We start from the raw sequence: 125,335 nt of genomic DNA on the forward strand, positions 1-125,335 counted from the left end.
GCCTAAAATTAAAAAAAAAAATTTTTTTAAGGAAGATATTATTTGAAATGCAAAAAAGGCTGTAGTAATGCATAATTAAAAATTTTTGTTTTGAAAAATTGACCAAAAATATTTTTCAGTCTTAAAAAGTTATAAAGAAAAAAATTGAAATTGGAAAATATCCAAATGTAAAAGGTAAAGCAAATGCCGAAAAAACCAGAGTAATTTTATAATATGCTGAACTAATTTTGTATTAAATCCATAAAATCGAAATTTCGAGACTAGAGACTTAATAAAAAATTATTTCTTAGATAAATGTAAAGCTTATTTCAATTTTATATCTCAAGTAACAAATTCATTTATACTTATCTTCCAACTGCATGAATTAACGACTGATTTAAAAAAATTCATTTATTAAATGTTATCTCCTATTTTTTATTTGCATCAACTAAAAGATTATAAGCTTTTGTTTAATGAACTTTCTTTGTTTTATAATCCAAATTTACTTGCATTATTGAAATATCGAAGTGAACTTCCAATCTGACAATCATTCTTATAAGTAAATGGAAGAATACTATAAATTAAGTTTTACTATCTAAAGAGTTACAGTAATAGCTTTTTACTTATTTGTAATCATTAACTTTGTTATAAGCCAATACCTTAACATATGAAAATTATAATTATTATTTATCGTAAGTATGAGTTTTTAACAACTGCAATTATCAGTTTAGTTTAACTAAATATATACTGTATGCATCTGATCAATTTCTATTTAATATGATAATCTGCAACAAACCAAATTTTTTTAATTTTACATTTAATTACCTTTTGATTTTGTCACTTTATATTATCATCATATAATTTCACTTAACGATTTAGTTCAAACTACTCATTTGAGTTAACCAATCAACAAATAAGGACAATTCATTGTTGAAAATTAAGATTTTCTAAATGCTTACTGATATTAAAACAATATTATAAATAATTAATTATATTAAAACAGCGATTTAATAATTTCAGCAAATTATTTTTCATACTTTCTTCAAAAAAAAAAATTTTTTTTCATTTAAATTACTCGTATAATATGAATCAGTCAAACAATTTAAATTATTGATTAAAAATAACATCAAACTGTCACAATTATATTTTAATTTAATTTATGGAATTGATTTCTAGCAATGATTTCCTTTTATTATTAACGTTTTATATATTATCATAAAAAAAAGAAAAAAAAAACAATCACCGATATATTAAAACATGCATCACAACATAATAAAGTGGGGAATGAAGCTCTTCACTTAAAAAAAAAAAATGCTAATTTTAATCGACAAATAATAGAGCTAATAAGCTCTTTTATAGAAAAAAAAAATAAACTTAAAAGTACTAGAAAATTTGAGCAATGAATCAATTAACGCTAATAACTGATGATTCAACATATTAATGCATGTTTCACTCAAAACAATACATAAATGACAGTTACAATGGAATTTAAATAAATTTTTGCTGAAAATAAGAATGTACTAATAGCTTAGTTAATAATTAATTCAGAAAATCTTTTTTTACAAGTGAACTATAGCTAATTAAAAATCATATTCCGATACAGCAATAAAAACAATTGAATTATTAATTAATTTGCCCGCTCTATAAGGTAACTTAGAGATACTTCGTATTGCAAGCTTATATGTTCCTGCTTTAAGTGAACTTTCAACATTTTGCAACGTTGCTCGACCATTTTTCGTCTAAATTTAAAAAAAAAGAAGTTTTTTTTTAAAATATTATACCAAAGTATTATATCAGAAGTTCCAAAAGTTTCAGCTCAAATTATGCCGATTTATATCAAAACTTTTAAAAGTTATATCAAATATCATGCCTAAAGTTAAGCATCAAAACTTTTCTATTTAAAAAAATTGCAGTAAAATGTTATGGATTAGTGTTGATTAATGATACCCTAGGTTAATTGCTTAATTATATCGAGCTAAATTGGCATAAATATCTCAAAGAAAATTGCTTTCACAATGTGAAGATTGCAAAAAAAAAAAGTAAGTTGATCGCATTAACTTATATCATCAATAAAGTTAACAAATTTTTCTAGCTAATTAATACTAGTATCCTTTTTAGCTTGAATTTTATTTTCTTTCTTTTTTTTTTTCACAAATATGCCAAAATACTATCACTGGTAGAAAAATTCGATGATAAACGAACAATTAGGCAATTAAAAAAATGGACTAATTAAAATTCAAAGTAAAAAATCTAATAATAACACTAGAAATAAAATTTTTAGCTTACTTTAAAAATAAATGGAATATGTTTGGTGGATTTTGAAACTGATTTCATAATGAAACGCGTTCGGTGAAGCACCCTTGAACGATGATCATAAGCTGTTAGACGTAGTAATGATGTAGCTATTGGCATGATTTTTGGTAGTGATAACATGTAAATTATTATAGGTAAGTTAGAACAATTTTGACAATTCGGTATACATTTCCTGAAAATGTACATTCCAGTTAAAACATTTTTTCACTCTAAACAAAAAGACTTGACTTAAAAAAAAAGAAAGAAAGAAATGAGACATTATGTCGTTTCTTTTCTTTTTCTATTTTTTTATTCGAAGTAATTAAATTTTTATAAATTTATAAATTAAATATGAAATGAAAATTTTCTCACTGATCTTTCAGATGATAATCAACTGGACATGGCGTTGTAAGGCATTCATAACTTCCTAATTGATTAAAACATAATTCATCAGTTAAGCATGGATTAGATAAGCATTCATTTATGTCTGTAAAGCATAACAAATATAATTTTGAAAGTAAACTAATTTTAATTTAAAAATTTGTTTTTTCGAATAATTTTTCTGAAAGCAAACTCTTTTCATCTAATTCTTTAAAATTAATTTTATTAAAAATTGAATACATTCTTATAAACTCGTTTAGATATAACAAAATTTTTAATTGTAAAGAAAATAATTATAGAAGAGAAGAATTATGGAAGAGCGAAAGAGAAAAAAAAGCAAGTAAGGAAGGGATAAAATTAATTTTTTTCTTTTCGATTTTTTAAACAAATCTAAAAAAGATTTCAAACAATATTAACAATAAATAGCTATGATAATTAACTAAAAAGTTTATAGTTTTAATTTTCTACTTTCACTTTTTGTTAATAAACAATTCGAATGAGACAATTATTTAACATTTAAGTAACAATATCGCTGCAAAAAAAGGAAAATTTAAATATTTAAAATATAAATTTACCGGTACAATTATTTTGCTCAATTGTATAACCTTCTGGACATAAACATTTATAACTGCCTTCAATATTTTCACATTCATAATTGCATGGCAAATTGAATATACATTCATTAATATCTTAAAATTACCAAAATATGAAAATGTTATTCAAAGTAAGCAAAAATCTTTTTGAAAAAATTTCTTCATACAGAAGAAAGGTTTATTTGACTAATTATTTGCGAAACAATTGAAATTTCAGTCGTAAACGATTTGAAAAGTAATGCAAATATCAAAAAAGTGGTATACTTTTATGATCAAAAATATAATCATTTATTTTTAATCTAAAAATCTTGCACATTTAATCAAATAAACTAAAATTCGAATTTGCATTATTATCAATTCGAGCTAATATATGACTGCAGCTTTACTTTTAAAATTAAATTAAAGTTAGTACCTTGACATGTTTCACCAATACGATAGTAACCTGGTGCACATGTTCTCCAATTTTCATCAAATCTAATTGATTTTACATTTGCCAAATTCTCTTTCGTTTCTACCACACAACAACAAAATCAATAAATGAAATGAAAAAAAAAACTAGAAAAAAAAAAAAAATAAAAATAGAAGGTAAGATAAATGCTAAGCAAAATAATTTAGTTAGCATATTAAGCAAAATGATTTATTAGCATACCTTCACAAATACCATCAATATCATTTGGAAAACTTGTTGGACAAATACAATTATATGAACCTAAATGATTCAAACATTTCAAATTACCACATAATAATTTATCACATTCGTCTACATCTGAAAATTTACTTTTTATATTTATTATTGCTATATGAAGTATTGGCACAGTTACTTAACTTCAAATAAAATACCACTATTTTGAAGCATGCAAAAATTCTTTGAATAAGATTTTTTATATAGAGCAAAATTTTGATTAATTTTAAATTTCAATTAATTCCAAATGTCACTTTAAAAAAAAATTAGAAATAGAAGAGATCGCTTTAAAAAATAGAAATACCAGTTCAAAAATAGAAATAACACTTAAAATAGATAAAACTACATTGTTTTTTGATATCCAAAGAAATTATATAATTTAATAGCAGTTTAATATTTTGATAAAAAAATGCATCAATTTACTATTTCTTGACTTAATCATCCCAATGTTTAAAAACCTCAAAGAAAAAAACTATAATTTAAATCTTGAAAATGTCCTTATTTAACACAAATTACGAATTATGTGCATTAAACTAAATTTAAAAAAAAAAAAAAAAAAACAAAGTTGTATGTTCCATTTAATTCTATCATTTTTCTATATTTATAGCAAAGTCAAAAATTTGTTTATTGATTATAAATTAATTTACCTTTGCAATGACCACTAGAATCTCGAATATATCCTTCGGCACATAGCGATGCTTCACATAAGAATGCACCTGCAACTTTTTCATTTATATATTTGATAATAGCCAATTACTTATGCTACCAATGCTATTTCATATTCATACATTGCTGAACATTAAATAAATTAGATTTCGAACAAAAAAAGCACATACCTGGTATATTCTTACATAAGACACCGCTTGTACAGTTATGCATACCAAGTGCACACTCATCAATATCCTTGCAATCACCTCGTGAATCTACTTTAAAACCTGGTTGACAATTACGCTCGCATATGTAATCACCAATAGCATTAATGCAATGTGATTGCTTATGGCATATTTCTTGGCTAGATTCACATTCATTAATATCTAAATTAATATTACAGTTTGTTAGTATAAATAACATAATTTTTTTTTAATATTGATATTAAAAAATATATATTTATTAGTGTAAAAAATTTATGAGTTACAAATAATTAAAAATGTCATAAATTACACTAATATAAAATTTTGTTCATACATCTCTCATATTCTTAAATAAAAAAATAATAATAATTATTGAAAACCACAAAACTAACTGACCAACACAAGTGCCATCCTTAATTTGATAACCAATTGGACAAATGCCATAAACTGATTTAATCTTAACAATAGCATTCAATTTAGCACCACCATCTATTGATTTCCAGAATATAAATTTAAAAATCACCGACCTAGCAAGGCCAATATCCATTCCTTTTGATGCATCATAAACAATGCTCTCATTCCAGCTTAGTTAATAATAATAAAAAAAAGGTTAAATTTAAAAATTAAAGCAAAAAAAAAGCAACAAAATTTAAGAATTGCAAAGTTCATTTTTTCTAATTTTTTCCACTTTTTTATTGTCATTTTGTATCTTTCTTCCATTCTTTTTTCTTCTACTCTATTTGAAATGACAAATTTTCGAAAGTTTAAACTTTTATATTTAAATTTAATTTTATAATATTCTAAAATTTCATTCTTTAGCTGGATGAAGAAGTAAAAAAAATATAATAAAATGATATTTGATAGCTTTAATTTAATGATTTCTAACGTACTAGAATGGTATATTTGCATAATTCGAAATATGTAAAATTGCAAATCCATTGCCACGTATTATGCCTGGCTCTTGTTCAATCATTTCCTCTTTAGCTTGATCTATCCAAGAGTAATTCTAAATTTAAAGTGAAATAAATAAAGCTAAAACTAGAATTAGCACAAAATTTTAGCATAGCATTAGATGTGAGTTTTTTGTTTTTATAAATAAATAGTAATTAATATTCCGTAAATGCAAGCAGAATAATTGTTGTAATATTTTAATCTTGTTTTAACTTATTTTACGAATTTTAATTTATAGTTGCCCCAAAATAGTTCCTCAGTATTTATAAAATGAATTGAAATATGCAAGGATTGTTAAAAATTCAAATACATTCCCTCACTTTTTTTCCATTTCTGAAATGTTTTTTTATTTACCCCTTATTTAATAATACTCGTAGAATTTATTTACTAATAATTGTTAAAAAAGAAAATAAAATAAGAAAAGATTGTTAAAAAATTTTCTCCATTGTTATTATTAAACTTATTTACTAATATTTATAAAATAAATTGAAACAAAAAAAACGTCAAAAATTCAAATACATTTTCTCTTTCTTTTTCCATTTCCATTATTTAAACTTACTTACCAACCTCATTATTAAAATGTGGTAATCGTCCACTGAAAATCATTTCAAATTGCGCATATTCATTATTAATGCCAAATCCTTTCTGATAAACACGAATCATTTCACCACTTTCAAATCGATAATCAATTACACGATGAAATTCAACATTTACAAGTGAATTTTCTTGATTTGGATTAAATGCTAGTTGTGGTGAAGCTATTACTATATAACCAAGTATTATTTTTGCTACAGCACCTAAAAAAATTAGAATTAAAATTATGTAAAACCATAATATTTTTATAAATAAATACAAAACTGTTCTATTTTAAATTCCATTCTATTTTTTTATAATATAAATCTTATTGTACATCATATGTTAATTATACACATTTTATATATTATACATATTTTATGACATATATTATAGGATGATGGATATTTTTAAACTATTTATTTATTTTATTCAAAATGAATTCTTTTTTTTGTTTCTTTTCTCTCCAAATATTGATTTTTAAATGAGTTATAATTGCATGACATTTAGTTACTTAATTGATTTAAACACAGAAATGTTATGTGGAAGAAATTTGATTTTCATAATTCTCACATTTGTTTAGGAAAGATTTATAATTTTATTAATTAAGATTATAACAATTAATTAAATCATATATTTTTTTTTGACAATTATATCAGTTTGTATTAGGTTTATACCTTGTATCAGTTTATAAATTGATTTTTTTTCTTTTATAATTTTTTGCTAATTAAATCACATTCAACCTTGTTCGCTGAATATACTGTTTGCCTTCACTGAAACCATATTACCTTCCATTTTAGGCTTTATATTAATAAGTACTGTTTCACGTTTAATTCTTCGACCATTCACAATTCCTTTAACTTTGTTAACCACGCCAGTTAAACCTGCTAAAGAAGACACTTTTAAATCCCAAATACTATAATTTAAAAAAAAAAAAAAAAAAATTGATGAATATAGCGATGTAATTTGAGGAATTTTAATTTTTAGTAAATTAATTTAAAACGAATATTGTAGCAAATATGTTATACTTTCAAAATAAAAATACTTTATAGCATAAAAAAAAATAATCTTTGCATTTATCTAGACAATAATGTATCACTGAAATAGCATAGGTAAATGAAAGTTAATTAGTTGGTATTCCATCTTCTCCCTCTCCTACTCTCTCCCCTCCCCCCCAAAATATATATATATATATATGAATTTATAGGTATTAGTTAATAATAACTAACTTTTTACAATCACTTGGACATCATCGTATGACTTTCCATATCGATTTGATGCAATACATTTGAATATTGCACGATCAGAAAGTAATAATTTTGTAATATAAAGAGAATTATTGGCCTAAAAAAATTTCACGTCAGGTTGACACAAAAATTTAAACATCTTTCGTAAGTTTCACTGAAATTTCACCTCGCATTTAGTCACTTTCGGTCATATTAAAAATTCGTTAATTTCATTGAAACTTTGCATTCAGTTACCTTTGGTAACATTAAAGATGTGTGACATATTAAAATATAACGTTTTTTTCTTCATAAAAGAAATTGTCTTATTGATATACTACCATTGATTTAATTTAAATATTTCTAAAGAATATTCAATAAAAAAAAAAAACAGGAAGAAAAGATACAAGCACTTGTGTTCTGCTACTATCCTTCAATTTTAGATCATTTTTTGTCCATTGAACAATTGCTGTTAACGGATTAGACATCAGTTGACAACTTAGCATCAGTGAATCATTTAAGTTTACAAAGACTTGTTTTGGTGACACCTGGACGTGTGGTGCGTCATCATGCACTTCCAGAAAATTTATTTCAGTTGTTTGTTTTTGATTTGTTACATAGCATTGATAACCAAGTAAATCTGTCTAAAAGAAATATTTATTAATTTGTCTTTTTAAAACATATAAATAATAAATTCCTCTTATAACATGAAAATTAGATATTAAAATTATAAAGCTATCTTGTCTATATGGTTATTTGAAAAAATTGGTGTAGAAGACTGGCATCTAACAACTTATTTTACTAAAATTAAAAATTTAATAAGGTTTTAATCAGCAAATTTAACAATTTTTATTAAACACTATATATGAAAAGAAATAAAATTTCTTACAGATCACTGCTTTTGCTTAAACTCATTCAAATTTTATTAGTGAATTTTTTAAATCAAACAATAAAAATGAAATTTCAAATGAATTACCAAATTAGTTTCGGTGACATCATAAACAACAAGTGAACCATTATGCAAAAAGTTTACTGTTTCGGCGGAATTGCTTAATAGTGTATTGAAAAATTTCCAAACTATATTTTTTTTTGAAACGGTATTATCGAATATACAATTTAATATTGCAATTGAACGTTTCTGAATATTAAATTTCATTCTAAATTTAGAAATAATTGTTCCAAAGATGACGAATTAATGAAATTAATTGCATAAAAATTGTCACATTTGAAATAAAAAGAAATGCATCATTTCAGATACGTGAATAATTCTTTGCATTATTGAATAAAAATATTTAAGTATCTTTATTTATGCTAAAAATTACACTATAAATTAATTCAAATTATTTATTGGAAAACAAAAAAGAAAAGTCATATATTGGAATAGCAAATTTTCATGAATAATTAATTTATTAACTAATTATACCAATGGATTTTGCTTACTTTTTCCGTAATTTGATCTGTAAATAAGGTAGCAGTACTGGTAACAGAACCAACGATATTTTTTGCCAAGCAAATATAATCGCCCAAATCATCATTACTTTCAATTTTTACTGGTAATATTGAATAACCATCTGTTGGTTGTAACATACCTGCTAGGTAAGTTCCATTACGAATCCAAATAATATGTGGCTTAGGTTGACCAATAGCACTAAAAATATTTCACAATCATAATTCTTTCATAATTTTTCTTTTCTTTTTTTTTTAAAAAAGATTATTCAATTATCAAAGTATATTTTTTTGATTAAGAAAATATTACCAGATACTAAACTTTATTAAAAATATTATCAAAACATATTTGTGATTCTAATTAGATGTTATAAAATGACGGAAGTTAATATTAATTTATTCAATTAATAGACTTTCTTTTTAGTTTAAACTTTTAATTTTTGATTTTAGCAATTTTGTCTCAAATTATTTAAGTAGAAATAACCTGCAATGAAGATGTGCAACAGTTCCTGGTAAAACTTTTTGTGTACGTGGTGATCGTATGAAACGGGGTACAGCTAATGGAGCACGACGTAATTCACGAGATTCAGGTAGGCAACGTATCAATATTCTATTTGTACCATTTTGTGGAAGATCCTTTAAATTACAGAAAGTTTGAAAAGAAGAAAAAATAATTTTAATCTAAAATATTGGTATAATGCAAAAGTAAGAATTAAATGTAAAATTTACACAGTGTTTATTGCTTAAATTCATAATTATTTAAATTAATTCTAATAATGATCTATATAAATTAAAAAGATTAATAATTTATAGAAGCCATAATAATTTATGTAATTTAATAAAAATTAATAATAATCAAGTGACATATGTACCTGTAGATCTTGCTTCCATGGTAATAAATTATTATTATTATCGGGAACATCACCACGTGCTGGCACATATGTTGTTTTAATTGGTTGTCCAAATTCATCACATTCTACCCAAATCACTTTGAAATCTTTCCTTAATTCTGAAAAATGGAATGAAAAATTTTTTAATTTCTGTCAATTAAAAAATAGAAGTTTTTACTGGATAGTTTTTTTTAACATTTTGCAAAATTTATTTCATATTTGTTATAAAATTATGCTTCATTATCTATTTGAGTATTTTTTAACAGAACTAGAAAAACATAATCAAAAATTTATTAGAGAAATAAAATTAATAATTTACAAATAGGAATAAAATAAATTATTAAAATTAAATTTCGAAGAAAAAAATTTTAAACAAACCATTAACAATAAGTCGTCTTGATCCAATTGCTTGACCAGCATTACTTTTTGCAATGCAGTGATAAAAGCCATCATCTTCCGGCGCACCATTTCTGATGTGTAAAGCTGTTCCATAGATTTGATATTCTGAAATTTAAAAAAAAAAAAAACTATTTTTTGGATTCCATATTTTAAACTATAAATATACAAAAAATTTTGTAAATATGCTAAAAAATCGTTAAATAAATGATACTTTAATTTGTAAATTAAATCTCAAATATCTTTCTTTATCCTCAAATTTTTCTACAAATATGGTGAAAACTTATTGGAAATATGTTAAAAATTTATTAAATAAATGACGCTTCAATTTTTGTAAGTTGATTCTCAATCTTTTTATTTAAATTTTTCTTATAAATATACTATAAATTTGTTGTAAATATGTTAAAATTTTATTAAATAAGTGATATTTTAATTTTTGTGGATAAAAAAAAAGTGAATGAATAGTTGATTGATTGAGTTTTTTTCATTACACACATTAAATATGTTAGAAAAAAAATCTAACTTTTAATATTAACTGGAGATTTGGAATATTTTTTCAAATATGATTAAAAATTTTACTCTTTTCATTCCCAACAATATCAATATTTGGCATTTTCATCCAAGATACAACAGGTTCTGGTACACCAGTTGTATTACATGTTAAAATTATAGTTTCATCAATATTTCCAGTTACATTTAATCGTTCTGGATGAATTTCCGGTGGTACTGAAATGCTAGATAAATGAAAACACCCGATTATTATTTGAAACAATTAGTAAAAATTCAAAAAGAGTAAATTAAAAAAAAAAACAAAAAAACAAAATGTTACAAACCTAAAACGATTAAATCAACATCTTTATAACTGGTACCAGCCCAATTCTCTGCTTTGCATGTATAAACACCACCATTTCGACTTGATACATTCGGAAAGAAAGCGGTTGATTTTAGCACATCCGTGTAATCATCTAATGCTACTATAATATTAATTCCAATAAGATATTTTCATGCTGAATGTTGATAATGATGATAAAATTGATAATGACAGCAACAATTGATAATAATTAATAATAACAATAAAATAATAATATATATAATTAATAATAAGTATATATAATAATTAACAATAAAATAAAGATACAATGATAATAGCAATAATAAGGAAAGTGATAAAAATAATAATAATTAATAGCAATAGTAGTAATAAGTAAAGATAAAAATGCATTGATAATAATCATAATAACAAACTTTGTGATAATGCTTTATCATCTTTTAACCATGTAATATGTGGTTTTGGTATACCAACTGCTTCACACCATAATTCAGCTTGTTGACCACTTTTTACAATAATTCTTCGTGGTTTTTCAGTTATTCGTGGTGGAACTAAAATTATATCATTCTATTTTATGCTATTTTGCAAAAAAAAAAAAAAAAATAATCATTTATTAAGAATTTTTAGCTTTTCATTTCATTTTTTCGTTATGATTTTATTTATGAGTAATAAAACTAAATCTATTTTATTGATCAAAATTAATTATCAATTTCCCAACGAATCAAGGTATTTTGCAAAATATTAATACCCTTTTTTAAAGTGATTATAAAAATGAATAATAGAAAAATTTATGATATTTAAAATTTGAGAAAAATTAAGAAAAACTAACCACCAATATAAAGTTGTAGTTTTTGTGTAGCATTACCAGCTGGATTAACAGCAACACAACTGTACATACCTTCATCATTTAGCTTAGCATGATGTATTTTGAGTTGTGTTTGATCTGGACTTAATTCAATATTTGATTTTAATATCAATGGTTTATCATCCTGAAAATTTTGATATCTTATCAAAAAAAATGGAAGAGCAGGAAAGATTCTGTTTTATTGTTATGGTTAAATGGTAGTAAGTAAGTAACTAGGTAGGTTTAATATCAATTGCTTATCACCCCAAAAATTTTGGTATCTTTTCAGAAAAAAGAGAAAAAAAGAAATAAGTGAGTAAATACTTCAACCAATCATTATTAAAATTTATAATAAAACATAACATCATTTTATAGGACTATCATATTAATTTATGTACAAGTTAATTAATCTTAATTAATTTATCAAACTTAACATTCTGTCATTATGATATCAATATTGTCTCTTCTTTTTTTCTCTTCTTATTTCTTAATAATACATTCGTTTTAAGTATTAGATCTTTTTTTTGGGAAAATTTTCACAAAATATTTAATAGAAATTAAGACAGATCCATCAAAAATTTTAATATTCATTTTAATTAGTACAATTTTAATTTCAATTTAATTATTTTAAATACGAATATCAGTGAAATTTAGTAATAATTCAATATAAATACCTTATACCAGTAAATTTTTGGAATTTCTCCTTCAATTTCACAAATTAACAATGCTGGATCACCTTCTGTAGCATTGATTGTCTTAATACCTTCTCTTATCACAACTGGTGGACCTAAATTGTAAATGATTATAGCATTATATAAAAATTCAATTAATTAGTTTAAATAAAACAAAAAGAAGAAAATATTGAAACTTTATTTCAACAATATTCTAAATTAATTACAAACTATTATTAAGTTAATAAATATTGTTTATTATAAATAATTTTTATTCTTTTTTAAAAAACAAAACTAACTTATCACTTTGATGACATATTCTTTACTGTCTGAGCCAGCATTATTTTTTGCTATACATTTAAAGGTTAGCAGTGCTTGTTTCGGTGCTTTCTCAACAAACAAAGTACCATCCTCCGCTGAACACATATTGAGATTATTGTTTGATTCTGTTTCCACTGATAGATATATTGCGAATTATTAATCAGCAAAAGAAGAAGGGAATGTCACGAAAGTGCTAAATACGTATGTTCATTACCGCATTCGATCTAAGATACAGTTATAAGGTTTAGTAATACTTATAGCTGAAAGTAGTAATAGCAATACTTATAGCTTATGTTTGAAAGTAGTAATAGTTATAGCAATATAGCTCATAGTTGAAAGTAATAATACTTATAGTTGAAAGTAGTAGTAGAAATAGTTAGGATAATACATATAACTGAAAGTAATAGTAGTCGAAAGTAATAATAATTACAGCTTATAGTTTAAAGTAGTGATACTTATAGGTTATAAGAAAGTAATACCTGTAGCTTATAGTTGAAAGTAGCAATAATAATACTCATAGGAATACTTATAGTATATAGTTGAAAGTAACAGTATTTATAGAACTTTAGTTAAGCTGATGTTATAATTAACTTCAAATTGAAAATTGATCCATTTAATGACTAGTAATAGTAAATTAAAAAGAAAGGAAATTAATTATTAAAATGTTAAAATTATTAATAATTATTATTCAATCACACTTACCAATGGAATAACCTTTCTTATCTTTGTCCAGTATTTCTCCATTTAATGACCATGTAACATCTGGTGCTGGAAAACCACGTACACCACATTTCAGGCTAAATGGACTACCAACAGGCATGAACGATTCGTTTGGTGATGTTGTAATGATACGTGGAATAACTATAAAAAGCTTTTTTTAAATAAAATTAATCAAATTTAAAATTAAAATTAGTCACAAAAAATTGAAAAAAATAACGATAGGATATTTAGAATTTGAAAAAAGAATGTTGGATATTTACAAAATATGATTGTTTACCGAATACTTCAAGTGTAAATGCTTGTTGGGCAATTCCAGCTTCATTTGTTGCTATACAAACGTACAAACCGGAATCTGAACTTCGACTATCTATTATCTTTAGTATCTAAATAAAATAAAATTTAATCAATCATTTTTATTCATTAATCATTTTTACATTTTTTTAAATAATTTTCCAAAAATTCTAAATAAAAAATTTGGAAATTCGAAAAGATATTTAAAAAAAAATAATACACTTTGGTCATTTTTTTATACCAAAAACATAAATGATTTAATAAAAAAAAAAAAAAAAAAAAAACTTGCAATTAACCTTATCTTCAATAATATATCTCATTTCAGTTTCAATTCGAATTCCATTTCGTTGCCATGCAACTTTCGGTGATGGTTCACCACTAACATTGCATAAAATTTGAGCTTCTTGGCCCTCAATAATTTGGTAATTACCACCGTTCAATATTTTTGGAGCTTCTAAACACAAAATTATATCAAATATATAAATAAGACAAAATTTTGAATTTTAAAAAAGAAAAAAATATATATGTAGAATAAAAAATTTGAATAATAGAAGAGAACTGCAATCATACTTCTAAATTTAGAAAAAGAGGCAGATAATCAATTTGAATTTAAAATTTTAAAGTTTGAATGTTACTTTAAAAAAAAAAAAAAAAACTTACGAACAATAGTAACTGTGTATAAAAGTTCATCTTTACCAGCAATATTTGATGCAATGCATTTATATGTTCCATGATCGTTTAATGTAACATCGTTTACCTTTTAAATGTTAATAAAATAAGTCCAAAGTAGAGAAATTTTTCTTACCCACTCTCTCTCTGCCTGTTTTCAAGAGAAAAAAATTAGAAAGGAATTTTTTTTTTTCCCGAAAGAAAATAAATAACTAAGGAAATAAACAAAGAAAGAAATCTTTTTATTCTTTGTTAAAAAAAAAAAAAAACAAAAATAATTTTCTATGATTTACGATGTTTTTTTTTTTCTTTGTGATAATTACAGCGTAAAAAAATGATAACATATATGAAGAAAAAATGAATTTCACAGAAAAATTTTCCCACTTCTAATTAATAAGTTGAAAAAACCTGAAGATAGCGACCATTTTCACCGATAATTACATTTGACATTGTTTCATGTATTATAGTATCATTCACATACCTATAAATATCATTTGCTTATTATCATATATTATTTATACCTGTAAATATCATTATATACCTATCATAGTACCATTTACATACTCTATTTTACATTTAGTATCTCAGAACAATAAAAAAAAAAAAAAAAAAAAGAATGAAAAATATATTAAAATGATAAATGCAGTAGTAACAATAAAAATAGTAAAAAAAAGAAAAATTAAAAATATGAGGCAAAAAAAACGGACCAACTTATTTCAGGTAATGGTTCACCGGTTGCATCACAAATTAATGTTAGTGTTTGAGTAATTGGTAATCGTAAATTCATCCCAATGTTATCACGATTAATTGTCGGTGGCACTATAAATAATTGTTATAATTTATTGAGAATTTTAATCAATTTAGAATAAAAGTTTCACAGATAAATTTAAAGTGATTTTTTTACATACCCAAACCATCTACTAATACCTAAAATATACCTAAAACATCGATGTGTGCAGTAGCATAGGATGCACCAACATCATTTACTGCTGTACATCTATACTGGCCGATATGTGATTGTTTTAAACGAGGAATGTCCAATCTTGTTCCTTTCAATGAAATTCGTACTCCTAAAATAGAAGTAATGTTGAGTTGAAATTAAGTTTAAATTAAGGACATTTTTAGATTACTATGTAATGTACACAATTACATGTTTATTTATTATTATCACCACTGTTATCAGATTATTATTAATTTTCGTACTAATTAATTTTTTTTATTCCAAAAATTGATTAAAACATATGTTTATGTTTCAGTCTCACGCATATTTTATTGTTCAATACTTCATATTTTGAACAATTAGTTATTATCATCGTTATTACTTATTATTATTATTAACTATTATTATCATCTTTACTATTGTCATTATCACCATTATCACTATTTATTACTGTTATTATTGTTGATTTATTTTATATTTTTTTCACTTCAAAATATATTTTATCTATTATACGCTAAAAATTTTGGAAAAAAATTTTTAATGTCTAACTTTTATTAATCTAATTACACAAATATTAATTTGTTTTTTCTTTTTTTTTTCTTCTTTTTTTTGTAAATAAAACTAAAAGTTAACCATCTGCTGAAGTGATTAATGGTTGATCATCCTTGCTCCACGATAACGATGGTTTTGGATTACCGGTTGCTTGACAATGTATTGTGATAGCACTATCGATCGGTTGAATATTATCTTTCGGATGTATGAATACAATTGGAAATGCTGAAAAATTTAATTTAAAATATTTGGAGTTAAAAAAGAAAAACAAAAAACATTTAAATTGATTGATAAGAAGAATATAGCTAATCAATCTTATGTATCACTGATATATAGATGATAATTTTTTGAAAGATAAAATTAAATGATAAGAAAAAAAGGTAAAAACCTTACTCCAAACATCCAAAGTTAATTCATAATCTATTTTACCAGCAGCATTTGATGCCTCACATAACCAAATACCCGAATGCTCATGCTTAGCATTTAAAATTTCCAGTCCTATAAATTAATTAAAAAAAAAACATCGTTAAAAACGCAGCAAATGAATAATAATTTAAGAAAATTATTTATAAGAAACACATATTTTTAAAAAAAAATTTTTACAATTTGTGTAAGTTAAATTTTTTTTAGAATTTTTATAACATATTTTTGGAGTTTATAACATGTTTTGTAACGTAGAATTTATTACATAGATTTATAAAATTCGTTTTTGAAATTAATTAAGTTAGCAAACCTTGTCCATTATCGATTAATCTCACGTCACTTTTATTATTAAAAGATATTAGGTAACCATCTTTGATCCACTGAATTGTCGGCAATGGATATCCGGAAACTATACACCAAAGAGTTATTGATTGTCCAGTAATGGCATGCAATTGTTGTTTACTGCGACCATAATCCAAATGGGGTGCTGCTACAATAAAACAAAATTCTAAAATTATATATTTGTAATTGAATTAAAAATCTAATGTATAAATATTACAGTAAAAGTTTTTTTTTGTTATCTCTTCTTGTTTGTCTAAATGAAGCAAAGCTGTCAAATTATGATAATATAAAATTTAGTATATGTTAATTAGGAAATTATTATAATACTAATATAATACTAATACTATAATATATCTGCTCATGAAATGAAGTAGTCATATTATGCTAAAAAATTTATTTTGCTCATTTTTCAGGCTAAGCAAATTCCTATTTGTAAATTTTCTAGAATGTTATAAGATTGCAAAGTTGGTGTTAATCTATTGGTTCTTTTCATTTTTTATTTTTCTTTGTAAATTAATACAATAAAGAATATATTATTATGATCAGCTAATTATCCTGTAATATATATATATTTATTTAAATTAGCATAATTTAAATTTGTACTTTCTAAATGTTTAACTTTCATTTTCCAATAATGGATTAAAAGAAAGATACGTACAAAATATTTCCACGTAAAAATTGAGTGATGATTCGCCCGCGCGATTTAGTGCAACGCATGAATAATTGCCAGCATCAGAAAGTGACGTATGAGCGATGTGTAAACGTTGTCCGTCTGATGTGATCTGATAATTTCAAAAATTGCAAAAAACGAAAAACAATAAATATTTTAATTCCAAAAAAAAAAAAAAAAAAAAAAAATATGAAATAGTAAAAATAAAAAATTTAACCAACAAACAATGGTAATATTAATGGAATAATCAGTACATTCCATTTTGAATAAAAAAACAAATTCTATAATTTTATATTTCAATACAATTCACATATCTTAATAATATTAATAATAATATTTTAACTATATATATATGAAATGAAAATAGCTCAAGGAAGATTTATAAAATCAATTTAAATAATTCCAAATTATATAAATTATCTTATTCTATAACAAATAATTTATTTTAAATCTTACTCTTTTTCAACAAATAAACTAAATCAAAATACAAATTTTTCTACATAGCTTAAAAATTAATTTAATATAATAAAATCAAATCACAAATCAAAAAAAAAAAAAAAACTTTTAACCTACTTTAAAAAACGATAAATTTAAAAGTTCTGACTTAAGCTAATATTTGGGAAACAAACTAAATTAAAATAAATTAAACTGAATTGAAATGAATAAATATTAAAAGAAAAAACTTTAACTAACTTTAATATTTGATACTGTAAATCGATCAATTGGACGACCATCTTTATACCATAATATTTCAGTTGGTGTTGTTGAATATTTATCATATTTTACTGGACAAACTAATGTAATGCTATCTTTTTCACGTTTTATATATTTTTGTGATTGTACTGTTTCAAGTTCTGGTGGTACTGTAAATTTGACAAAAAATTTAGTAGTAATAATTAACATAATATGTTAATTGTTAATTATTATTAAGCTTTTTATACTTTTATCTTTTTTTTGCCTTTCATAGAATTAAAAAAAGAATTTTTTTTTTTGTACGTTAATTAATTTCATATGTTAATTAATTAATATTTGCTCATTAATAGTCTATACTGCAATAACATTAGGTATTTATATATGATTCAGCCGATTAATCTAATAATTTAAAAAAAAAAGAAAAAAAAACGACTAACCTAACACTTCCAAATTAAAATTTTGTTCCACTTGGCCACCTTTATTTTCAACAACACAAATAATTTGTCCTTGATCACTTACTTTTACTTCTTTAATGCCAAATGTTTGATTATTCTATAAATTTTCATTTGCTATTTCTTTTCTTTTATAAGGACAAATTGTAATTAATGGTAAATATTTCAATTAAAAAAAAATTTTTTTTGAATTATTTAGTATAATTTCATTATTTACTTTTAAGACTAATCTATAAAATTTCATTTAGCACTTCTTTTTTTCTTCCATAAAAAGAAATTCTAATTACTGGTAAATCTTAATTAAAGAAAAAGTTTTCTTTTTGAATTGATTAGTAAAATTTTTGTTAACAAATATTGATAACTAAAAAAAAAAAAAAAAAATATATATATATATAATTAGAAAATTGACGATGCATATGGATGTTTAATGATTTCATACAATTAAACCTGTTCAATAACAAAACGATCATTATCAATTGATATTGGAATATTATCTTTGTACCATGTAATTGTTGGATGTGGAATTCCAGAAACTGGGCATTCTAAGTAAATTGATCTACAAAGTATTTCATTAAAAAAATATGTATCATTTTGAAAATAAATAAAATTATCTGCTAGTTAGTATTTCCAATAATTTATCTCATCTCTTAACTTTGATGAAATTTTTAATTTTTTAAATTAATCAATTTTGCTGATTAAAAAAAAAAAAAAAATAAAAAAATAGTTGCAATGTTTTTCATCTTTGATGTTAAAACTTGAAATAATACAGGCGAAGGAAAGACAATTAAAAAAATGTTTAATGTAAAATTGATAAAATAAATATAGCAAAAATGAAAAAAAATGAATTTCTTAAAAATAAAATTTGCACTAAGTGTAGTTAATACTAAATATTTCAAAAAAAAAAAGAGAAAAGATGTGGAAAAAGTGAATGAATAAATTTATATAACACTTATTAATAAAATTATTATTGTTTATTACTAAGCTGATAAAAAAATTATTATAATATTAGAATATTTATTACATTCATAAAGCGTAAACGCCTTTTTTTAATGTTTAAACAAATTATTCAAGAAAAAAAAAAAACTAAACATAAAAAATTAGGGGATAACTGTTACTATTTATAAAAATAATACAAGAATATAAAGTATAATTTAAAATTTTAGGTTCTAATTTCACACATCTATTTTGTTTATTAAAATATTTGAGATAATTGAAAAAAAAAAAAGTTAATCTTTTAGAAAAATCACTTGAAAAAAAACAAACTTTCCCACAATTGCTAATGGATTGCCAATGATATTTGATGTGTCGATACTTGGTGGTACTAACACTTTTAATATCAGGTCAATATCTGCTGAACCTGCTTCATTTTTTGTCTTGCATGTATATTTGCCACCATCGCTCATTTCTACATCATGTATTGTTATTTTCTAAAAAAATAATTTTTGATTAAAAAAAATGTTTTTAGAAAATTACATTTCAGTAATCTTGTTATAAATTCAAGAAAAAAAAGGTGTTTCAATTATGGATTAAAAAAAAAATTATTTCAGTAATTTCACAGTTTTTATTATGCAAATTATTTTTACCTTTCTTATTAACAAAAAGTTATTTTAATAATTTTATAATTTTTTGTCACTTCAATGATTTCCTAATTTTTATCACTTAAATTTTTTTCCCTTTTTTTTAAATGAATGAATCAGAAAATTTTATTTTATTTTATGGAATTATATTCATGAAAATTATTTTATTTTTTAAATCCAAAAACATGAAGAATTTTAACAACATTAAATTTTAGTTAATTTTATAAAAAGTAACTAAATCGTTTTTCTAATTTATTGCTTTTCTCATTCATAATTAATTTACTGAACAATGATATTAGTTTAATTAATATTAATATCTTACATAACCATTAAATTAAAATGTTGTCTTTGTTTCTTTTTTTTCTGATTATTTTTTACCTAGTATCAGCTGTAATGATTTAATTATATTGGAAAATGGATTAGAAATAAAAAAAAAAAACATAATTTCTATTTTTGCTATTCTAATATTTTAGATTAATTGAAAAGTTTTGTTTCTTCTAAAATTGATAGATGTCGACAAAGTAAAGAAAAACTAATACTTTAACTTCTAGCAAGCAACAATAAAAATACTGTAACTTTTCATTGATCATTTTTAATTCTAAATTATGAACAATTAACATTCTTTTAATTAGGATAAAAAAAATGGTATCACATAATTAGAATTAGACAAATATCAGATATAACATTCTAACTGCGCGTTATGTCATGGAAATGAGTAATAGTTTTTTTAGATTGAATAAATGAGTAATTAACCTGTCCATCCGATGAGATATGAATATTTTTACGAAGATATAAAGGTAAATCACCACGGAACCAATGAATTTCCGGTTTTGGTTCAGCTTCAACATTACATTCCATCGTTATCGTTTTACCAATTATTGCCTCATAAATAGTTTCACCACGATGATGAAATTTTGGGGGGCCTAATAAAAAAGTGTTAAATTTAATATTGTCTCTTTTTGTAAATAATTTATCATAAATTTTTAATTTAAATTTTAGTGATTAAAAAGAAAATATCAACGTTTCTTTTTACTTATTTTTTGATTTAATTATCAAAGGAAAAAGAAAATTGCTTTGAGCTTAATGCAATGAGAAATGAGAAAAGTAACAAAATCATAAAACCATATAAATAATTTAGCTTACTAATTAATTAATTTAAACATCAGATAATTAATTATGAAAAAAAATTTTTCAATTAAAAAATTACCAATAATTTCCAGTTCATAATTTGTATATAATATTCCAGCTTCATTGTCTGCTAAACATGTATAACGCCCTTTTTCATATTGCTAAAAAATATACATATGATCAGATTGAATTTCAATAAACTGTAAAATTTGAAATATTTAATAAAATTCCTTTTGTTTTTGTCATATAATTGATTTAATTTAATGACTAATAAACTATAAATTGGCTAATAATTTTATTGAAACTTTTTGATGTATTTTACTTCATCCACTTCGTTTTACAGCTATAAATTTGAAATATTCAAATTGCATTTTTACATTTTTATACCTCTGGTTGTTGAATTATCAAATCATTCTCGCTAAGAATTTTTCCGCGATTAATTGTGATTGGTTTTCCATCATATAGCCATTTAATCTAAAAATAAAAAGAAAGAAAACATTAAAAAAATGCGGAAATTTAAATTATATCCATAAATATAGCTAACATTGGTAGTTGAAGTTGTATTCATACTGATAAATATAACTAACATTGCAAATTGAAATTATATTTATAAAAATTTAAATTACGCACTGAAATTGTACTCATAAATATGACTAACATTGTAAATTGAAATTACATTTATAACAAAACTAGAATTATGAATCGAAATCATATTTCTAAACAATATTTAACACTGCAAATTTTAATTATGAAAAAAATAACCTTTGGTTTTGGATTACCCTGCACTGGACAATGCATAATAACCTGCGTACCCTGAACAACACGTAAATTTTGATCAATTTGCTCCTCGATATATGGCGCTATCAGAACAGTTACTATAAAATTAGCTTCTGCTTCTCCGGCCGAATTTTTTGCAACGCATGAATAGCTACCAGAATCTGACCTATAAAAAAAAAAAAAAAAAAAAAAACTTATATATTTTTTTAAAAAAAAGTCAAATATTTAATATAATATTTGAGAATAGTAATTTTTTTTCCCTTTTCATTTTTTCCTCTTTCTTACTCTTTCTTTCTCTCTCTCTGTCTACTTTTTTCTCATTTTTTTCTTCTTTCTAATTTAATTTTATTTCATAATTCGAAATTTGCGTTATGAAAAAATTTGAACCTGCGTGATTTAAGAATCATCATTGTTTCACCACGTGGACTTAATATAATATTTCTCATATCTTCAATCGGACGACCACCACGCATCCATCTGAAATATTTACTTTTAATCTTAAATTGATATATAATATAATATTTGTTTCTGAAATAGTTAAATTAAAATATTGAAGTATTACAATTACTTTATTAATTGCGTAAAAAAAGAAAAAAATGATACGTGATATTCGGTTCTGGATTTCCGTCAACTTTACATTCGAGACGTGCTTGTTCACCATTATGTACTCGTATTTCTGTTTTCAAATCACGAAAATGTGGCTTAATGAAAATATCAACAACAAAATCAGTTGATACTTTACCAGCTTCATTACGTGCTTCACACGTATACCTAAAAAATTTTCATTTGAATTCAATTTTTTCACCAAAAACTTCCTTTAATGATAATATTTTTTTTGAATATAATATAAAAAATTTATTACTTTCATGATTAAGTTTGTCTGAAATACCTCAAATAAAACTATCAATACTTATTTGTAAAACACTAATTAACAATTGCAAAAGCGAAAATAAAAACTTGACAATTTTACAAAATCATGCACTGAAATAATTATGTTACTCAATAACGTATTACCTGCCAGCATCTGAAGCTTTTGATGACGCAATTACAAAACGTGAGTCACGTGTATTCAAAAGTTGTCCATCACGTTTCCATACAATTATCGGTTTAGGATTTCCAGTTGCAATACATTCTAATATTAATGTAGCGTCTTCTTTTACCTGTACAACACGTTCACCTTCCAAGATCATTGGTGGCACTAGAAAAAGGAAAAATTAACTATAAAATTTTACAATAAAATTATCTAAAATAATAATATAATTTGATATTCCATTGATAAAATTACTTAATGTAATAATTTATACAAATTTTACAAATTATAAAATCTGTAATTTTTAAGAAAAAAAATGATAAATTTATTATTCCTTTTTCAAAAAAAAGTGTCATAAAATGAAAAAAAAAAGACTAAGAAATTGAATATTTTCATCAATTTTATTCGTTTTCTTTCTTTTTTTTTCATAAATTTTTGGATTAAACAATAATATTTTCATCAAACATTTCAATAAATGTTTATACACATATCTTTATAATAAAATTTAATGATAAATTTATTTCTCATATATCACATCAGTTTACATTATTTTTTTTTTAACTGCAGTAATTTTTTTTAAAAATTATTTCATTATTACTTACCAAGGACATCAAGTTCCGTTGTCATGCGATGTTCACCAGCTCGATTTCTTGCTACGCAGGTATATCGTCCTGCATCACTCATTTGCGCTTCACTAAAATTTTTTTTCAATACTTTTTTTTATTTTAACTTTAATTTATCACTGTTAATTTCAAATTAGTTAATAAAATGAACTATCAAACTCCCATTGTACTCAAATACTCTTCAATTAATTCTTCAATAAGAAATGTTAATTGTTCATTGTTAATTTTAAACTGGTCCATAAAATGTTTTAACAAACTTTTATATTATTCAAATATTCTCTAATTTCTTTTATCATTCAAATATTCCTTAATTAATTTATTTTATTACTCAAAAATTTCTTAATTAATTCATTAATAAAAAAGTAGTTAGTTTGTTTGTTTAGTTGCTTATTTGTTTGATTGTTTATTTTTTTATAAATTTAAATAATTAATTTAATGTAACTTTTAATTGCTTCCTTTATCATTTTTAATTGTTTTATTTTTTCATTTTAAATTCCGTTGTAGGAAAATAAAAAACAAACATTAATTTATCAAAACTTTTATTTTTTATTACCATTTTAAAAATAAACGTTTCCTTTCATTCATTTTTATGAATTTTTGAATTACATTTTTGAATTACATTTTTGAATTTATGAATTACATTTTTGTAATAAGCAGAAAAATTTTATTTATGATAATTTAATTAATTGATTAATTAGTACTTCATTTGATGGGCTTTTTGGCGCTATTATTTCATTCATTTCTTTAAATTATTAAATTTCGAAAAGAAAAAGAAAACCTGAGATGAAGATAATGCAAATTACTAGACGATTGAGCTATACTAGCATTAAATGATTGTCCATTTTTAAGCCATTCCACTTTTGGCATTGGTGTTCCACTTATTTCACATCGAATTGTTTGTCCTTGTCCTTCGATTACTTTTAGCTCATCAATAAATGTTAAAATTTTTGGTGGTGCTAGAAATTTTTATCAAATTATCGTAGTCAATAGTTTATCATACAAAAATAGCCCAAATTTAATAAAAACTGATCTAATTTTTTTGTTCCGCTTTTTTTTTAAAATTAATTAATCAATTTCAAAAAAATTTTTAAAAATAAAAATGGTTGTGTTTAATCTTTTTTTTCAAAAAATACTTCAATAATTGATAATTTTAACCTGTAACTTGTAAGAATGTATCAGCTTCAGCTTTACCAACTTTATTTGTTGCCAAGCATGAATATCGTCCTTCCTGATTGACTTGCAGTTCTTTTAATACCAATAAAGTACCATTATTTAAAATCTAAATTTAAACTACTTGCTAGAAATGCTAAAAAATAGTAAATAGATTAAAAGTATTACAGTTTGAAGTTAAGTATAAAATACAAATTTGATATGGCAAAGCAATCGTTAGAAATGCTAAAAAAATTAATGAATAGGTTAAAAAGTATTACAGTTTGAAAACAAGTATAAAACACAAAAGACAAAATAAACTTAATTTTTGTCCAAATTTAAAACATAAATTTACTATCAAATAAATAAGTGCTAAAAAAAATAATGCAAAATTTCAAGTTGTAATACACTTTTTAATCGATTTTATTCATTATTCATTATCAAATAAAATAGTTGCTCGACTTATTTGAAAAAAAAAAAAAGTCAATTATTTGTTTTCCAGTATAAAAATATTATAAGCGCGACATTTCATACGTCATATCATATAACAACTAATTTTAATCATCTTTTCAGTTGGAAATTTTTTTAACAATTTTTTTTATTTTTTAAAGCAATTACCTGAATTTTTTCAGATGGAAAAATTGTTCGTCCATTAAATGACCAAATATTTGTTGGCGTTGGTATGCCAGTTCTTTTACACTCAATATTTACTGTTTGATTCAAAATTGATTCAATCTTACGAAATGTTGATCCAATAATTTTTGGCGGTACTAAAAGTAATTTATAAATCAATGCATATGTCATAACGTTACGAATTTTTTCTTAAAAAATTTTCTTTTTACTTTTTAATTTTACCATTCTCAGGTATTATTCAGATTTTGCAAATATTTTTCTTTCTTTTCTTTTCTTTTTCCTTGAAGCCTAAAAAATTTCATTTGCAGTGGAAATATATACATACAAATTTCATTTTATTTTTAAAAAGTAAAATTGTATTCATTGCAATTTGATAACTTTGCAAAAGAAAGAGTGGAAAAATAAGAAAGCTTTTTAAATTTAATATGAATTGGATGTGAATTTACAATTTATGTGGGAAAATTTTATTGATTTCATTCATTTATAACATTAATAACTTTATAAAAAAGGCACTATTTATAAAAATAAATTTAAAAAAAAGGCAAAAAAAGAAAAAGTTGAACGATTTCAGCTTCTATTGAATTAGGAAAATGAAAAAAAAAAAAAAAAAACGAAAACTTTCTCATACACTATCAGTTGTACCAAAAAAGAAACAAAAAAAATTAATTTCAAATAAATAAATATATTATTATTCTTTTTTTTTTTTTTTAGGGGGGGGGGGAGGAAGAAAATCTTGTTATGGAAAATATCTTTACAATTACTCATATGAAGATTCAAAATTAATTCAATGCTTTTAAATTCTTCATTTCACTAATTTGCTTCAATAATTCTACATATCTAATGCATTATCAATGTGTGTGTTTTGCTAAATTTAATAGGTAATTTAATTCTTTTTCTTCCTTTTGAATAAAAGCTTTAGAATAATTGAAATTGTCAAACATTTCTGTTACTTAATTAAATTTTACCTAAAACGACGACATTTATAAATGCAATAGCTTCGCCTGCATCATTCCATGCTCGACAAACATATCGGCCTGCATCATATACTTGCCCGTGTAATATATGCAATTTTATGCCACTTGTTGATAGCTATAATTTGGTCCGTTCATTTTAAATTTTTACTTATAGTTATGAAAATTTTTCTAATTGAAAAAATTGAAAAAAGATCTAACATATTGTAAAATCAAGTAATAAATGAAAAATAAATGAATAGTATGAAAATTTAATGCATTTTGAATATTTTTTCAACAAACTGTCAAAGAATTTTTTGTCTTTTTAGAATAACTTTTAAAAATATTTTTTCTTTTTTTCAAAAATACTAATTTTATAATATGTTAGATTTTTTCAATTTTTTTAGTTTTTTCATTATTTGGATATGAAATTGAATGGAATAAGCAAAAATTAGAATATAAATGGATGGTGAAACTAAAATTCAATTTGAAAAATTGAGACGGGTTTTTTTTTTTTTTAATTTTAATACCAATAATTCGTTCTAGGGAATTTTGTTGATATTATCAAAAATTATTCGTTCCTGTCATCCTTCCATCCCCTCTCTCTTTGTCTTTTTTCCTTCTCTTCCTCAAAAAGAGAGAGAGGGGAAAAGATTGCTTTTTTTTTTTTTAAAAAAAAAGCAATAAATTTTATTGGTAATAAATCAGTCATAATGATATGTTATTTTTATGATCGAAGTTTTCTCACCAATTTCCATTAACTAACCAAAATTATACCCTTCTTATTTTGCTGTATTTTAAATAAAAAAAAAAAAAAAAAAAAACTTGTTCTTCCTTCTTTTTTATTTTTTGAAAAACTTTTTTATAAATTGCTTCGTACAGTTATAAAAATAAAGAATTTTATACTTTAACATATGTATTATTCATATAAAAATAATTTAATTCTTATAAACATAATTTTTTAAAATTTCATATAATCTTTGCTTTTTATATTGTATTATCAATTTATCAAAGAGAGAAAAGAAAAAATTTTCTTTTCTTTAGAATTTAAAATTTTTTAGATCTTTTTTTTAGAATAGTATTTTTTTAGAAATTAATACCTTTTTTAAATATTTTTTGCATTTCTATTTTATTATTATTTTTATCATTATTAATTGTAATATGAATAATAAAATAAATGATTATTTATTACTTTTAAGGAATAAGGAATTGATTTGATTTTCTAAGATTATTGTTTTTTGAATATGCAATGATCATTTAGAATTGTGCATTTTATGAAATTAATAAATTAATGTTGTTGAAATAAGATAATAATATATCAAAATTTACCTGTAAATTATTTGATGTAGTAATGGGAATACCATTTTTAGTCCATTGTATTTCTACTGATGGATCATTAATTGGACATGTCAACGTTACTGTTTCATTTTCAGCTAATTCAATGATTCGATGTTGATTATCCATTTGTGGTGGTTCTAAGTGTAAGTAATTAGTAGAATAAAAAAAAAAAAATGTAGGAACTAAAATATTATCAACTATTATCTATTTTATTTTCTTCTTTTTTTCATTATGTTCAAAGAAATAAAACAATCATTTTTATCATTTTGTTAGAATTTAGCATATTTTTGTGTTCATCGCAATAAAAAAATAAAAATAGAATAATGAAAGTTACTAATGTAAATGGCTAGTATGCAAAAAAAAAAAAGAGTTTTATGTCAAGAGAGAAATTAAATTGACTAATATGATTGCTTAATATTCTAAATTATCAATTATTATATAAAATATCTGCTAAATTAATTATAGAATTCAAATCTTTTGATATAAATAATATTATCTAATTAATTTTATAGATTATTTTAAATTAGCTAAAAAAGTTTTAGATATTGAGTTACGCCACCAAGGAAAAAAGAAATTTTAATTCAAATTTTCAACAATAACAGAATAAAAAAAGATACTAACTAAGAACAGCTACAATAAGATCCTTTTCGGCTCGACCTGGTTTATTTTCCGCCACGCATGAATATCGACCAGCATGATGATCGGTAGCTGATTCAATATGTAATTGTTGACGATCATTCATAAATAATACATCTGTTTCATTCATTTGTTGACCGTTCTAATTAAAAAAATACAATAAGTTAATTAGCATGATAATTGATAAGTTATTTAGAATAATTAGAATATAATAGATTAATTAGATCAGTTAACTAATTCAAGAATACAAGTGTTATTTTCTTGTTTATATTTTCTTTGTTTTATTTTTTCAAAGTAATAGATTATATGACTTCACTTTATATACCAAATCAATTATTCTTTTTGAAATTAGTCAATTTAATTCATCCAAACAAATCATTAATTTTTTTAAATTAAGGATGACTTAAATCTTGTTTACCTTTCCCTTCCATTTCCATTCTTTCATTTGTATGCATTATTTAGGTTAAGAATTTTGAAAAAAAAATGATAAACAGTTTTGAAGTTATGAATTGTCAATTTACAATTTACATTTTTCCATTTTTTTCTTTTTTTATATACAAAACATTTCCAAGGTTTTTTTTCCGTTTTTGTCAAATAATAATATTTCACAATGATTGTTTCCTTTCTGTTTGCTTCTTGACTTTTTATTCGCAACTACTTGAGATAAAAGTAAACAAAAATGAACAGATATATTTTTTTCAAAAAAAATCTTTTATAATTTTATTTTTTTCCTCAGTTTCAATACTTGAGTAAAATTATTTAAAGAAATAAATTATTCCATTAGTTGGTCATAAAAAAGAAATGAAAACAGAAAAAAGCGAACAAAAAAGAACACAAATAAACAAAATTAGCGAATTTTTTTCATTAATATTTAATTAAGTTTACATTACGAATGCTGTGCTTTTTTCCAATAAGAAAAAATTTTTTCTTTCCAATTTTTTTTCTGTTATTTTACTCTTTTTGTTTAATAATTCGATAGGTTAATTAGTGACAAACAAATCCAGAAAGATTCAATTTATTGCTATCCGGATAATAATTAAAGAGTTATTACAATCGTTTAATATTCTTCGTAATTACTATGTACACTTTTTGAATTGCCATAAATAATCTAAATTTAAGATAAACTAAAATTAAAAATAATCACTTAATAATGTAATAATAATCTAATTTGCAAAATTTAAATTACAGTCAGATAAATACATGAAAAAATTCATATTTGTCATTTTATATCACATGTTATAGAAAAAGAAATTCAATAACTACAAAAAAATTAGAAATTAAAATTTTTTTTTTTGTTTGAAATAAATTTTTTTATGCTTGAAATCATTTGCTATCTATTACTAGTTAGAGCAAAGTTTCAATAAAACAATATAAATTATTGCTGTGCTGTTTAATGGTCTAGAAGATTTATTAATTAAATTCATGATGCTACCATATCAGAAAATTAATAAAATATTTTAACCTTTATATATAAATATATCAAAATCATCTTTCAATAACTCACAATTTTTTCACAGTTACTTCAAATTACTCAAATTTCACTTCATTTGCATGCCAGTATAAAATGAATTCCATTAAGCATTTCACTAATGAGAGAGAGAGAGAGGGAGAGAGTCCTTTTATTTTGTTCGATTGAGAATTCTTAAATTGAAAATGACAACAACAACAACAAAAAAAAAAAGAAAGAAAGCTTTCATTCATGTGTTTCTCATAATAGCTTCTACCTTACTATAACAAAATTGGAAAATGTAAGTATCCGGTGGAAATTATTCCATGAATTAAATCCGGAATACTTGTATTGTTTTTTTTTTTTTATGTAATATTCTAATGAAATTATTCTACATGAAAAAGTCTTCATTCTCATTGGCTTCTACCTCTATAAAAGAAAAAATGGAAAATGTAAACATCCGGTTGAAATTATCTCATAAATTAAATCCGGAATACTTGTATTGAATTCATTTCAGTCAATTAGCATTTAGGCAAACAGACGAACATTGATTCCACTTTCAATTCCTATATAAAAAGCGCATTTTAAATTGTGAATTTTCGCGCATGATTATGCGACAAATTATTTGGACGATGATTTTAATCTATGGATAATTATGTTTATAGCATATTATTATACATATACTGCAGTATTTTTTAAATACGTTTTGAAGATATATTCATTTCTTTTTTTTTTTAATTCAGAGAGATTAAAGATTAGTAAATTTCAAGAGATAAAAAGGTATTCAAATTAACAATAAGCTTATTAATAATCCTTAACCCATCTTAACTAATATGTTCAAAAAGAAAAAATTATTATTAATACATCGTTTTCTTTTTCATTAAAACAAGAAAAAAAGTCAAAATTACTGTTGTTGTTGTTGTTTTCGTTGCTAATTTTAAATTGTAAACAAAATATTATTCTTTCCTTAATTTCATCAAATCTTATTTTGCACAAAGTATTCAAAGATTTATTGAGCTATCTAGTAGTTTTAAGTATTATAATAATAACCATTGCTGCATCAATTATTCCATTCAAATAATTTTAATAAAATTTTAATGCATTTTCCTAATTTTTCATCCCTTTTTTAAAACTAAACTTTTTCAAGCAACTTTTCAAGTAACTTTCTTAGATGATTTGTTGCACATTTTTTTTTAGTTTTTTTTAGAAAGCACATTTTTTATTGTTTTTATTATTTTACTACAGAATAAACAAGTAATTTCTATTTTACTTAAACATTCTAACTTTTTTTAAAACATTTTTTTAGAGATAAATTACTTTAAAAAATATATATTATACATATGCAACATTTGAAATACTAAATGAAAACAGTTTACATAACTTTTCAAATAAATCATTTTTATCACAATCTTAATGAATTTTATCCATTATTTTTTATTTCATATTATTTAATATGACGTGATAGGACAAATTCGTCAGTTATCTTAAAATTTCCATCTATCAAACAAATTGATTTCATCACTGGTTAAAGATACCAACCAAATTGGCTTAAAAGTACTTTTTTTTTTGAAAAAAGAAAAAATGATTAATAATTACTTTTAGTAAGTGCTATTTTGTTGAAACTAATATTGTTAATAAAAAAAAGTAACTGTTGCACAATTTATAGTGATGGAATTTTTAACAAACTTTCATGAAACATTTTTAATAAATTTTAGCAATGAATGATAAAAATTATTCATTAAGCTAAATATTTTTCGAAAATTATTTTCAGAAAAAAAATTCTTTGTCGTAAAATGATAAATATTTACTTAGCAGACTATAATACATCTTCAAATGAACTTAGAAGTAAAAATGAATAGAAAGATATAAAGGTTAAAAAAAGAGAAGTTAAAATGAATGATTTATTTGTGTAGAATGGTTAGAACTAATTATTTTAATATAATTAAACAAATTTTAAATAAAATTTAAATACTTTCTCTTTTCTTTCTTCACTATTCCTATTGAAATATTTTTATTAATGCTTTACCATTACCTTATATATATATATATATATGGAGAGAGAAAGAGAGAGAGAAAAAAAAGAAAAAGCTATTTCTTGTTTACGCTTGAATTAGACCACTAAGTATAATTTTGTTTGAGCATTGAAAATTGTTAAGCGATAAGTGTAAATAAAAAATTTTAAGTGCTAGCTACAAATAATTCTCTCTTTTTTAGTAACATAATTGTCATTGATCAATGATTTTTAGATGTCTGATTAAATTGAAATTTTTTCAAATATGCAAAATTTCATTATTTTAAATATTAATAAAATTTGATTTATTTTATACAAACTATATATGTTTGATACATATTTTGTCTCACTGTATTAAATTAACTTTCATTCATCTCTTTTATTTCTTTTTTTTTTTTTGCTTTTATTTCACCTTTTTTTTAAAAAAATATTAAACAAAAAGGTTCTTTTTTTTGGACCAAAATTTAATTGCTTATTTAATTTTAATAAACTTAGTCATTTGATAAATCATGCATATGAATTTTAGATTTTATTCAATTTTTTAGCAAAAATATTGAAATGATTATCGCATAATTCGCATTTACATTTATTTAATAAGCATTTCTCATTTGAATCATCTATATATTATTATTTTTGTTGTTATTATTATCGTTATTTATTATCATTACTATTATTTTTACTACTACTACTCTTATCATTACTATTACATAAAATTATTACTTTTATTATTACTACCCTTATCATTATTACTACATAAATTTATTATATTTTAAAAATATTCAGTTTTTTCTTTAGTGTAAGTAGAAACATTCAATAATATAAAGCTTTGATTACTGCCGCCATATTTACTTATGCTATATTCTGAAATTATTGAAATATTTCTTTCATCTATCTCTTCAAAGTCCTTTCTTTTTTTTAACAAATTTAATATTTATTTAATTGATTTCGTCCATGATACTCTTCCCATAGCCAAAAAAAAGCGATAATTAAAAAGAAAAGAAAAAATGCTACTTATCATATCTGTAATGAAATAGGTATGTCTTTAAATCAGCTGGGTACTTTTTCTAAAACTAACATTTATAAAATGCAATGAAAAAAAAAAAAAAAGAGAATAAGGAAAAAAAAATATTTTCAAATAGATATATGCTTTCTGCATTTTTAATAATGAGCAAAATTCAAAATAAAATTACTCCATAACACTATAAAAATATTTCATATTTACCTAAAATTCATTTATTTTAAATATGAATAAAGTATATTTTTTTACTTCATAACAATAGGTTATTTAAAACCTCAAAATTCAAAAAAAAAAAAAAGAAAAAAATTTGCTATTTTATAGTAACATATGGAAACATATTCACATATCTATCGCTCTTTTAAGTTTAATATATTACACTTTTCATTAGGAAAATTCTAATTAAAAAAAAAAAAAAAAAAAAAAAAATAAGCAGTTTTCTTAAGCAATAACAATTCCAATCACAATTCCTTATGAATATAAATATATAATCCAAACACATAAACATGTAAAAAACACATACATATGACATATTTTAATTTTCTCTTTAAAAAAAAATAAAAATTATCTTGAACATTGGAAAAAAGTTTTTGTACATATATTTCAAATCATTTCAATCTTTTTTTTCATATTATAAAAGTAATTCAAAAAAAAGAAAAGGAAAAACACATATTCGTCCCTTATTTGCTTGTCATCTTTCTTTAAATGCTTTCATAATTTTTTTTTTTTTCACTTTCCCGTTACTTTTTCGTAAAATCAATATAAAAAAATTTTTTCAATATAAAATTCATTATTTCAGCCCTAATTTGTACAATTTCTATCGTTTTTTTGCCTAAAATTTTAATAGTTTGAATATTAAAAGAGCAGAAAAATTTTTTTTTTCTTCACAATTATGTAATTTTATTCATCTGTCATTAAATCATTTTTTTTTGTTGCTAACTCAATTTTACTTCAAAGATGATTTGAATTGTGATGAGTTCAAACAAAGAAAAAAATTAAAAAGATTATATGCAGTTGTAATAAGCTGAATTTTAAACTTTTTACCAAGCTTTTGTTTTTTCGTTTCCTTTTTTTTATTCAATTTACACAACATGATTTAATTTAGAGAGAATTTATCAATGATAATTTGATCAAAGAGATAAAAAATAAATAAAAATATTTATGAATATTTAAATATAATTACTACGTTATTATGGACATACGTGTATGAATTATTTATAATTGGGTACAATTTAGTAAAGAGAAGTTTTTATTATCACTCATTATATTTATTTGAGAAAGGAATTTAAAGAGGATAATCTTATGAAGAAGAGATGACAAGAGAAGAGATTGCTGGGTGACAGAAAATAAACTCTTGTTGAGATAGTCTTTAACAGAGGCGCTAATCGACGATAAGCGCCTCTATTGTTTTTAGAATAGCATAGCTAATACAAATGCTTTCAACTAGGTGTTTCTGATATAGAATACATATATTTATACTTCAAATTAATTCACTTTCTAAAAGTATTATCAGACAAAATAGTAGTTTCAAAATTTATAGTTATTAATTCTGCTTGTTTTTTATTTTTATTTATAACAAACATAAACTTAACTTGCTGGATTGTCCACAAAAATTGCTTTAAGGTATAGAAAAAATATGTGTTTAAAAAATTTATTACCATATTATATCTTTATCAGTTCATATTATCTTCATCCAACACTCATTTATCATTAACAATCTTTTACACTTATCTCTTAATCTTTCTTCTCATCCTAGGGCAATGATTTCTTATAAATTAAAATTATTGTGAAAAATTTTAAATTTGCAAAACTCTTTTTATTTTCATTTTTTAATTTTATTTTCTATTATTTGCTTATGTATAAAATGAAAGTTTTCATTTTATACATATTTTTTTAAAAGATTTTTATACTTTCTTTTTTCTTTTCCCAATTGAAAAGAAAGAAATTTCTTCCGTAGAAATTTTAAGAAAAGAAAAGAAAGAAAAAAAAATCTTTTATTCTTTTCCTGTCTATTTTACCTTCCCGTTATTTAATCGTTGGGAGGAAATTATATCAAATGTTGAACATATAAATAACATAAAAGAGAATATTTATAAGAATAGAGAAAAAGAGAGAGAAGGGAAGGAGAGAGGAAGAGAGAGAGAGAGAGAGGGAGAGAGAAACGAAAGCTAATTTAATGGTAATTGATGACGTCCTTAATCGACTTTTTCTTTTTATCATGTATGATTTCATTCATTTTGTTCAAATATTATGTATACACATATATTTTTTAAACCAAATACATTTTAATAGATTTCCATTTCCATTTCGAATTCCATTTCTACTTCGGATTTCGCTTAATGTTTATTTATAATGGGAATGCATAAAAAAGGAAAAGAAAAGAAGAAATTTGCTTCTTATGAATGTGTGTTAAATTTTATAAAGCTATGAAATAAGTAAAATTTGAAGTTTCACAAAAAAAAAAAAAAAATTTTTTTATAAATAATCCAATCATAATACTACAAGCTAAGAGTTAAAAGTAAACAAAATTATATGAAAACTAAAAAAACAAATAATAATTTAATATTTTATGGCTTCATTGATACAAAGTTTATTGCATATCTTCAAAATTATAAAAAGATAAATGTAATTAAAAAAGAAAAATGAATAAATAAATTTGAGAAAATCCTAAAGATTTAAAAATGAAAAGAAAAAAGTTATGAATTTCCTTTTTTCTCTTGTTATTTGATCTTCTTATTCTCTTTGTTTCTCATCAATTGATTTAAATTTTTAGTCCTTTTTTTAATTTTTTTCTCATTAGAAATAAAAATACTAAACCTCAAAGAAAGTTCATTTAAAATTCATTGATGAAAGGCCATATATATTGTTGCTTATATGAAATTTTTTTTTTGAAATTGATGTTAAAAAAAAGGAAAAAAAACTATCCATTCTTAATTTTACATTTTGAATAATGAATGGTGACACAAAATTACACGTTCAATAAGGCGACATTTCTTGATTATACAAAAAAAAAAAAGGAAAAAGAAAGAGGAAGGGACGAGAGAGAGGGAGAGAGGGGTAAAGAAAGAATTCCATAATATATTTTCATCCATATTTTTCTAACAAATTACATTTGCCAACATAACTATCGATAAAGTTAGCAACAATCTTTTTCTTTAAAAAAAAAAAGTACATGACCTTTATTAATTTACTTCCTTTTTTTATTATTCAAAAAGCCCTCGATAAATCTTATTTGTGTAAAATTATCTAGGAAATTATATCAAATAATAATCCTCAAAAAATATAGTTCTCCAAAAAAAAATTTTTTTTTCTTTAATGCTATAGAAAAAACGATAAAAAATTTACCAAGTATTATATGGAATTACTTGTGAATATTTAAACTATTTTATGTTCTTCCTTTTTTTTTTTTTTTCATCTCTTTCATTATATAGCTTGTTAAAAAATTTCATAGTACAATAAATATTCGATAGATATGAAAGTGATATTTCAAAATATTTGTGTATAAATTTAAAGAATTTCTCCTTTTTTTAAAATATTTCTCTTTCTTTTTATTATTTCATATGATTTGAATTGAAATGTTGAGATTTTTATTCTCAATTTCCATATGCTTTATGAACGAATTTGGTTGTATGATTGTGCAACAAGCCATAATAAAAAATGGCTCTTTGTTGAGGCCTAGGCTTCACTTACTTATGGCTTTCATATAGATGTAAGCTATGCTTCATAGTTTATCTCATATCATAGTAGTTCTTTCCTTCTTTTTTTTTTAACATTGAGTGCAAATATGCCCCATTTTGCATTTCACTGATACTTTTTTTTCCCCTTTTCTCGTGAATTTTATAAATGTGTAATTGCTTGAAATTAAAATATAAATTAGTTCAAAATTCATATTTTTATTTAAAAATAGAAAAGATTAATTTTTAATTTAAATTAATTTTTTTTTTAATTTTAAATAGAATGAATATTTAAATCTGTTTGGTAAAGTTTTCGTAAGAATGTATGTATATGAATTGTTACTAGTTTATTTCAATTTTGATGTAATCAATATTTTTTTTAATGGCACAATGTTTGTAATTGTTTCTTTTTCCAAAATATTAAAGCTGAAAGATTAATAGAATAAAGCAGTAAAAAATAATATCAAAATGAATACTTTAGCGTATGGTTAATTAAGTTATTAATTTAAAGATGAATTAAAATGATTTATTGGATCGTAAAAATATATGCATAAAATAATTGTTTCTATTAAATATTTCTATAAATTATTTCAAATTCCTTTAACATAAAACTCTCCAATAATTTTTAAATTAATTCTCTTCTCTCATCTTGAGTGTTGAATCTTTTTTTTTTCTTGTATTTCTCTTTCATTATCAAACTTATTTAAAAAAGTTTACATTTTATAAACAAATTATAGGAACTGACATTTTATCAGTTCAAAGTTAACAATTCAAAGTTGAAATTTATTAAATTTCAGAAGAGAAATAGCTTAAGCTTTAAATTATTGCTTCTTGTCTAATAAGCGAAAATTGAAATTAGACGTTTTATTAAGCTCTATGTAATATTCAACGAATGAAACTACAGCAAAAATAACACAGATGAGTAATGCAATAAGATATTCTCTTATCACTTTATCACTTCATTTTCAGTTTTATTAGTATTATTTTTTTTTTCTTTGACTTCAGAAATGATTCCTTTAACTATCATTCATTATTTTTATTACTATCATTATCATTCCCTTTTGTCTTCAAATCTTCCAAACCTCTTATGATATTATCACTCTTAATTTAGACATAATACTTGGAAAACATAAAAATCTTATTATCAGTCCAAAAAAGAAGAAATCCCAAATAGCCATTCTTGGTTAAGGAGAAGAGAAAGAAAATAAAAGATTGCTATAGCAACGTTTCTGTTTACAATGCCGTGCTTATGATTTGAAAAAAAAAAAAAAAAACATATAGGCTCATTTTCTTGGCCCATCTCACATTGAAAAATTTATGGGTTTTATCTGGAAATAACATCAAAAAAAAGGATCTGAACTAACTGATCGAGCGATGGTGTGCGGTGCGGGTGGGTAAGGCATTAGGACTTTAGGAGCAGGGAGGAATGATCGAAGAGAGTAGGTGGTTGTATGGAAAGAAAGAAGCAAAGACTGATGATTCAAATTACGAAGAGTTAGAGAGAGAATGAAGAGAGAAGAAGATACACAGAGACTAGAGGGTAAAAAAAGAAAAAAAAGCTTAGAAGGGCGTGGAAGACATTTTTCGAAAAACTAACTTTAATAGCAGACAAATTTTTCAAATTCCCAATGCTCGGTTTTTTTTTTTTTTCATCCGTTTTTTTTTTTTTGGTATTCACCAATGGCTCATTTTCCGTACGAAAAGTTCAGTTGACAACTGTTTCTTTCATTTTTGCATTTTAATGAATTGTCAATGGTTAAATATTCTTTTTTTAAAAAAAAAAAAAAATTCATAGAAGTTAATCAATTATTAAATTATTTGATTGAAAAAAAAAAAGGACAAAAATTTCCATTGATTATTATTACGTTTAATTACAATCAAATATAATAATAAATAGTTTGAAAAGAATTATAATAAAAATTCGGAAAAAAAGATTAATGAATATTAAGTGTAAGATGAGAGATTAAGATTAAATACTTTTTTTAGAAGTGAAGTATTGATTAGTTTATAAATTTAAATTATTCTAAATAAGTACTCAAGAAGATATCGATTTTTGTTGCTCATATTTAAGTTTCTTATGCACGTAATATGTCTTATTATTTGCTATAAATAACTGCTTATTTCATTTAATACATTGCAAAAATGATATATTTATGTTTATCATTCCTGAGTTTATGAAAATTAAGTAAGGTATTAATCGACTTAATTAAGCTAAATTCAATTTAATTTAAATATTTAAATGTGATATATATATATATATATATATATATATATATATATATATATTTAAAAGGCAACGTATGATGCATAAGCTATACAAATGATATGATTACATAGATGATTACTCGCATTTAATCATTAATCATTAATCATTGATCATTAATCATTACTTCCGAATACATTAAAACCTTTTTTTGATGCACTTAAATTATGAAATGAAACTTCAACTGTTATTTCATATTTTATGATAATGTTAATGTTAATCTTATCAACTGCAAAAATAATGATATCCTTACAAGAATTAAATCATTATTATTAAGATTTCAATGGTCAAATATCCTTCTTGAAGCACTGAATAATTTTAATAAAGAAAGACAAATAATTGTTTAATATTTGTTTTAATAATAATAGTAATAAAACAATGATCAAGTGGTAATATATCTGTTACATAACTGAAAATTTTTATCGCATAATTAATTATTAGTAAATTTATTAATGCTTTTGAAGTATTTACCAATGAAATAGTTATGTTGAAATAAAAGATGGAAAAATGAACTTTACAATTATTAATCACTTTTTTTCTAATCTATTTCACATACATGTTATTTTTTTTTTCATTCATACAGATCAATAATTTAATTAATAATAAAATATTACTTCTAGAGTCTTTTTTTATTTTTTATTATTGTTGATTGATGTACTAAAAAATCTCAATAAATCGTTAATCATTTCATTCGCTCTCGTCTTATATTGAAATTTTTTAAATTAATAATAACCATAATACATGTAAATATACATGGAAAACATCTGGCAGCAGCTGCACAAATAGATGAAAATGTGAAAGTGAATGAGTAAGTAAATCTAACACCTGCTAAACACTCATGCTAGTAATTCTTTTATGTTTAGTTAATCGGTCAAATGTCACCATTTCATATTTTCTTTAACACTTTTTAACTTATCTGAATTTGTTATCACATTTTAAGCATAAATTAATTCATTAGTTTTCGTTTCTGTTATATTGATAGAAATATTTTGTAAAGCATAGTAGTTATATAATAAATTTTCATTCATCCTATTTCATTTAATTCAAAGTTTCTTTCACATAAAATTTTTGACTCAATTAGAAATTAAGTAAATATGTGGAAAAAATTTCCATTTTTTTAAATTTAATATTAGTATTTAATGAGATGTCCATAGCAACTGTTTAGATGTTTACTTTTGAAGGTATCGTTTTAGAAAAACAAAAAAAACAAAAAAACAAAAAAACAAAAAACAAAAGAAAAAATGGATCGAATTAAAATTTAGATCTAATTTTTTCAATTGTTTTTCAACTTTATCTTTTTCGTTTTGTCTGTTTTATTATCGTTTAAAATTCATTACTTTTTTATTGCTTATAATGTAAAATGAAATGTTCTTATCAAATAAAACAAGCAAATTAAATCGAAATTGTTCCATTTGTTTATCTTCTGCTAATGAAACCACTGTTCTTAATTTTATTTCAACTTTTAGCCATCAATTTACTCAACTATTTTCGTTTTCCTCTTTGCTCTTAGTTTCAAATAAAAACATTCGATGATAAAATTTCTGTTAGCTAATTTCAATACTTTAAAATAAGACTTCATCCCTTTTTTTTTTTGCTTCTTTTTAATTCATGGAAAAAAAGAGGGAAAAATGATAACACGTTAGTCTTAATTTTCGAAATTGAAAAAAAAAAAAACGCCAAAATTTTGTAAAACAATTTCTAAAAAATCAACTTTTTATTCTTATCACTTTTCTATCAAAATTTGATAGCCTGAAAATAAATCAGAAAAGGAATAAGAAAAAACTTAAATCAATTTTTCCATTTTTTTAGCATTTGTTATTACTATCATATAATGTAATGTTACTAATTATTTTTTGCATTTTAATTTTAAACAATTAAATCGATTTCTTTATATTATAAAATAAATTTGTTTTTTTTTTTTAAAAAGCAGTTGTTATTTTGATAATTCTTGGTAATGTTGCGGAATAAAACAAAATATTATTCATTTATAAAATTGTTTTTTTTTTTTTTTTTTCAGGTAAAGTAAAACCAAAAACGAAAAGACTATCAAATATTATAAATTATTTGATTTGCTTAACTTAAATGATTTAAAAAATTTCAATCTGACCACAATGGAACTGAATGTATGAATGAAATGAATTGAAATTTTTTTTTGAAAAAAAAATTTAATGCATCAATGTGATAACATCTGATGCTTCGTAGTTACTATATTTTTCCGCGATTTGTTCTTATGGTTATTCTTGTACTATCCATAATAAACCATCATCATCATCATCATTGGTTTACAAATGCGTCAAATGCGCCATCATCATGCACCATTGAAAATGCTATCTGTTCCGCAAGTGATGCACGAATTTGCCGAAATTCAAGGTCATTAATATATTATATATTTATTGAAAAATTTAAATTTGATAATAAGTTTGTTTTTTCTAAATTCCTTGAATTTCAATTAAATTTCCTTCCTTTCCTTGTTTTTTTTTTCCTCTTTTAATTGCTTCAGAAAAATCAAAAAGTTAATATTTTTATAAAAAATTTCTTTGATATAAGAAACAAAAACTTTCAGGCAAAAAAGTTAAAATCATAAAAAAAGAAATCTTACAGACAAGTTTTAAAGTTTTAAAGAGATAATTTGTATCAAATTTAATAGTTTTTTCTTTTTTTTTTGCATTATTTTTTTTGAAGGAGCAAAGAAATTGAGTGTAAAATAAAAAAATTTGGAACTCCCAAACTGAATGAATAAAATGTATGGCATATATAAATCAATGCATGAGAGATTATTAATTTTTATTTAAGAATTAGTTCGACGTATTAAATTCATTTGGTTATTAGTTATTAATTTTAATTAGTGATATTCTCCTTTACCTCCTAAGAAATATGTTAAATTGAAATAAAAATTTGAAAAATTTTTTTATTAAATTGTATTTTCAAATTTAAAATCACTTCAATTTGCTTTGTTTTGTTTTCTTTTTTTCCTAAATAGACCAAAAAATTTGGCCTTGTGAAGTTTGGATAATTTTTAAGCCTTAGCTGTAAATAATTTGGTTATAAAAAAAGTTGAAGTTTTATTGCATTGTTAAAGTTTTTATTGCTAAAAAATATTCTCATAGTTAAATGTGATTTTTTGTGATAAAAATTTTTAAATAAAAATACTATTATTAAAATTTTCTCATTGCTATATGTTAATCCTAACCAAACTGAACATTTACAAAAAAAAAATTTTGAATTTAAAAAAAATAAACATCTATTACCGCCTCCCAATTATATTACCTTCTTTTCACTTTTTTGTTTTTTCGATACTTTTTTTAAGTATTGTTTTCAGTTTTTCATTTAATAATATACTTACTTGTTTTTTCTTCATTCCTCCTTATGTTTTAATTTATTCACCTATAGCAAAATTAAATGATTTAATGAATTTTTATCGTGAAGCTTTCGAAAAAAGAACAAATTTTTTTGCATTTAAACTTCTGCATTTAAAAATACCTATTAAAACAAAAATATCTCTTTTTTTTTCATTTCAAAAAAAAGAAATGAGATAAAAAAGGAAACAAAAAAGGAAAACAAAACGAAATACCAAATATCAATTTGCTACTATATATACATATATGTATGCATATATTCTAGAATAAAATTTTCATTTTTTATTTTTCATTACTGATCGAATAAATTTCCCTTAAGAATTTCTTACTTTTATAAATTAAATTTAAAAGAAAAAAATAAAATAAATAAGAATTTAGAATATGAAATGAGTGGAATTTATCATTACCCTTCTTTTCTCTGTTTTTTTCAATAAAATTACTTAGAGAATCAGACAAAAAAGAAGGAAAAAATGAAAGAGAAAAGTTATGAAAAATTTATACTAAAAAATGAAATTCTAAAAATTAGCACTTTCTTCTTTGTTACATTTATTTTATTCTGTTGAAATTATCTAAGAAAGAACAAAAAACAAAAGGCAAAAAAAAAAGAAAACAACGAATGAAATTAGAATTGAAATGGAAAAAAAGTAATATTAATATTCTAAAATGATTCCACTAAATGATTAATAATATTTGAATGCTAACAGTCACATTTCCATTTTCATCCATTCATTTTTTTTAAATATATATGTCAATCATAAGAAATGCGCTTAGTTTTCAATCTCACCTGCAGAAAAAAAAGCTTAATAAAAGAAAAGATGAAATAATTGAAAATATTAATTCTTTTTTCCTAATCCATTGTTAAGTTATTTCCTCAGCAATAGAAAAAAGAACAGGAAAGGAGAGAGACAGAAAGAAGGGAAAAAAAAAAAGGAGAAAAGAAGTGAGAACTTTTACTTTCCTAATTATACCACAATAAATTTTTCTTATATATTTGTCTTTTTACTAAAATTTTTATATTTGTCCTGTAGTCACAAATAAAACAGAATTTAGTTATCAAATTTATCGAATGTGACATGTGAAAATAAAATAGTTTTTTGAAGTTTTTTTAAAATAAATTAGATCGATGCATAGACGGAGAAAAAAATCAACGATTTAATTTTATTCCAAAATGTCTTTAAAAAGTTTAAATTTATATATATATAAATAATCTTTGGTTCTTTTTCTTTTGTCTTTTCTCTCTTTTTTTTTTCAATTCAAAAAATAAATAAAATGCATTTATATGTGAAAATTAAAATAAAATAAAATTAGTGCAAAATAAAAGTGAACAAAGAAATTAAAATTTTTAGCTGTGTGTCAGTATGCTCAACCCGTGGAATGAAACAATGCGAATGTGACGTGGAAGAAGACAATTATTGCTATTTGTGTTGTGGTAATTCAAATTCACGTTGTATGCCAGCACATCATTATAATATTCTGAGGTATTATCAGTTATTATTTCTATTTTTAAAACTTTTTTTTTTTAAAAATAACAAATCCATATGCATAGTAATGCTAGTATAAAATGCTAAGGTATCACAAACCATTAATTTTTTTAAAACTAAAAAAAACTATTGAACTATTAACTTTAAACTTTTTTTTTTAATAAAAATAAATGTATATCATTTAGGAAACGAAATAGATCAATGAAATAATTTGTATATAGTTTTCATATAAACATATTTATGAAGAATATGAAAATTTATTCAAAAAATTTCAAAAAGTATTCAAAAATTTGTTAGTTAATATTTAAAGAAGTGTTAGTAAAAATTTGTTAATTAAATGTTTGAGGATTTGTTTGTAAAATTTCTACTTTTATTCCTAAATTGCATTAGAAAATTATTGAATTTAAATTTTGTGCTACTAAAAGACATTAATATTTTCTATTCTTTAAATAATGAATTACAAAATATATGATACATGTTTAATTTTAAAAATGTTTAAAAATTTGTTAATGCTTATAAGATTTATCATTTTCTTTCTAAATTGCATTAGAAGATTGTTAAGATCAAGTTTTTGTTGTCATTTCTTCTTTTAAAATATGTAATTTTAATACTTTGATAAAATAACTCGCAATAATAAAAATATGGGATTTACGGTACTTAATTAATTTGGGTAAAATTTTTTACTGTATGGGAAAATTTTTTTGCAAACATATTCAAAAAAAAAGGAATAAAAATTTTAAATGAAAATAAAACAATAGAAAACAAAAATGAAAATATCTTTTAATTATCTTTTTCTTATCAAAAATTTCCTTTTCTCAATGATAAGGAAAAGTGAGCTCATTCAACTGTAATATCAGATATAAAACTTAAAATTTGATTTTACAAATATCATTTTAAGATGTAATCGTTTTTCTTTTTTCTTCTAAGTATACTTAGAACGTTTAATATAGTACGCAAATTTACTATTCATAAAAAATTTTTTTTTAAAAAACTAAGTCTACTTTTTTTTTTTTTTGAAATGTAAAATATAACCTAGTTGTTCTAATCAGAAAATAACTCTTTGAATTTTATTCAATTTCTTGATAGTCATCTCTTGTTGAGTTAAAAATTTAAAAGAAAAAGGTTTTTTTTTTTTCTTTTTCCACAATTGTCCTTGCAATGAAGCATTCATTTAAAACTGATTTCCTTACCACCTGCTGATTTGTCACCAAGAAAAAAAGAAAGAAGCAAAAAAAAAGAAAAAACGAACACAATAAAAGTGCATTTCTCTTTCAAATGGTATAAGAAAAAGACTTATTTAGATATGCGCTTAAATTTTTTAGAAATAACATAAATTTCAGGGAAAGATAAAAGGAAAAAGAAAAAACAGAAAAAAGCAAATAAACCAAAATACATCAATAATATATTAATTTTTTTCGAATTTAAATTATTAATTATAAAATAATAGAAGATAAAAAATTTAGACATATTTGAATTTTAGTTTTATATTAAGTTTCTTTTTTTACTTTTTTATTTTATTTAAATCTCTTTTTATTTTGTTTTAAATTTATCTTTGTTTTGCTTCTTTTCATAGTAATGAATAAACTATTGCTAAAAAAAAATATTTCTTTTTTGAGTTTTTTTTTTTGAATAAAAGAAAAAAATGTAAATTTAATTTGAAGAGATAATGGAGAAAGATGGGAGCGTGAAGCTTGTGCACTTTGTCGTCAAAATGGCGCCGAGCTAGAAGGTTTAGCATGCGATGATACGGATCCGGCACGATTATGCCTTCAGGGCAAATGCTCAAATAGTGTGTGTCATGATAAGAAACCTGGACAATATTGCGATCGAAAGTTAGGCTTAGTTAATTAATTAATTACTTCATTTGTTTATACTTTCATTTTATATTTATCAAAAAAGAAAAAAAAAAGAAAAAATGATTTCATAGATGTATAAATTAATAAGATGTGAATATAATTAATTATGGAAAAAAAATTTTTTAAAAAAAATCAAACATTAATTATCGTTGCGAAATTTTTTTTTCAAATTTAGCACAAGTGACGTATTTGAATATTTGAATTGAAGAATATTAGAAAAAGTAATCTTCTTGATTCATTGCATCAAAAAAATAAAAAATAGAAAAGTTCTGTTACAAATATGAAAATTTAGATTTAAAAAAAACAAAAAAAAACAAAGAACGAAAAGTATCCTTTATAAATATAGTATTAGAATGCTAAATGATATTTATTTTAGTAAAATTTTGCTTAAAAAGTCTAATATTAATTATTTTATTAAATAAGAGCTAATAATAAGCATTGAATAAAATAAAATTTTATTAAAAGAAAAATTTAGGATGGAGAAAATATGTGTGGATGATATTTGTGAAAATCCATGTGCTCGTATCAGTCCACATTTAATGGTTTGTGATTGCCCATTAATTGATCCTGATACAGGATTTGCTTCAGATGATCGTTGTCAACTCTGTTGCTATGATTTTAATGTTGTAAGTTTATAGTCATTTTAATTTTATTTTATTATTTTTTCAATTTTACTTCAATTTTATTTCGTTATTTAATTTTACTTTTTATTACTTCAAAAAAAAAAAACCGCCTTTCCATAACTTTTTCATTTGCAAAAAGAAAAAAGAAAAAAAAAATAAACTGAGAAATGTTTCAGTTAACATAAAATTATCAAGCATAAAAAAAGTTTTTTTTTTTCTTTTTAGATTAGCATCTGTTATTGTCAAGTTCGCCAAAGTTTTACTTTAATCTTAAAAAAAAAAAAGAAATGTAGTATAAAGAAGTGCATTTTAACTTAACTTATAACCTTTGCTTTTTTTTTGATAGTATAACAACAGTAAGAAATTTTTTGATAATCTAACAATAAACTAAAAATATGAATTAGCTTTATAGCTTATCATTTCTGTTTGAATTTTCATTATGTGAATAAAATATAAATTGAAAATTTTCACAAGTAATGAAAATGTCTAATGTGTATACTTTTCAACAACTTTTATCTAAAGGACAATTTTTTTTATATTAAAGTTATATTGAAATGCATAATTATTAGCTTTACCTAACTGTGATACAAATTTAATTTAAATCAATAATAAAGTTAAATGGTCGCTGCGCTCAGAATAACCTTCAAATGCCCTGTATGATATTTTAGAGGAAATAGTCGAACAATATATTTCTCTAATCTCTCATTTATTACAAAATTTTGTTTAAAAAAAAGTACAAATAATTTAATTATTTTGATAAATTCAGTATTGAGGAATAAATTACTCATTTAATTTATCAGTTTTCTCTCTATGGATAAAAAAATTAATGCTAATTTACACTTTAAGAAATTTTGGTAACTAATTACACTTCATTCTAAAAAATATATATAGCAGGAAACTAATTAAAAAATTCTTAATATGTATTTTGGTTTATTTGAAGTTAATTTCACAAAATGCAAAATATATATATATATATATATATATATATATATATATATATATATATATATATATATATATAATTTATCATTTATAAGCAAATTTAAGGAATTTGAACCGGAAACAGAAAAAAACAAATGATAAAAATTTTGAATGTAAAATTTAATCTTAATTAATATTTTTTAATTTTTTCACAAATTTAATTTTAATTAGTAATTTCTTACAGAAACCTGCATCACGACGTTGTCAAAATGCATATCGTCGATTTAATTTAGCATCAACTCATAATAGGCCTATCTGGCGCGTAGGCCTAGATTGTGCTGGTGGCAAAAAATGCAATCGCTATGGTATTTGTCGTGGTATTATCTTACAACCAAAATTTTATTTGACACTATTATCACTGCTATTTTCCATTTGCTGCCTTAGATTATGCTAATGATAATAATGTTATCATTATTATCACTGATTAATAATAATGATGATAATGATGAATGATCACTTTATTGTGGAATAATTTTAACTTTTTTCATTTTCTTTTTTTCAACTTTTTAATGTAATTCTTTTCTTTTCTATTATTAGTAATAATTAATTTGATAGTTAATTCTCACGAGAAAAAGGAAAACTTATGCTAAAAAATTTATGGTATGAAAATTAAATTTTTATGAAAGATATATTAAAATATATAAATGTAATTACTACTAACATAGTGTTCCAATTGATTAAATTGCATAGTAAAATATTTCTTATTTTATAATTTCAATATAATATATTTAGCAAAAATTTAAATTTCATTTCGAGTAATAATAAACAGTCACTTTAAATCAAAAAATAAGAAAAAAATAGCTTTTAGAAAAAGGGCAATCTTCCTTTCTTTCTTTTTTTTTTTGTTCCAAGGTTAACTAACCTTTGTCCAGATGAGTACCGGTTTTGGCGTACCGGTTACGGAACAGTCCAATAATAACGGTCTCCCAACAATAATTGATGGATTTAAATTGGTCATATCCAAAAAACGCGGCGGCTCTGAAGTAAGTATGAGAAATTCAAAAAAAGAAAAAATTCCTTTTTTGTTTGAAATTTAAGAAAAAAACATCGGATTTTTCGAGATTTACAGTACGCAAATGCTTATATCTATCAATTTTTATACTTTTCTTCCTTTCTTTTTTTTTTTTTTTGCAAATGAATTATGAAATGAATAATTCATTAATTTAATTTGATAATATTCATTAACATTCTTTGTCTATTTTCGATTACATTTTAATTTGAACTAAAATATATTTTGAGAATGATTAATTTCATTTGCTTTGTTATGTTAATTTAAAGAAATTTCCAAATAAAATTTTTCATCTGTGTTTCTTTTTGACAATGAAAACCTTCAACATATATTTTATTGCATATGAAATTACGAAATTTGATCTGTGCAATTTTATTTATGAGTTTGTAATTAGCTAAATGAATAATGTTACTCTTACAATGAATTTGAATATTCAATGAAATGGGCTAATGATACATTCAAATTAAATGATTAATTAAGTGAAAAATTATGTAAAATTTGCATATTAAATTTAGATATTAGATTTTAATAGAACTTAGCAAATTTTTATAAGTACCATTTACAGTAAGCTGATATGTTTTTCTTGCTTCTCCTGCTTCATTTTCAACGACACAAATATAATTACCCGAATCACTCAAACGTGCATTTCGAATTTCGATTCGTCGATCATCCACCTAGCATAATCAATTTTTCATATGCAAATTTAGAAAAAAAAAAGATTAATTTTTAAGGCTAACAATTATTTTATTAATTAAAATCATTTATTCATAATGATCATCATCATTTTGAATAAAAAATTAATAAGATTAATGAGTTAAAAAAATGATTTAAACGATAAAAAAAACCTTCTCAACAATCTTTTCACTTTCATTTTAAAAGGAATATATAGTGATAAAACTAGAAAAAAGTTTTTTTTTTTTTTTTGAATATTTTACTAATCATTTACAAAACAGCATAATTATTAAGTGTAAATTTTTAAATAAAAATTTCATTTCTTCACTTGAATATGAATACAAAAATTTTGATTATAATAAATTTTAAAAAAATACTAAAATATTTGGATTGATTCGCCCGTTTTTCACTTTTCGTCCATCAATAATCCATTTTGTTGCTATTTTTCCACTACCACTAAGTGCATTGCAAGTCAAAATGACAAATTCACCTACCACTACCTCGATTTCTTGAATAACCCGATCAACAATTGGTGGAACTAAAATTAAAGTAAAATGATTAAATTTAAGTAATTTAAATTAAAATTATATTACAAATAATAATTGCATTATTTTAATTAATAATTTTGCTAATATTCTAAATATATTATATATCAATTTGAAAAAGAAAGAAAAAAATATATTTCTATATATTAAATTGAAATGAAATAAGAATTTTTAATTAATTTATTTTTTATAAAGGTAAATTTGTTGAAATTTGTATAACAGAGAAGAATACCAGTAAGTTTGATGATAAAATCACGACTTGCTTGACCAATTTTATTTGTTGCCGTACAAGTATAACGTCCATCTATGCCATCACGTGCAATATTTATCCATAATGTTTGATTATTATTGAGAAATACTGAATGATAATCCGGTTTAATTAATAGATTATTTCTTGTCCATATAATCTTAAAATAATAAACAAATTAATGAATAAAAAGAAATACAATTTAAAAATAAATTGAAATAGTTTACCAAATACTATAAATATATTGTTATTTAAAGAATATCAATAATAATAAGTTTCGAGGAGCTATTTTAAAACTATGCTACAAATGTTTGTTGTCTCAACATTTTAAATTTAAAAAAAGAAGAAAAGGAAGTGTTAAAAAAATATGAATTAATTACAAATATAAATTCATAACATCTAATAAAATCAAAAAAGTGATAACATCCAGAATAGTTTTATTCAAAGGAAGAATTTCCATTACTGGTTTAATTAACAAAATGAAAAATTTTAAATTTCAAAAATAACAAACTTGTGCATCCGGAATAGCCTGAACTACACATTCCAAAGAAAAGCCGGTCCCGGGAATTACTGTTTGCAACGGAGGTGAGGAAGAGGTTTCGCTAATGATAGGTGGAACTAAAATTTTAAAATTTCAATGAGTTATAATAAATAGAAATTTAGTAAGAAAACATTAAATTACGGAAAACTAAATTGGTCCATCATAGATTTCTCAACATCACTACACATTTATGTATTTTTTGGTTTTTTTGTAACAATACGTTAATGTCTTTTTATTTTTACGTCGTGTCAAAATACTATTGTGCTTTTTCTGGCTTTCATGTCATGTGACAGTGCGTTAGTGCTTTTATTTCGATCTTTACGCCATGTCACGATTTATACGCTAATTTTTAATACGCATTTTTAATTTCCACGTCATGTCAATACACGTTATGTCACAATATGTTTATATGCTTTCTAGTATGCATCTTCTATTTTCAACTTTATTACTAAAATTTCAAGCAATAAAAATTTATTAAAAACCTACCCAAAACATGTAAATCATATATTTTCTTAGCTTCACCCGCAGTATTCTGTGCAACACACATGTATCGAGCAGTATCCGTGATCTGCGCCAATAGAATGTGCAAAATTCGACCACGAGAGGAAACCTAGTAAAACGATGCGTTTTCAGAATTCTTTCCATACATTTCAAAACTTTAGCAAAATATGACAAATGACAACAATAACAACAACGACAACAATTAACAATAAAAACATTAACAACAATAACACCAACAAAAACAGCAACAACGATAGTTCAATTTATTTCGTCCAAAAATACCAGAAAATAAATGAACCTGAAGGTAACTATTGATTGTAGAACGTGACTCGCTTGCAAATTCGATAGCTTTTCCGTCACGTAACCATTCAATATCAATTGGTTCGGTGCCCGAAACATCACAAAACAAATCTTTTGCTTCATTAACAAATACCTCAACTACTTCCTGCTTGTCCCCAGCTATCACTGGGCTTCCTAAATAACTTTTCAACTGGTACTTTAAAGTTAATTTTATTGCTATTACTGATTTAACACATATAATTGTTATATCATATATATGTATGCAGTATCAACTTACTCATAACTTGAAGATAAGTTTCCAAATCAGCTAAACCAATATCATTTGTTGCTATACATGTATATCTGTAAATAATACAAAATTATTACCTAAATTGTTTATTTCATTTTATTAAATAAGTCATATTTTTTTCTAATTTTTATTTTCTACTAAAATAACAAGATTTTTTTTTCTTTTAATACATAAAAAAGTATTAATTTCTAGTATCCACGCATATAAAAGATATTTTTTTATTGTTCTATAAAAAAAGCTTTTTTTATGAGTTTTGAAAAATAAATAAATAAATAAATAAAACAAATAAACCTACCTTGCATCATCAGCCATAGAAGTATCGCTTATTTCAAGTTGCCGTCCACCATTTAAGATAGCAAAATGTTTATCATTCTCTAATGCTTGTCCATTTTTAAGCCATACTATTGATGGTTCAGGGCTGCCGAATACTGGGCAATTAATAATTGCTGTTCGACCTGCATTCACCTGCATACGATGTAAAATATTTGGTCCTTCAATTGTTGGTGCTTCTAAATTTGTACTTTTTTTAACCAGAAATAGATTATTTAAAATATTTCCTTAAAAAAAATAATAAATACTACAGTTAATCATTTTCCTCCCAAATTCTTTTCAAAATAAATTATTCAATTACCAATATTATTCATCAAATATAGAAAAAAATTTTTTGAAAAATTCCTATGTTTTAGAAATGTTTTATGTAAAAAAATGAACGTCAAATTATTTAATTATGCAGAAAATTGCAATTTTTAATTTAATTTTTTTCTTAAAATATTCCAGAACAATTATTTTACCTAATAATTTCACGATGAAATCACGCTTTTCCTCGCCAGCTGGATTTCGTGCAATGCAAGTGTAACGATCAACATCATCCTGAAAATGTATTTTCTAATCTCAACATCATTCCGAAATAATGTTTCCGGTAGGTTATTTTCTAGTCTAAACATTAATGCAGAATAATAATTCCAGAAAATTATTTTCTAGTCTAAACATTATTCCGGAATAATATTTTTCTTTTTTTTCTCTGAGTGGTGCAGAACGATTCATAACCTCTTAACATTTAATAAAACACAATTTTTTAGGTGATAAATTTTACTCCTTTTTCCTGCTCGTTGAGAAAGATCAATATAAAATAATTTTCAGGTCAAAGTCGACATAACATTCTTTTCTAGGTCAATGTTAAAAAAAATACACTAATCAAATAAATTTTGATTAGAATCTTGAAATTTTCTGATACTTAGCAATAGATTCATCAAGAATTTTTTGCTGGTTAGTAATCAAGAAGAAATTGTTCAACTTTTAACACTTAATTGAGTGAATTTTTAATTTAATAATCTTTTTTTTTTTTCATGTTCGTTAAGATATTCATTTTAAAATAACTATCACAGTTTGAAAAACAATCTAATATCCATTTTAGGGTATTTCCTTATTTATTTTAAAATATTGATACAGTTTTAAGATAAGTATCAAAATGAATTTTGTATGAAATGATAATAAACCTTTTTTAAATTTAAAAAATGTAATTTCCTTCCGTTAGCTGATAAATAAACATCAGAATCATGATAAAATGGTTTATCATCCTTTAACCATGCTACTGTTGGCGTTGGACGACCATATGCAGGACAATTAATTGTCAAAGCGCTTTGTGATTTACCGCTGATTTCGGTACGTATCGCCTCGCTTTCTATTTTTGGTGGTGCTAAAATAAATTTTTTTATGTTTTAAATGTACATTTTTGATTAAAAAGAAATAATAATATAAAAATTTCAAAGATCAAAGATTAGCATACTTCTTGAATTACAGGAAAAAAACAGAAATTTTCTATTGAAAATTTGGGGAGAAAACATTAGAGATTGAAAAAAAAAAATTATATTAAAATTAAAAATTTACTCATAACATATAATAAAATGTCTTGTTCTATCATTCCAGCCTTATTTCGTGCTTCACATGTATAACGGCCTGAATTTATAACCTGCAATATTGCAATCAAATTTCAATGAATTATATGAGAGCTGTTTAAAAAAAAAATTCAAAAAACAAACTGTCATTTCTTTTTTTCTTTTTTTTGATTTTAAGTAGAAAAATTAACAAAATAGAAGAAACTAAAAGTATATATTATTAAGCAATTTAATAACAAAAATGGTGCAATATTTTAATAATTTTTTATTAATCATTTAATAATACACTAATTTACCTTAGTTTTACAGGTAACTTACTTTTACATTCGTGATTTTTAGATCATTGCCTTTTATATGTCCTGTATCAATTCGTTTTGTAATGTTAATTGATGTAAGGAGCTCACCATCTTTAAACCATTCTACTATCGGTTCCGGTTTACCAGTTACCGGGCAACTTAATGAAATTGCACTGTTTTCGACTACAGTTCTACAATTTATATATAATGTAATTTTTGTTATAAATTTTAAAATTGACAAGTATTTTAACAGTTCTATTATCATTCAATTAATATTTATTGTTTATTCAAAATTTATTTAAAAAAAAAGAAAAAAAAAAAACTCTCTACCACGAGATATTCCCGTTATCTCTCTATTAACAGCTAATAGATTTTAGTTATTTAGTTAGCTATTAAACAAGTCGTATTAACCGGCAAATTATCTTTATATGCAAATTTTCTTATAATGCTTTGTGAAATTTTAAATAAGCAATAATAATAGTAATTGAAAGAAAATCTTAAGCATACAAATATATGAAAAATAAATTTTAAATATGAATCGTTATGAATTAGTATGAATTTGCAAATTGTTATGCATCATTACAATTTAAGAGTTCAAGCTAATTGCTATAATAATTCATTCTTCTAATGATTTCTCTATTTTCAAATGAAATATCACACCTGTTCTTGTCCTTATCTAGAATTAATATTTCTGGTGGAAGTAGAATGTTTAATTTATAGTCGACTCTTGATTCACCGGCATCATTCCGGACACGACAACTGTATCTTCCTTCATCAGGTAGATGAGCTCTTAATAATGAAAGTATAAAATTTCAGAAGAATAAGGTATCATTATACATATCACACTGAAAGTATGGTACATTCAAAAGATAAGGTAAATCACTCTCGGTAGATTCGCGATGAGAAAGAGAGAGAGATCCTAGAATTTCAAGAGATTAAATTTGTAAAATATTTTTGAGAAGAAAAAGAAGAGAAAAAAAAAAGTGGAAGAGAAAAATTCATCAATATCTGAAATTAAAAAATGGCAATGCAAAACTGCACTTTTATAATTGTAATGACTGCTTGTTAATTAAATTGTAATTGTTGCTTTAATTCTACTTTTAAAAAAAATGTTTAAAAATTACTGATTAATGTGAAGTTTACGACTTAGCTGTGATATTGCATATTTCTGACCATCAATTTTCATTGGTTGATTATCTTTTAGCCTGAAATTATCATGATTATTTAAAATTCTTTTTTTTTTTTTTCACTTCTTAATTCCATTTGATGAATAGTGCTCTCAAAGATCAGTGCAATTTCCATTAGAGAGAATTATTCGATTAAATGTATTCTTTACCTATTAATTTATTAATAATTTGATTAGTATATTGTTAACCTGTTTAAATAAATCTTATCTAAATTTTCCTTAATCATAAAAAACATTAGTGTTTTAGTTCTACTTGTTAATACTGCTAACATCTTAAGGCTTATTTCAATCAAGTAAATGAACAAAAATGAGAATTAGACTTTATAAAATTTAAAACATGCCAAGTTACTTCACCGGAAAATCTTTTGTCAATTATTGGACAATGAATTACAGTCGAATCATTCCGTATCACTTCAATTATTTTCTTCACTCCTTCAGCTATTGCCGGAAGAGCTAAATAAAATTTCACTAATTACTGCTTAAATAAGCAAAATCTTAATTTTTTTCTCATTAATTAAATTTAAATTATGACTGTCACATTCTCACATAACTTTTCCCAATTTCCAGAAATGTTGGCAATTCCTAATTGAATGGCACCATAAAAGTTTTTTATGGATACATGTTTATACTTTCACTTACTTATGACATCTACATCGAAGCTAATTTCCGCTTGGCCAACTTTATTTCGCGCTAAACACACGTAAGATCCACGATGTTCCACACTGGCTTGTGCAATTCTAAGCTGTTGTCCGTCTGAAAGTGCCTCTACTGAAATTAATTCCAGTGCTGACTTACCATCCTGAAAAGAATCACATATATTAACACAATAATTCATTTAAAGTGTTGCAAAAACGCACAAGCAAAACAACAAATAAGTAATTCAAATTAACATTTCTCAATTTTAAAGAATTTGTAAAGAATATCACTAATAATGGTTATCAATCATTAATATTCATTACTAATATGTTGATTATCATTAGCACATTAATAATATATCAATTATCAGTGATATATCACCAATATGCCGCTTATCACTAGTACACTGACTATCACTGATACACCACTGACATCCTAATGTACTATTAATATCGATTATTTAGAAAAAAAAAATGAAATCACACTTGCTAAATTGCTTTTAACCTTTATCCAAGTGATTGTTGGATATGGCTCGCCTTCAACTTCACATGGTAAAACCAACGAATTATTTTCAATTACTTTATACAATCCACCTATGCTAGTAATTGTTGGTGGAGCTGTAAAATCTTTTAAATCTTTACAAATTTTTCAATGATAAATAACAACAATAACAGCAATGACAACAGCAATAGCAATAACAAATATTGATATAAATCAAATTCAAATTACAACAGTATTATATTAGATAAAGCTTTTTGGTCAACAAAATTTTGCTAATTTCAAATCATATATCATTAAAAATTCTCCAAAACTTTTATAATGTTTTAAAATTAATTTACCAATTACTGATAATCTATAATTTTTGCTTGCTTCACCAGCTTTATTACGTGCCACACAACTGTACGTTGCTTGATCATCCGATTGAACATCAGAGATAACAAGCTGTCGTCCACTATTTAAAATCTGAAATGCAACTGATTTAAAAACTTTCAAAACCATTAGAAAATATAACAAGCTGGCAATAAAAGAAAGATAAATTTGACTAGATGTATTTATCATCTATTAAACAAAAACATTTAATTAATTAAAAAAATTTACCACTTCCTTCTCTATTCAGTAAATATTTGAAACATTGAAATATGTGATACTTTAATAATTATTACCTGTATATCATTATTATTAGGAATCAATGGGATAGAGTTTTTAGTCCATGAGATATTAACATCGGAAGTGATCATTAATGGGCATTCAAGGCTTATTGGTTGATGTGCAAGTGTTTCAATTAATGCTGTTACATTAGCATTTTCCATTTCTATAAAATATTTCGATATATTTAATATGAAAATTTTTAAAAGATAAATTATTTATGTTGCAAAAAATCAACATACCAGGTTTCATAATAACATGCACATTAAATGTTTTCTCGGCACGACCAGCTTTATTGATAATTCCACAACGATAACTTCCAGCACTATTAGAATTCACTGATAATACTAATGCAGTTCTTTTCTCATTTAAAAGCTATAATTAAAATATTAGCTATCGATAAGAGAAGATTAGTATGAGTTAAGTTTATTTGAATTATTTTGATAATCGCATCTATTTAAGTTTATTTGAATCATTAACAATTTGATCTTATATATTAGACAAATTTTTAGGATTACTATTTCTTTTGTTTTTTTTTTTTTTGAACTGATAATTTGACTTTAAAAATTTTCGCAATAGAATTTTTTTCTTCCGATTAACTTATTTGTCTCCCAATATTTAATTCTTACATTTCATTGTTATGAAGTTTTTATTTTTTATTTTTTAATGAGTACATATTCCTGATAAATGAATTAAAAAAATAGACGATATAACAAGATTCATTCACCTGTACACTATCATCAATATTAGCACCATCTTTAAACCAGTACATTTCTGGAATGGGGTCTGCTTCAAAATCACATTCAAGTTCTAATGATTCATCTTCCACAATTGAAATATATTCAACTGCCTTACCAATAATACTTGGAGGAACTGTAAACAAAAAAGAAAAACATTCAATTTTTAATTACGATATGTAAATAATTTCAAAATATGAATTCATAATTACGAATATAATTTTCATCAATTTCGAATTATGAGTCACACTTGTAGTCAATCTCAAAATATCATTTCATAAATATGACCATATTTGTAAACAGTTTTAAGACATGAATTTATCATAATTATGGGTATATTTCTAATCAATTTCGATTCACCAATTTATAAAAACATGTTCTATTGCTACGTAAAGATTTAGTAAAAAAATTTTTCAAAATATCTACCAATGACTGAAACATCAAATTCTCGTGTTGCTTGACCAGCTGGATTTCTTGCTACACAAGTATACATACCTTCAGCTTCTTTTTGAATACCGGCAATTACTAATTGAGTTTTATCCAATGAAATTTGCATTTTTGCATCATTCGACTATAAAAGAATATAAAAAAGAGATAATGATTCAAAAAAATTTATTCTATTAAATGAAAATTTGAATTGATTTAAGTGTAGTTGACGTTTACTTAAATATATCATCACGTTTCAATTACATAATATTTTCAAATATATAAAGAAGTAAGCCAGAATGATAATTTAATTTATTAAATGAAAATTCGAGTCCATTTAAGTGTAGTTAATGTTTGCTTAAATGTGTATTACAACAAAGAATTGAAGTAGTTAAAGAAGTTTAAATTACAGCTCAAATCTTAATATAATAATATATTAAGTAATATAATAATAAATGTAAGAAAAGGAAATGTCATACTAGCCTATCTTTAATTAATAAAAATAATAAAAATTAAATGGCAATGATTTATTCCATTTCTATTGATTTATTTAACCAGAAAAAAAAAAAGAATTTTTTATACAGACCGTTATTGGACGACCATTTTTAAACCATTCTATATCAACGATATTAATTGGTATGACCAGTGGACACTCTAATGTTATCGCATTTCCTTCGACAACTTCAACTGACGAATAATTATCAGAATTGATAATTGCTGGAGGAACTATCATCTGAAAGCGAATAAAAAAATGGTTGCATTAAAAATATACAAAATATAACAATAATAGTAACTAATAATAAAAGCATTTTTAGTAAAAATTATTTTTATAAGTTTTATGATAACACTTCAATATAAATGAAATAATTACTTTTATCAGCCTTAGTGACAATACTTCAATATAAGCGAAATAAAAATACGATTGGAAATTTCAGAAAAAAAAAAATAAGCACACCTGAACAAGAAATTCACGTGATATATTGCCAGCTTTATTACTTGCAATACATGTATATCTGAAAAAAAAGTGTTAAAATTTTAACATTTATCAATTACCATTCCATTTCAATTCATATTTTTAATTTAGTGATTAAAGACTTATAAAACTTTTAAAAATTAGATGAAAATTAAATTTGATAAATGTGTTGATCATAAATAATACTAATAATATAAGTTAGTATAATTGATTATTTAGTTCTAAGATTACTTCGTCATTTAAAATATCTGAACTCTTTGTGAAATTCTGCTCAAATGCGCTAATATTTCTGTAAATAAATAAATAAATAAATTTTTAAACAATTTTTTTTTTCTATCAAAGTGAAAACCTGAAATTTTGCTTATTAATATTGTTTAAATTTTCCAATAATTCTGTAAAAAAATAGATAAAATTTTCAAATAATTTTTTTTTCTACTACAAATGTAAAAATGTGAAATTCTGCTTATTACTACTGCTTAAATTTTGTAATATTTCTGCAAAATAATAAATAAATAAATTTTTGAATATTTTTTCCTCCTACAAATGTGAAAAATTACGTTCAAAATACACCTATGATTAGCATAATCATTATGTTGTACAACTAATTTTTGATTTCGATCACTCATTGAAGTATGATTTTCATTTAGCATTTGACCATTATGTAGCCACTGGACATTTGGTAATGGATGACCATCCACATAACATATCAATGATAATGCCATCCCCGATGTCACTTGAATGTTTGTTTCGTATTTTTTATCACGAAAAGTTGGTGGTACTATAATAATTAAGCATATAATAAATATATGAAAAAACAAAAAAAAAAAAAAAAAAACAAAAAAAACAAAAATGAAATAAGGATAAATCGTAATTTAATTTATAAAATGTATTAATTTCAAATATTGTAAATGTTATTAAATAATAAATTCGAAATATATTCAGAAACTTCCAAAAACTATAAATGTGATAATGAAACAAATACATAATGCTTGAATGAATAATTTAAAATGAATCATTAATTGTAAATAGATTAGATTAGTATTTCTATGATCTATTTTATCTCACAGTATGTTATATTTTAAAAATAATTAATTATGAATAGGATAGGACAATCAATATTTCTATTATTAGATCAATTCAATATTTCATCCACTAGATCAATCAGTAATGGTTTATCCTATCCTACAATATATTAATTAAATGATATACCTAAAACGTTTAATGCGAAATTTTTAGTGCTTTCACCGGCGCTATTCCTCGCTCGACACTGATATATGCCCTCATTAAGAATCGTTGCTTCATTAATGTACATGCGGCGTCCATTTAAAACGATTTGTGCATTTGTTGGTAACATTTCAAAACCATTCTATAATATGACACAAGTACCAAATGTTTTTTTTTTCCAATAAATAAATACAAAGATTTAATATTTGATTCGATTTCCTTTTTTATATCTTACAGCTATGAATTATTAAAGTAAATATTTAAATTTGCTTTTTTTTTTTTTTTTTTCAAAATAAATTTAGTACATTTATATCTAAAAATTAAGTTTTTAGCATGTTCATGTTTAATTTTTTACACTAAAATTCAATATATTTTATATGTAAAAATTATATACGTTTTTGTTCTAAGAAGAAATTCATTTTGTTTTTTAATTCTTTTTTAGTTTTTGACTTCAAAATTATGTGATTTATTTAAAGTTAAATTTAAATTATTCATAAAATATTAAAACAGAAAAGAAAAGAATTATTTGTTTAATGAATAATTAGCATATATGATTTAAAAATTAAATTTTTAGCATGTTTATATATAATTTTAAGAATATGAGTTTTTTTTTTTTTTTTTTTAGGCAAAGACAAATAAATAATTGTGTTTACAATTGACTCTTTTGAAAATAATAGCGCTTAATTGGATATAAAGTCGTGTAATTATTGTTTACTAACCATAAGCCATGAAATGGTTGATTTGATTCCCTCCTGTTCCACCAAATCACAATTCAATATCACACTTTTTCCACTGATTACTTCCAATGATTCATCAGCACCTAACTTTGGCGGAGCTAAAAATAATTTTTAAGAGTACTTTTAATAATTTTAAGAGTTCCAATAAAATAATAAGTTAAATTTTTTGAGATTTTTGGCTAATTTCATTAGCTTTTTTATTTGAATTTTTAAAAGCTTTTTTTGGACAAAATTAATGATTCAGTTTCAGTTTAAGTTTTAATTTTTCATTACATTACTCTTGATTGACAGGCGTAAGAAAAAAATTAAAATTGTATTTCATATTTCGTTATATAAGTAATAACAAAATATGAGATATGATTATATCCTATTTCAATTATCCATAATAATTTCGAGATTTCCATGGAAGTTTAAAAGTTATCCTTTCAATTAACACTCTTATTATTCATTGCAAACTTAAATTAGTTATATCATAACTCTAAATGATTGAATTTTTACACAGATACTAAACTAATAGCAAAATTAAATTTTTTGCTTGAATTTGATCCAGTTTATTTTTAGTTTATTTTATATTTTATATCAGTTAGCTTATTTCTTTTTTTTGTGACTATAAGAATTCAGTAAGTGTTAGAATTTTTATTAACTATAATTTAAATTCAAATTGACAATAATAATTCTTTCTCATGCATTCATAATTATGACAAATGCGCATTATTGAACATATGTAATTATTTATTAATCATTCTCAAATTTATTTACTATGGTAAACATATAAGTGTTTATAGCGACGTGAAATTGAGGTTAAAAAAAAATTTTCCTTTATAAATATGGTATTTAACTAAAAGTTAATAGTTTTCTGTCAAATATAGAAATTTTTCAAGCAAAAGCAAAAAAAAAAAAAAAAATGGCGCAAATGCAAAGAAAGCAAGTTTCGTATTTGTTTTATGTTTTTATGATTATTAAAATTTTATTTTTTTCAAATTATTTTTATCAATCAATTTTTGTTCTCCTTTTTCCTCCTTGTAACAAAATAATTAATTGAAAAATTTTCTAATTAATTTGTAATAGATGTATATATTTTAAAACAAAAAAATTTAACAAAAATATTTGTTATACTATAAAGTACTAATATTTATCTTTGTTTTTCCTTTTTTTTTTTCCTTTTTTTATTGTAATTTGAGACCAAAAAAAAAAAAAAAAAAAAGAAAAGAAATAAAAGAAAGAAATGAAAGAACGATCAATTTATCAATAAGTACTTCTCATATCTCTAAGCTAATTTTTCAATAAAGCTTCTTAAGCGAAAATTGTACCAAGCAGTGCTAGCATAATTGTCATTCAAATGATTTTTTTTTTTTTTTTATTCTTTCATTCTCTTTCTGATAAACCATTAAAGCTATTTGTCATTGGCTATGCTGAAGGTTGGCAAAAATTTTCTATAAAAATTCATCGATTAAAACGAATAAATTTGTTCAATTTAAAATTTTTTCACTTAGATGGGCAACAAATACTGTTTACTTTTTGTAAACTTCATTTTTTATTTTAATGCCTTGAAATGTTTAAGCTTATCAAAATAATATTAAGTAAGATTCTTTTCTCTCTCTCTTTGTCTTTCTTTTTTTCTTCCCCTTAGTTTGTCCAGTCTTAGATATATACATTTACAGCAATTTATGAAGCAACAACAAATAATTTTTTTAGGAAAACTCTGAATTTTTTTTTAAAAAAAAAATTTTTTTTAAACTTTGAGTAAATTTTAAGATTCTCATCAACATTTTTTAATAATTAAAGATTAGAAGTGGAAAAAAAGAAACGAAACCATTGAAAGGGAAGCAAAATATTGCTAGTGCAAAGGATTAAAAAAAAAAAAAAACTAAACAAAAATTCTAAAAGTCTAAAATTATAAAGATATTAATCAAATCCAGTTTCGCATCCAGAAAATTATTTCGCATATTAAAAAAATAAAAAAAAAATAAAGAACTGGAAATAGTTATTAGTGCTTAAAATTAAGTGCTAATTGCTAATTACTGTCTTATCAAATAAACAAACACGTTTCTTTCATCCATTAACTTTTGAAAACTTTTTGTTAGAAATGCTATTTTTTTTTGCTCTTCTTAATTAGCGAGGATGTTATTTCAGAATGATAAATAAATTATTTCCCCAAATGCATCTTGTGCCAATTAATCGCTATCAATTATTCATATTTATTAAATTTTAACTGAATTAAAAACAACAACTGAAAAAAATAATAAAATTGCAAAGTGTGATGATTTCTTGCTTTTTTTTGTTATTTTGATATTTTTACAAAACTTTTTAAAATGTTATGCATTGGTTTCTTTTTTGTTGAGACATATGTGCCAAATTTTTTCATTTAATACAAATTTAAAACTGAAGATATTTTCCTTCACATAATCAATTCATTCATTTATCATACAACAAAGATTGAATAGATTCAAATATTTCGTTTGATTCAATTCAAATATTTTTTAAAATTATCACATCCAATCCTATGACACCAACTAAAGCAGTGACTGATAACATAGTGGCAATGAATCATAAATAGAGCACAAACACTCATTTCCTTACTTTTTACTTTCATAGTTCAAAGTTAGAATAAGAGTTACTTTACTTCATTAGAGTTAGAGTTATTTTATTTTACTCTTATATTATTTTACTATTATCGCATATAATATCCGATCTTATGATATCATTTATCGCATATTATTTGTGATTTCAAATTTTCATCCATTTTCATCAGTATGCTGTACAATTATTATCTCTCCATACATTTACTTTCTTTTCGTTTTTTTAAAAGATAAAATTTCATGTTTCCCATTTATTTACTGTTTTTTTTTTCCTCAAAAACCTAAGTGATTGAATATTTATTTGTTGTGTTTATCATGAATTTATCAAAATAATAAATCAATCAATTGTTTATTCTAAATTTATTCTAGTCAATAAATTATCCATTTCTTCATCTTATCTCCTTTTTTCTAAATTCATCTTTTATAACTCAAATGAGTTAAAGTTTGATAAGTTTTACTACTTAATCCATATTCATTCATCTGACTAATTTTCTATACATTAGTCTGATTTTATTTTATAAACTATTAATTGTAATCTTATTATTAGCGATCTCTTCAATTTAAAAAAAAAAAAAAGAAATTAATCGCTAATAATAAAACTCTAAACATGATCAATTATTTTTTTCATTAAACTTTTCTTTCTTTTTATGCAATTATTTAATTTCTAATTTTTTGATAATTAAAAGGAAAAAATAGCTAATAGGTGGTAGTATATTTTTTTTTTTCGAATTTTAAATCAAGTTAATTTGATGCTTTTTTTAGAATTATTGAGAAATAGTACTTTAATACAAAATGTTCATGGGGAATTTGATTAAAAATCAAATGCTCTCATTTTTTTTCTTTATCCTCATACGCTCAATTTTTTGTTGACAAAAATTTTTTTCTTGTTATTGGCAATTGTGCAAAATCAATAATATCAATGACACACAAACGACACATTTCCGTTACTTGAAAAAGTTTTACATTCTTTCATGCGACATATCTATCTATCCTTTCTTCCTTTTTCTTTTTATGAAGAAAAATAGTAAATTTTTTTTGAAAATGTAACCACTTAAAATTGCGATATAATTTATTCATTAAAGAATATTTACGAATAAATTTTCACCTAATTTATCTTGGGGTGAAATAAAGATTATGGTAAAATTGAAAAGTGTGATTTTCTTTTTTGATAGTAAATTTAATTTCTGTGTTACATTTATATTAGTTGAAATAATCAGTGATATGATATATATTCTAATAAATCAGTTCTAAAAATATTCTAATATATATTCCAAAAAATATTCTAATAAAATATATATTCCAATATATATTCTAATAAATCATATAATTTCATTAAGACTTGTTAATAAGTATTAATAATTATTACCATTATAAAATAAAATTGCTACAACTTTCTAATTTTTAATTTTTATCTGAACAAAAAAGAAAGAAACATTTGCTTCTAACAAATACAAAATTAAATGTTATAATAAAATAATAATTAAATTTTTATTGCAAGTTCTGTATTTCTAATTTCGGTATTTTTTAAATTTTTTTGTAGTAAAACGAATAATATTAAGAGCAAAATGATATTTTCATACATTCTTTTCATCATGATATATTTCTTTAAGAATCAATTTAAATGAATAATAAAAAAAGAAACATGGGTAAATTTTATTTTATTTTCAGGCAATTCAATAACTTAATTAAGAAATGACAAAATTAAATTTCAAAAGTGGCAAATCTGATGGATTGAATGAGCAACAACAGACAAATGGTAGTGATAATGATAAAGCCACCATAGAGAACTCCGAAAATAATAAAAGTAATGAGGTATATTATTTGTTATAATATTAGCAATTAAAAAATTGTTGATATTGTTTTCAAATGAGTTATCACAATTAGCTTTATAAAATCTCTTAGTAAATGTAATAACCTTATTTATTTATTTAGTAAATTTTATAGTTTGCAAATTATTGTTGTTATACAATTTTTATTTACATAGCAATCATTTACTAATTTTGAAACAATTTAAATTTTGATCATAATATAGTTCAATAAGTATTTCGTTTATATAATAATTGATATGAAGTATTTTTTATCAATACAATTATTTGTCTACTACAGTAAATTGCTAATCATTTATATTTTTAACAAATTTTGTTTGATATTATTATTCCAATTATTTATATTATTATTTTTTAAATAACTTAACGAACTATAGTATAAATTATATCCTTGAAAAATCACAAAATTTTTTAAGAGAAAATGCGTGTAAAATTTCATTAGCATATTTTGCCTTAATTTTTTTCAAAATTTTTTGATTCTTTTGGGTCAAATTATTTTAATTTTAACTCATTCATGTAACATATCAAAGTAAAATGTACAAACTTTAAATTTCATTTTTATATTTTTTATTTTCAATTTCATATTGTTACTTACTATTTTAACTATGAAATGCATTTGTGTTTGATTTATTTTAAAATACTTTCCTTTTTGTTTTTTTCATTTTAACAAATCAAAGAGAAATAGAGTAAGAATGATGCGATGGGAAGAAATGTTTGAGGAATTAAATCCCTCAATTCTACCTCATTGAACATTCTTCAATTTTTTTTCTTTTCCTTTTTTTTGTAATTCTTTTCTTGCATAGATAAATTATTTAGTTACACATTTATGCATTATTTATACAGCTTCTATTTTATTTTATATATTTTATCAATTTGATTATTTATACTAGTAATTTGCGAATAATTCAACAAATTAAAAATAATATAAATTCATAATCATAAATTTGAAAAGTACAAAAATGATTGGTTTTCCAAATTTTTAAAAAATAAATTTTAATTATCATTTTTTTTGAAAAAAAAATGTGCAAAATGTTACTATCATATCTTTGCTTTATGTCAATAAATAAAGCACTTTTTCTTCATTTCTGAAATTTTATGTGACAGTTTCTCCTTTTTCATTTGTCATATTTTGCTGGAAAAAATTTTTTTACACTTGTTATATTTTATTGGCAAAAAAAGGAAAAAAATTAATTGTGGGATAGAAAATTTGAACAGTCTAGCAGAATTGCAAAAGATAACTAATTGTTTCTTTTTTCTTTTTCTTATGGCTGTTTTAAAAATAAATCATTCTTCTTCATTCTTCTTCTAATTTTCAGCATTTGTCGCATACCAATGTGACAGTTTAATTTCAAAAAAAAAGTTAAAAAAAAAAGATTTAAAAAAGGGTCAAAAATATATTAATGCACTTCATTTTTAATTTTCCACGAAAAAAAAAAGACCTGACAGTGAATTAGTCAATGCTATTTAATTTTTATCATTCATTTACTTATTAAAATTTTTTTCCTCTCTTGGTTATGCGTCCATTTATATAATTTATCATAAAATTTTATACCACATATCATGCAATAGAGATAAGTATGAGACCTTTGATAATAACTTATTGTAGAGATAAGTGTGACATCTTTGTTAATAATATGTAATAAGGGTAAGTCTTAATGAAAACAAAAGATATAACTAAAATTAAGGCTAAAAGAAAAATAAGACTAAATTTTAATGAAAACATGAGATAGGACTAGAAATGAAAATTTTTTTTTTTTAAATTTTTATGCAGCAGTCGAAAAAACATTTGGAGGATGTGCTTACTACGCTGGGATTAAATTTGAAACAGGATGACACGGGGACAAATATCGGTTTCAGTTGTATTGGTATGGATTGGTCATTCATGCTACAAGTTGCTAATGCACAAGCAACATTATCCATTGTATGTTATTTATTTATTTATTTACACTGGAAATTAGAAATTGTTGAGCAAAAAAAAGGAAAAAGGAATAAAATTAATTTAGGAATAAGTAATTGCAAAAATTTCTGAAGACAAAATGTTAAATTTTAATCTTATTGAAATTATTAAAGATTTCATATATTATCACAAAAAAAAAAAAAAAAATCATAAATGGATAATTTTTTTAATTTCGCTTATTAAATCGAAATATTTTTTATAATTATTTTTAGTTATTCGATCAACTTTTAACTTTTTTATTTCTTTAAAAGAAAATTTCAATCAAAAAGAAATTATCAAAATATTTCAATTTCTATCATGAATTTTTTACTAATTTCAAGTAAAAAAAAAACAAAAACAAATTGTGTCTAAATTGAAAATGGCCTAGATTCAGCTACTCATAGTATGTTTGACGAGTTCAATGTTTCTAACCGGTTATCGTTTCATATCTTCTGCATGGGCAACTTATTTGCTTTCTTGCGCTTATATTGGAATAAGAGCGTAAGTTATTGATATACAAAATTAAAATTAAATAAGTTAAAACAATAAAGTTTTTCAAATAAAATTCGTCAAAAGCTTATTTATTTCAAAAAAAATTTTTTTTTTTTATTTTCTTTAAATCTATCAAAAGTTTATTTATTCCAAAAATAAAAAATAAAACAGAATTTTATTTTTCGTTTTTCTTGAAATTTATCAAAATTTATTTATTACTAGAAAAAAAGTACATAACTTTTTAATCTTTATTAATCAATAATATAGCGAAAAATATGACAAAATCACTAGCATCTATTAAATTTCACCTGTTTGTAGCATTTTTATTACTAAATGTGCAAAATATCCATCAAATTAAAATTTATACCAATTTATTATTAGTGAAGAATAATTCGCATTTAGTTGAAATTAATATAAAATTAAATTGTAATTTTAAGCATTAATTGATTTCAGTTACTTAAACTTGCAGCACTAATTATTTAATTTTTTGTATATTAATGAAAAATATAAATATAACTATTAGAAAAAGTCATATAATTTGATTTATTGAGAAATGAAGCTTCGTCCGTTCCCTTTTTTCCGGCATTTTTCCGCTACTAAATATAAATCTGATAATTAATTAAAATATATCACTTATAGTGGACGATGGCAAAATTATTCACATGCAATTGCTTATTGTGGGATGTGTACATTCCAGTCATTCGTCTATATGTCAACAATGTGTTGGTTCTTCTATTCTCTGTACACATTAAATTCGAGCACTCAATCTTATGAATTCAGTATATTTTATTTCCTTTTTTAAAATATTTCTAATTTATTTGTTTCATTTAATAAAAATAATCAATTAAATTTGAAGTGAATGTATATATAAATCAAAATACTAAATTTAAACTTTTGACTTTTAATCGGGAAGATGACAACAATGGAGAAGAAAATAGAAACTTAATATCATCTTCTTTTTTAAATTTTTAGATTTTTTTTTAGAGAATATGGTGGATTATCAAATATTAACCAAAGTTATTATACAATCATTTAATTTCTCATGACATTTTATATTAAATTTTACGAAAAATAATATAAATACTCGATCATAACCTATCACTGATTCACGGATTACTCCACCATAACTTATCATTTATTAAAATAATGAAAAATTTAAACAAAATGCAAAAAAAAAAAAAAAAAAAAAAAACGAGTTAATAACAAAAAAATAATGAAAAAGAGAGAAGATCAGATCAAATTCAAATTCTAGTTCATAGTGCGACACCAGATGCAGCATTAGTATTTGCTTTGGGTGAGGTTGTCTGTATTATGGGTACCGTTCTTACTGGTATTTTTGGGCTAATTTGTTGTTGCCGGGGATTTGGACGACTACTTCATGCACAAGAGAAAATGATATTGGTATGAAAATACTATTTTTCTTTTTTTTCTTTTATTCCAAGGATTAATTTTGCTCACGTTATTTTCATTTAACTTTTTTTTTCTTCCTAACATATAAATTTATTTTTATCATTTTCAGGATTATCAAAATGTTCTCATTGGTGCGTATGATAATGCACGTCGACTAAATATTGTTTAAAAAAAAAATTAAACATTTCACACAAGAAACTTTCATATTTGAAAAAAAAAATTCTTAATTTCTAAGTTTAAGACTAATTAATGAAGATGTTAAAGATACGATTTGATCTGAATGAAATTATTGTCTGAATTGAATTATGGTAAATTCAATTATGAAAAGTGGTCATCAAAGTTTTGCTTCAATTTTTTATGAAAGCTTTCTCATTTAGCTTCTAAACTTGTAAGCAGATTTTTCCATTTTTAAAATGTTTCGAAATTTAGCTCAATAAAGAACTTATTATTAAAAAAAGTATTTTGTTGAATGTCAAATTTTGATTGGTTTCTTTCTCTAAAAAAAATGAAAAAAAAAAAAGAAGAAACTAAACTTCAAATGCATTAAGCTGAACGAAAATGACACTCTATGCTTGTCTATTTGTTCATTTATTTTGTCTCTAGAAATTTAATCTATGATCGAAACTATCAAAATTTAAAAAATTTCAAAAAACACTTTCTGATTGCTTTATGACTATGACAATGGTATATGTCTAATGCATATTCTCTTTATCAATCATATATTATTTACTTATCCACTTATTGCTGAATTCATAGATTAATTTGATAATTTTAAACTGTTTTAATTTTCTATTTGAAAATGTATTAATTCTCTGCTATAATTGCATCTCCCCAAACTCTAAAAATATCAAACTGAAATTTGCTAACTCCCTCTCTCTCTCGCCAATTTTCTTTCCTCTTCACTCTCTTATCAGTATCATATTTGTTTTCAAATGATATTGTATTCAAAAAAAATAAAAGTTTTTTAAAAACTTTCATGAATAAATTTTTTTTAAAATGGTTAATAAAATTTTTTTTCTAAAACATTAAAGTGATAAACGATAAGAAAGTAACCAATTTGTGAAAACTTCTGATAAATTAACGTTTTTTTTTGTTTCGATATCAGTTCATACACTTAATCAATATTAATTTTTAAATTAAATTAAATGGAATTTTGTAAATTCTTAGAATAAGACTAGGAAAATAAAAACATAATTTAAAGCATTAGAAGTAATCTAATTTTAATGAAATATTTAAAAATTTGAAAATGAAATCTTACCAAGAGCAGTAAAGTTTATAGCGTTAGAAGTAATAATTTCAATGAAATATTTAAATATTATAAACTAAAATCTTACCGAAAACAGTAACGTGAATATCGACGTCCAAACTTCCACCTTTATTTGTTCCAACACACGTGTAAATTCCTTCATGCTCCAATTGTGCAGTTTCTATTATTACCTTAAATTAAAATTAGTTATAAACATATCAGAATTTAATGACATTGTTTTGTATTACTTTATTAATTTTCCTGTTTCAGTGATGATTATAAAATGAAACGCATATTAATGCACCAAATATAACTTAACGTTCGCAAATATCAAATGTTATTTATTACTCAGTAATCGTGATTATTTTAATTGTTTAATTACTTTAGTCGTAGTAAATTTAGCAGATTGCTTTAAATTAAATTCAAAGATGAAATGGAATAATTTGTACTTTCTAGGGTTTTTTTTAGTTATCTGATTAAGAGATAAAAAATACAAATTGTTTCATCAAAATAATTCGTCGTTTTTTTGATTACTCCTAATCTATATGGTTTTTTTACTCGTGAAAATAATATGTTTTGTATGAAATTTTCATGATTTTAAACAATAACTAATTATTCCAATAATTAAATCTGAAAAAAAAAAAGATTACAAAAAAAAAAAAAAAAAAATTAAAAAAAGAGATTAAATACCGATTTTCCATCTGATCCTAACATTACACCTCGTTTTATGATACCTTCCTCAAGAAGTTGTCCATTAACGAGCCAAGCAATACTTGGCTCTGGTATACCTGATACTGGACAACCTAACTCGATTCGCTCATTTTCTAGCACTGTTACTTTAATTTTGTGCATATTCTGATTCAGATTCGGTGGTACTGAAATTAATAATACCAATAGCAAGCATATATGTGTCAGCAGCGACAATATTAAATTTAAAAAAATGTTGTATAATTTTTTAAATAAATTATTAATAATTTTTGAAAAAAAATTTTTGATAAAATTTCTGAAACAATTATTCATCAGTGATAAGTAAATTTGACAATATATTAATTTAATTTACCATTTAATCCATTTAAAAATAATTATACACTAACATATTTCTGATAATAAAAATTATGCTAAATAATTTGCATAATATCTTCTTAATAATATTAAATAATTTGAAACCAATTTCCATCATTAATATCTTTATAATATTTCAATGTTTATTATTATTATTTTTCATTTAAAAAAAAAGGAAAAATCTCACCAATAATTTCAACTTGAAATGTTTTAGCTGAATCACCAGCTGGATTTCGTGCTACACATTTGTAATTTCCAGCATCCATTTTACGTGATTCCAAAATGTGCAAACGTCTTTGATCATCCGAAAGGATAATATTTGCATCATCCACTATCAATTGATCATTTAAATACCATGTAATCTAAATTAATATTATTTTTTAATTTGTTTTAATTAAGGTATTTTCAATCAATTATTGTTTAAATAGTTATTTTTTAATTGTGGAAAAATAATTAAATGGAGGTAATTTTAATCAAATCTATTTTTTTTTAAAGGACAAATGATCAATTATAATATAAATAGAAATATTTCTGTTATTTATTTTTTTTTTCATTATAATTGATTGTTGTTCAATTGTGAAAGAATAATTGAATGAAGAAATTTTAAATTGAAACCATTTTTTTGTTGAAAAAATTTTGCTGCCAATTTTTTCTAAAAAAAGATCTTTTACATTCGAATTATTTACCAAATATATGCTAAATTAATATGACTTTTATTTTAAACAAGTGGGAAAGCGAGAGAGAAAAAAAAAGAAAAGAAAAAAGGACAGGAAAAATACCTGTGGTAATGGTATGGAAAAAACTGGACAATAAAGACTGAAAGGTTGTCCAATAATAACTGCATCCGTTATAACTGTTTCTTGATCAGGAATATCAGGTGGAACTATAAATTATCTTTTTTTTTTTTTAATAAATTGACAAAATTAGAAAAAAAACATATTAATTTATTAGTGAAAAAAATTATAAAAAAATAAATGTAGTAATTTTTTAATTAGTTATTGAAAAAAATTATGTTATTAGTTTAATTATTATAAAATTACAAAATATTTAGAAAAAATATAACTAAAAGTATTAGTGGTAGTATGATATGACTGAAATGAAAATGTAATTAAATGAATTTAATTAATATTGTTTCATAAGATTAATCTTTCTAAATTTTAAAATTAAACACATGTGCACACACCCACACGTACAGAAAAGTAAAAATAATTGAATAAATTTCTTATACATATCTTATATATATATTTATTTCCAACTATTTTTACTTTTTTTAGAAAAAAACTAAAAATTTTTCTCCAATGAAAAAAATTTTTATGGATTTTTTTCTCCAATTATTTTCACTTACTTTCTTTTTTTAGAAAAATCTACTTTCTTTTTAGAAAGAAAAAAAGCATTTTTTTTTTTTAAATATTAGTTAAAATTACTTACTTATAACAGTTAATCGAATTAATTTTTCTGCAACACCAGCAGCATTTGATGCTTTGCATATGTAATGACCGCTATCATCATTTTTTACGTTATCAATGATTAATGTTCCATCGCTAGTGATATGCATGTGTGATATGTCATCATCTGATATTTGGATTCCTTTTTGAGTCCATGTTATGATGGGTGCTGGATTACCATTAGCATAGCAACGTAATTCAATATGATCACCTTCCACCGTAGTATAATCCGATAATGTATTTGGTGAAATTATTGGTGGTTCTAAATTTTTAGGTTTTTTTTTTTAAATTTTCTAATTAAAATTTCGTGTTCTTTTTTAAAATAAAAGTTTCGTTATTTTTAAAAATGCAAAAAAAAGAAAAAATGATGTTTTTTTTAGTACCATGTACAATTACAATTGTATTTCGTTCATCATCTCCAGCTGGATTTGTTGCTAAACAACGATAAATGCCACGATGTAACGGTTGAACTTTTTCAATACGTATTGTTCCTGCTGAATCGATATGAATAATATCATTCGGAATGATCTATAATATATTTATATATTGTGCAACATCCGGAATGATTTATAATGTACAATAAAAAATAATGCAATTTATATGTGTTTGTATGAATAAAAATTTTAAATACAAAATGTTATTCATTAAAAACTGCAAATTATCTTCAAAAAAAAAAAAGTAGCCAAGATAGAAATTGTAGAACTTTTAATTTTTTTTTTTATTTTAATCATTTTAATCAACAATAACTTGGATATAATTGGCTAAAAACAAGGTTAACTGCATTATTTGTTTGCTAATTGCAAAAATATATTTTACTACTTATGATTTACCTATATATTCATCATTTAATACAGATTAGTTCAGACAGTCACATATTATGAAAAATTATAACAAAATTAAAAAATGATAATAAATGAAGTAAAAATTAGCATATAATACAAATAAATTTTTTATAAGATAAAAAATAAATAAAAAGTTCACCTGAAAACCATCTTTTTCCCAGCTAATTGTTGGTTCTGGTGTACCAACAGCGCGACATGGAATTTCTAGCATAAGACCAAGTACTACAACAATAGTACCTGGAATAATAAAGTTTAAATACTTGGTTACTTACTGTGCAGTCTTATTGTTCAAGTCAAAATAATTTCATTAGTTTTACTGAAAAAAAAATTTCAAACCTGGTATATCAGATATGATTTTTGGTGGTTCTTGTACTTTTAAAAGATAGGTTATATGATCATCACCAGCTAAATTAGATACATGACACGTATATCGACCTGCATGATTCATTTGTGGAGTTACTATTTCAAGTGATCCATCATTTATATAACTCATCTCCTAAAAGTATACCTTTTTTTTGTATAAATTAATTTCAAACGAAGAGATAATATGATAAGCTGATAACTTAAATAAAGATGAATTTATAATTTGAAGTGGAAAAAGAGGACTAATAATAATATACGTATTCCTAGAAATTATTTTATTTTTATATTCATTATATTAATTTAAATTATGAAATTAAATCATTGAAATCTCGTTCGTTTCAATTATCAGTTATCACTTAGGAACAATTAGCATATGATAGAGCTAGACTAAAATGAGTTGGGTTATAATGCTAGTAAAGCTAATTAAATATTTAATCGATCGATCAACCAGTTAATCAGAAATAAAATGAATGAAAATATGAAAATAACTAACAGATCCACGGCTATGACCTTCATAGATTTGATCACCTTCATAGCTCCATATTCTAGAAGGTAATGGAAAAGCTCGTGCTGGACATGGTAATAATACTGATTGATTAACATTTGTAATTATTATCTTTAGCTAAAATAAAATGGAATTTAATAGCGAATTAATCATTGAATATTTCAAATAATAAAGATGAAAAATCGAAAAAAAAATTTCTTTTTCAATTTAATTACAACATTATTAATTAAATCATTTTTGTATTTATATATCACGAAATAAAAAAGTTTTTTTAATTAACATTAATTAAATATAAACCTGATCAGATCCTTCAATAGTTGGAGCTGTATGTACCGTTAAAGTGATTGTTTTTTCATCCATTCCAATATTATTTGTTGCGACACATTTAAACTGTCCACGATGTATCTCCTGGACATTTGCAATTGTCAATGAACCATCTTTAGCAATGTGACCATCGTTAAATTTGTCACCATTTAAATACCTATTGACATGTTAATTGATTAATTTAACTAAATGATTAAATTAGCATCCTGAGAAATTATTAATTTTTTATTTCATTTTAATTTACCTGTATAATAAATTTTAGCTGTGATTGGAATAAATTTAAATTTAAAATATTTTTAAATAACAAATATTTATCATCGCTCATAGATTAATAAACTAATATATTTATGAATTAATCTTAATGAAATAAAATCAAAATAAATCTATTACCAAGTAATCCTTGGTGTAGAATCACTGCGAACTTTACAAGGTAATGTAATTGAATTGCCCTGAATTAAATTATATGAAATTTGCCCAAGTTCAATAACAGGTGGACCAAGAATGATTACATCAATTGCTTGCTTTGCTTCACCTGCTACATTTGATGCTGTACAATGATATTTTCCTGAATGGCTAACGCTTGTTTGTTGAATTCGCAGTGTGTTATCCGGCTAAAATATATTTTAAAAAATGTACATTAGCATTTTAATAAAATGAAATGTTTAGAAAATATTAGTTAGAAGTTAAAACTACATGTTTCAATTTTATTTTATTTATAAAAAATTTGAAGAAAAAAAAAGAAAATTAAAAAAAAAATTAAAGCTTGCAAATTAAAATTGAACAACAATAAGTTTCAACTCGTTTATTATTATCATTCTAAGAGAAAGAAAAGTGTAATAAAATTTTAAAACTTAATTACAAATAAATTAATTAATTTAATTTTGCGTTATTAATAAAGTATTTGATATTGATAAAACTAACAAGAAGTTCATATTCTGAATCACTGGAACTAATCGATTTACCATTAATGCTCCAAACTATTTTTGGATGTGGTTTTCCAGTAGCACGGCATGGGATTTCTAGCATTTTTCCCGCTGATAAAGTATATTTCAATACATCATTTTTCTCGATTTGAGGTTTTTCTAAATTTAGTTAAAAATACTTCATAGATATGCATGAACTATCTATTAAAATATACATAAATACATAATTCAATTATTTAAGTAATTTTTTTAAACCTAAAAAAAGTAGGCTTAAGAAAAATTTGTGCTATTTTAAAAATTAATTAATATTTTTTAAGTCAAAAATTGGTTTTAAAAAAAATGATTAAAGAATTGAATAAAACGAAAGAAAAACAAAATGAACGCAAATAGCATTCTACAAGAATAGCGATCTAATCTTTGCATGTTGTGCTTATTTACCAAACAACAAAAATTTTGTGAAATTTGAAAAAATATTAGTAATTACTTTTCTTCTTTTTGCTAACATTTTAAATTTTTGAAAAGAATAACTAACTAATCAATTTGACATTAATATTGAGAGAAGCATTGCCAGCTGAATTAGTCGCAACACAGGTATATTGACCCTCATCTTGTGGACGACCTTTACGTAGGAGTAAAATACTACCACCTGATTCTACCTATATTCAAATATTGTTTGCTTTACATTTATGTACATTTAAAATTATAATAAATAAAATATGAATAAGAAACTATAAATGGAGCAAACAAATAACTGAAAAAAAGATAAAAAAGAAAATTAAAAAAATATATACGTAATTGCTAAATGGAAAAGTATTTTTGAAATGATTGATATATGCTTTATACAAATTTAAATAAAATGAATTTACTTTTATCAATTTTATTATTTCAATTAAGACAAAAAAAAATTTACCGTAACATAAATGGAAGATTGTAATGGTTTGCCATCTTTATACCATCGAAGAATTGGTTTTGGTGTTCCAAGAACAACAATACAAGATAAACGAAGTTCTCCATTCTCTAATAATTTCTCTTCTGGTGGTACATGTCCTAATACTGGGTTCACTAAAAATAATAAATAAAAAGACAATGATTTTTTGGCCAAGCAGTATAATGACTGAATGAATTTTTGTAATTTGTAATTTATACATACATAACTTTTACATTTCAACTAAACATTTTACTAATATTATCAAAAAGTTTTAGATTGTTCTTTTTTTTTTTTTTAATTTTAAGAAATTTCAGATAAATTATTGAAAACTAACCAAGTCCAGTAATTAATAATACATTTGTTTTATCTTGACGACCGAATATATTCTCAGCTGTACATGTATAGCGATCTTGATCATCAATTTGAACATCTATAATTTTGAAATTTTTAGAAATCTTTACATAAATTTAGTATGGGTAGAAAGAGAGAGAGAGAGAGAGAGAGAGAGGAAGCGAAAGAGCAGTAATTTATACTATTAATTAGGAGACTTCCATCTGGTAGAATTTTCATACGGTCATTCAATTTTTCAATTGATACTCCATTACGATGCCATTTAATTTTTGGTAAAGGATATCCTATTGCACGGCATTGAAGTGTTACTGATCGTTCAATATTCACTCGGACTATTTCTGGTGTTGGTACAATTGTTGGCATACCTGTAAAATTATTTATTAACTCTTTTTTTTTTTTTTCATCTTCTTCAAACTTTCATAATTTCCTGTATTTAAATAATAATATTGTATTCTAATTATAGATTTTTAATTTATTCTATGCAAATTTATTATATTACAATGAACGTGAATGTCATATAGTTCATTCAAATTACTTATTGCTTTAACAAATAATTTTTTTTTTTCTTTTTTTTGAACAAATATGCTGTTTATTGTTATTGTTATTATTATTATTATCACTATTTATTGCTATTATCACTATTGTTATTATAATTATTACTATTGTTAACATTATTTTTGCATCAAATCAATAAAAAAATTATATATTATCGGTATTTGTGTTGATAAAACTTTAAGCTTTCAAATATAAATTTAAAAAAGTACATACTTCCTACATCAAGATTAATTACTCCTAAATCACGTCCAGCTAAATTTTGCGCGATACACGTATACGATCCAGCATCAGAATCTTGTACTCCCTGTAGCAATTAAAGAATATATTATTATCACGATAACACTTCAGATATTACTTTGATGAAGATAATTTATCATAAAAAAAAAAAAAAAACCTGAATTGTGAGCTTATTTTCATCAATTGTAATATACTTATAACTTGGAACTTCACGTCCTCCACGAAACCATGTAATTTTTGGTCTTGGATTTCCTCGAACTATCTAAACGAAACATTAAATTGAAAAGAAAATAATTAAAGTGATTTAAGTAAAGTATTTTAATAAAAATAAAGCATATTGATTTAATCATTTAATCATAGAAAAATTTAAAGAAATATGCAAGTGATAAGTGGTAAAAAATATCATACGATGCATTCCAATGTGACACTATCACCTCTGCCAATCATTTGTCGATCACGTATAACACGTATTTTTGGCGGTGCTGCAAAATTTCTTTTAAAATATATCATCATCTACCATACTTAAATATATAATCTATTTTATAAATGAAATTAAATGACAACAAATTAATTTTGAAGAATTAAAAGCTAAATTAATAAATAAAATTTTATTAAAAATATTTGTTATATGTTAATGACAAACGCGCACTTCCATTCACATTTCTAACTTATTCAATTCATTTATCAATTCAAACTATTAAATTTAATAAAATTTATCTGAATAATACTTGATATTTGTGCAATCATGCTATCTGCATGTGAACCTGCAGCATTACTTGCACGGCATTCATATACTCCAGCATCAATTTCTGTTGCTTGTTGAACAATTAGATCGTCTACAAAAAATTATTTATTATATATATATATTTTTTTTGTTTTAAAATAGGATAATTTAAGTTTTGTAGAGAAAATTAAAACAAATTAACAAACATTTATAAGTGATGTAGTATTTTTGATTGTTTGGAATAATTTGACGTTCTTTAAAGTACCATTTAGGTTCTGAAGTCATATCGCCTAAAATATTTATTAACAGTATTACATCTCGTCTAAATTATTAACACTACTGTAAACCATTCAATTCCATTCTTTTTTTGGTAAACAACTAAATGTAAAGAATTTTAATATAAAATAAAATTGAACAATTGCACATTTTTACTAATCATATATAAATTTTATTTAATTGCAAACTGAGTTTTACTAGAATTCCATTTAATTTTCAATTAAGTTTATTGGAATTTCATTTCATTCCTAACTGAGTTTACTTTAAAAGAATAAAATAAATTTTAATCAACTACATTTTGTCAAATAAAATCTCACGAAAAACATGTACCATCAATGAAACATGAAATATTAAATGACTGTCCACGTGTGAAATGCAATTGCTGTGGCATGACTTGAACTTTAGGAGCTTCTATGACATGCAGATGCATGACGGCTTCAGCATGACCACCTGATGTTTGCACATGACAATGATAAATGCCTTCGTCTTGCATATTAACATCAGTAATCATCAGTGTACCATTAGCATACAAACGCTGCAAAAATTATTTCGTTAGTTAGTGAATGATATTTTCACACAGCATTAATGACCTTATGACTTAATAATAACCTACTTAGTGCTGCATGCTTACTTTGAGATATTTCATTAATGAAAAGTAATGCTTTGATTTTTTTAACATGAATGACCTTTTAACCGAATTTCGTTATATTTGCATGCTTACTTTTTTAATTTAACTGTGTCATACCGTTTTAGCCGTATTATCAATCATTGAATCGTTTTTTAGCCATCGCGTTACAGCGTTGAAATTTTCAGTGCGACAATGCAAAAATGCTGCACTTCCTCGTGCTATTGATTCATTTCGAATGGATGTGATCACAGGTGCTTGTTCTAAATTCTTTTTTTTAATGAAACAAATTGAATTTAAAAAAAAAACTATTGAAATTTTATTATTCGAAACTAAGAGATAAGCTCTGTGATCAAATTAATAAATCAAAACTGTACACAGTGATCAATGAATAGTGAAAATTTTTTACGATAGTTATCTAAACTATTTCATTTCCTTCTAGTATTGCTACTATAATAAATAGGTATTCTAGCATGAACAGAACGACTCTATCTATTCATTTTTCATAACTTTAAAACTAATAAAAAGTTAAGTAGGAAAGAAATAGAGCAAAATGCAGCTATATTTTCTGACTTAATCTAGTGCAATATAAGTAATTTATGAAAAAAAAATTTTTTTTTCTCAGTTAAATTTAAATAATTTATTGATGAATATTTAAATAAAATAACAAGTAAAATAAACGAAAAAACTGTAAATATAACCTTCTGTTTCAAGGAATGTAGTAACAGTATGATTTCCGGATGGACTTATAATTATACAATGATAGTAGCCACGATCTTGTGGAGTAATTGCTTGGAAAGTCCAAACAGATGTATCCGAATATCTATAAAATTGAATTCATTATAATACTTCTCTAATTGCTAAGTTAATTTAATTATATAAAAAAAAAGAAAAACAACAACAAAATACATTGATTAAAAATATATTATGATGAAATAAACTTACGAGTAAAAAAGTGGTTCACCAAATTGTTTGTTATCTTTATACCAATAAAGTGTGAATTCACCTTTTGAAACTACTGAACATGTCAAATTAAATGGCTGTGAAATGGTTGCTATCATACGATTAGCCATATATGCTCTAAACAAATATACACAATCATATCATTGTTAAATGACCAAATTAATAAAATAAACTAAATATTAATAAATAACAAATAAAAACAAAATTAAAAAATAAATTTTAACAATACCGACGATAAGAAAAATATATAAAAAAAAGAAAAAAAAAAACAAATGAAAAGCTAAAAAGTTGAAATAGGATGTATTTAAGAAAAAAACAAAACAAAGGTGAAGAAAAATAAACAAACAAAAATAAATTTATGCCTTAATATATTTAAGGAAAAATGGAAAATGAAAAAAGAAAAAAAAAACGAACAAAAATGAATTCATACCTTGGTCCCGTGGTTTTAATAACTGAAATTGCTGTTGGTGCGATTCGTTGAAATTTATATGATTGGTCATCATCACCTCTTACACGAATAAAAAATAATCCATTTGGTGGTATAAATGGTCCAATATAATATGAATATGAATTATTCATATGCATTGTTGCTAATTTTGTTAATAATTCATTACCATAATAATCAATTAATGAAATATCAGTTATCATTCCCGGCGCTATTAATCCTTTCATTGTAACAATTAAATAAGTATTTTGATAAGCAATTGGACGTGGATGTGACTAAAAATATTTGCTATTTAAACAATTTACGTGAATAAAAAATAATTTTATTATATAAATTTAAAATTTAAATAAAACAAATTAAAAAACAAAAATTAATTAATTAATCACAATAACTTTTATCCTTACTAATTCCATTCTATCCGTTAATTTGACAACAAAACCATATTTAAAATCAATTGCACCATGACCAAGCACGCGTAGCGTATGTTTTAAACGACTTGATGTACGTATTTTCCAAATTCCTGGCATTGGATTTCGAATTCGAATTAATTTAATATTGCTCAAATCAATTGAACCACTTTCATCGCTGAATTGCGCACGATCTATTCGTTCACCTGTTTCAGTTTCGTTTTTTTTCTTTTGTATTATAATTGTTTTTTCTTTTTTTTTTTTTTTTTCATAGTAAACAACTTTTAAAATGACTATTATTGCATTTATTAAATAAATAACTATTAGATCACCCTTCTTAAATAGCAATCAATCGCAAAAACTCTAGAATGCGTAATAAGAATGCTCCCATATAAAAGTTTTTTTCATAAACTTCTACAAAAATGTTTTTTAACGGATACCGGAGGGAATAACCTACTGGTCTAACTCATTAGAAATAAGTAGACAACTAAATGTAGACAGCTATTATTATTTCATTGCTCAAAAAATTTGAGTGCTTTATTATTGCTTATGATTAAATTAGTAATATTTTAAATGAATTATTTTTAAAAAAATTAATTCTTTTCATATTCTCCTAAATTGAAGTTAGTCATTAATTCTATTGAATAAAATGTTTAAAAATTACCTTTAGGATTAATCAAACTAATATCCAAATAATTTCCATCATCCTTATCACCTGACAATGATACTGTTAATTCAGTTAAAAGTCTATCAACAGGTATTTGACATAATGATGTACCACTATGATCTCTAACTTCATACATAATATGAACCTACAAAAATATCACGAAGTTTTACTAACATGATAATTAAATTAACTTTTTTCAATCTGTTTATGTTTACTATACAAACAATTGAAAGTAACCAGAAAAAGCGCATAATTTCCAAATGAAAATATTTCAATCTAAAAAAAAAAAAGAAAAAACTCGATGAATTCACATGTCTTTTTTTTAAAAATAAAATTTAAATGCAACAAAAAAATAGATGAAAAAAAAAAGTACAACGATCATCTTTCATTTTGGTGAATAACATATATGCCTTTTTAATATATAATTATTCTAATTACTTAGTAAAAAATAGACCTTTTTAAATGTGATCGAATGACGAACATAATTAAGTACTTTATTAATATCAGTTTTTTCTAAATGAAACACCTGTCCAAAGCTAACAGCAGCTATTTTTTCATAGCATCGAAATCCAGGATGTGTACGATTGTTACAATCGCCTGTCATCACAAATACTACCTTAATATGAGTGGAAGAAATTAATTAAATAATTAGTTACGAGAACCAGAAAAAAGATAAAGGAAGTATATTGAATTGCTGCTTTCATACCATTTGTTTTTTTATTAATCTTTATGACAACTTTGATCAGTCACTGGGAATAATTTTTGGGAAATGTAAACTGAATTAATTTATTTCATTTTGTCATAGATCACAAAAAAAAAAAAAAAAAATCTTCCGCTATTAAAATTAATTAGATATTAGTTACGAAAATGAAAAAATAAAAATTAAATTCAATCTTATCAAAACAATTAACATTTATCTTTCAATACAATTTTTTTTAAATACAATCTTGACTCATCAACTGTAATCAACAGATTACCATTTATGCTTATATTTTTGCTGGAGATTTATGATTATTATTATCATTATTAAGCTTATATTTTAAGTTGTTAGAAAGTTTTGCGTCAATTTATAATTTTGAATAATTTAATTTTAGAAAACTTACAGAACTTTGCTTTTCCTGAATTAAATTAATAATTTGATCTTCTAAATGATAGTCTTTAGCTCGTGCATCAGTAAAAACATATATAAAAGATGCTGGCAATGAAGCTTCTAAAGCCATTTGAATACCTGTAAATAATTAAAAATCACAGGTAAACAAATATTTGATCTTATTCTATTGCTTACTTATTTGAAATGAAATATACTTCTTAAGAATTTATCACTTACTTGCTCCAGTAGTAGTAAATTGTAATTCATACGAGTCAATCATTGAAATCTTAATTTTAATTTCATAGCAAATTCCTTTACTTCTTAAGAAAGAAGAAGGGAAGAAAATTGCTTTAACTTTACTTTAGCCTGCATTTTAGGAAGCATTATTGCAATTATGAAGCAACAAATAGCATCAAAATTAACTAAACTAACCGGTAAGCGTCATTTCCGGACAATCACCACCACCCACTACGTGTACCGAATTGAGATGTCTTTGGAATGTTCTCGGATCAGTTGTTGAAAATACTGGTCCAACTCCTAAAATTAATTTATATATAAAAGAAATGATGCAAATTAAAAAAACGAATAAACTAAATTACTTAATTAAGTACTTTCATTATTAATTACTAAATAAACGTGACAGAACGCAAATGACTGAGACATTAGAAGTTTAAATTTTTAAAGTTAAAAATTAAATATAATTTAAACAATATGTCATATACTCACTTGTAATTCATTTTGTTTAGTAATTTTTTTATATTTACAAATTTCTATTTACAAAGTATATTTGTAAATAGAAATGCATTGTAGAAAATCTTGATTTTGCTCTCCTTTTAAATGCAATTTTTTTTAATAGTTTTAACTTCATTAAATTATATATACTATTTATTAGTGAAAAGGTCTGTAAAAAAAAAAAAATTATTGTAATATGTCTGTAAGTCAATTTGATGCAAAATTAAATTTAATATCTGCTTTAATTAGTTAAGTATTCAAAAAATTAATAAATTTCAAAAAAATGAAAAAATATTACTAGGATCATGAAATGGTACATAGATATAATTGTAAATAAGTTTTTCACGTTGTTTGAGCACAGTATCGAGAATTTTTTTAGCTCCATCTTGTACTTGAATTAAATCATCATTCATTGAACCAGTTGTATCGAATACAAATGTTAATGATGATGTGCCAGGTGGAGGAATTTTTTCATAGCTTCCATCTATTACCATATCATTGTGATAAGAAAATATCAGTAAGATAATATGAAGATTTAATACATTCATTGTAAAATTGAAATAGCTTTATAATTTATAATTTTCTTCTTTAATTTCAATTTTTCTGCAAGCAAAAAGAAAAGAAAACAAGTAAATAAATTATTAATTGTATTTAATTGCATTAAATAAATGAATGAAACGATCAGATATACAAAAGGAAGCTTAAATTAGTTTTTAAAACGACAAGAAAAGAAAAGTTATCATCTAACATATCTAGTATTAATTTGTTAAAATTATAATTTTATCTAATACTAATTGTTAAACTTTAGTTTAATACGTATTTCCTCATCACTTACTTGTTAAGCTTATTATCATTTGTTCGTCAAGAAAGGAAAAAACATGCACAAAATAATTATTTTCGAAAAATAAAACAAAAGCAAAAAGAAAAAAAGAAACGAGAAAAGAAAGGAATGAATTAATTTGGCAGTATTTTTGATTTAAAGTGATCGAATTCAAAAAATCGCTTAATGCCATCCTTATATACCATTAAAAGAGTATGCTCATTTTTACTAACTTATCAATTTGTCACTGATTATTGAACTGTTAGCAAATTGTGTTGCACAAAACTCAAATTTTTATTAGTTATATTCAATAAATAAACGTGAAGTAAACAATACGTTAACGTAAACGTTCTCCTCTTCACTTTTGCTTTTTTATCTATTATCTTAATTCATTATATGTTGCTTACGTCAAATTTATTTCACTGTCATCTCATTCATTTTTTATAAAACAATAAAATCATTCTATTAACTTTAAATTAGTGCATTAATAATTAACACATCCAAAAATTTCAACCAAAAATATTTGCATTAATTGTTGCAAATGAGCCAAAAGGAAGGTTTTATTAAAATCAAATTAAGGTGAAAAGGATTTATTGAAGTCAAATTAAAATTAAAATTCATCAATCATTTATTAATTTGGAATAAAAAGTTTAGCATATTTAGTAGATTAATTAGTGGTAATGAGAAAGAAATAAAAAGAACATAACATTTGATTAAGCTGTTGAAATCTGTGCATTTTTATAAATTAAAATTCCCAAATGATTTGACGCAGTTAGCAAATCGTTTAAGTTCTAACTTCAAGAAAAATAATATTTGCTTGATAAAAAAAGAAAAAGCATTACATTATAATTTAATGGTATTCGAGAACTAAAGAGATAATGATAGTAAAAATGATTAGAAATGATTGAATGCAGTCTTTAATTATTGAAAAGTTAGAAAGAGGCTGAATCATTTTCCCAGTTATCAGCCTAATTGATTAATTAACCTGTTAATAATGTTCATATAACAGGAAATATCTTATCATTATTGCATGTATAATTACGAAATAAGAAAAGCTTAAAAATTCAATATTTTGAAATAAATAATTTTTGAAATTTTTCAAAACAAGTTTTTTTTTAAAGTCCCAATTTTCTTTTTTTTTCTTTTTTTTTTTTTGCAAGTAATATATAAAAAATGTGAATAATTTTTGTATCTAATTATTACTGTAAAAAAAAAAAAAAATAAATCGAAGTACATTTATACATTGCACGCAATGAGCACAAAGAACAAGTCATAAATTTTAGAAATAAAAAAAGTAAAAATATAGAAAAAACAGAAGCAAGCAAAGATGTAATACAATACAAATGGTAGAACAATAAATTTTATTTTTTTTTTGCTCAAAAAAGGTATCTAAGTACTCATTTATATCTATCTTTCAGTCTAGTCTAATTGGCCCATAGATTAAATTAAATTATTTCTAATTAAAATTAAATGCAATAATTAGTTAATGTATTCAAGTGACAAGGTATTTTAATCATAGATGTAACATTTTTCTAATTTATAACAGCAGTAGAAATTTTGTATTTTGTCAATTTAATGTAATAAATTTGCACTTTAAATATCATTAGTTTTTTTTAAAAAAAATTAAATTATAAAAAATTATTCTTTATCCCAAAATATTGCGATGACAAAATTAAAATACATAAGCTATAAAATCATGCTATAATGTTAACAATTTTATCATTTTGAAAGCAATTACATTTTGATAATTTTATGAAATGAACTGCCTAACAATTTGTATAGCTTTATCATTAACAATCTAATAATTTGTATAATCTTAAAAAAATAAGTCAGCATTTTCAATCCTGTGATATCAAATAATTGATTGCATAGGTATGACCTATGAACTACAGCTAACCAAGTAATGTGATAGCTATTTCGAAAAGTGGTAGTTATTTCTTTCGAAAAATTTTTAGAACAATGAAATTTGTAACTGAATTAGACAATAAATGTGAAAATAATGAGAGAGAGAAAAAAAAAAAGCAAAAGAATGAATGAGTGAAAGTTTTAGAAAAAATAAATGAATAAATGACACTTGGCTCAGATGTTATTTGAGGTTTAAAATTTTTGAATTCTCACAGACTGAAACGATTGGTGGACGATAGAAGTAGTGATAGTAGTGGTAAAAATCTTCTTATCACACTCTCTCTCTCTCTTTTTTTCTTTTCATTCATCCACAACAATTCCGCTAATTTTCAAAATATCGGATCATACCAAAACGTTCCAAATTTTCAGGTCAACAAAAAAAAAAAAGAATACGACACATCTGCAAGTCATGTGATTTTTTTTTTTTTTTTTTCACTATAATGAAATATGGTCGAGATTCTTTCCTTTTTTTTTTCTTTTTTTAAGAGAAATAAAAATTCCGAAAATTTTGCTTAATGCTGATTGCGATGAGAGGAGAGAAACGATAATATATAAATATGATACGTAGACGTAGAACTTTTTATATACTTTTATATGAATTTTTTATATACTTTTTATATAAATTAATAAATAAATAAATAAAAATAACAGTAGAAAAAAAATTATAGTGTATATCGGATTGAGAAAGGAAGCTGAGTAAGGTGATATCGATCAAGGGAGGAACCTGAATATGATGATAGGTATAGATGAGATCAAGAAAGGGATCTGGATAATGATGATAGGTATAGACCGGATTGAGAAAAGAAGCTGCTGCAGAAACTTCATATTCTTGCCATTCAACAAATGTAGTATTGAGATAACAGCTAGGCCATGTGTTTTCGTCCGAACACTTTCCAACTAATAGAGCCAAATGGTTGTAACCAATGATAAATGATTCCTTCTTGCTCGTTCAACACTATCCATTTCATAATATACACATACACACATAACAAACATGCACAGACATAAACACACAGACACACACAAACACAAACATAAATACATATTACTCAGAAATTAAATTAACTTCCAAAAATTTCAATTTATTGCCATAAATTATTGTTACATTTTCGTTTGTTCATTAATTAAGAATTATAATTGTTAATTTGATTGATTGATCTTGCGCTTAATTATCTTTGTTTATTTCCTACTTATTTTCTCAAAAAAAAAAAATGTTTTTTTTGGTTACTCATTAAAGTTATTGATTTACTAATTTGTTAGTTATTCAGCATTTTTGTTTATTTTTGTTCTCAAAATCTGCTATTAGCTTTAGTTTGATCATTTTGATGAATTAGGTAGTAAAATTTCTTTTTCACTTAAGATTTCTCATTATAAGAAATCATGATATAATTAATAAAAACTGTCATTTCATTTTATTCATTTCAAAAATTAATTTCACTTTTTATAAGTTAACAAAATTAAGATTGATTCCATTCAGTTACTCAATGAATAATGTCTAGAAAAATTAAAAACGAATTATGATAATTGCATATATATTTATCTATGTATGCATTAAAAAAAAGTGAAAATAAATGATGAGATTAACAAACATGCAAATTTATACAAAGGTGTATAAATAAATAATGAACATTCACATAATGTCTTTTTATTTTTATTTTTTTTTTAATTATTAGAATTTGTAAGAATATTGAGATAGTATAATATGCATGTAAAAAGTTATGATGCAACCCAGTTTTCCTAGAAAATTTTTTAGTAATTTTTGTATTAAATAATATTTGCATAATTTAAACATTCATTACAAAGAGTAACTTTTAAAATACGGAATATAAAACTTCATGGGTATAAGTTATTCATTTGTGATATATGCTAAATTAACTTCAGCATTAATTGATATCATTGATATCCGAAGTGAATTATATAAATTAAATAATAAATATTAAAAAATAATAATAAATTTTAATTAGATAATAAAAAATGTATATATTTTAAAAGTGAATACGAGAAGCATAGCAACGTAGATATTATGTATAAAATGAAGTAATCGTTCGAGAAACCGCGATAGATTCACTGCCGCTTAATTCAATTAATTCGTATTAATGTTAAATTATATTTTACATATATCTTTAAAAAAAAAATCTTTTATATTTCTTTCTAGAATAAACCCGATAGATTTAACAAAATGGCCACATGAAAATAATGGCCAAAATATAACATTTACGCTTACTCTCATTCATCTTATTCATTAGCTACCAGTCGTGTAGATGTTTCCAAACATTCTAGAAACAACTAATCACTTATACAATTTACACAAAACACAACAAAGCTGCTAAAATTCAAAAAAGTAAATTTCTCTTCTGCATTCGTTTTTATGCAACATCAATTATTCAAGTTGATGATGAAGTTTTAAAATTGTTGAAAATTAAGTTAGCAGTTAAACAATGATAATAAGGAAAGTATTTTAAATGAAGTTTCAAAAAAAAAAAAAAAAATTATAACGTAGTGAGAGATGGATAGAGTAGGGAGAGTAATGAAAATTTTGAAATGATAAAAGTTCTACTTTGATAATTTTGCACAACAATAATTACTACTGATAAAGATAACAGTGATAAAGAATGAGTAGTTTTACGATATGTAATGAATTAACTCTTGAAAAAATGAATATTTGAAAGACTATATTTCATCCATCATTCTCACTCCAGTCATTTGTGCCTTTGTTTGCTTTTTTTTTCACATGCTTCGTTATTATCAGCTTTCTCAAAAACTTCCTCAATTTATTTTTAAATTTAACCCAGGCAAATTCAGCAATACTACATTTTTTTCGCTTTTCATAAATTTGATCAACGAATTAAATTTGTTCTTTTGCGAAATTTAAACATTACATTCAAAACGATCAACCAATTATTTCAATGTATATTTACCAAAAAAATCAATTGATGATGTATATTGATCGATTCACTTTGATAATTATTAGCAAATATTGCTTTATCATGTTAATTAAAATTATTCCTGCAAATTGGCTTGAAATTTGAAAAAAAGTTTCTAATATTAAACAAATGAAATTTTTTTAGGATTTTTCTTTTCTTTTAATTACTGTACTTTTCTGAAATCCAATGTTTTTTGAAAAGTGTAAGCAGAATCCATTTTTTGCGCCGTACCAAAAATTCATTGGTCTATGAGAGAACATGATAATGAATGGTACTCTTCTTTCATTTCATCGTTAATGACAATGTATAATTTCAATGAAAAATTCTCTATTAATATTTTCAAATTACTCGAGCTCATATTTTTCACTTAGGTTTCATTTAAAATAGATTTTTTCGAAAACAAATAACATTATTATTTAAAGCTGGGATAAGTCAGACATTTATTTACTGTCATCGTTTGTGATGCAAATTTTAGCATTTATATCAGCTTTAAAATTATTGAATAATACATTATCAAATGAATGTCATCTTATGATTGTATTGTTCTATTCTGAACTTTCCGGTAACGATTCTACATGTTTTATTGTATCGTCAGAAGGTAAAATCTGTAATTGAAGTTAGAAAATAAAATGAAATTAATTTAATTTAGTCTATAGAAATTAGAGAATTTTAGAATAGATGAATCAATTAAAAATAATTTGTAATTTTTTTTTTCTTCTCGTTTCTTTTCTTATTAGTCTACCTAATAGTCTGAAGTATGCATAAAGCAATAAAGTATCGTAGTATCTCATGTAGTTATGTGAATATAATTTGAACTAGTTAATGATATTGGCTTCACAGGAGCGATTTAAGATTTTAAAAATTACAATTTAATATAAACTGTTTTATATTAGCCAAACAAATTAATCAAATAGGGGTAACTCACATATATAATCGCTCATTTCACCTTCGTATTTACTACCCTCGAATAGTTCTATAATCTGTATGAACTCAGTGCTCGTTATGTTATGTAGGAAAAAGCTAAAGGAATTCTAACAGAATGTAAATTTATTAAAAAAGCAAACAAAAAAAAAAGAATGTTTTTTCTTTTTTATTTTCAATGTTTAGACGTAATGGTTTAAGCATCTTAAATATGATAAAATTCCTGATATGTTAAGTGTCATAATTTTATATTTTTTAATAGATGCAGTTGCCGTAAAACGTTATAAATGTTCGTAAATGTTCTAGAGGTGATTTTTAGAGTCTTTTAAAGTTAATGCCCTAAACACTTTAAACGTGATATTTTAGCTATCATAAACGTGATATTACAGTTATATTATACGAATTGTTTACGTTGTGTGTCTTAAGTGTCTAAAACTAATGTCTTAAGTCTTCTTAGCTGTCACAAACATGATATTTTAAATGTGATAAACGTCACATTTTTAAATGTTGTGTTTTAAATAAAATCTTAGAGTTGATTTTTTTTTTGCCTTTTTTTTTGATATTTTAAAATGATATTCTAAGATGATGATATATTAACTGTTATAAACGTGATATTTCAATTTTCTTAACGAGATATTATGAAAAGTTGTGTATCATAAGTATTTTAAATCTGATGTCTTCAATATTTTAAAAAGGTTGATGCATCCATCATATTACTTTATCATATTGCAATTAATCCATAAGTTTAATAAATGTTAATTAATTATTGCTAAAAATTTACTGGTATTGTATGAGAGGCTTGTGTTCGACCACATTTTAATGATGCTGCTATTGGTTTAGGTTCACTTTCTTCTGTAGCTATATAATTCCAATATTTTCTAAGTTGTCAAATTGAATGGAAATTTTTTTAATTTGAATTAGAAATTTTGATTTGTTCTGACTACTTTCATCATCCCAATAATTTTTTTAACCAATATGAAATGAAAACCAAATATTTCATTCCTTTTTCTCCCAACAAAATTTCGATCATTTTAATAAAATTTAACCTTCCGGTAATGATATTTTAAGTGGCTTTAATGGGTTTTTTACATTTGAAGCTGTAATTTGTGAACCTTTGCTTCTTTGCGTTTCATCCTTAAAAAAGAGAAAAAGAATAAAAAAACGCAAGAAATGAGCTAAATGTAAGCTGTTTTTATACTAATTCCGACTCTTTCTGTTTAAAAAAATAAAAATAAAAATGAGTGTCATCTTTTTTCTCGTTGCATTTTTAATCAGAGTCCAAATAATCAATAATAATCTTTAGACTATTAATCTACATAATTTAAAATTTCACGAAAAAAAGCCTAAATAATCTGTAAGTAATAGCTATTAATTATATTTATTTACTTAAATAGTCATTACAAATAGTTAAGCAATTATAACTTCATCAAAAGTTTTGCATATTCCTTCATTCAATTTTTCCAACTAACCAATTCTAAATGTTTTTGTCCTTTAACAAGTGGTACAGCTGGTGTTAATTCAAGCTTTTTACGTGAACACTCGAATAATACCCATATAACGACGCTAAGAATTAGTAAAAATGTTGTAATTAAACATCGCCATAGCGCAAATGTTCTTAGCAAAAGTATAAATATCACACCGCTCACCATGATCATCAAATAAGAAAATGATATGCGACAAATGATCAATTAATTTCATGCTGTATTGAAACAAAACAATTTTACTAACAAAATTGTTTATTTTTAATTAACTTATCATTTCTGTTAATATTCTCTTTAAAAAGAAAAGAATTCTTAGTTTTTTCTTTTTCTTTTTCTTAGAATTTTCTATAATTAATATGTAAATTTTATATTTTTTTTTATAATTTTTTATAATTAATTAACAATGAATAAATCTGAATAAATTAATTTAAAAAAAAATTTTAACAAATGAATAAATGTGTATAAAAAACAAAAATATGAATTAAAAGATTATGCATATTTCTGATTTGACTAACCCTACTTTCCACTCTTTCTTTTCTTTTACATTGTTATTATGTCTGTGAATGAAACTCTACATAAAATAATAAAAAATATTTTAATTTATGACCATTTATTTATTTCATATCATATCTTTTTTCATTTCATATTTTATTAGATAAATTCTTTGCAAAAAAGGATGAAAAACATAAGTAAAAATAATTTATTAAAGAATTATTTAGTAGATATCACTTTTTTTTTTCTTCGTTGTTTTTTGATCTTTATTTGAGCGCATGAAGTAGAATAACTTTTAACTTCCTTTCTATTGAAGTTTGTTTTAAAAGAAAGAAAATGTACAGCAATAAATTATCAGGTGAATAAACCGATGAATATTTCGGCTAGCTTTTTAACTTATTTTTAATTTTTTAAAGGCCATTTGCTTAAAAAGACAGAAAAAAACAGAAAAGTGAAATTTTTTACTTTGCTCATCAGAGCAAAGTAAAAAAAAAAAACTTAGAAATAATTTATAAACTTAGAGATTATTGGTTTTTTTTTTCTTTCTTTTTAAGACGCTTTCAATATTTTCTTAACATTCAACAATGTTAGTGTATAAGTTCGCTCTCAAAAATGATTCATGCTGATATATTGCAACTAATAAATAACAAAAATTTTCGCCAATTTCTCGAAACTTCTTTAAAATTTAAAAAAGTGTTATTCTTTTTTATTTTTTCCAGAGAAAATTTTGTAGATTGTATTTCAGTTATTACTGGTAGTAGATTTTTAGAAAAAAAAAATTGAAATTTAACGTGATTTATCAAAAATTAACCTCTAAAGAATTGATAAATTGGGTTTTATATGTAAATCATATTCAACATTTAATTTCATAACTAACTATTTCATACAGAAATTTCCAAATTGTCATTTATATTTTCAGAGTCAAAATATTAATTGCATATTTTCTTTGAGTAATTGATTTAATTTTTTCAATTTTTACTTACGAAAATAATTCGTAGCGCTATTCAAATTGATACAATGATTGGAAAGAAAGATGACATAATTTTTCAGTGATAACTAATGATTTGATAATGTATAAATCAACTGTAAGTAAATAAAGGATATCGGAAAAGCACCTGTTAATAAGTGATAAATGATTTGATCTGTATCGTGTAAATAGCTTTCTGGACAAATTATACTAATATCAGATAAAGCATCTATTATTCAATGATAACAGATGTTTTTCTCGTTACTGCATCAACCCCCAGTTAACAGTAAATATCTATTTATCCGATATTAATATTATTTGCCTACAGGTCAACAACAAGAAAATTGCTAATAGCAACAACAGTAATGTTAACTACCACTATTATTTCGTTATTCTTGTATTTTCACGTTGATCTTTATGGCTTATACACTATGTTTCTGAGTCCAGTCATCGTTCACTTATGTGACACGCTTCTATTCTTGAAATTTGCATTCCACTGGAATGGTGAGGCCATTACTATGATAGTTTCTTCACCTATATGTTAGTTGATCCTGTGTGTCCCTAATCGAACAATCACTTTAACAACCTTATATCATCCTTTCTTTCTTTTATTTTTTCTCTTCACATTTCTCATTGCCATGCATTTTGTGATTTACTAATTATTTTATAAATTTTATTAATGATTGTATTACAACATAATGCGAAATTTCAATCTCTGCTTGAATTAGTGTTTTTCAATTTAAAATAGGTTTTTAAATTCATTTTTTTTATTAATTTCATTGTTCAAATGACTTAAAATGATGTCTGCTAAGAAGATTTCGATAATTTTCAATATTCAAATTAATCAAATCAGTGTTACATTGGTGGCATCAAAATATAACAACGCATCATTCATTCATTCATTCCATTTTAAATTGATTTGCTTTTCTGAAAAGCAAAATGATGAAAAATAATGTTAATTAGAAAACTTCAAATATTTTAAGTACATAAATAATTATGCGAAGTTCAATTATAATGCTATCAATTCATCAGCATTTCAAACATTAATTATCAAGATACTGCCAAGAGAACATATTTGAAGAAGGTCTAGTTCATACTAAATGTTAAGTAAGTTCAAAATTCATTTTGAACTTCATAATTCAAATCATTAAAATATTAACTAGAAGGGATTAATAAAAGCACGTAGCAAGTTATAAGTAATCGAAAATGCATGCAAAAATAATGGAAATAAAATGGCTAAGTAAGTGCAAAAAAAGCATTCAGCAAGTTATAAGCAAGATAATCGAATCGTACTTATAACTTAGGTTATTACTTTCAAGTCATAAATTTACAAGTAAATTTAATTTGCCATATATATATATATATATATATATATATATATATATATATTGAAATTTATTACTATAAAAGTTTATTTTGTGTTAGAAACAGAATTTGATCTGTGCTAAAAAAAAAGGAAGAAAAAACTCAAAAAAGAAAAGAAACTAATGAAATCATTTACACTTCAAAATAATGCTTGAATATTTGATAATCGTAATTACTAAAACTGTCTGCTAAAAGAATGAAAATCATACCGATTTAAAATGTAATATTAAGCAAAATGGTAAATAAGTCTGAAATATTTTTATAAAGCAAAAGAGATTTAATTTTGCAACCTCGTCAGGTTTATAAAAATCTATTTTTATTAAAATTACTGTCAAAATTGGCTGGAAATGATATCAGCTGAAAAGTTTCAACCATATTAATGCTCAAACAAATAAATAAAATCAAATTTTATACTATAATTATGTTGAATCTTATTACTTCAACAGTTGATAATTGTGCCAGGTCAAAAAAAAAAAAATAAATAAATAATCATAACTATTTTGCTGGAAGATGGAAGATCCTGTAGACTGACAGAATAATGTCAGGGGAAATGTTAAATAAGTTCAAAATATTTTTATAATTCAAGGGAAATTTTGTTTTGCTACCTTATCAGTACTTTATAATTCATATTTTTTACCAAATTCATTGTCAAAACTGATTCTAACCATTAGAAATTTTCAAGCATTAAAAGGCTGAAATTAATCAGTAAAATTCATTTTTGTGTTAAAAATATATAGAAATTCATTAATTTATCGCTTGAATTTGTGTTTTTGAAATTTTATTACATTTGGAATTTATTTTTTTTTTACTATATCGGCTTCCAGAGTAATGCTATAAGGAGATCACTAATAAGGCGTCATTATTTTGTATCATCAATAAATTGGCATTGTTTTCACCAAGCGCCAAAAAGGAAGTATTGTTTGTTTGATCTAAGAACGATGATAAGTGAACTACGTTTCGCCTCTCCACAACTTTTGTAAAAAAAAACTACGGATTCGCTCTCGACAATTTGGGCTACGACTACGTCTCGCTTCTAGACAAATTTGTGATGCCACTACGACTCGTCTCTATCGAATTATTGTATTATTGTTTCTGCTAATAAAGAAAATATTTTATTCCTCTGTTATTCCACAAATTTACATCTCATCCAGCGAATCTTCCCGAAATCAACAACGTCTCCCAAAAAATAATATTTTTAAATCTTCAAAATTTTTACAAGATGAATATTCAGTAAATTTGTTAATTTTGTAGAATAACATCTCCTATGGAAGATAATCAGGATCTCCAGGCTGCTTTTAATTTCCTGAGAAGGGAGTCTGTAATATTTCGCGCACTACAGAGATTTGTGATAGTTGTGATACAATTCAGCTATTTTTATTGCGCTTATCTTTTTCTTTTCATACGTTTTTTTTTTTTTTCTCCTTTTGATAGAATTGATGACGGTTTGAAGAAAAAAACGTTCCAGAATTTTTCACCTTAAATTTAAAATATGACTCTAAATTTCTCTATATCATATTCAATTTGAACGGTCCCTCATGATCCTCTTGGACGAGGTGCAGACAGGGCTGGATGAATTGGAAGGGCGAAATGCCCAGGAAGAAATGGAGGAAGACGCCGCACCTCAGGAGCCAGAATTTGATGAAGAGGCAGAGCACGGAGGAACCAGTTGAGTCAGTCTGCGAATTCGTCCTGTAAGTTTTAATTTTTGTAGCAAATATACAATAAAGCAATAATTAAAGTAAGTAATTTAAGCAACTTCAACTTTTAATTTTTGTAGTAAATGTATAGTAAAGAAATAATTAAGCGATACCTTTTAATTAATTTGCATTAAATTTAAACATGTTTCAGAAAGACGAAGACGGTCCTTGCAATTCAGGAATCTTTGGCTACGGCGACGCCGGATGAGTTTCACTTAGGGATTTCCGGAGTAGCTCCGAAGGAGTTGCAAGTGCCACAGGCAGAACCATACACGATGGTTCCAAGAACAAAGAAATAACAACATCGGTAATTTGTAATTTTAATAACGTTAGAAATGATTATATGCCTATAATTTGTTAAAGAAATATAATTATACTCTGATCTCTTACTGGTAAAATCATATTTCTGGTAAAATTTTATCCTTTATAATATATCAAAACGATTTTCTATATCGATGCTTTAAAAGACAGTTTGTGCAGTGATATTTTGTATTATTTCTATTTTCACTGTTGGTATTTTTGTTAGCCACTTTTTGTTTTGTTTATTTTTGCATGTATTTTTGATTACTTATAACTTACTGCATGCTTCTTGTTAACTTTGTTCATTCTACGTCTTATATGGATTTTTGTATGTTTAGTAATTGCATGCTTTCTGTTATTTTCACTTATATTTTTTTAGTAGATAGTATTTTATGTTGTTTTGCATACCGGATCTTTTTTCATTGCTTTTGTTTTTGCACTCGTTTTTGTTTCTTTTTTTTTTCAGATTTTTTTTTTTTTTTTTTTATTAACTTTGTTCAGCAATTTATATTTTCTGTTAATGCATGCTATTTTATTTAGTTATTTTATACTTTTTTATTTTCGTACGATTTTTTTACATGCTTCACTTTTTATATTGGACAATGTTTCATATTATTTACAGCTTTTTATGTTTACTCATGCTTTTCCATTAATTTCAATTATATTTTTTATCGCATAATATTTTGTATTAGTTGCATTCCGGATCTTTTTTCATTACATTTGTTTCTGCACTTATTTTTGTCACTTTTATTGTTTTTTATTAATTTTGTTCAGCGATTTGGATCTGGATCATACTCGTCTTTCTGAAACATGTTTAAATTTAATGCAAATTAATTAAAAGGTATTGCTCAATTGTTTCTTTACTCTAGTTGTTAGAATCAATTTTAACAATGAATTTGGTAAAAAATATGAATTACAAAATACTGATAAGGTAGCAAAACAAAATTTCCCTTGAATTATAAAAATATTTTGAACTTATTTAACATTTTCCCTGACATTATTCTGTCAGTCTACAGGATCTTCCATCTTCCAGCAAAATAGTTATGATTATTTATTTATTTTTTTTTTTTGACCTGGCACAATTATCAACTGTTGAAGTAATAAGATTCAACATAATTATAGTATAAAATTTGATTTTATTTATTTGTTTGAGCATTAATATGGTTGAAACTTTTCAGCTGATATCATTTCCAGCCAATTTTGACAGTAATTTTAATAAAAATAGATTTTTATAAACCTGACGAGGTTGCAAAATTAAATCTCTTTTGCTTTATAAAAATATTTCAGACTTATTTACCATTTTGCTTAACATTACATTTTAAATCGGTATGATCTTCGTTCTTTTAGCAGACAGTTTTAATAATTACGATTGTTAAATATCCAAGTATTATTTTGAAAAGCTGAGATAGTAATAAAATGATTAATTTCATTCTTTTTAAACCATGAAAATATTAAAATCTGTTTTTTTTTTTTTTTAACTGGAGAGAAATTTATTCGTTAAATTTTGGTTGGTGATGAGATTTTTAAAGCGAAGATGTGAATGGCTATAATAGGACAGACTCTTTGTGCTTTTTTGGCAGACATAACTATCAAAGATAATCAGTTCATAACGAAGAGTGAGATGTTTGAATTTGTGAAATGTTTGTGAAACAGTTCAGCTTTTCAAAGCCAAAATTATTTTAATTACTTAAATACTTAATTACTTAAAAGTTTATTCAATTACATTAAAGCAAGTTAAATTTATTCAGTTTTTGTTGTTTTCCGACTTCGAATTTTCTTTTTTACAATCATGCGAGATCGAATCAGTGTAATATTCGTGAGTTTCACTACTGCACTAATCACATACAGATCCGTTAGAGTTGAAACTTCTGATTCGCTGATTCATTGCTGCAGTGTCATACTATTCTAGGATTCTATTTTGTTGGATCATCGTAGATGGTTTGTTATAAATGATCTGTTGAATTTTCAGCTTGTATTGAAATGCTTTAAGACTGCTATATTCGTATGATCTCATTGATAAGAAATTCTAAACAAAATCTGATATACAATATAAATGTTTAAAGACAAATTGGTTCTAGTTTCATCATTGTGCAGTAATGAAATGAAAGAGTGGGAATATAGAAACGAGAAAATATTTGCGGTAAATTTGGTACAAAAATAATTACACTTTTGGTTTATGAATTTTAAATCATTGTAATTAGTCACTAATTATCTTTATTAATTTAGGTGAGAATCACAGTAATCAGTGCACTTAATTAACAGCGAAAAATCAGTATGATGAAAAAGGCAACACTTCCTAACGCAGTTCGTTCTACTTCTGAAGTATTCATCATTTTGTCCAACAAGAAATTAGTGTTTGCTAATTCCTGACAAGCATTAAAATCCATGTTTTAAATTCTTATCCTAGCAGATATTTTGCTGATTATAACAGCATCATTTTTCCAGCAAAAAATTCGTTAAAATGCCCGAGAAATGACGAAAGGTTGAATGAGCACAGCGGGAAAGGTAAAACTTCAAGTCTTTTTGTTGATCAGTGCTAACTAAAACTATTTTTGGTGTAACATCGAATTGGTGAGCATACTTTGCAGATATAGTGATTTTGACTGGAATTCAGAAAAACTCTGCTGTGACAAAATCACGAAACTTTAGCTATTTCATGTAGCGCTAATTCGGCTTTTGAAAGTGCTTTAAATCTTGTTCACATCTTACTTTATCATATTAAGCTTCAGTGAGCTTATTTATTACAAATTCAACCCCCATGTCATCTAGCAATGCAAGTAGTCACTATTCCTGTTTCTCTAGTGTTTACAACCTTTGGAAATAATGTTCAATGTTCAATCATGTTTTATCACTGCTCAAACAGCATTGTGCCTAAATGAGCCTTGAAATTATAGGCATCACTTTCTATATAGTACTTAAATAAGCCTTAACATCAAGGGCATAATTATGTGTCCAAAAGTTAAACCTATAATTTTCATATGATAGCAATCTGTAAAATAAATATTTTTGGTGTATTGTTAAAAACGGTTATCAATGATTGAAAACAATTAAATTAATTAGATATCTATTCTTTAATTTATAAAACTTGCAAAATTTTACTTTATTTATGAAGTAATCTAAATAGTATGGCAATATTTAAGCATTAAAAATTTGTTTACTTTTACTTTTTCATCAGTATAAAATTACAAAATTTGCATTAATTATTTCAATCATTGTTTACTTCGATATGCTTAGGATTTGATATTAGCTGAAATGAAATGTAAAATTTGACTTCTATAACATAGCAAATTAAGTAAATTGAGCAGATATAGTTTTAATTAAAATATATTCTGTTTTATATTTATGAAACTTTACGTCATGCACTTTTGTACATGACGTAAAGTTTGTTTACATAATCTGTTTATTTTTTTGAAGTTTTTTTCAGCATATTTTGGATTTCATTTTTTTTTCAGAAGCTAAAATTTATTGGGGAGAACTTGGTAAAAATATTCAATAATTTATGCATAAATTTCAGGATAAAAAAAATTTGAGTACTTGAAATGAATGATTTCAAAAATTCTTTTTTGCATTAGCTTCATCAAATATGAATTGTTCATAATCTTTTATAAATTTGCGCACTTCATCCACTTTTTTAACGCGTCCAGCTACTGTAAAACAATGCAGCAATGCACGATGCACGTAAAGATATTGCTGCAAGCAGGACAACTTATTCACGAGTGTAAATTTGGTAGTTTTCATTTGTAAAGTTAAGTTGTTAACAAAAATTAATATTGAAAATTAATTGGATTTAGCTTTTCTACATTAATTCATTTCTTTTTTTGGTAAAACAAATGAGATTATTTTTAACTCGGTTTATTATTAATATTAAAATTATTGACATATGGAATGTATTGTTAAATTACTCAATAAAAACAATAATTGTATTGTTTTTCTATTAAATTGATCAACAAATAATAACAAATAAATAATTTAAGAGAAAAACAATATTCCTGTTGGTCATTATTGTTATAACAAAACGCGCAAAAAAAAAAAAAACTTTGACAAAAAATTTAAAAAAAAAAGAAAAGTTTTCATAGAAAAGTGAAATTAATTCTATTTAAGTTGCTACATCGATGAACTAAAAATGTAAAAAAGAGGTTTATATAAAAGAAATTTATTGAAATTATTTAATATACTTAATGTATTTATATTAATTACCGCACGTTGTTAATCATTTTTAAATGCTATATAAATGAATAATGAATAATATACATACAATATTATTCTGAATTAATTTAGCACGTTGCTTTCGTAATTCAGCAAGCATAAAATTCATACTACTGCAAGTTTGCTTGTATGATAATTTCTCGAGAACTAATTCAATTAGTACCAAACAACCGGTACGTCCAATACCAGCAGAACAATGTAGTACTATTGGTGACGATGACATTCGTACCTGTTAATTAACAATTACATATACTATTTATGATAATGATTTTTCTAACTATTAATCGATAATAAATACAAGAAAATGAATTTTTAAAATAAATATGTAATAATTTTTTTTTTAAATTGTTGGCTTTTGAATTAAAAATTTTTAACATTTAATTTCAGGAAAAAATGTTCACTACTATATTTGACTAATTCTTCCATAACTTTGTTATTCACTTTTTAATAGTTTCTTTATTAGAAATATTTTAATTTTGAAAAAAAAAAAAAAAAAAAAAGAATAGAAATAGACAATACGAAGGAATTACCATTTCAAGAAGATGTAATGGACAGGAATAGCTATTAGGTATATCATGATCAGGCCAATCAGTCCAATGAAAATGTGTCACAATCATTGTTTTCATATCTGGTGACTGAATCATTAGCGAACGTTCCCAAACTTCACATTCAAAATCTATGCGACGTTCGCACTGAAATTTTTCAGATAAAAAATATTAAGTGGTTGAAATAAAAAAAGGGAATGTCATTTAATGATAATTACAAGTCAAACCACTGTATGATAAAAAGATTAAATTAAACTATTTCATCAGTTAATTATTAATTAGGATTTTATTTAGACCAATTGAAGTTTTATTAAACTTACTGTTAAACATTTCACCATGATACCGTTATAATTATCAACTTTATCAATCTCAGATGGAAAGTATGGTATCGATTTGATATGACCTTTTTCAATATAATTTGTCAACATAATAATGTATTTTACTTTCTCTTGAATTATCATGAACCAAAAATCATAAATCGTGCTATCTAATGGTGCCTAAAATTAGAACTTCCAGTTTTGCAATTCAGCTCAATTTAATTAAAAAAACTACTTAAATCTTCAAATCAACAAAGATTTCATTCACTCTATGATATTTTCATTGACAATGTATTCATAAATTTCACTCTAAAATTCTAGAATTTAAAATTTATTTATGCCAAATTTATAACATTAAATTTAAATTTGAATTTAATTTTCTTTGTATCAATATTTTAATTATGCTCTAAGAAAAATAGATAAAAAAGCAATAAGAGCTATTGATGGAATAACCTGGGTACAGATGAAACGTCGTTCTGAAAAAGGTGTACCGACGTAGTTTGCGTGAATATAATCGTTACCAGATGGATGTTTGTTAAGTTTAACACGTGAATTGTCCAGGCAAACTACATTCCGATAACGATTCCGACCTTAAAAACATTTCTATACTTTGAAAACTTGAAAAACTATTCCTTATTTTTCGGAAAGAAATTGAAAATTTCGGTCTTTTGAATTATAGTTACAATTCAAATTTCTTCAAATTAATTAGGGCCTAAAAAAATTAATTATAAAAGTCAAGCAAACATGATCATTTCAATTATTTTATCATTACAATCAATATTACGATGATAATGATAGCAGGATGACAGAAGTATTCTTACCGGAAGTTTGATGATAGTAAAAGGAGACAGAATTTTGTGATGAAAACAGGGTAGTAGAAGTATTCTTACCGGAATTTTGGTGATGGTAGCTTTCTTACCGGAATTTTGGTTAGCCATGAAAATACTATAATCGTTTGGTGATGGCTTCGTTGAGAAATATAATGCTATGAATTCATCAGTTAAACCTTTTATACCTTTGTTAAGCATAACATCAATCCATTCATCCACCTCAAATATTTTTTTTTTTTTCTTTTATTATTTGACTTTGAAAAAGGAAAAGTAGCTTAAATGTAAAGAATTATACAATCATCATTTCAATGATGTTTTTATTAATTAATTACTTAATTAAGCTGCTATAGCTTTAATCCAAATGAGTTTTAGTCTAAACTTATCTTTTTTTCACGTTGCTCTTCATGTTTCAACTCTAGAAAATTAACTATATATTTTTAACTATATCCTTGACCTTAATAGCTTTATTAATTAATTAACTAATTACTGATTGCATTATTGAAATTATTAAATGCATAATTTTATTCGTCAAATCTCATAAAAAATAATTAACTAACCAAATCACCAATGCTAGATTCCTCAGTTAATGAGATAGAGTCCTTCTCACCTTCCTCTTCACTGTTCATTCTCGAATTCTTGATTAATTCATTAGTAATTCTTGACTTTGGAATTCTAGAAAAAAGAATGAATGTACAACTATGCAAAAATGCATTGTCCAAGAACAAATCATGCATAGATATGTAATTTATTTTGCAGTATGCTTCAAAAATTCCAGTAATCATTTTAAATCAGTCATTTATATGTTTAAAATTATTTCATACTAATCCTTATTAACTCGTTTTTTCGTTTTTTTTTCTCTTTTATTTGACAAACTTTTAAAACTTTTTATATGATTATCAAATCGAATTACTTTATTTGTTGTCTAGAATTATTTTCATAAAAGTATATGTAGTCTAAGACTTTTCATATTCACTTAAACTTTATGCTTATCAATTTAAGCATACAAAATATCTGAACGATAGACTGATCGCTGCCATAATTTATCAATGTCTTTCGATTTAATAGTTTTTGACAGTGTAACATTGGAATTTGTCTCTGTTTCCGATTTATGCATCATCATTTCCCGCTGCCTAGCATTCTTTAATAATTTCAGTATAATTGTTTTTAAGTATGATTTTTAAGTATGAGATATTATTAAACTATTATATGTTTACTTGTCATTCAGCACATATATTACCATCATAAATTATTTGTCTTACTTCAAGAACACAAACATTTAAATGAATTTAATTAATTAATGCATCTTGTATATCGAAAAATCCTTTCGTAATTATAACAATACTACTTCGTTTGTTTTGATATTCTTTGCAAACAGGTAAAATGAGAAAATACCTTTTTGCGCTTCCCATAGCACATTAAGGAACCAATTAATTCCCACCGTAAAAAAAGTAACTATTGCATTTCAACGATCATTTTGACTTTTTGTAGGAGTAATGTGTTAAAACTAGTCAGTCCTCACAAATATGCAAATTTCACCACCATTATATGTTCACTACTAGGCTCAAAATGTTAATCATGATATTTTCCCTTATTTATATTAGTGTGGGTGAGTTAATCACTATGAGTAATTAATTTAATATCAGATTCTACCTGAGCTAGTATTTTTTACATAACGTTAATATCAATGCCAACATTTAAAAAACACTATATTAAACATCCAATTCCTTCCAAGTTGAAATGTCAAACACCTTTTAATAAGCCTAAAATATATGTAGTCCCTTTCTATTAAAAACTCTCAATATCAAAATGTAAAAAAGAGTAAAATTCATACTCTTTATTAAAATTTGTGCAAAAATTACAGACACGTTTTGAGAGCAAATAAAATTAAAGGACACAAGCAGTTAGAAAAAAAGCGGAAAAATTGCGTCCCGTCGAAATGAGCGAAATGGAACCGGGAACAGTCAGTTAAAATCACCGGAATTCATCATAAAACACAAAAATATATTCTTGACAAATTTCAATCAAATTTCAAAATTACGACTGAATATCAATTAAATCAGGAGTAATCAAGCCACTGCCCTGATGTGCAATCAAAGAACAACGAAAAAAAAAAAAAGAAAAAGCAATATTTGTCATTAGAAATCTAAATAAAACAATCAGCAATAGAAATAAAGAATGCACAAGCCTTTGTGGAAATGCTTAAAATAAATACAGTACAGAAAGCATTCCGAGACGCAAGTTTTTCTCGAATAAGATTTCAAAAATCAAATAAAATATTTTACAAAGAGAAAATAGCATAAAATACATTTAATATGCAAATCAATGGATTAAATTTCACTACTCCAAAGAAAAAATGTAATGGTTTGTAAGCGACAAAAATTTTATAGTCAAGGACCGACAATCGAATTCATCACCACCTCAACTGAGATCGTCCAACGACAACGAAAAATGCAGGCTTACGAGAATTTCTGATATCTTTAAGTAATGACTTCTACTTTCTAGTTAGGAATAATGGTGGAAGTAAGACATTTACTTCAAACAACATGCATTGTTATGGCTGAATCATCATTCCATTAAATTACAAAATTCTCTGAATAATAAAAAAAGAAAAACTGAGATCCTTCAAAACCTAAGACAGAGCATTATCATTGATCGTTTTCTCTTTTTTAAGTAAAAACAAAAAAACAGTAGGAAGATAAAGTGAAAAGTGAAATAATAGTAAAATGAACTGTACTTTGCTTCATGCACAACTAAATCCAAAAATGGATAATAATTAACTTGATAGTAATGCCACATTTCAGTAACACCTTGTGAAAAGAACAAGAACGATATTAAGAAAAAAACTTTTTCTGAGATCGTCGAAGTAACAAAAAATAAGCAGCATAAATATTCATCACATTTCAAGTTTTCATACATGAAAAATTAAATTGCATTTTTACGGAATATGATGAGAAAGGATCTCGTAAAAGTGAAATAAATAGAAGGATGCAACAAAATTTGCAACGAATTATATCTATATATGCAAGGAATACATTCACTTACTTCACGTTTTTTACCAATTGATATTTTTGAAATTACGAATTGTATTCCAAGACGTGTGCAACTTCTTCAAACTTTCCATGAAGTCCTTCTCAATTCCGTAACGATTTGTTTGATTTTTCAAAATATCACTGAGATGGCTGCAAAAACAAACAGCTTTTCCAAATATAAAGTTTTTGTAACTTTTATTCCAATTAAAATTTATGTTTCGATTACAGTTACTGTAAATGTTCCAGAAATCCTTCTCAATTCCGTAACGATTTGTTTGATTTTTCAAAATATCACTGAGAGGCGATCATAAGTATAAAGTTTGATTAAATTACTGTGATTCTCATTCTCACAAAAAAGAACTGCCTATCAATTATCGTGATAATAGAAATCTTATAAACCTTCAAATGTGACATATCAAATTGGAAAAATGAGATGATATAATTCAAACGGTGTGTCAGCTCAATTTAACTTATTTCCTGGAACATTTGCTGGTTTTATTGAATCGACATAAAATCGAAGCTTACATCCACAGGAACAAATTCTAAATCACGACCAGAACACAATGTTTTTTTCTGTTCTTGCTCACTTTCACCATCATTACTATCTTCCTTACAAATTTTCTTTTCGATGGATTTACTGTTATCAGACTTCCTATCCGTTTTATCGCTGGCTTCCTGCTCTTCGTAACTCCCAATCGAATCAGTATCTCTAAAATTAAATTTCTTCCACTAGCTGTCATTCGACCGTATGTATTAAAAAATCTAACAGGTCTTACTATTTTGAGTTGAATATATCCTAATTATAAATTATTCGAAAAAATTAAACAAACTTTGTAGGAGATGATCGTCCTGATAAACTTTCTTGTATCGTTTCAAAAATTTGTGAACTACGAGAATCTGGATAACTATTAGCACACAATTGTCCTTCATGACTAACTCGTGATGAACTAATATGAATATCCGACGCATTTGCTGGATCTCTTATGACATAGTCGTCTGTTTCATCAAATTCATTTGGTATGCATACTGAGCTATTGACTGAAATTGCTTTCACTAGAATTTCAATCTTTTCTTATGAAGAATCAGTAATTTTATCATTTCTTACGAATAATAAGACCTAAGAAATAATCAACATATTAAAGAGAAACTAAAAGTGCTATAAAATATTGTATAATACTTCATCACTATCAACCAAACTTCTATAACCTTATCTTTAAAGATTCTACTTTTTTAAAATTACACTTCAAAGCTTCTTCACATGTTAGTTTCATATTCCTAATTGCTTGTTATAACTTTTTTTTTCTTTTAAGAATTTACAATTTGTGGCTAATATTCCATCTATTGAATCAAACAACTACGCAATATCATCACTGCTAAACACAGTTAAATACTAACGTTGCTCCCTACGTCGTTCATATGTACATCGTGATGAAAGTGCTGAAGCACACTCGCTTTCTGTATCCGTTGCATGCATAACGACATCGCTTGTATCGCGTAATCCATAACATCGTTGTCCACAACCAAACGATGAAGTTCTTGATCTGGAAAAGAGAAAACATGACAACTTGTCATCTATAAAAAAAAATACGACAACACATATATAGATGTTCCATACCAATATGCCTTTATAATTTTAAAGAAATATAACCATAATTTCACCATATTCTTTGGAATGCTTAAAGTGGTAGCAAAATTAAACAAATAAAAGAAATATACCTTGACGGACTATCAACACTATGCAGTGAACCACTTGCTGATTTCCCAAGTGATAAGCCACCGCCACCAAAATCCACTGGAACATGATCGCCTGTAGGATCGTTACTCAGATGCCGTTTCGAATATGGGGTTGAAAGTCCTGACCCTATGCTTCCAGATCGAACTGAAATTTACGCTAATAAAATAATAAAATAAAATGAAAAAAATATAAATAAATAAAATAACCACTCCATTATTAAAAATGAAAAAATTCTCAAAAGCTAACTTTTTCTGTTGAAAAAACTCTAATTATGCTATATGCTCTGTTTTTATTGGTTAGTTTTTGTTATATAGCCAAAATTCTCCATAAATGACTAAAAAAATCAAGCCAAATTCAATACGGTCATGTAGCTAGTTTGACAGAACAAAGCAGGCGAATACGAAACAATATCATCTTGATCTACATAGAGTTAAGAATCGCAATTAAAAATCGCAGTTCGATATAAATATTTGTACCATAACGAAGTGTCTGAGTTCAGTTAAGTGATCAAATAAAGATTAGAAGGCATCTTGTTGTGATTTAATTTATTATGATCACAAGTATAATCACTTAATATAATATACAGCAGCAGAAAATAAATATAAAACATGAAAGGAAATACTATGTCGCGTTTGTCTTCAGAAGAAAAAAACAATCAGATACAACTCACCACGAGAAGTTGGATATGGATCAGGAGCTATGAACGCTTGAGGTGTTGAGGGTAAAAAGGAAGAATTCGGCGAATGAACGAGTGATAAACCGGTTGAACTTGTTGATGATGTTTGCGATGTATTCGATAAACGATGTGCACGTGATATAAAATCTCGAGATAGCTTTCGAAATGGTTTCCTACAATATTTTGTTCAAAATTTAAAAGACAAAATTTTTCGAGTTGATGAATATCTGCCTACTCGCATCATTTGGGACATTCTCTGGAACCTACAGTTACTTATATATAAAAATGTTGAACTTAACATACTGAAACCACGATTTGCTACTGCCTAAAGAAAAAGCCCTCTTTCGAGCATCTTCTTGCGATGCAGAAGTCGACGGTGATGGCTTATTCGAATGATGCACATCTTCATTTTGCGGTAAGGTACCACTATTGCGCCTATAAAAAAAAATGACCGAGTAGTAGTCAAAAGCAAAAATGTACAATTTCGCATAACACGAAGGACAAATTGATGAGAAAAATGAAGAGATTCAAAATATAATAACTTGTAAGACGCCAGCAACAATGACTTACAAGGAATCCGGTGCCGGTGAACCATGTTCAGGATGCATCAGTTTTCTTCCTGAACGCCGCGGTTGCTGATGCACAATATGTGACGTACCAAAAGAATATGCTCTAAAATAAATGTTTATGGAGCAAAATATATCTGTCTCATGAAAAGATTTTACCTCAGGATGAAGAAGTAAACTTCTATAGAATTACCACACCATACGAATGAGAAACTTACCGCGGTGCACCGTTTGCTACCATTGAAGAATAGCAACTATCACTACTATCCGATACATATGATCGCACTTCCTCAAAATTGAATTGTGGCTCTCCTGAAAACACAAATTATACAAAAGAAAAACTTATTTAATCAAAAAGAAAATTCGGTCAACTACTTCAGCTCAATCTCTCTTATGTAGCATCTAACCTCTATCATCTTCTTTTCTCATCCCAACTTCTGTTTTCGCAGAGCATTTCACTCCAGTAACACTCACACTTCAATTTGAGGATGTATGCTTTGTCTTAAATAGTACTGAAGATTTTTTCTTAATGATGACCACGGTGAAAAGTTACAATCAATTACCTATTGACAAACCAAGATGTGATGCACTTCCCGATGACCATGAATTCATTTCCATTGGAGCATACTCCAAATTATCTCCAGATGCATCCTCTGACACTGAAAAAAAACCAAAATGAAATGAGAAGTATGAAATATTCAAGTCAAATTAAAATTTTCCCGTCAAAATTGCACACCAATATATTCTCTAGCTATTCAAACCTCTACTCTACAAAATTTTTAGTAACGATCCAAAGGTTGGTAGAATGATTTCTCATCATATTAAAAAATAAGAATTTGATTTATTAAATAAAATCAAAACAAAAAAAAGCAAATGTAGATAAAAAGCAGGCTAAACTAGTAGCAAATATACAAAAATGGTATAGTTTTAAAGTCCTAAAGGGTGGATAATGTATAGTTAATTCAGACATACCATTTAACTGCTAAAAATAATTCATAGTTCGCTAATTCGATCTTTATTATATAAGGCAAATATCAGTATGGATATTTTTCATTGTGGATAGAAAACTAGAAACCCTAATGTTTACTGACTAACTCTCTCAGCTTAATGAATACTGAAAAAATGGATCTCATCAAATGGAAGCCAACAGTGTTAATCGGTTTATTAATAATGCTCAAAAGAAGTTTAAAGGTTTCGAATGAAATACACAAATATGCTTTAAATGTAAGAGGATATTTTACAAAAGTTTTGTCTTACTTATTTCTCTTATTTTCACTTTTCTTCAATACTACTACCAAATACAATAATTATTACTTTCGCCAGGTGTTGTCTGCAAGAAATCATCATTGGTACTTGTACTTCCGGCAACTGAACATGATGTTCCATCGGCTCGTTCATCACATTCGGGATATCCACTGGTTGTCGAAATAACTTTTCGAGATTCCGAATGAGGCAGGAACTGCTGCTTTAATATGGACGGATGCGTTCGTTCGATGGTTGCTTTAATCTGTCGCTCAACGGATGTTTTAGAAGGATTTGTTTCTTCCAAATCGGTCCGTAATGTGCCACCACTACAATTTTCTTTGATTTCAAACTTAAAATCTCATGAAACAAGGTTTGAAAATATCCTCGAGTACATAAGGTAATAATATAATTGTATACATAACCAACAACCAGAGCTGACTTAACAGATAAAATGAAAATCACTATTGAATAAGTCAAATTATGAATTCATTACTCATAAGTAGCAACCCAAAAAATGAAGAAAGGAAAGAATGAAATGAAGCGATATTAAAATCTAAAAGTTTTATTGTTTCCTGTACACAATCATCACCTTCCTTTTCCAACCATTCATTTCATAAAATTTCCTGCTATTTCAATTGAAACAAGGAGCATTATTTCTAAATGTTCACTATGCCTTTACCTCCAATATAAACCAGAGTAACACGAAAAACATCAAGAACCGAACCAATCAATGTTGAAATAAACTTTTTATTAACATTACTTTAGATAATATATCAAAAAAAAAACCTACCTGTCTTCAGTTTCTTCCGTAGCTGACGATGACGCAAACGAGGGATGATTTCGAAAAAGATTCGACCACTCCAAACTTTCTAATGACAGTTCTGCTGGGAAATATCCCTTACTATTCTTCTCATTCATTGTTTTGCAGTTATTCTCATTTCCTGCTCTGTAAAAAAAGTTTAAACCATTTTTTCATTAAATTGAAGCTTGAAATTATAGATTAATATATAATCTATGGAACAAGAAAATAGAAGTGACCGAGGAACTGCTGATGATGAGGAGAGTGATACTTTCGTTTCAAAACTTCGCGTCCGATCAATTTTCCTAACTAACGAATTCTGCCCAGATCGTGAATTCTTCAAACAGTTCCCTCTGTAAAAATTAGATGATTAGCGACTCCAAAAAAAAAAAGTTATATGTAAACCCATCAACATAATTACTTAGAAATTTTCTTCTGCAAAATACCAAAATAATTTCGTATGATTTGGCAAAATATAAAATATACCTAGCAGTGGTAGTCGAATCAAACCACAGAAAGGAAGGAACATTGGGCGAGAGTGTGTCTTCCTGTGCTCTTTCCTGAATTGAATCTGCAGCCCATTTGTAACCACGTATTTGGGCTCGCCGTTCTTTCAGTGACATTTCATCAGGAGTCAATTTTCTAAAATAATCACATATAAGCCCTCTAGAAACCCCACTATTCCCATATTTTATTTTGAAAAAACCAGTTTCAAACAACTTCAAGTTCCCTTTTTTAAAGATATATCTGCAATTATTAGCCTGCTTTCTGAAATTTAAAAAATGAGTGGCTCATTAACATTCACTTGTTTTTCTCGTCTAACAACTAATGCTAAACTAAGTTACTTTGACATTGTGGTTCCTGTTCTTCGAAGTCCACTGTGTGTATGAAGTCGGTCACGATGAGAATGATACGTAGAAGTCAAATGCAGTAACGGTCTGGAAAAGAGAACCAAAAAAAATATAACCAAATAAATGAAAATTTTAAACATTCTTTACCAAGCAGAAGAGGAATTCTCAATTTAGAGAGAAAGGGAGAGAGAGAGAGGGGAAACATAAAATATAAGCCTGAAGATGTATGCTTGTCATGGAAAAATAACTATAATTTACTGAAATGGAAAAAAAAAGTAATTGCTACAACAAACTAAATTTTGTTAGAAATGACTGCAGCCACTACTAATGATTTCAAATGAGCATATTAAAATGTAAAGGTTTAGAGTTTACCTTAAATCACAGAGTTGTGAAAGAACGAAAATCCAAAATTCAAACTAACCCATTCGGCATTTTTTTCTTTTTCTCACATTCCTCTTCAATAATTTTATTTAATTTGTTGTGTACATCTGCAGCTACTTCTTCACAATCACACAATGCCCATAATTCACCGGAACCAGATGGTGATGAGCGGCCCATTACCATAAAAAAATATCTCTCCTGGCAACCAAAACTAGCCATGTACTGTCGCTAAAATAGAGCAGTAAAGAAATGCTAAGTTTTTTCTTTTTTTACTTCAATATCCTAGCATAATGAAATATGAAGACAGAAGAAATGCTTTGTCATTGCTTGAACAATAATAAAACAATCTGTTTTATAATAGGAAACTTCAACTGCACGTTTTGTTTCAGCAAATAAGAATCTGGGTATTTCGTACTGTGATAGAATGTACGAGTAATTACACTAAACCGAAAAACTTACAGGAAATTCCACAAAGTCGGTTACTTTGAACGGTGGAATGCCTGACTGTGATAAAGCATCTGAAGGTGCTGGCTCAATACCTCGTCGACATAAAATTATCGTATGATGATAGAAACATAATCGATGTGGCCCGAGTAATGACGGGTCTTTTGTACATAAATTAATCAATTTCTCCGAAGATTTAACTGATTTTCGGAACTTTGGATGTTCAACCATCGTTACATCCCAAGCACATTCTGAAGTAATATTTTTTTAAAATAGATTTCCAAAGGATTATAAGCAACCGAACAGAATTACAGAAACATTAGTTGTACAAAACTTCCAATATTTTTTACTTTGCGAAAGCAGGCCAGAATTAAAGATCTCGGGTTTACCATCAGCCATAAAACTACCAAGATAATCAACAATTCCTATTCAGACTACCGTTGGAATGCAACTGCTAGTCATGGTTTTCTGAATGACAAGGCATATGGTATATTTAGTAATTCTATTACTATCAATTTACGCCTTCTGAATAACTCGGTGCAGCATACAAATATAATAGTATATAAAATATATATTATTAACAATAAAAAAATAATAAGTGAATTGAAATTTACCAAAAAATTCGTTAGCGAGAACGGGCCGTCCAAGATGTAAAGCTCGTGCAGGTATCAATGCAGACATTAACATATCGTACCATTCATCACTCAACACATCTGTTTCTGCTCGCAAAACGAGTGTTTCATCAGGTGTCATAATTGCTATACAATATTTCAATCGACCATCAAACTGTAAAAAAAAAAATATTCCAGTTAGCAATCCTTTTTAAATGAAAAATTTAATATATGATAACAAAAGAAATGATATGAATTTAATGAAGTATTTAAATTTCCCACTCTGAATAATGAATGGGCATTGACTGCTTTAATGATTCAATTTTCTATATCTTTGAGAATTTTCTATAAAAACTTTTCTATCATCAAAATATGCAGAAAATCTGATTAGTTCAAATTCATTAGGAAAATACTTCCAGAAAACGAAATTTTAAAAAATTATTCGGGAGAGACAAATTGAAATTGAAGCAGAATGATGCAAGAGATGTCACAATAGCCCTCGCCCACTTAATATTTTGTAGCCTTTTAAAACCTTTTAAAGTTTTAAGTACATTTATCCATATAAAATATATTGCAAAAAAATAGTAACTGAGTCACTTGGAAGATGTAATGCAATTTTAAAATATTTTAGTTATATACAAAAATTAAATAAGCACTAGCGTTAACTTTAACACAGGGATTTCCTGACTCTAAAGATTTAATATAGTTTTTCAGCTCTTGATAAGCCTGATAAATCCATATAAATCTATTTCTGTCTCCAGCTATATCAGGATGATCTACAAATATCACTTTCCTATGCTGCTTTCTCAAAAATTTGCTAAGCTTTCCGTAATTCCTATCTAAACTTGTTCAGCCTTTATTTTCAATGCGCTAAACAAATCAGCGTTATCACGAAGCTCCTGATCAGTTAATTTAAAATGTTCACTCACTACTATTCTATACATATCCTATACAAATATTACACACTCTTAACAAATTAAATATTGCATGCAACTAAATACAACATTCATTCCTAAACAATCTTCACTGTTTGATATAATAAAGATTTTTCAAAGATAAATATTCAAAATACAACGCAATGAGACAAATTTAATCCAGTCTAGTATTAAAAAAAAGTTTAATTGACTTCACTTCATTTTTATTTCAGTGATAATCAACAATGGTAGTGGAGGAATTTACCATATAAAACACGGGAGTGCAGACCAAATTTTTTAAATAACTAATACTTTTGAAGCTATCTAAATTTTTGAAATTGGAAAAATATTTTTTTGAAATTCAAAAAGCAAATGAAAGTACTGATGACCTAACAAAAGGAGAACGCTTGTTAAAAAAAAAAAAAAGAAAAAAAAAAGAAAAAAAAAAACTAATCTGAGTAGTCAGCAATCTTTCAGTCAGTTAGTAGAAAATTGTTGCTAGCAATAATATTCCTTAATTTCGCTGATCAGTGAGAAATTCACAGTGATTTTCAACATTAAGAATAGCCTAATCTGTTGGAAATATTTGAACTCAGATGCACTGAAAGAAATCATTAACTGAACGGACATAACTATTTCAGTAGAAATTTCCTGCTGGAAAAGGTTACAACTATTCATTCTGCAGATAGTGGAAGAAAGCTAAAGCTTATCTTTCTGCAAAAACGAATATTTGCGATTTCTTCAAATGATAAGTTATCACTAAACGAATTAATTAACAAGTACAGATCCTAAGTAAATGGAAGTATTATGTTGCAATAAGTTTAAATTCACATATGAAAATAATGATTCGGCTTACATGCCGATTGATGTTGAAACACGTGGAGAGATCAATCAGATGTCGCGGATGTCTGTTCTTCCTTTGAGATTTCTTTTCATTTTCATGCAATTCAAGTGCTCGATGACCCAATACTGCGTAATACATCCTTTTTGTTTTCTGAAAAATTAATAAACATTACACAGTTATCCAGGAAATTCACTGTCGGATAAAGATAACTGTTATCGTTTTTAAGACAAAAAACATACAAATTATAATCGGAAATTGTTGGTGCAATTGAAAGATAGTAAACATTTAGATTTACTAAAGATATAGCTTCTGATTCATATGACTGTAATTATAGTAAATGCTTGAAAAAAAAAAAAAAAAAAAAAAAAAATTAAATGAAAAAGTGAATAAAGATAACAGCAGTTTAATAAAAAAAACACTTACGACGGGCGAAAATGCAGCTGTAACGTAGCCCGATTTCAACACACCTGTTTCTTCTTCCACTGAACTTGAGGTTCGTTTTTTGTCCATTTTTTCTTTTAATTTGAAATAGACAAAAACGATTCTATAAACAGTGCAGACACTTGCTCTATCGACATCCAAAATATTGTGACTAGATAGAGAGAGCCATAAAATTTCATTCTTCAAACATATCACAATTACTGGTTTCTCATTTTAATGCATCATCAAAAAGTCAGAATCGAAAATAATATTGTATCTTCTGGTACTAGGTATTATATGTGTAACAGAGACAATCCCCTTCAGATGAGAAATGAGAAACTCTGAAATAAAAAATTCATAAAACCAGTTTTCAGTATTGCATTAGACATAGATCAATTAAAATACGGATAAAAGAGAATACGATAGAGGACGTTAGTAGAATAAAGAAAAAAAGGAACAAGAAGAAAAAAGATAATATAATTTTGTCAAATAACATAATGATTAATAAGAAACAAATTTTTAATTTGGAATGAGAAATGAAGAAAATGAGAAGATAAATATAGCTTATAATAATATATCACACAATACAAATTTTGATAGAAATAATAAAATAATTATAAGTATAGCGTGTATGAAAGTATATGTTTGCAATACTGTTATTTGACTGTAAAGGTGTGAGTGACATTAACAGATATACAGATGAAAACATTCGAGATGACCTTTTGACATAACGTTTTCATTTTAAGTTAATTAAAACTATATATATATATATATATATATATATATATATATATATATATATATAAGAAAAACTCAACAAAAATACCTAACAGTATTACAAAGAATATGACAATAATTTAGAGAAGCATATATAATATTAACAGTGTTATTATTGTTATGAAGTTGTACTATTTGTTTATTTATCAGTTTTATTTAATAAAATCCTATCCTTTACTACTACTAATAATAATCAATTATTTAATCTTAGCTACAATCATTTCATATTAATTTTACCCTCTGATCTCTCATAAGAAAGCACAAAACATAGTTGTAACTTCGCAGAGGACAATTTTAACGATAAATCACTGAAATTTCCCATCCCATAACTTATTATAATCATTTTAAATGTTCAAATTTATCTCTTGCATTAGTAGAAGAGAAATTTATGCAAATTAATTCTCTAACTTTATTTCTTCCAAAATCTTCATTCAAATATAAAATAACAAAATGAGACAATAAATAATTCCATATATTACAACATAATAGTCGTTAATTACTTTGATTAATACAATATCATTTAGTTTAATTAAATGGCAGTCTTGTTTCTGCCCTTTTTTTTTAATAATTTAAATTCTATTAATTTCAATTTTTGAAAATATTTGGTCAAACTTATATGCTAGGAATAAAAAAAGGGGTGCATTTTGTAAGGCATTTGTAAAGATTAGCTTAAAAAATTTTTATCGATAACAATAATTTGAGGAAATTAATATCTCTGATTTTTATCTAAATTTTAATTTCTAATAACTTCGTCTTGCTTCATTAAATCTTTAACAGAGAAAAAAAAAAACAATTTTAATTGTAGGGAATTATGCAGTTAGCAGAGAATTTTCTTATGAATGTATATCATAAATAAGAAGGAAGAAGAAAAATAAAAGTAAAACTACAAAATAAAGCTAGAAATATATTTTTCAATACTAATTATGGATATAAAACAAGGAGAATTTAGATTTCAATTTTTTATTCCAATGAATTTTTTCAATTTTACTTCAAACATTTAGCTCAATTCAATTCTAAAAGCCAAACAAGGATTCTATTCAAGTTCAGGAATATCCATGAATTACAGAATCTAAAAAAAAAAAACTTATTAAAGATGGAAGAATTAGAAGTTACTGTAGCAGATAACTTCATTGAAATACATACATCATTTAAAATAATATCATATACAACTTTTTTTTAAATATGTTAAAGAAAGTTTAATTATACTTAAATGCTACAAAGAATATGCAAAAAATATAAGCAAAAATTTTAAATTAAAGCTTTGCTTTCGCACTTTTCATTCAAGCAACAATAACAGCAAAACAATTTCAGTTACTTTAATATTTTTTCTTCTCCTTTTCCTTTCTTTTTCTCTCTTTTTTTCCGAAATATCAATCAATTTATGCAAAATTTATGCTTACAGCAAAAGAAAAAACGATTCTGGTACCATTAATTATGTATTGATACAACAAAAACGATAAAAGATTAAAATAAAAAAAATAAAAAAAACAAAAAAAAAAAACAATAAAAAATAGTGCAACAAATATGAAGAAAAAAAGAAAAAAAGAACAGAAACGAAATAAACAAATTGTATTTTCTCGTTTTTGTTCCTTTTTTTTCATTTTTCATTTCTTTTTTTTGTTCCTCTCATACAATTGTGAGAAAAACAAAACATAAAAGCAAAAATAAAAATAAAAACAAATCAAAAACAAAACAAAACAATGAAAAAAAAATGAGATGAATGTTAAAAAAGAAAAATGATAAATAATGGAAGAATGAAAAATTTGTTGGTTAAATTTTGTTTTGAATTGCAAAAGTATTTGAAAAAAATATTAAAAAATAATACTTTGTTACGAATGAACCAAACCATTTCTAAAAATTTTTTTTTTATCTTTCTTATAAATATCATTGCATTTGATGTGTTTCACGATATCATTGTTATTTAATGGATTGCAGAAAAGAAAACAAAAAAAAGGAAAGAGGAAAAAGAAAATGTTTTTACGTCGAAACGATTGGAGAGAATCGATCACTAGTGGTAGTAGCATTTAAGTATTTACATAAAACGTTTTTTCTTTTTAAAATCCATTAACAATGATCGATTTATATTATTGATCAGTTCGAATTATCTTACATGATAGGTGGTATAGATTTTTAATTTGACTTATTTCAAAATAATCACTAAAACTTGGTAAGATATAATTTTTATTTGTCACTACAATTTCAAAGGATACTTTTACTTGGCTTCTTTCAAGTAATAATTACAATTTGATAAAGTACAGTTTTTCTTGGCTTATTTAAAATAATCTCAATAATCACCCATGTATACTTGCTTTAATATCTTTCAAATTATTGCTACTTTATAAAATAGAATAAATTAAGTTTTAAGAAACAATAAAAAAAAGGCTAATGAATGTCAATAAGTAAATAATTGATTTAACAAAGTTGCAAAATAGCAATTCTCTATAATGTAACTCATTTTTCTTCTTTTTTCACTTTTCATAATTTTTGCAAAATAAAAATAATAAATTTAATCACATGCTATAACAGCAAATAGCATTTTTTTTCATCTTTTTCAAAACCTTTCAAGAAAAAAAAAAACTTAAACTGCAAAATTTGAAAAAGATAATTTGTTTGTAGAATGAAAAAGATAAGAAAATGGTTTAGCAAATAGATCTTTGAACAGTGCAAAATAGAAAAATGTGAAAGCAATCATCATTTATCGTGTAAGACAGAACTGAGCTCACATGATCTTCTCTTCTCTGAAAGTTTCTTTTTTTTTAAAATCTTTTTTTTGTTGCTACAAAACAAAAAAGAGAAAAAAAAAGGTGTGAGTTATGCCTTTAACTGTACAATAACAAATAATAATAGCAAATTTTTTAATTTAAAGTCATATAATAACTATACATTGTCATCAATACGATTTCTCAAATTACAAATCTATGATAATTTCAATATTTTACTCAATTACTCGATCAATCTATTAAAATGTTAATTCATGCATATTTAGAAATGTTATAATAATTTTAAATTATAAAAAAATAACAAATTATTAGAAGATTTTTCCTTTCTATGCATAAATTTATATGTTTATTAAAAAATATTTACACTCTTAATTGATAAATAATGTATTAATTCTAGAAATACTTGAAAAAAAAAAAAGGAGAAAGAAAGGAAATAGAAATAATTTAAATAACTATTCACTATCTTTGTAACAATTTGTCTGTAATCTTTATTACATTACTACAGTTCATTGTTATTTAAAATTAAAATAGATTACTATTTATCACATAAAAAAATCGTTGCTTTTTTTTGAAAGCAACAGAAAAAAAAGCAGAAGTAGAGAAAGGTAATAAACAAATAAACAAAAAAAAGAACCGGAATATTACTAAACAACAAATGATGATAATGATGATTACTCCTGAAAATATTCCTAAAATAACAAATGATTTCTTAGTTTGGGAAGTGTAAAATAAAAAAAAGGAGGAGGAGAGAGAGAGGGAGAGGGAAAGACAGAGAAACGGGAGGATGAGGAGGTGAAAGGAGAGGAGTGGAATAGGAGTGAGGAAGGTGGCGCAACAGAAAACCAAAAAAAAGGAATTGGCGCAAATGGATGATGATTTACTGCAAATAATGGCAAAAAAAGGAGGAAAAAAGAATCATAAAAAGAAGAATTGGTTATTTGGAAAACAGCTACAGCTACTATCTCTACTGCTATTGTTGTTGTTATTGTTGTTGCTATTACTGACCTTTGAGGAAGAGGCAGGAAGTGTTGAAATGAGCAGAGAAGAAATGAGAATGAAAATGATTAAAAGAAAAAATAAAAAAACAATGTTTAACGAAAATTTTGTTGTAAACAAACTTTTCGCGTCTGTCAATTTTATATTTAATATTGCTTTACCAATATAAAAAAGAAAAGAGAAAAAAAATTGAAAAAGGGAGAGAGAAATAAAAAAAAAAAAAACAAAAAACAAATGTGAACGATGATGTATGTTTGAAAGAAATACCTTAAAAAGGAATGAAATGAGAATTTGTAAAATAAAATTGATAAAATGTGTTAGTGAAAAAGCCGGCAAATTAATTTTATCAATGCTAAAAAAAGAAAACAAAGAAAAAGAAACCTGTTAGTTATTAAGTGTGCAAAAATTTTCTAATAAAAATTTTTGATATTCATTTTGTTTATTTATATTTATTTTTTAGAAAATATAAAACCTTATTTTATTAGTCGTAAAAGAAGAAAAAAAAGGAAACGAACTGATTATAATTTGTTGCTAATCAAATTTTCATTCAATTGGTAAAAGTGAAATGAATATTAATTAGAATTTTGTTGAAACATAATGTTATGTTAAATTTCATTATTCTAATAACGGAACGATTTTTATTAGTTCAATTTATTGGTATAAATAATTGGACTTTTTTTTCTTTTACATAAACACTCAAAAAATGCATTAAAAAAAATATCTCGGAAGAAAAAAAGGAAAAAAATAAAATGATATTAATCCAATTATACAAAATATAGTGAAAAATAATTCGAATAAAATGTCTAATCTTGCATTTTAATTTTTGCTTATTGCATTTCACTTTATTGAGATTGATAATAAATGAATTACAAGTTGTATTACTTGAATGTTCAATTACTCACATTATTACTAGAATGTGAGTAAGTGAACAGCAAAATAATTTCTCAAATATTGTAAACATTTTTTTCTTTCCTTGCTATAATGTAAATAATGAAAAATAAAATATGTGACAAGACAAATTAAAATTCTATCACACACGCACGTGAAAACACACGTGCATAGATACATACATGTGCACGCGCACACATGCACGTGCATACACACATACTCATATACGTAGATACACACAAACAATGAGAAGTAGTAATACCAGCATTTTTGACAGTTAGATTAGATATTTTATACTTTTATTTCTATTTTATCACTTATTCAAAACTACTGATAAGTAAAACTATCTGCACCACTGATATTACAAAAATTATCGTTACCTGTTCACCAGGAGAGATTGCTTATTGAAATTTATCACATTTTGAAAATTTTTCTCAAAATAATTTGGATTGAAAAAAAGAAGGGAAAGAAAGAAAGAAAAAAGATGTTTATAAAAAAAGTTATTTAATAAAATTAATGTTATTCATGTTGATCAGTTTTTCTTTTTTCATTTTTTTTTTTTTTTTGCTTATGGTATTATACAGTTTTTTATTTAGCTTAATTAGCTTCAAGTTATTACTATCACACTACTATTCATATCATATCGCATTATATCATATTATCATATATCATTTAATGGGCATACAATTGATAAGCGAAACCATTTTTTGTAGAATGGAATCATTTTGGAGTATTTATGAATTTTTGATACATTCCGATGCATCCTAAAAATGGAAGTTTATTTTATTTTCTTCAAATTAAAAAAAAAAAAAAAAAATGATAAGTAAATAATTTGAACTGTCTGAGTTCAAACCATTACTACAATATAATCTAATATAGAAAGCATATTTGATAGCAATCAATATTTCTTCAAGTTTTCGATCAACTTCAACATATTTCACTCAATTTCTCAGAAATTATAATATTAAAAATTTTCCTAAAACAATAAATTTTTTAATCAATTTCAAATTTTAATTACAAAATAATTTGTAATATTTCATATTAGATTTTATACTCTTTCATGAAATTTTAAAAAAAATTTACAAAAATTATTGAATAAAATGTTTTTTTGATCATTGCTATTGACTAGCAATCATATAATAAGTCGTAGTCTTAATTCATTTACCTGTTACTAATCATTTTAGTTTAAAAAAAAAGGAAAAGAAAATTAATTTGCTGATTAAATGCAATTATGAAAATTTTATAACGTATAAGCTAAAAAATTATTAATCATAAATTTTAATTAATTTAAATAATCCAATCGATGAAAGATCTCATCATAATAAAATATTAATTATCATTAATATTTTATATATTTCTTCTTTTCCTTTCTTCTTTATGTCATAAAAAAAATTTTTAAATGTACGTAAGAAATGAAATGTTAAACTGAATTTCATAAAAAAAAAAAAGATCAACACATTATTCAAATATACATTTAATCTTTTATTACTATTTCAATTGAATTAAATAAGTAACGTTCAATGTGTTTAAATGTTTTTGGTAACATTCAATGTGCAAAAGCATACTGTTTGTTGACTCATTCTAAAACTGTTTATGATGATGCGTTTCTGATGATAATGATGATTAATATTTGTTAAAGATGAAATGGTGAGTCAGAAATTCAGAAAATACTTTTACTGATTAATAAATATTTTCAAAAAAAAAAATACATAATTATTATATATTATTATTATTTTGGAATAAGTTAAGTTTTAAATGTATGTAATAAAAATTCATAAAATTTACAAATGAAAAATGAAATTTTGTACATATGATCAAACAGGTTAGACTTTTTTGTTGTCATTGTTGAACAGATTAAACTGTAATAAACTTTTAAATTTACTCTGAAAATTAATTTTTGACGATTACAATTCTTAGAAGTTCTTTTGTTGTAGCATTCAGTTAAAATTGTAAGTGTTTATTATGTATGTAAAATTCATTTCTAATTTGATAAAATTTATTTTATTCAATGCATAATTTTCATAGACAAATTAATCTTATCTTTTTTTTTTTTTTCATTTCCTTCTTTACATAAAATTATACTTGTAATGATGTATAATTGATGAATTAGAGATTTCAGATAAACATAATAACATTAATGTCACATTTTACTTAATCTTAATACGCAGCAACACACGTATGACATCCTTTTCTTTTTTGTTTTGTTTTTATTTCCCATATAAAAGTTTGAAAAGATGAAAATAATTATTTCAGTTATTAAGCATTCATCTAAAAAATATATATTTTACACATCAGTAATTTTTTCCATTACGAAGAAATAAGTGTTTTGATATAGCAGTAAACAATCTTTTTCCTAGTTTTTTTTTTTTTTTTTACAGAAGTAAAATGTGAAAGAACTTTAGTAAACATTTATTTATTGATTCAAAATGTCAATTTTAATTTAACATTTGGCATACAATTCGATGGATTTTTCAGAATTATCTAATGGAAAAACAACGCAATGATTTTGTTTACATCCTGCTTCAGACGTATGTATATGTGTGTATGTTATTTTATGATTGAAACGAAATTGAATAATTGTTTAAAAAAGAAGATAAGTTATAATGTTACTTTTCTTTATTTCTCTCATTCTTTCTCATTGCAATTTCTATTTTTCTATTTTGCTTAGCTTAGCTCAAAATTGTAAACAAGGTTTAGTCATTGCTATGAATGAAATAAATTTTGAATTGAAATTGAAATTGCTAGAGGTAGCAGCCAATAACAGAAGAAAGAAATAAGTGAGAGTGCTCTAATAGTGGAACGAAAAACATTCATAGGAGCTTCTTTTTTTTTTTTTTTTTCGTTTTTTATCTACTTCCGGTTAAACCATTTCTAACATATAAAGAGAGAGAGAGAGGGAGAGAGAAAGAGAGAAAGGGGAAGAGAGGAAGAGAGACTGAAAAAAAAGTAAGGAATTTATGAGAAAAAGAGATATAACATTTACATTATTTACTGAGAAATATAATAATAATTTTTATTAAATTATTTTAACAGTATGATGATATATATATATATAAGTTACAGTGATAATTAGCATTGAATAAAATCATATTTTTTGTATTATTATTATTAATTATGTTACATCTGAAATACATATATTTTTTTCTTTGAAACATTTGTAAAATTTTTGTTACACTTAAGAAAAAAGTGGAAAAGTTTTGCAAATAATGTTAACATTAATAATAAATATCACATTTTACAAAAATATCTATCAATTTGACGTAAGTTTGAGCAAATAATTTGCTTTCACGGCCAATATTATCATTTTTTTTTTTAAATATTATATTATCGATCGTTTGAAGATAGTTGATGCATAATTATCAAATGAAATATACTTATTTTTAGTGATCTACAAATTAATTACAACTGTATTAAATTTACAACAAATTACAACAAAAAAAATATATGGGCCGTTTTAATAAGATAAATTATGCTTGTGAGATGATTAAGAAAAAAAGGAATAAAACACCAAATACTATTACTTTCATTGTATAATCCAAAAAATTAAGAAATAAAAAAATGATAATATGAATTACTGAGCAAATCATTAATAAAATTTTAAGTTTTTCAAATATCTGTGCAAATAATGAAGGAATTCGAATTTCTTCCAAAATAAAATCAACAACAAAATTTTAGTTCAAATCTTTTAACATGCAACAATCAATTATAATTTAATGAAATATAATATTTATTATTACCATTATCATTATTATTATTATTATTATTATTATTATTATTATTATTATTATTATTATTATTATTATTATTATTATTATTATTATTATTATTATTATTATTATTATTATTATTATTATTATTATTATTATTATTATTAAATAACAATGAAATATGATAGATTTAACGAAAATTTATTAAATTTTATTTTTTTCGTATTTATTATATTTTTATGATCAAATTTAGAACAGTTTGAACAATGTAACCAACAATACTGTTTGACATATTTAATGTGATGAATTTAGTGTAGAATATTTGAAAAAAAAAAAACATTTTTTTAAGATTACAATAACATAACATGGTGAACTTTTTACTACAATGAATGATAAAAAAACAAGCAAACCTGTTATTAATTAAAGAATAATGATTGCAAAATTAGTATATATTTGGTTAAGTATACGAAAAATTGAAATGTATATTCAGAAAAAAAATATATATCATAAATTTTCTTAGAAGAAAAAAAAAAACAAAAAATGAGTGTCATCTATTCATTCATTTTAACATTAGCAGTATCATTACAAATATAAAAAGAATTTCAATTTTTCTTTTTTTTTTCCTTTTAATCAACTTTTTTTTTGAAGGTAATTTTGAATATAATTATAATATAACATAATTTTTCTTCATTTTCTTCATTGAAAATTTTTGTTATTATATAAAATCAGTATTTATTTCTATCTTATATTTGTGATAATTTAGATTATACAAGAAAAAATATAGTATTTGTGCTTAGGCTATTCTGCGAAAAAGAAAGAAAAAAAAATGTATAAAACAGTAAGCACGATTAATAAAACAAATGAAGTAATAATTTAAGGATTGTTAATTAAAATGAATAAATAAATGAAATAAGCAAAAATAAATAAAAATAAATAAACAAACAAATAAGTGAAAAAAACGAAATAAATAAATAAATGAGTGAGTTAAAGTGTAATAAATAATGTTGAAAAATATTTTTGTCAAAATTTAAATATTATCAAAGGATAGATATGTGCCTATAATATATGGTGGTCGGAAGTTAAAACAAACAACTGTAACAGAAGCTAATTGAAAATGATTAATTGATATTCAAAAATACTGAGATAGCAGATTAACAATAAAGAATGATAAAGCAAAAAGTTTTCAACTTTTTTTTTTTGTTTACTACAACTTTCCAAATTATTTATAAAAGTTATTAGTTATAACACAGCATTATGCATGTTTATTAGTGCATTGTTTTTTTTTTTTTTTTAATGTTAAAGTATTATGAAAAAATATTTTTTAAATGTTGCAAATATTATGAAAAAAGTCTTTTTTAAAAATACTTTATCAGTATATTGTTCAAATCATCAAGAATTTTACCTCTTTTTTCTGTTTTCAAAAATTT

General features: G+C 24.2%; 9 protein-coding genes across 14 annotated transcripts; 3 read left to right on the plus strand and 6 right to left on the minus strand.

Annotated features, from left to right (window-relative positions):
- Positions 1-1,559: 1,559 nt before the first annotated feature.
- On the minus strand, positions 1,560-28,645 carry Bm11652 (Uncharacterized protein; the record flags this gene model as incomplete). Of its 2 annotated transcripts, none has more annotated exons than XM_043074785.1 (54): positions 1,560-1,718; positions 2,266-2,464; positions 2,644-2,758; positions 3,228-3,341; positions 3,658-3,756; positions 3,895-4,011; positions 4,575-4,643; positions 4,764-4,961; positions 5,175-5,362; positions 5,669-5,784; positions 6,297-6,526; positions 7,046-7,189; positions 7,532-7,646; positions 7,933-8,169; positions 8,502-8,663; positions 8,966-9,173; positions 9,456-9,607; positions 9,844-9,980; positions 10,240-10,365; positions 10,837-10,983; positions 11,091-11,231; positions 11,503-11,637; positions 11,916-12,075; positions 12,605-12,717; positions 12,901-13,017; positions 13,625-13,783; positions 13,920-14,025; positions 14,230-14,387; positions 14,594-14,690; positions 15,011-15,083; positions 15,310-15,421; positions 15,541-15,672; positions 16,176-16,319; positions 16,488-16,592; positions 16,828-17,007; positions 17,518-17,641; positions 18,223-18,392; positions 18,660-18,774; positions 19,122-19,230; positions 19,938-20,101; positions 21,005-21,174; positions 21,459-21,540; positions 21,767-21,853; positions 22,142-22,322; positions 22,544-22,633; positions 22,760-22,927; positions 23,171-23,354; positions 23,789-23,880; positions 24,588-24,765; positions 24,965-25,088; positions 25,577-25,728; positions 26,557-26,680; positions 27,871-28,016; positions 28,501-28,645. In XM_043074785.1, 54 exons carry the CDS (start codon positions 28,643-28,645, stop codon positions 1,560-1,562), a joined length of 7,569 nt encoding a protein of 2,522 aa, XP_042930719.1. The 2 variants fall into 2 exon arrangements, with proteins under 2 accessions (XP_042930719.1, XP_042930720.1); XM_043074786.1 differs by having other exon boundaries at positions 12,901-13,056.
- Positions 28,646-41,155: 12,510 nt separating this feature from the next.
- Bm3399 (conserved hypothetical protein,hypothetical protein) lies at positions 41,156-47,616 on the plus strand (the record flags this gene model as incomplete). Its single annotated transcript, XM_043074787.1, has 5 exons — positions 41,156-41,295; positions 43,628-43,759; positions 45,424-45,594; positions 46,094-46,244; positions 47,407-47,616. The coding sequence occupies 5 exons, from the start codon at positions 41,156-41,158 to the stop codon at positions 47,614-47,616; spliced, it is 804 nt and encodes a 267-aa protein (XP_042930721.1).
- Positions 47,617-48,075: 459 nt separating this feature from the next.
- Positions 48,076-61,031, minus strand: Bm12984 (Immunoglobulin I-set domain containing protein; the record flags this gene model as incomplete). The annotated part of the gene is made up of 29 exons (XM_043074788.1): positions 48,076-48,200; positions 48,788-48,905; positions 49,281-49,441; positions 49,681-49,855; positions 50,207-50,313; positions 50,723-50,846; positions 51,036-51,211; positions 51,315-51,379; positions 51,622-51,835; positions 52,118-52,196; positions 52,823-53,022; positions 53,214-53,295; positions 53,540-53,708; positions 54,178-54,306; positions 54,642-54,722; positions 55,045-55,156; positions 55,343-55,502; positions 55,844-55,956; positions 56,179-56,302; positions 56,503-56,651; positions 56,728-56,860; positions 57,213-57,358; positions 57,649-57,793; positions 58,235-58,381; positions 58,604-58,661; positions 59,192-59,399; positions 59,831-59,987; positions 60,565-60,680; positions 61,019-61,031. 29 exons carry the CDS (start codon positions 61,029-61,031, stop codon positions 48,076-48,078), a joined length of 3,786 nt encoding a protein of 1,261 aa, XP_042930722.1.
- Positions 61,032-64,853: 3,822 nt separating this feature from the next.
- Positions 64,854-68,994, plus strand: Bm17993 (Uncharacterized protein; the record flags this gene model as incomplete). Of its 2 annotated transcripts, none has more annotated exons than XM_043074789.1 (6): positions 64,854-64,973; positions 66,759-66,908; positions 67,312-67,424; positions 68,055-68,194; positions 68,668-68,816; positions 68,935-68,994. In XM_043074789.1, 6 exons carry the CDS (start codon positions 64,854-64,856, stop codon positions 68,992-68,994), a joined length of 732 nt encoding a protein of 243 aa, XP_042930723.1. The 2 variants fall into 2 exon arrangements, with proteins under 2 accessions (XP_042930723.1, XP_042930724.1); XM_043074790.1 differs by having other exon boundaries at positions 67,318-67,424.
- Positions 68,995-70,133: 1,139 nt separating this feature from the next.
- Positions 70,134-84,029, minus strand: Bm3398 (Uncharacterized protein; the record flags this gene model as incomplete). The annotated part of the gene is made up of 32 exons (XM_043074791.1): positions 70,134-70,262; positions 70,762-70,946; positions 71,321-71,495; positions 71,913-72,016; positions 72,562-72,840; positions 72,962-73,106; positions 73,560-73,657; positions 73,757-73,916; positions 74,277-74,405; positions 74,586-74,769; positions 75,003-75,223; positions 75,534-75,694; positions 76,068-76,191; positions 76,446-76,597; positions 76,798-76,893; positions 77,036-77,179; positions 77,583-77,673; positions 77,764-77,868; positions 78,015-78,088; positions 78,335-78,442; positions 78,537-78,620; positions 78,937-79,141; positions 79,352-79,494; positions 79,933-80,054; positions 80,177-80,311; positions 80,625-80,914; positions 81,044-81,252; positions 81,711-81,858; positions 82,168-82,329; positions 82,817-82,941; positions 83,236-83,340; positions 83,834-84,029. 32 exons carry the CDS (start codon positions 84,027-84,029, stop codon positions 70,134-70,136), a joined length of 4,788 nt encoding a protein of 1,595 aa, XP_042930725.1.
- Positions 84,030-89,729: 5,700 nt separating this feature from the next.
- Bm20 (Uncharacterized protein) lies at positions 89,730-91,754 on the minus strand (the record flags this gene model as incomplete). Of its 4 annotated transcripts, none has more annotated exons than XM_043074794.1 (5): positions 89,776-89,789; positions 90,110-90,164; positions 90,887-90,957; positions 91,152-91,239; positions 91,575-91,754. In XM_043074794.1, the coding sequence occupies 5 exons, from the start codon at positions 91,752-91,754 to the stop codon at positions 89,776-89,778; spliced, it is 408 nt and encodes a 135-aa protein (XP_042930728.1). The 4 variants fall into 4 exon arrangements, with proteins under 4 accessions (XP_042930726.1, XP_042930727.1, XP_042930728.1 ...); XM_043074795.1 differs by having other exon boundaries at positions 90,887-90,963; XM_043074792.1 differs by lacking the exon at positions 90,110-90,164 and having other exon boundaries at positions 89,730-89,789.
- A 4,225-nt stretch (positions 91,755-95,979) lies between these two features.
- Positions 95,980-96,406, plus strand: Bm17994 (Uncharacterized protein; the record flags this gene model as incomplete). The annotated part of the gene is made up of 2 exons (XM_001891582.1): positions 95,980-96,101; positions 96,259-96,406. The coding sequence occupies 2 exons, from the start codon at positions 95,980-95,982 to the stop codon at positions 96,404-96,406; spliced, it is 270 nt and encodes an 89-aa protein (XP_001891617.1).
- Positions 96,407-99,956: 3,550 nt separating this feature from the next.
- Bm4882 (Protein-tyrosine phosphatase containing protein) lies at positions 99,957-102,931 on the minus strand (the record flags this gene model as incomplete). Its single annotated transcript, XM_043074796.1, has 7 exons — positions 99,957-100,097; positions 100,663-100,842; positions 101,144-101,305; positions 101,479-101,655; positions 101,929-102,065; positions 102,395-102,524; positions 102,863-102,931. The coding sequence occupies 7 exons, from the start codon at positions 102,929-102,931 to the stop codon at positions 99,957-99,959; spliced, it is 996 nt and encodes a 331-aa protein (XP_042930730.1).
- Positions 102,932-105,472: 2,541 nt separating this feature from the next.
- On the minus strand, positions 105,473-114,910 carry Bma-ist-1 (PH domain containing protein; the record flags this gene model as incomplete). Its single annotated transcript, XM_001891584.2, has 20 exons — positions 105,473-105,484; positions 105,860-106,043; positions 106,165-106,372; positions 106,730-106,875; positions 107,051-107,213; positions 107,740-107,918; positions 108,049-108,180; positions 108,316-108,417; positions 108,530-108,623; positions 108,875-108,970; positions 109,626-109,882; positions 110,347-110,502; positions 110,595-110,708; positions 110,842-110,997; positions 111,201-111,293; positions 111,628-111,815; positions 112,047-112,282; positions 112,646-112,817; positions 114,413-114,550; positions 114,824-114,910. The coding sequence occupies 20 exons, from the start codon at positions 114,908-114,910 to the stop codon at positions 105,473-105,475; spliced, it is 2,913 nt and encodes a 970-aa protein (XP_001891619.2).
- Positions 114,911-125,335: the final 10,425 nt, after the last annotated feature.

Source organism: Brugia malayi (genome assembly GCF_000002995.4).
Source record: "Brugia malayi strain FR3 genome assembly, contig: Bm_v4_ChrX_scaffold_001, whole genome shotgun sequence".
Taxonomy (NCBI): domain Eukaryota; kingdom Metazoa; phylum Nematoda; class Chromadorea; order Rhabditida; family Onchocercidae; genus Brugia; species Brugia malayi.